The sequence below is a fragment of the Barbus barbus genome, assembly GCF_936440315.1.
Source record: "Barbus barbus genome assembly, chromosome: 34".
In the NCBI taxonomy this organism is placed as follows: Eukaryota; Metazoa; Chordata; class Actinopteri; order Cypriniformes; family Cyprinidae; genus Barbus; species Barbus barbus.
The window spans coordinates 15698355-15828489 of NC_136762.1; the positions used below are offsets into that span (position 1 = coordinate 15698355).

The following is a 130135-nucleotide window of genomic DNA, read 5'->3' on the forward strand; positions in this document are numbered from 1 at the left end:
TTTTACAGTGTGATTCAAAATATGAATAAATACTATAAATAGTATATAACACTGTCACGAACACTAACCTAAAATGAATAGATATGTTCTTTCTGAAGACTGACAGAGGGCCGGTCGTACCAATCATGACCTCTCTCCCAAAAGAGCCTCAAACACCAAACATGGGAATTATTGCTGATCAGGTTTAACTCCAAAGACATTCCAGTAAAGACTATCAGCAGCTGTACCATTTTTTCTTCAACAGCGGAGTGAAAAAGTTCAGATGATAAATGCATCCAAGAGACTTTGACCTTCTGTGTGTCACTGATTCACACCAAAACACTTCATCATGCTCCTTTTGTGATGTTACAGACCCAGACGGTGTCTCCGAGGGCTTGAATCCAAATAGCTGTGGACACAGCCTAACTAATAAAACAGAACAACCCACCCAGCACAAAGGTGAGCACGCACAGGACTGCGGGAAAATAAATCGCACCACAACTCACAATTAGTGCCGTTAAATAACAAAGTATTCATCTAATCCCTTCAGAGCTAGCATGTGAAGCCTTCAAGATATTTCACACATAAAGAGGTTTTTACAGCTTATCAGTCTTAAACATGTTCTTATGCAACAAATCTCAAATGTTCTAGACACACAAAGCTTGTTTCTCCAAGTCAACATATAACACATCTTTGTAAATTAAAATGCTATTTACATTTTTGAATCAGTCCCAAGCATTCCTTCCTCCTGATTTTATCATGCAAAAACACAATGGTGCTTATGTAGAGAGGGAAGGAGAGAGAAAGTGAGGTTTCAGACTCAAACTGATGACCTTAAACAACTTTTCTCATGTGTGACATCAAACTGAAGCCTCTCCCTTCTGCATAAGATCATTCATTTTTGTATGGCACAAGCCTGTAATTCTTATTGAACCATAAATACGATTCATTGCTTATTAAGTTTGCCACACACATACTTGGCTGTCATAAAGGCTACCGCACACATTTTACCTAACTGGTATTCTGGACTGAGATCGTAACAATAGATACAACTGAGAAAAAACCTTACAGCTGCAGTCTGGAAACATTTAGCCAACAGCTAGTTTTATGCTGGCAATGTGTCATCTGAGACAATACAGAGGCTCCCAACAGTTCTGAGTGCGGTTGTGTTTACTTCGACAAGGCTTACATTCAGCAATCAGTTGTACTGCCAAAACGATTACAGAAATTATGGTTGAATGCCATATTTTAACCTACTACAACATCATCTTTTTCCAAAAGGAGAATCTTCAGACATCAATTAGATGATATACCAGTGTTTTCCAAATAAATCCTTTTCTCTTGCATGGGTCAGGTGTGCTTTAGCCCAGACTGTCTTGGTTAATCAAGAACATAATTGATTGGATGATTTAGGCTTGCCAGCACTGAAACAACATTCATAATAAGCGGGTGGACGGATTGGGAAAATCAAATGACATTAGACTTCTAATTTCTCTTATCAGACTTACATTGTGAACCTCGGAACTAATACAGCACCACATCTGCACCCCTTACAGAAAATCTGGTTTAGTATAGTTTAAAACTCATTAAAACACATTTCTTATGGTTTTTAAAGCATTTATGCCATTTTTAAGAAATTGACATTTTTTTATTTAATTACTCTCAAAATATCATGTGGTGTAACCTTGAAGTCAAAGGTTATACATATATGACTCACACCATGATTTGTGAGTTTTAATTTCAAAATTATTTTTAAAACATTTTCAAAAGTAAAAAGTGCGTGTGTGGGGGGGGGGGGGGGTAGTAATGAGGACAGTGGAGGACAGTGGACAGTTTAATGAAAGGAAGCAAAGTGGGAGAGGGGTGGTGGGATCGGGAAAGGTCCAAGAGTTGGGGTTTGAACTCGGGACGCCCATAGTGCTGTATCTGATATTTTAAGAGACTTATTTCATTGATATTGATCAATATCGTTGATATCGACTTATTACAGCTGATCATAACCAGTCATATCCGCACACTTTAGGGAGCCTCTAAAAATTCAATGGGCTCAGAGGAGGCAAGACAGATGCCGACTCCCACTGTAACTTTACCTGCTGGTGTTGCTGTTGTATACTATTTACTGTTACTGTATACTGTTAGTATACTATTTATACTAACTCCACCCACCAACGTGTGATTGGACTTGTCAACACTACAAAAGCCGGCAGTTTAATGTTGTTTAATGTAGACGGTAAAGCGCGTGCCGTAGTGTTTTTAATGCAATCGACCTGAGTTCGAAGGAAATAATCAAAAAGTTGAAAGTAAAGTATTGGGTAGGGTTAGGGTAGGTGTAGGGATGGGATGGCATTCGTTTAATAATTTGAATTAAAATTATTATTTACACTCAATATGGTATTATTGCATACTGTTTTATGATGTACTACAATACGGAGGTGCAGATAATTGCCACTATTTGCATTAAGTAGTATAAATAGCAGTATCTTTTTAGCATCTATCGCTAAGAAAATATGTTATTATGCACTTAGTGTAAATACCCTCCATCGCTATTAGTGCAAATAGCCACTGCCAAATTATATTAGCTTAATTACCATGCCAAACACTTAGGCTACGCATAGGTGGATGAGTGGGCTTTACAAATTATGCATCTCGGTAATATTCTCATCTCTGCTTATGTGCATTGCATGAACACTTAAAATGTATTTAATCTTTTTTCCCTTCATCTTGCACTGTCCTGTTTGCAGTCTTTTTGCCCTGAATGTCTATTGCATTGTATTATGTACCTCAGCACTATGTTTGTACCATGTAAATCCATGTACTACAAATGTCTAAGTTTTATGTAAGTACTTATGTAAAGCATTTAGGTTAGCTATGTGTAGTTTATATAGGCTTTTTTAATTGTTTATATAATCTGTGTGTTATATAGGTATGATTAGATCTATATGTTTAGATACCTTTATGTCTTATGTATATGCCCACATTTGTTCATATATGTTTACATGTGTAGCCCCGTGGTCCTTTGTTCCATGTCTCCATATATGGTGGAATGACAAGCTCACTTGACTTAACTAATTTCATTCTCTTAAGTAGGTTTCTTTATTCATTATGGTTTCAGGACATTTTGACTTCATGTCCATTTGAAAAATATTAACATGTATTTAAATTAATAAATCAAAAACACATTTCAATTGTTGCATGCGAATTGCATTTGCAGTGTACATTTGGTTAAATGATTAAATCGCTACAAAAAATAAATAAGTGCCATATTGTTGACCCAGATGCTGAAATAGAAAAGACTTTTGTCTTCCTAAGAAAGATAAAGACTACGATAGAATGATAAAGAAAGTAGAAAGAAAAACGAGATGGGTGCGGTCTAGCCACCCAACCGTCTCTTAAATTATCTGCCTCAACTATTTTCCATTTCAGAGGCATTTTATAATCTCCAGATTTATTTTAATAAGCATGGATGCTTTGAGTCCTTATTGCCTTTTTCAGTAGAGGCCGTTCCTCGAAACTGCCAGCAGACTTCCCATTTATAGGCACGGAGACTAGTGACTTTAGGAAGGAACGAGAGAAAGAATGGACATCGGAGGTCGGACTGTGTCGTGGGAACCATGAGCTGAGTCTGGATTGCTAAATTTTATCCTCGAGAGAATTCACAACTGCTTTCAATTTGAGATGGGGGTCACTCAAATTACAGTCCCCCTTTCCGCCAAGACCCAATCCACGGCCCCCACCCCCAGCACTGTGCTCAGGCCCGGCCCTCTCCATGCTCTAGAGAGCCAAAGCCATGACATCACCAGCAGTGGCTTTCTGTAATGCTGCCTCTCACCCCAATGCACTCTTTCTTCTTCTCCTATGTCATTTATCTTAACCCTGTCTCTCCAGATCCATGACATGTCATCTCAGTGTCTTTCTCCTGTGTCATTCTCTATCTCTGTTTTGAGTTAGATGTGGTTAATGTTGGTCTTCTGGTATTTTTCAGTGTAGTCTGTTGTCAGGCACTAAAGACGTGGTGACAGGACTATGAGGTGCAGAGGGTTGCAGTGGAGGAACTGATGCAGGGGTGAAAGGGCTTGTGAGTTTTACTAGGGTAAACAACACATTCGAACAACTAATTCACCACAGGTGAGAAAACCATGTAACTGGTAACCATGTAAAAAGATTTGATATGTTATAAATAAATATATAGATATATAGATAGACAGACAGACAGAAATTAGGACTCTCAATATATTTTAATTTTTAATCTCAAGTAATTGCACCCTTTTTTTTTTTTTTTTAGAAATGAAGCAGTGAAATTAACCATTTATTCATATGTTGGTTTGACAGTAGAAACTGTGGTGTGTTTTGCACTTAAATGCTACTGCAAACTCGATGAGCTTCAATGGTAGTCCAGTTCTTCGTTGCAGTGTATGCACACAACTTGCGTTTTACCCAGATTTCCGCTTACCAGGGTTACAAGTACTTGCGCCCTTGTAGATGCTCATCTAAGGTCACTGCGTGGTGTCAATTCTGCTAACATTGTTTGCATCAGTAATTAGTATTTTGTTATTGTGACGCATTAAGGATTTTGAATTAATTGCATATAATAAATGCATTAATGTTGACAAGCCACTTTGAATTGTAAGTATGTCTTTACTAGTGTTGGGTACCGAAACTGTGTTACTAGTATTAGTTATAAGTACCGTAACTGTTATTAAGCTTTAAATTATTGTAGTTGGGTGAGGTGGCTTAAGTTTTATTGTTAACTTCCGTAAATTTGTTGTGTTTTGTTTTTACTTGTATTTATATATTTATGTATACTTTCAACTTTTAATATATTGTTTGATTTTAAAGAAATTTTCATAATTTTTCTCTTCCCTAAAAAATTGTTCTTTAATGTCATCCATATTTTGGCTCTTTTTTTTTCTTTTAAAGTATCGGTTTAGGCATCGTTTAGGCACCAGTTTCGTAAAAAACCCAAACGATACCCAACCCTAATCATTACATACAATATCAAACCAAGTGCCACAAAAAAATCTGTTAAAACTATTCTCTTGATGATTCACAATCGTAGGCCCACAGTCCTACAGTAATGATCTATATCATGAGGGGTCAGGTTGGATTTGGCAGGAAATTTCCAACACAGTCTCATGGCACTTCGTAACTATTTACAATTTGTGAATTGGTGGTGACTTCATCATAGAGTGTATCCCGTGTTGGCACAGGGTTCACTTGTTTGCTTGCCCTTCGCCATTGGCTCAGTCCAGGCTATCGTGAGGGGCGATATTGACTGCGCTCATGTCCTCCACCTGACAATCGAGCCACTGCTGTCGTCATCCAGGTGGTAATAGATGGTAGGCCGATTTCGCCACTGTATCATCGCTTCTACTGATGACCATACCAGCGAAGTCGTGCTTTGCGCATCTTGACTACGGGAGGCACATCCATGCGCCTTTGGATATCTTCGTTCATGACACCGCTGAGTTCTTCATCGATCTTCATCTCCATGCTATGGAGGGTCTGCTCATGCTTGTCAGTACAACCGTTTTGTAGATCTTGACTGGTATGGACATTTGGCATTCACAGACAATCCCTGCAACTTGTCACCATTTGAGCCGTGGTGACCTGGGCACGGGCATCAAAGAGGGAGTTGCTGACGCTCCTGATGAGCGAACCAAGATATTTAAAATCGGTGACCTTGTTTAGTGGCCTGCACTCCATGTACTCAGTCTTATTGATGTTGAGGCGCAATCTGTGCATGTCCAACCACTCGCTCCAATCTTGCACTTGACATTCTAGTCTACAATGGGTTTGTAAGCTTGGAATAATAGCCTAGTGGGCAGTGCATCGACATATAACATCATTGCGTTACAAACATCCCTAGTTCGAATCCCAGCTCGAGAACCTTTCCCGATTCCACCCCCTCTCTCTCTCTCTCTCTCTCCCACTTCACTTCCTGTCTGCTCTTCACTGTCGTATCATAATAAACACAAAACACCAAAAAGAATCTTTAAAAAAAGAAGTGACCAGGGCTGAAGTACCTGAAAACCCACCATGGGTCTGCCCATGCAAAGGATGAACAGGAGTGGAGAAAGAACGTATCCCTGGTGCACACCGATGGTGATCGGGAACAATTCGGACAGACCGACGAGGCATTGGACGATGCTGGTGGTGTTGGTGTAGAGGAGCTGGATCCACTGTACTTTGGGGGTGCCGTGAGAGTGGAGGGAATGCCAGAAAAGGTCCCAGGGCACGTGAATGTCAACAAATGCCTTCTCGAGGTCGAGGAAGGACATGTGTACTGGTTGGTTCTTCTCCCGGCGCCTCTCCAGCAGCAGCCTGACGGTGTGGATCGCATCAGTAGTCCTGCTTCCTCTAACAAATCCACACTGATTGGGACGGATGGAGACGATCTTCCGGAGACGGGCATCAATTATGCTATTTCATATAAATTCCTATGATCTCATTAGTTTGATTTTGTAGGACCTGCTTATGCCCCAGTCACAGTTATATTTAGGGGTGGGGTTAAAGGTGCACCTTCATGCTTTTTCTGTTCATTTTCATATTCATATGAAATCACCACCATAAAAATGTTTACTGTGAGATCTGTTGGAAATTTTAGGTGTACGACAAGTCCATAAACAGAGAAAAGAATGTCCTGCTACTGTGGCAGCAGGTACAGTATTTACTTCCTCAATTTACATTTTTTTCAGATATATCTTGCTTTCTTCTTAATGTCAGTGGGCCATGATGACCTGCGAATTCATATCACTTTAAGACTTGTGAACAACAGAAGAGCAATACAACACAGTATAAAGAAGAATGCTAACGTTAAAGCTGCTGGTTTGAAGCTTTCCATGGGAGTGGAGTAGATTTTCAAATCCAGCAGCTTAGTTTGCATTCTTCTTCATACCATGATGTATTGCTCTTCTGTTGGTTACACAATCAGATGCTCTCTAGAATAAAAACGTCCCTCCGTCTTTTAACAGTTACTTGCAGACAAAAGTTAATGCGATTTTGCAATCTGTTTAGAAATGTCTTTTCAAAACTCTCAATAACTTGACTTGGCGCTCTCACATTCATGGAATGCCGAGCATCTCTGCAGTTAGTCGGGCAGCTGGTGTGATGGGTGAGGAGGGAGTGGAGGAGGTGTCACACTAAATAAGCACAATTACACTTATGCAGGATGGAAACCAGATGACCACGGGCACTGACAACATGCAGGGGTTACACAGGCCAAGGCTCAGATACACTCTCAAATACAAAGGGCCCTTACAACATCCTGGAGCCCTGCAGTAGACGAATGGAGCTCTGTAAACATGCTGCGTTTCCCACACTGCACTTTCGTGATCTAAGTGTGAGCCACGACCCCCTCTTTCCTCCCACTTTCTCAGGTTTTCTAAAATACCTCCATGAAGACCTTTTGAGTTGTTTCTTTCAGCATGAATTGCATCGATCCTAGCCTAGTCAGTTTGTTCCTGGTAAACTTGTAATGCTTGACACAAATACTTTGTATTAAGCTGGCCATGTTAGCCAAACATTTTGTAATGCTCTCCTGCCTTCCTTTTTTGCCTGTTCTGTGTGAGTGGAGGGGTTGACTTTACATGACTGGGAAATGAGCTAATCGCTCGGTCTTTATGACCTAATTTCAGAGCTCCACGCTTACTGAGACAAAGACAGAACCTACATTCCAAATGCTGTTCGGTGTGTGAGACTTGCTCTTAACAGATTACAAATGGGGTTCACTGTGCCCATACAGCAAAAACTGTTTAGAAATATGATAGAACAGTAATTTAAACACATTCTTAGTTAAAGATGGACTTTTTTTAAACATTATGGAAATATTTCGTTTCACTAGATTCTGAGGGGGTTTATTCCTTTTCTCACAAGTGCTCATATCTGTGACTCTTTATTCACAGTTTTCATTCGGAGTAAAAGACTGACTTTAAAATCTAAAACACACTTTCATGATTAGAGTGTGGTACATGTGATATTAATTAAAACAAGACCAAAATAATGCAGAACTGACTTTGCATTTCCTTGTATTCCTAAAAACTTCAAACATCATCAACATCAAATCCACCATCGCCCCCTAGTGGCTATTAAGATGTGAATTTGAATGACAATTAGGGGGATTTTTTTTATTTTTTGCTCGAACAAATGTTTATGTATATAATCAGAAATAGACTACCTATCTAAATGACTGTTTTCCATTTTAATATATTTTAAAATATTATTTATTGTGATAGCAAAGCAGCCATTATTCCATGAAGCTTCAGAAATTATTCATTTAATATTTTAAGCATCATTTAAACAGTACAAAAAACAAAAAAAACAAGGAAAAACAAAACAATTCAGAAACAGATGAAATGGTAACATGCAAAAAAATTGTTGTGGCTAGAAGGGATACAGCTCTGACCGGAAATGAACAATGAAATTAATTGTATATTAGATTGTGTTATATTAACATCTACACCTAGACCTACCCTAAACCTACCCCTTACAGGAATGAAAAAATAGTAACTCTTGTTGTACAGTGAGACAAAAATTACGCTGTATTGATGTGCGCATGCCCAGTAGCGCCATACGTGTCCCTTGTAGCCTTTACCCCCCCACATTAGAGTAAGTTAACTCTTACTCTAATGTCTAATGGTTTAATTGTGTTCACTTATTTACCCAAGAGCTATAATGACAGTGGAATTTTAGCTTGAAGGGTGAAACCCAAAATGATCCTAATTTCTGACAAAGATGGTGTTTGAAACCAACAGGCAATGTTGGATTTTTAAAAATATACTGACAACTTCCTCGTGTGACAAGCACTGGTCTGCCCTATTGCTTCTCGACATGCTTACATATTAACAAATCAGTACCTGGAAAAAGAAACCGGACTGAATAGATTACCTTTATTATTGAAGATTTCAAAATAATGCTTTTTAAAAAAAAAAGTAAAGGCTGATATGAATTAAACAGTTATAGGTCACAGGCCATTCATTAGTGGAAAAAGAGTAATCAAACGTCTGCAGTTGCTACTACAGGATAATATATGCTCTCTCACATATATAAAACATTTTCTGTTATATACTGTATTTTCAGATGTATGCATTCTTATTTCCTCATAGCTACTGCATTTTTTTATATGCTTACAATCAAATAACAAGGCTATGGCAATGATATGGCAAATTATTCTCATTTATAAATGTATACATACATATACAAACAAGTGAAGTAAAAAAAAAATGGGATACCACTTCATTATTATATGCTTATGACAATAAATATACCCCTGAAAGCTGATTTACTTCTACTATGCTGGATTATAACCATAAAAAGTGACAGATGACAAAGGTGGTAATAGAAGTATTTCAACCAACTCACCAAATCTTAGTGCAACATATCCCACTTTTACAGTTAAAAGATGGTATAGAATATCTCATTTAAACAATAATAAACATTTTTTTCTTAACTAGGAACTTTAATGTAACTTAGCAGTTTTAATTTGGCTGAATGTTGGAGTGTCATGAGATGGATCTTCGTACCAGACACTAAAAGGCCTCTGGCTTTAGCTTGAGCCTTCTTTGGGCAGCTTCTCATAGGACACCTGCTCCTCTGTAGGCAGTAACTCCTCCTTATCATCCAATATGAAGAGACTCTTGTTGGAGTTTCTGCGCACTATGATCAGGATCAAACCTACCAGAAGTAGGGCAGACATGATGGCCAGGGTGGCCACTAGGAAGAAGGCTGCGAGTGAGAGACACAAGACATGTTCAATTTTGTCTCAAAAATTAAAAAAGTTTTTGAAAGAAGTCTCATCAAGGCTGCATTTATTTGATCAAAAATATAGTAAAAACAGTAATACTGACACACGATTTTTCAGAAATCAGCTGCTCAAGAAACATTTCTTATTATAATCAGTGATGAACAGTTGAGCTGCTTAATATTATTGTGCAAAATATGATGCATTTATTTTCTGGATCCTTTGATGAATAAAAAGTTCAAAAGAACAGCATTTATTTCAAATAAAAATAATTTGTAAATAAATATCTTTACTGTCACTTTATCAATTTAATGTGTTCTTGCGAAATAAAAATAAGCTCATTTCTTTAACAAATTTTAACTGACTCCAAACTGTTGAACTTTAGGAAACAATTGTAGGTGTATAAATAAGTACTTAATATATATAAATTATATTTTATAACTGGTTGGATGATTGTTTGGTGTTTTAACACCATGTCAGCTTCTTTGGGTATTTTCATGTCGAAAATGTGTAAAAAAAAAAAAAAAAAAAAAAAAAAAAATAGTACAAAGAGCAATTCAATTAATTTTAATACATACAGTATCTCACAGAAGTGAGTACACCCCTAACATTTTTGTAAATATTTTATTATATCTTTTCATGTGACAACACTGAAGAAATGACACTTTGCTACAATGTAAAGTAGTGAGTGTACAGCTTGTATAACAGTGTAAATTTGCTGTCCCCTTTTGTGGCCAGCGGTTTAGACATTAATGGCTGTGTTGAGTTATTTTGAGGGGACAGCAAATTTACACTGTTATACAAGCTGTACACTCATTACTTTACATTGTAGCAAAGTGCCATTTCTTCAGTGTTGTCACATGAAAAGATATAATAAAATATTTACAAAAATGTGAGGTGTGTACACACTTCTGTGAGATACTGTATCATGTATTTTACAATGCCTTACCTGGAGTCCAGCAACTACGTGTGTGACCATTAAAACGGCCTATAGAAAAAGAAATACAACAATATAAGCTACCAGCAAAACAAAGACAGGACCGGAAGGAGAATTCCTGTTGTGCTCTTACCGTCTTTCCCGGAGCAAGCTGCCATGCACTCTTCTTCACTGCTGTAGCGGTTTAGGTTTCCCTGGCAGCCTCCATAGGTGAAGCTCTTACAAGACTGAGTGCTGGGCTCAAAGTAAAACATCTGGAAGGCTGCACGGCATGGGCCAGAGTCGGATGGTGCAGCACAGGTTTCTGCATTGAGTTACAGGATAAAGAAAGTTTGGTTATATTGTATAAACATTCACTATTCCATTATTGGCAATGTTTGATATAAAGAAATTCATAACAGCTGAAATAGAATCTGACACAGTTTCTTAGCATTTTACCTTCAAAGCTCTTAGGAAAATTGGGAATGACAGAGTCCTTCTTGTTGCTAGGAATGACTTTCACTGCGATGCAAACACACAGAGTTATAATTTCATAGTGATTTATAGCAATCAGAAAATGAACAATCGCACACAATAGTACCTGAGCAGGTTGTCATGCATGATTCTTCAGTTTCATAATTGTTCTGGTTTCCACCACAGCCTCCAAAGGTGAATGATTGGCAAGTGCCATTGTTGTAGTAATAGCGTCTAAATAAGGCTCTGCAGTGTCCGGTCTGTGCGGGAGCCAGACACTTCGCTGATACGATAGGAAGACGACATTAGAGCCAATAGTACAACTGTACTCTGCTTAAAGTTGTGGACAATGTAAAACCACTAAAACCTTATTATTTTAAATAGTAAAAAAAAAAAAAAAAACAGCTAAAATACCTTGGAATTCCTCTGATGTCATTTCAGGAAGAGGTTCAGCATCTGAGGAGAGAGATACAGAATTTTGTTTATCTGTCACAAGAACCTGGTAAAATGGATAGTGCTGTCAAACGATTCATCGTGATTAATCACATCCAAAGTAAACGTTTTTGTTTATATGTGTGTGCGTGTACTGTGTATATTTATTATGTATATATAAATATAAATACACACACATGCATATATATAAGAAAAATTTGTTGTTTATAGATTAAATGTATAATATAAATTATATGAATATATATTTATACATGTAAATACTTTCAATACACTGTATGTGTGTGTATTTATATATACACAATGATAAATATACACAGTACAAACACATTATAAAAACAAAAACTTATTTTGGATGGGATTAATCGTTTGACAGCACTAAAGACAAAATACTCTTTAAATTCTTTACAAAAGGATCAATTTTATTAAATATTATTAGTTGAGCATGATTGTTGGGAGCTTTGACACAAGTTGAGTTAACGATTTACTATTTAGAAAATATTCAGTCAGTTAAGCATCACTCTTCAGTGTCATAACCGGTCTCACTGGGACATCTTGATAACAGACAGATTTGATTACCCATGTTGTTTTCAGGTACAGACATTCTGCTGCGTTGAGCGATGGAATGAGAATCCTCGGGCACAGCAACTGAAGAGAGCAGACAGACACTTTAAATTACTATACTGTGTGTATATAGCTATAGAGTTCTGAACAGGAGACATATACACTACCATTGAAAAGTTGGAAATCCTTGTGTTAAAACCAATTCTACATTTATTTGATAAAAAAAAAAAAAAAAAAAAAAAAAAAACAGTACAAACAGTAATATTGTGAAATATTATTACAATTTATTTTATTTAACATGTTATATAAAATTTTCAGCAGTCATTACTCCAGTCTTCAGTGTCACATAATCCTTTAAAATAATTTTTATATTCTAATTTGGTGCCTATAAGAAACATTTCTTGTTATCAATGTTAAAAATAGTTGTGCTGCTTAATAGTTTGTGTGTGTGTGTGTGTGTGGGGGGGGGGGGGGGAATTGATAATACATTTTGTCAAGACTTTTTTTTTTTTTGAAGAAAATAAAGCTCAGAAGTCACATTTGATCAGTTGAATGCAATAAAAGTATTAATGTCTTTAAAAAAAAATAAACTTATCTTACACTACCATTCAAAATCTGGGGTCAGTAATTCAGTAAGTAAATACCAAACTAAACGTTTCCATGTTTTCTAAGGAAAATTAACAGTAAGGAATGTTCTATAAAAAAAAATAGACCCACGGACACGGTTGCACAATTTGTAACACACCCTCACAACCCCCCCCCCCCCCCCCCCCCCCCCGCCCCCCCGCCCCACACACACACACAATAATGTTGCATAACACAAAACAGTCCAGAGTGTTGTAAATAAAATCCTTCATATGATTTCCTGATGAGAATGATAGGATTTTGCCCAAGCATCTCTATTGGAAGCAGATGGCATCTTTTTCCATTTAAACATCATCTCGTTTCATAAAACTGGTAATTCCACGGATCACAAAGTGTCATACGGATACAGCAGGCACAAAGCACATTGACCCCTAAAAGAAAACTAAAAATTCCTTTCCTCTTTCCTCCTCAGTCTAAATCTATCACGTTTAAATGCAATGCTTGAGAGGAAAGAGGTAAAAGAAAAACAGTGACAGCTAATGTGTTTGTCATGCCTTTGTCGAGGAGAGGTAATCCATCTGTATAGAGGTCACCAAACCGGTTATTCAACAATCCAGAGTAAGATGAAATCAATTTGTTAAGACATTCAGCATACACCCACTGAAACTCACTGAAGTTGTCCAAACTGTAGAAAAGAAGACCTAATTGACTTTGACTAAAGTAGTTTTGATTTCAGCCCATAAAATTAAAACTACTATACGCTTAGCTCTGAGAATTTGCTGAGAGTAATGTAATAAAACAGGCCGCATGTCAATGTCAAGTTACCTGGCTGAACTCTACAACAAACTCTAAGTGGAAATCAACTCGACACCATTCAAATACAGCAGGATGTGGACCAACAGACTGACCATACCGAGCACACAGCCAACCACAAACTACAATGTGGGTAATGGATTTGTGCCTACTTTCACTGGAGAAAAGCTGTAATAAAAGTTGTATGGTTTTCCAAAGCTCATATTTTGGTCTCGTTCTCAAAACTTCTGTTTTCATCACCACAGACATGTCAGATCATAGACTGATATGCTCTAAAAACTTTCCAAGTGACTTTTACAGTGATTGTAATAGGCCTCATGTGATCCAAAATGCTCCAGTCGAGAGCTAAGTATGTTGATCCTTTGAGTCTTATTATACAATCATCAGCTGTGTGCTGCAACAAATATAATAAAATGACTCAACTTAAAACCACACATTACAAACGATTATTTGTCTGTCATCAAATGCTCTGTTTTTGTCACTGCACTTCAACAGACTAACTTCACATGTACAGACGTCTCAGCTGTGATGCCCAAACACTGAAAAGGGCTTAGTGCAAAAGCTTAGCTCTAAAGCAGAAAGTCCAAATCAGGAAATAGCAGGTAAATTAATTAAAAGAAAAGAGAGGGCACATTAAATTGATCAAAAGTTCAACAGTAAAGGTTTCCCATTTCAAATCAACTTTCTATTCATCAAAGAATCCTGAAAATAATGCATCATGGTTTCCACAAAAATAATAATCTGCACAACAGTTTTCAACATTAATAATAATAAATGTTTCTTGAACTGCAAATCAGCATATTAGAATGATTTCTTAAGGATCATGTGACACTGAAGACTGGAGTAATGATGCTGAAAATTCAGCTTTTGATTTTAAAATATATTCAGATAGAAAACAGGTATTTTACATTTCACAATATTGCCTTTTTATTGTATTTTTAATCAAATAAATGCAGCCTTGGTGAGTGTAAGAAACCTCACAATCGATAAATAAACCTTACGAACCCCAAACGTTTGAACTATTGCTATAAAAGCAGATCAGCAGGTCAATATTTCAAAGTATATCCCTCACAATTATAAATCTAGTAACTTTAGGGTCAAAGAACCTATTACATAATAAAGGTTTGCATAAAACTGAAATGTTAACACTCACTAAATATTGTGTGGTATTTACCTGTCACCCCACTACAGGAAGCCTCACAATCCTCCTGGGAGTTAAAGTTGTTATTGTTGCCTCCACAGCCGCCATAGATGAACTGCTTACAGGTCTGATTGGTGACATCATAATAAAATCGTGGGAAGGCAGCGCGGCAATTTCCCACCACACTTGGGAGACGGCAATGATCTGATAAGACAGAAGAAAAGGAATAGTCTTAATATAATGTACATGTGTTGACTGTCCTAAATATGTTTCTCTGATATGAACTGGCAGTGCATTTGGTCATGACATTACTGCAGTAACATATTACTGTGGTACACAAATTATGATGTCATTCAGGTATGGGAATATGTGACTTTACCTTCCCTTCTGCAGTTTAAGTCTTTTGTTTACAGTACTGGCTTGTAAAACCTGAAGGTCAGAGAACAACAATGCCGCACCACTACCTGGAAAAAGGGGAGGGTTTCTATACAGCATTTTCTCTTTTTTGATGTTACGTTTATTTCAAACTATTTAAGATCACAGATAATTATTAACAGTTTCTCAGTGAACAAACATTGTAATATTACTTATCAAACTCATGTATATTCCATGAAATGCTGAACTTCCCTTTTATTGTCGTTTACACATGTAACATATGGCCAAACAAGTTACAACATGAACTAATAATATAACAACAATACTTATTTGCATTTACTGATTTATTTTATATCCTTTTATTTATAATTTTTTGGGTGAGTCAGGCATGTCATGACAAATCATTTTAATGTTAGTTGAGGGAATAAGCCTTCATGAAATATTAAATCGCCATTTGTAGTTTGGCATAATTCTTTATTGTTATGCCTTTTAAAAATGCTTTGGTTTTAAAATATTTTTCATGTTCGCAAAAAAATGAAGTCTGTGTGATGCAACTAAAACAAATTTATAGTAGCTAATGTGAGAAGAAAGCTATAAAACCGACTGTGTATGGGTCAGTACTTTTTTATTATTGCATATTTTACCCTTTTATGACAAGGTACAGTTTGTTGCGGTCAAGTGTAAAAATATTTTAAAACATTTGGTAAATATGTTTTGAAAATTAGTTTGGTGCATTCATGACTCACGAGGATTCATTAGCCTACTTTGTTTTTTCACCTAAATTTTATTACATAAATGTTCCACAAACTTTCCCTAATAGTAGGCTAATTTTTACATTTTGCATATGGGAATTTTCCAGTTTCCAGTACATTTTGGAATTTGGTTTAAAATAAGTACAGTACCTGTGCTGTTTACAGAGCGAACTTCGGCCTCGTTTTGGGGTTCTTGATCAGGGCTATCCAGGATCCTGCGATACACCTTAAACTGTGTGCTCTCGGTCAAAACACACACGTCTTTGCCGTCTTTCACACAGCTGACCAGGAAGCACTCTGGCCTGCCGTCGTCCGCCGGAGTCCCGATCAAAGCGAGCTGGCAGTCGTCTCTCTCACAGCAAGCACTCTGACACCGCTCTGCGTCCGTGATCTCCAGCAGGTGAGCCAGGTAAGCCGCGCCGTTATCAAACGAGCGGATATCCAGACCCTGCTCGAGCTTCGTGTCCGGGTCCCATTTACACGCGTTTAGAACCGACAGACAAAAGAGAAACCCGACGACAGAGCCAGTGAAACACACCTGGGCCATTCTTCACTTCCCGTTTACCTGTCCTAGCTCTTTTCGGTTGTGACCGATGGTAGAATCGAATAAAGTTAACGAACTCAATAGCCACGCCTTTCATTTGTGTACATCTCCTCTCCTGTGAAATGTGCAACAAACAACTTCCTCTTAAGTGACGTCACTGTTAGTCTTCCACAGCAGAGGCCGCCGCAGCGACAGAACTGCTGAAACTCTGAAACAAAAAAATGTGCTTATATTGTGTATTTCTGGAAACTGGATATGAATATGCACTCAACCTCAGGATAGGGTAGAGTGGGGGAAACCCTTCCCACTGTTTTTCCCAAAACAACCAGTAGCCCCTCACTGCAGAACAAAGTTCCAGGGGTCGGGGTTGGATCCATATCTAGGGGGTGGAGATTGGTTAGGTTTAGGGGTGGAGATTGGTAGGTTTAGGGGTGGAGATGGGTGGGTATACGGATCAGGGGGTGGAGACGGGTAGGTTCAGGTATATGTAAGGTGGGAAGAGTTGGAGCTAGATCCAACCACACCCCTTGGATCTTGTGTTCTGCAGTGAGGACCATCTCAAAACAACCACAAGATGACTACGTTGACGAGAGTGATGTAGAAGTTTTCACCATGAAGCTTGAATTTCACAGTAAATTATCTAATTTTCAGCAATAAGAAAAACGTTTTAAAGCTTGTAGAACATCATAGTTATATATGATATGAGAACCTGTAGATAGGGAGTACGTGTTATTTAATAAAAATATAATTATATTTTCAGAATGACAGTTGTTTTTGTTTTTCAAACAAGCAATTAGGTCTACTGTAGTTATTCTGTCTTGAACATCAAATCCTTTGTTTTTCCATCAAATGTACTTGGTTGAATAAAAATATTTGGATTTTATATTTAAAAATGACCTCAAGTTAGCATCATTTTGTTGGGGTTAGCACCATAGTTGGGGTAAAACGCCCCCTTGGTACAAATTGAATTTTTGTTAAAAATCTAAAAACATGAGAACTCTGGACATTTTTCATACTTTGTTTATAATTTATGTCACTGTCACTAAAACAATGATAACTTATCTCAACACATTTCACTTTTGTTAGACCTTGGGGGGGGGGGGGGGGGTTCCCCCTTTCCCCCACTCTACTCTACAGTTGCATGCATACTTTTCATAACACTACTTGTTTTTGTCAATTAGTCAATTTTAAAAGTTTAGATTGTGTGTGGGGATAAGGTTTTGCTTACATTGTGGGAACCAAATGTCCCTCAAGAGAAGCAAAAACGTAAATCAACTGCATGTGACCAATCATCGTGAGGAAATATAAACATGCAAATTATGTCTTAATGAAACTATAAAGATACTAGAGGTTTGTGGAGAATTAGGTATAGTATAGGCCAGGGGATAAAGATTTTCATGAGGTCAGTATAAAAACAGTGGGCATCGAAAGTACCCACCATGATACAACAACAGTCTGTATGTGTGTGGGAACCATCTGTTCTGAAAGTCTAGGAAAATTTATTACTAAGCATCTACTAAATGACAGTCATTTCACATGATAAAGACAAATTAACCCAGGTATTGTCAGATATCAGATAAAATGTCAGATGAAATTACATGAAGTGAAAAAAAGAATGCATTTTAGAATTCTAAAAAATGAGCTGCTTTTGTGCAAATAAAATTAAGTCAACAAAATTATTATTTTTAATACTAAAAATTATCTTGATTTCTGACTATATATTTAATATATAGATTAGTGTATACTAGTATAGACTATATACAGTTATAATATGTCTTAGCATACATCTTCACTCTAGATCAAAATTAAGAGTAATTAAAATAAATTGCAATTTTCTCTTTAAAAATATATGCAAATATCTTACCGCAACATTTTGAAGCCATTATTATCGTAAATATCACAAATAATAAATAAGATTATTAATAGATATTGTGTCAAGTAATAACCTTAGCCTCCGTTTCCTGTTCTTAGCTGACAGGAGCGGCACCCGGTGTGGTCTTCTGCTGCTGTAGCCCATCTTCTTCAGGGTTTGATGTGTTGTGCGTTCAGAGATGGTATTCTGCATACCCTGGTTGTAACGAGTGGTTATTTGAGTTACTGTTGCCTTTCTATCATCTCTAACACACGTCCACACAACTGCCAATCACTGGATATTTTCTCTTTTTTGGACCATTCTCTGTAAACCCTAGAGATGGTTGTGCGTGAAAATCCCAGTAGATCTGTCATGAGCCGGGTTTGATTCCAGTTTTATTTTCCTTTCTATTTATTGCTCTGCTTCCTACTCAGCTGTTCGCTCGCACTGATTCGGATGGCACCTGTTTCCTTTTCACGCTGATTTGTTCCTCTGTTTCTCTCTGTGTTACTAGACTTCTTTGTCAGATTATTGTGCTTCGCAGCCATTCTGCCGGCTCTATTTCTATCGACTACCGTTACTCTGTTGTGTTTTGTCAAGAACAGTCCTGTCCTGTCTAGTCAAGTCGAGCCCTGTCTGGTGTCTGACCTGATCTCTGCATCTGATCTATAAATATACAGGTCCTTCTCAAAAAATTAGCATATTGTGATAAAGTTCATTATTTTCTGTAATGTACTGATAAACATTAGACTTTCATATATTTTAGATTCATTACAACACAACTGAAGTAGTTCAAGCCTTTTATTGTTTTAATATTGATGATTTTGGCATACAGCTCATGAAAACCCAAAATTCCTATCTCAAAAAATTAGCATATCATGAAAAGGTTCTCTAAACGAGCTATTAACCTAATCATCTGAATCAACTAATTAACTATAAACACCTGCAAAAGATTCCTGAGGCTTTTAAAAACTCCCAGCCTGGTTCATTACTCAAAACCGCAATCATGGGTAAGACTGCCGACCTGACTGCTGTCCAGAAGGCCATCATTGACACCCTCAAGCAAGAGGGTAAGACACAGAAAGAAATTTCTGAACGAATAGGCTGTTCCCAGAGTGCTGTATCAAGGCACCTCAGTGGGAAGTCTGTGGGAAGGAAAAAGTGTGGCAGAAAACGCAGCACAACGAGAAGAGGTGACCGGACCCTGAGGAAGATTGTGGAGAAGGACCAATTCCAGACCTTGGGGGACCTGCGGAAGCAGTGGACTGAGTCTGGAGTAGAAACATCCAGAGGCACCGTGTACAGGCGTGTGCAGGAAATGGGCTACAGGTGCCGCATTCCCCAGGTCAAGCCACTTTTGAACCAGAAACAGCGGCAGAAGCGCCTGACCTGGGCTACAGAGAAGCAGCACTGGACTGTTGCTCAGTGGTCTAAAGTACTTTTTTCGGATGAAAGCAAATTTTGCATGTCATTCGGAAATCAAGGTGCCAGAGTCTGGAGGAAGACTGGGGAGAGGGAAATGCCAAAATGCCTGAAGTCCAGTGTCAAGTACCCACAGTCAGTGATGCTGGTGTTGGTCCACTGTGTTTTATCAAGGGCAGGGTCAATGCAGCTAGCTATCAGGAGATTTTGGAGCACTTCATGCTTCCATCTGCTGAAAAGCTTTATGGAGATGAAGATTTCATTTTTCAGCACGACCTGGCACCTGCTCACAGTGCCAAAACCACTGGTAAATGGTTTACTGACCATGGTATTAATGTGCTCAATTGGCCTGCCAACTCTCCTGACCTGAACCCCATAGAGAATCTGTGGGATATTGTGAAGAGAAAGTTGAGAGACGCAAGACCCAACACTCTGGATGAGCTTAAGGCCGCTATCGAAGCATCCTGGGCCTCCATAACACCTCAGCAGTGCCACAGGCTGATTGCCTCCATGCCACACCGCATTGAAGCAGTCATTTCTGCAAAAGGATTCCCGACCAAGTATTGAGTGCATAACTGAACATAATTATTTGAAGGTTGACTTTTTTTTTTTTTTTTTTTTTTTTTTTTTTTGTATTAAAAACACTTTTCTTTTATTGGTCGGATGAAATATGCTAATTTTTTGAGATAGGAATTTTGGGTTTTCATGAGCTGTATGCCAAAATCATCAATATTAAAACAATAAAAGGCTTGAACTACTTCAGTTGTGTTGTAATGAATCTAAAATATATGAAAGTCTAATGTTTATCAGTACATTACAGAAAATAATGAACTTTATCACAATATGCTAATTTTGAGAAGGACCTGTATATTATTGTACATAATAGTGAATTAAAAAAATGTATAACACAAAAATAAACCTTTTTGTTTGTTTAAAGTAATAGTTCACCCAAAAATTTTCATTTGCTGAAAATGTACTCACCCTCAGGCAATCCAAGTTGATGAGTTTGTAGACTTGGAGAATGAGAGTCCAAACAGCTGATTAAAACATAATAATCCACACAACCTCAGTCCATAAATTAATGTCTTGTAAAGGAAAAGGAAAGGAAGGGCATGGCGTGACATGTGGCCAAGTATGGTAATTTGTGCTCTGCATTTCTCCAGTCCAAGTGCAGTCTCAAAACAGTGGGTAGTGAACAAACACACATAGTGAACACACACCCGGAGCAGTGGGTAGCCATTTTTGCTGTAGCACCCAAGAGCAGTTGTGGATTCGGTGCCTTGCTCATTGAAGTTGGAAGAGAGCGCTGTATATTCACTCATCCCACCTACAATCCCTGCTGATACCGAGACTCAAACCCATGACCTTTAGGTTACAAGCCTGACATTGAAACCATTAGGCCATGAGTAGTAAAGAGAAAAAGTAAAGAGAAGCTGCGTGTTTGTAAGAAACAAATACATCTATAAGTCATTTTGACTTTAAGCAAGTACATCTTGCTTTCACAAGTGAAAAGATCGCCTCGCCTGAATCAGGAGAGAAATATAACCAGATGAAGCACTGTTTGCAAGTGAAAAAAGTCCAAAATAGTCGTAAACATGTCATTGGGTTTTGATGTAAGAGAACAACAGGGGGTGAGCTTCACTGCAAGAAACGTTATTATTGATTACAGACTGGTATTTTGGCCAACAGCAGTTTAATGTTAAACAGTTTAATGTTAAATTGCCTTATTGATGGATTTTTTTATTACAAACATACAGCTTTTCACTTTACAAATTGATGGATTGGTGTTCTTTTGGGGATTATTGTGATGTTTTTATCAGTTGTTTGGGCTCTAAGTAAAATTTTTAGCAAAAGTTTATTTTTGTACTAACTATTAGCACCTCTTTGCGGGCTTCTGGTGGTCGCCAGACCCCAAGCGAGAGCGTTCGTAAGGCAGGAACCTCGCAGCGCTAGGACCCCGCGGCCCGGCGCGCTCTGGAGGTGTCAGCGCTCCCTCGTGCTGGAGCAGCACACCTACTCCGCCAGACTCCTGATCAATTATTTGTGTGCAAGTGTCCATCCGGAGGGTCAGTCTGGAGATGGCTGCGAATCGGATGGGGAGGCGTTATAACAATAAGATCCACTCACCGAACCGTGGTACCAGCCGGGAAGCTGGACTGAGCGTGCAGAAGAGACAAGCAAGAGTCACCGTAAAATATAATAGAAAGGAACTCCAGAGGCGCCTGGATGTGGAAAAGTGGATAGATTGTGGACTTGACGAGCTGTATTTGGGAAGGGTGAGTCCTCTTGTAATAAAGAATATTACAGGAGTACAATAATATGTAGCCTAACAAATGACATACAATTTCAGTTTGAAGTATTCCAATAATTTCTGTTAATATTTAATGGAAGCAGCAAATAAATCTCTTCTTGATTGCTGATTATATGTCATTGGAATTAATTAATTTGTACGACGCAATAATATTTAATAATAATGAAAGTTTCTATCAGTGGGAGGAAGATTTAAAAGCATCACTATCCACGTGCATATGTGCGCCTGGTCTACGTGTCCCAAACTGAAGCAGGTGTCACACAGCATTTCAATTCAGAATCCAATGTAAAGTGTCTGATGGCAAAGATGGTAAAATGTGATAAAGGATTTTCACTCCACAAGTAAGTTTCGAAATAATGTTCGATTGAGTCCCTTCTGATGTTCACATCAGTGATTATTCCGCACGTTTATTCATAAAGGGCGTGAACCTTTGGGTTATTTCACGAAACCACAGCCTTTTGTGTCCTTCATGAATATATATGTAAACAATGACAAGATACCAATTTTACTGTGTTATTATAGTAGGGTTTATATATATATATATATATATATATATATATATATATACCCTACTATAATAACATATGTTATATTATTTTTATTTTTCTATTTTTATTTCGTTATACACGTGCACATTTTGTATACATATAAATATACATGTGTGTGTGTGTTTATCATACAAGCTATTTTGTATTTATACTCTCTCTCTCTCACTCTCATCTAAAATTTTCTTCTAAAATGAGCATTTTTCTCAGGCTCTCATATGTAGGTTCAGTAATTTCACTTTAATTGCAATGAATAGTTTTTTTTCATTGCTATTAATGTGAAATATCGGAACATAAATGTAGGAGCCTGAGCCTGAGGAGCCTTTTGCATCTGAACTCTCATATGTATGTATATATATATATATATATATAGAGAGAGAGAGAGAGAGAGAGAGAGAGAGAGAGAGAGGTCACGTGTCCATTTTGTTACCATCATAACTCCTCCTAACTAAATGTATATGAAATTTCAACTTTTTCACAAAGTTACAGGATGTGAACTCTGTACTCTTTTAAATCACTTTTTCTTATTTTTTTCTCTGTTACACTTTACTCAAAGCCTTTATGTATAATGCATTATAATTATTCATAATATGCATTGTAATACATTCAATCTTGTCCTAAATAATTATAACTGAACTTAAAATGCAAAGTGTAACAATGAATTGATAAGTGTTATAATGTATTAACTGTGCTTACAAATATTCATGAGATTATACAATGCATTATAAGGTGTATCACAAGGCATAATTAAAGGATTAGTTCACTTTTAAAAAAACTTTTGCTGATAATTTACTCACCCCCATGTCATCCAAGATGTCCATGTCTTTCTTTCTTCAGTCGAAAAGAAATTAAGGTTTTTGATGAAAACATTTCTCCATATAATGGACTTTAGTGGGACCCAAACGGATCAAGGTCCAAATGACAGTTTCAGTGCAGCTTCAAAGGGCTTTAAACGATACCAGACGATGAATAAGGGTCTTATCTAGCGAAACGATCGTTCATTTAAAAAATAAATACAAAAGTTTAAGTTTTATAAGCACAAATGCTCGCCTTGCTCTGTTCTGTGATGCGCGTTCGTGACGTCACGTAATACGCAATTACGTGGAAAAGGTCACGGTTGAGGTAGGCGGAAGTACCGAGTCAGTAGGCTTTTTAATATTAAAACACCCAGGATACGCACACGAAATGGGCATTTTAAACGATAAACTGACACAAAGACATTTGAATATGTGTATATGGTCCTCCTTCCGCACATTTGTAAACACTGACTCGGTACTTCTGCCTAAGTCAACCGTGACCTTTTCAACGCAATTACGTGACGTCACGAACGCGCATCACAGAACAGAGCAAGGCGAGCATTTGTGCTTATAAAACTTAAACTTTTTTATTTATTTTTGAAATGACCGATCGTTTCGCTAGATAAGACCCTTATTCGTCGTCTGATATCGTTTAAAGCCCCTTGAAGCTGCACTGAAACTGTCATTTGGACCTTGAACCGTTTGGGTCCCAATGAAGTCCATTTTATGGAGAAATGTTTTCATCAAAAACCTTAATTTCTTTTCGACTGAAGAAAGAAAGACATGGACATCTTGGATGACATGGGGGTGAGTAAATTATCAGCAAAAGTTTTTTTAAAAGTGAACTAATCCTTTAATGCATTAATGCTACTTTTATAATGCATTATACATGAAGACTTTAAGTAAAGTGTTAAAGTCTTATTTTTCCATCAGTAGGATGGAAAATGAATATTAGCAGAAATATCACTATAAAATTATTTTAAACCTTGTAGTGTCATAACTACCATATGGGTAGTAATACCTAAATTAATTATGTAATCCTTCTTGGCACATATTTATTTGAGACAACAAAAGTAAGTTGTGAAGATTTTAACCTCAGACTTTGACATGATTTGCATCTCCAAATGGTCTTTATTCTTTAACGCTGCTGATTTAGCACACATAGTTAACCTATATCAGGCTACTTGTCTTGTTCTCCTGTGAAGCTTGAAAAACTAAGACAAGTAAACATGTCTGATATGCTAACAGTTTATATCTAATTAGTTTACATTCCTGTGTCTTGGGGTATTTTAGGACAGAGGGGATATTTTTCCTCAGAGGGTCCAGTTCCCATGAGCAACAAGATCAGTGGGCCGACCTTAAATGTTTAAAGATGCGGTCAAGACTTGTTGGTGTGCTTGCTGCCTTACATGGAGAGCTCTGGGATGCCAGCAGGCGTCTGGAAAACAGTAAACATTCACAGTCACTGGGCTTTGTGATGGTGGATGTGAGGAGGGATATGCTTGAGCTCTGACACTGGAACGAGGGGTGTTGCAACATTTAGTTTCAACATCTATAATTAGTGGTTTTCAGCAGTATGTTTCACAACCTGTATACTTCCAAATTTGCCTGTTACTAATTAAAGTAGCATATTTTATTCTCTAAATATATTTTTTTGTCATGTAAATCCATTTGTTTTTTAAATAGGTGCTTTTGCACTGTCTACTTTAAATTGTACATTGAAATAAGAAACTGAATAAAATGTCATTTATGTGACAAACATGAAGTATTAACATAAAATATAATTTTTTTGTAATTGCTACTCTAATAATTTGATTTACAACTGCAACAATAATTTGCATTGTATAATATATATATATATATTTTTACATTTGTTAAAATGTACCATAAAGTACCATGTGAATTGTACACACTAGTATGGCACAATATCACACCTCAGAAAAAAAAGGTGCAAAAGCTGTCACTAGGATGCCATCCTTTTAAAAAGTACATCTTTGTACCTTATTTACCCCTAAAGAGTGTATTAGAGTACCTTAAATGTACATATTAGCTCCTAAATTGGTACCTAAAAGCTACATATTAGTACCTTTTGAAAGGGTACCACCCCAGTGACAACTTTTGATGACAGGACGAATCCCAACAGTCATCTTTTTGTCATCTTTATGATGTGACGTTGGTGCTAAAAAGACACAGCCCCCCAGAGGCTGAGGCTGTAATCAGACCCCCCCTCCCCCTCCCCTTCATTTCCTGTCGGCAGCAGGCCCATCTACATCCTGCTCTTATGGTTCTGGGATTGATTGATGGTATATTTGTCTCATGGGGTGTTTCTTATGAGTAAGGGGGATGGGGGCTGTAGAAATGAAGACCCCATATGTCAGTGTATCACACAAAGAAAGCCCTTCTGCAACTGTCCTCCACCCCCATCCCGCAAAACGACTACCCGCTACCAACTGGTCCACGGACAGGGCATCACAAGCCCCATTAACCAGGACCATTAGTCCTCTGCTCTATCAAAGCTTAATAAAAAAGCCTAGATTAGAGTCCCGTAGTGGATAGATTCATGTTTATTTGTAGTCCAAAGGCTGGTTCATCTTTTATTCCATGTCAGTGGGCCAAACTTAGAGTCACAAAACTTTGTACTACTGGTTTGACATATGTGTAATCCAAAAAATGAGTAATAGTTAACAGCAATTGTACTTAATAAGTTTTTTTCTGATAGTGTTATGGATAAAACAAAGCTAAATGCTAAAAATAACATGGAAAGGTTTTGTGAAATGTAATCATGCATGGTTGTGGTAGCAAAATAAGCAGGCTGATCAACTTTTGAAAGGAAAGGAGAACCCACTTCTCATATATCTTGTTGTAGATGCCAGGTTATGTATTCAGTCATAATCTGTGGTATTTTGATGCAAATGAATCTTTCACTTGGTATGAGATAGCCAAATTAGGTACATGCTAACATGGTTGTGCACTTTGAAATGGAAGGAAAAGAAAACCCAGACTGCATTAAGTACTGGTTGGTACCATGTTGGGTCGCCATTTGATCTTAATGTAACTCCAGTTGAGAAGTTTAGCATTAGCTAGCTAACATTAGCTGGAATTTATTGTGTTATTCACAATAAAGAACACAAATGTTACATGTTTAATGCATAAAAGGCCGTTTTTATATTTTGATGTACATAATCAGTTCAGTTTGAGAAGTGGATGGCTGACCTGACCTGGATGGATTCAGCCAAAGTGCTTATATCAGCATCACAAAAACCAAAGAGCAAAACAGATCCACATTTAGAAGGTTTATAAACAATATTACATTTCAGAGTTGACCTGTATATGAGTTCTTGTTCCTAATATGGCCAGCTTGTAAAGAAGTCACTAATAAACACAGGCTGCATTTAATCATTTATTCTGCATGCACAAATATTTGAAGAATAACAAAATGGTTTCTTGTGAAAAAGGTTTTTCTAGATAAATGATAATATTCCGTCAAAGGAAAAGAAGGGGGAAAGGGAAGTGGTGTGTGGCCAAGTATGGTGACCCATACTCAGAATTTGTGCTCTGCGTTTAACCCATCCAAGTGTACACACAGTAGAGAACACACACCCGGAGCAGTGGGCAGCCAATGCTGTGGCACCCGGGGAGAAGTTGGGGGTTCAGTGCCTTGCTCAAGGGTCTCACCTCAGTCGTGGTATTGAGAGTGGAGAGTGTGTTGGTTATTCACTCCCCCCACCTACAATCCCTGCCGGACCTGAGACTCGAACCCACAATCTTTGGGTTACATGTCCGACTCTCTATCCATTAGGCCAAGACTGCCCCATGTAGGGGCATGTAATGTAATTAGTTAGACTAAACCATGTCAGCCCGTGTTGATCTCACATGCACTTTTGCATTTAATGTGGAACGGCGTACTGTTACATCACAGTTTATGAAGTCCTAAGGGCAGATGATGCACAAAAGATCTGACATTTTACTCTGGTTGGATTGAGCTGACATGAGAGGCACTGAAGTGCTAGTGTAGTGCTCCATCAGAGATTATCTATAGTATGAAAGATTAGTGAATGCAGTATTTGCAGTGTATCATGCAAAAACATGTCTCTTTATGAAAGAGTTTGAATGTACAGCAGAATTGTTATTTTACTTTTTTTATTTATTTATATAATGTATACATGTGTGTGTGTGTATATATATATATATATATATATATATATATATATATATATATATATATATATATATATATATTATACTGTATATGGGAAAAGTGTGAGTAAAAAATATATTTTTACTTTCTTCCCAGATAAAATATTTTAGAGCAAGAAAAATGTATATTAATTATAAAAAATAAATGCCCTTGAGGTTATAATATTTTATAATTTTACACTAGACACTTTCAAAATTAGGCTACCTCATATAGGTATTTTCTAGACTTACACTTGCTAAAATAAAATCTTGATTTTTTTGTTATTTTAGCTTATTTTATTGTTTGATTTGTTTTTGTCATTTTTATCATTTTAAATGGATGGTTCAAACCCCCCCCCCCCCCCCCCCCCTCAATGGAAATCCTGTCATTTACTCACCTTGAAGCTGTTCCAAATCTGTATTTTTTGAAGAATGTTGGTAACCAAACATTAGCTATTGATATCTATAGCATAAAATACTATGAAAGTATTAAAATAAAATACTATGTTATCAACGTTCTTCAAAATATCTTTGTTTGTTTTTAACAGAATAAAGAAACTCGTACACATTTGGAACAACATGATGGTGAGTAAATGATTACAAATGTTCAAATTTTTTGGGTGAACTATCCCTTTAAATCATCTTGAGTTTCCCTTGGAAATTTGCTTAGGCCCTCTTGTGGGCCCGACTCCTTGGTTGAGAACCACTGCTCTAAGTGTTTAGGAGTAATCGGTCTTACTTTAGGATTTAAATTAGTCCTATCTTTTTTTCTGTAACTGACAAAAAAGCTATGAACAGTCCTAAAGAAAAAAATTTAATGACTGACTTGTAAGACTAGTCAAAGCGGTTTATGCAACCAGCCCCACCGGTTTCTAGATATGGTTTGGGTCCCTCCTTTACTTTCCACAAATGGAAATTCTGTCATCATATTCTTACCACCATGTTGTTCCAAATCTTTCTTACATCTTTGTAACATAAAATAAGATATACTCTAGAATGAACAACAGTTTTTGTAAGTCATTGGGGCCCAAAATGACATTAGACCTTGCTGAATTCATTGCATGGACAAAATTGTAGCTCTAACAGTTACAGCACATGGCGAAGTTTAATACATAGGATTATGAGTTAAAATCTCTAGCCCTATGAATGAGCAACAACAATTATCTTGCCTTAGCAAACACTGGTGATACATTAAAAAAAGACTTGCCTTACTTGTCAGACTAGTTGTCTTGACACATTCTCACATTCACAGTCTTCGATCCTAAATATAAATACTTGCAGAAAGCCACGGGAGATGGGCATTTGAATTAAGGTCACAGCTGTTTATAAAACATGCAAACTCAGAAGAAAAGAAACAGCCTAACTCAAAGAGTGCAGGAAGAAAAAACACACTCTTACCCATTAGCTACTGGCCTGGAATTAATAGAGACTGAATCACAGCCTAGGGGGACCGGCTGATGGTAAACCAGTTGGAGTGATTCACTCAGCACTCATGCATGCAGTAAAACTGATGTTTCATCAGAGGAAATATTTGGAGTTTTTTTGGGAAATTTACTACAGAGACAAACCAAAATGTTTCACAAGCTTTAAATAGTCCATGATCAACCAAAATTGACATGAATATTTACACATAAATTCTCAAGATATATTTGGTATACTAATTTTCAGTTTTCTGTTGACTGTGCAAAGCTTCTCTGCTCAGGAACGAATCTAAAGCAAAGGCACAAACTTCCAGTTACTAAAGGTTTGCTCAGTATGTTCAGCATGTGAAGGGTTATGTTTTTCACAGCATTTCAGTGGCATTTGGAGTTAAAAGAAAGGTCACTGATGCCCTGGTAGGGCTTTCAGCTTGGATCTTTCTCTGATTGACCTTTCAACGGTGGTGTTAGTTTCAGGATTTTGAAAGTTCTCCCACGCCAACCCTGTTCCCTGTAGTTATCTGTAACCTTATCAGGAAACACACTGGCTTGCATGACCAGCTCTTAACCTGCTGTGTAGATGCACACCATACTGATGGCAATTTGGAGCTTTGGTAATGAAGTTAACGTAGTTGCAGGACTTGGTATTTAACTTATTAAAGGTGACTTTTCCAGGTTTTAAGTGCTATAATCAGGTCTACCAACCAAGGAAACATGAAAAAGATTAGCCCAGTAACTTTGTTTAGGCAAGCCTTTTTCTGCAAGTGTCTGAAAAAACGAGCACATCTGATTTCACTCCCCTAGTGACGTTTCAAAGGGATCTCATTATAATATTACCGGTCCGTAATCTGTAAGTTTCCACCCACGGCGCCATCATTTTGATTTCGCAAGCGACAACGGTGTATCAGTTCTAATGCCATGGTGAAAGTTTGAGCAAAACATGCTAACTGTTCTGCCTTTGGCTGCACAGGCGAGCACAAAACACTATTTAGAGTCCCAGCCTCAGAGGAGACAACAGAGCAGTGAATGTATTGATTTATTTACTGTATATTGCTACTTCCACACAGATCCACAAGTAATCCACACAACTCCAGTCCATTAATGTCATATAAAGTGAAAAGCTGTGTGTTTGTAATATACAAATTCATTATTAAGGTGTTTTTAACTTCAAACCATTTCTTTCCGCTAAAATACGTGTCCTCTATCTGTCTCTATTGCTTTCTCCAGTGAAAAAGTCCTCTGTCGGAATCAGTAGAGGAAAATGCACAGATCAGGCACATTTACAAGTGAAAACAGCATTTCTAGAGAAATATGTTGGTGGATTTTGGTGTGAGAGGACAACATGGGATAGAGGAAGTATTGCATTACGGACTCATATTTTTTTGACTGTTTAAATTTCTCAAAATCTGCTCTGATGAAGAAATAAGCTCTATTTGGATGGCAGCAAATGTTAATTTTTGGGTCAACTATTCCTTTAAATCAAAATTGTGTTCTTTCCATCTTCTGTGGAAAAAAGAATAAAAAAAGAATTGTACTGGTTACTCTTTTCCAAAAAACAATCCAAAAGCACCTGATCATAGTATCATAATAGTAGTCCATACAACTGAAATCTCTTGATTCGGATCTTTTCCATGAATCATCTGAACCTGTTCTGAACATTTTATTAATTAATCAGACAATAAGCTGTTTTGTTTTCATTCTGCTTTGCTGGTGGGTGGCAGGTTTCAAGCTGATTTAGTTTTTTGTCAATTATTTACTGGTAGGACATGAAAATTGACCTTGGCCTATTTTTAGAAAGGGAAGTGAAAATGAAATCTTTCCTGAAACACAGAGGTGCTATTATATTATTATAAATAATAGATTGTACTGTTTTCAGGTGCACCATTTCCTATTAGAGAAAATAATTTTTCCACCGCAGTTACGATTTTAAGATCAATGCAGAATTAAGCCATTAATTAAATATGAATTATATCCTTCAACTCTTATTATCGTAAATAAGTAGTCTTGTTTATCTGGAGGTGTATTTGAGGTGGTTTGATTAAAAGGGAAGGGCGGGATTAGTTAAATTCCATAGAATAGATTAGTGCTGAGTGACAGTTGCCTGGCCTAGATTGACAGCTGCTGAATGGATCAGGAGACAATACTTTGATTTCATCACTGTTCTCATTTAGTATGACTTCTAACGTTTAGAGACAGCATAGCAGGGGATTCATTGATTTATGTGGTGGGCAGTCAAGAGAGAATACATCTGAATGTGCATGTCTAATGCAACTCTTCCTTTTGCAATGTTTGTAACAGTTGTGAGTTTTTTTATTAAGCTATGAATTAAGTCTAATTGTAAATGCTCTGTTCACACAATTTATTAATTAATACATTAATGATGTACTCAGATTTTAGCATTTTTTCATAATTATTAGACAATTTTTATGTATTAGACATATTTTTAGTGCAAAAATTCAGTGCCATGTGCATTTTAAAAGTGCAATCACATTTAGCTTTGTATGGTGAAATTCCATGAGTGGCGGTTACACTAGACACTTAGCATGTTAAATATCTTCAGCCAATGAAATGGTTGTTATATGACATCATACTCTATGCCAGTGGTCTCAAACTCAATTCCTGGAGGGCCACAGCTCTGCACAGTTTAGCTCCAACCCTAATCAAACACACCTGATCCAGCTAATCAAGCTCTTCAGGATTACTAGAAACTTCCACGCAGGTGTGAGTTGGATCTGGTTGGAGCTTAACTCTGCAGAACTGTGGTCCTCTAGGAATTGAGTTTGAGGGCTCTGCTCTATGGTGTCTTTTTAATAAATAAATAAAATCAACGCATAATAGGGGGTGTTGATGGCACAGTGGATAAGACACATGCCTTTGGTGTGAGAGACCCGGGTTCGAATCCACTGTGAGACACCAATGTGTCCCTGAGCAAGACACTTAACCCCCTAGTTGCTCCAGAGGCGTGCGACCTCTGACATATATAGCAATTGTAAGTCGCTTTGGACAAAAGCGTCAGCTAAATGAATAAATGTAAATAATAAATCCTAAATTTAAAAATATACACTCACCTTCCTGCAGTGCCACAAACCTGTAGCTTTGAAGTGTGTTTTCTTTTAATTCAGCTAAGTGGTCACGCCATGATGTATTGATCTTCTGTTAGACACACGTTCAAACTTGAACTTTGGCAAGTAAAATTCAAAACTTCTTCATATGAGCTTGCATTTCCGGCCAAAATAATTTGGGATATTACACACAAATGTCCCTACACTAATTTCACAGCGGATTATATTGGAACTTTTAACATGCAAATTCGCAGTGTTCACCAAAACTGCTGGGTTTTAAGTGACCTCTGCTTCATTCATGTAATACATTGAGAATCTGAAAATTCAGTTAACCTTTTTTTAAATTCACGTTTATTTGTATAGTCAGTGCTTTTCATAATACACTGTTGCAAAACAGCTTCACAGAAAAAGAATGTTTCTACATTCTACAGCAATTTATCAGTGGTGTCTACAGTATGTCATAGTGATGTCCATATGGCAGAGCTGTACAGTTATAGCATAGCTAGGTTATTATATGCAAAAGTTTTTGGTCCAATAATTAACACCTCTGTTTTTTCAGAATTTAGCAGTAAGAACTTGCGCGTCATCCAGTTTTTGATATCATGTATACATACCATTAGTTTTGCAAATTGGTACGTTTCATCAGGTCGCAAAGAAATATAGAGCTGGGTATCATCAGCATAACAGTGAAAGCTAACACCATGTTTCCTAATGACATCTCCCAAGGGTAACATGTAAAGCGTGAAAAGTAAGGGGTCAAGTACTGAGCCTTGAGGTACTCCATACTGCACTTGAGATTGGTATGATACCTCTTCATTTACTGCCAGGAATTGATGGCGGTCAGATAAGTACGATTTGAACCATGCCAGTGCACTAATGCCAACATAATTTTCTAGTCTTATTTAAAAGAATGTTGTGGTCGATAGAGTCAAATGCAGCACTAAGATCCAGTAGCACTAATAGAGAGATACAACCACGATCACATTATAAAAGCAGGTCATTTGTAACTCTAATGAGAGCAGTCTCAGTACTATGATATGGTCTAAAAATGGACTATACATCCACAACATAATGGTGTGAGCATGTAAGAAATACTGCTGCTGCAAATATAACATACATGAAATAACCACCTACTAAGCAGGAGACATAGAATGGACAATACAAGCCAAAACAAGAACAAAACACCCCCCAAGAAGCATGTTTATTATTATTATTATTTATTATTTTTTACAAAAAAAATATCTGAGGGACCCCCCCTAAATCTATTTTATTTAAATCTGTGCTTCTCATCCATTCTGCACTGTCTATGGGTAGCGCAGCCTCACCATACAGATTTAACTATGCTCGCAGCTAAATGAAACAGGCCAGGTGCTGATTAACATTTCTGAAATAAATATTTCTGTGAAACGCAGAAGACACAGAAGAAAACAAAAGGAAGCCCGATCTAGGACCTGCCCCGTACAGCAGCAGAGGACTATTATTTTGTTGAAGGATGACATCACAGGCTCAAATTTGGTTGGCCAATCGGCGGAAAGGGACGTGTCACGACTGCCCACAAAGGGAAAACGAATTTTGAAGTCGTTTATCCGGTTTTTTTTAACAAATGAAAAAAACGACCGTTTTCTCGTTTCTGCTTATTTAATTTCAAATTGAAAAACAAACTATCAAAACGTTCATGGACCCTGAATACCCATATAGTGTTAGAATCTATCTATGAGTATATCATGATCTACATTGTTGAACCCAGCACTAAGATCAAGTAAAACTAGCTATGAAATACAGCCTTGGTCTGATGCAAGAAGCAAGTCATTTGTAAATTTAATGAGTGCAGTTTCTGTGATATGATGAGGACTGAAACCTGACTGAAATTCTTCATAGATATATTTTTTTGCAGGAAGGAGCACAATTTAGCAGACACAACCTTTTCTAAAATTTTAGACAAACAAAATGAAAAATTCGGTCTGTAATTTGCTAGTGCTTTCAGAAATGGCTGTCTTATAAATACTGTTTGACATCCTTTCTTTTCCATGATAAGTGGGTGTCAGAAACAGAAAGTTTCAGAGCGCTTTGTGTACAGGTGTAACCTGGTTATTTCTTGATTTCTAGATGCGTCATCTACTGTCAGAGAGTGAAATTACATTTTCTTTCAGCCTACCATTTTTCATGGTGGTGTGAAGCGGCCTTAAATGTGACTGTTTCTTTCCTCACAGGAAGAGGATATGCCAGAGGAAGTGAACATTGATGAGCTACTAGATCTACAGAGTGATGAAGAACGGACGCAGAAGCTTAAGGTATCTGCTTTCTGAAACTACTGATGAAGAAACCAGTATGTGGTAGGCCTATGTTTAACGAGTTTAAAGGAGCAGTTCAACAAAAAGTGAATCATATGAACTACTTTTATGAGCAATTTCTTCTTTTAAATTTGCTTTCCACATAAGATAGAAATCTATAGGGTTTTGGAACAAATTATTTAATGAACTATTCCTTTAACTTAAATCCCTTAAATTGCAGTAAAAGTATCAATCCAGCTTTAAACCATTCAAATCCATTTTCAGCAGGGACAAGATTTGTCACGGTCTTTATTAAATCTCTCAATTTATATTTCTTGTAGGACATCCTTCACACCTGCGGTAATAACACAGAAGTAAGTCTACCTACCCATTTCTCTAGTGACTAACAGTGTTAATGATTAGCCAAAATTCTTTATCAAAACGTGTGTTGTGGGATAATACCCAGAAAACTTAGGAAAAATGAAAATATTTTTTTACTGATTGCTTTCTAAAGCCAGATGATGTAGTTACAACAATCACTAGCAGGGGCTAAATCGGCCATGCTAACCACCTAAAACTTTCACATCTGGAATACAACCACTGCATCATCCTCTGCTGCCCTCTGTTGACAAAATTGGAGAAGTTGATATTGACAAATTAATACTTTTAAAAGATAAAGTTGCATTGTTTTTATTCAGATACTTTTGACACATTTGATCATGTCTTTAAAGATTCTTCTATGATCATGTGTTATCTTCATCAGGTCTTCATCACAGAACTGGTGAATAAACTTCATGGTTTGCAAAAACAAGAAGATCTCCACAACAATGGGATTGAACATCCCCAGCTTCACACCTTCCCTGATCGCCAGGGTTCTCCTGACGCTGAGAGACTCTGAGCATTTGCTCAAACATCTACAGCTCTTCAGTCTCCTGTATCAAAAGCATTAAATATCAAGGCATCAGCAGCGCATACTACTGTCTTCATTAACAAAACAAAACAAATATTTATGTAAAAAAATATTCCTAAAGCTCAGAGTAAAACACTACTGCATGGACCTGTGAAAAGTTTCTTTATCATTTTGAAATTTTTAACCATTATAAATGAAAGTTTTGTTTGTTACAATAGAAGTTATTTCACACAATGAACATGTATTTGTTGATTTAAACGATTATTTTTACCTGATCCCTTAAAATTGCTTTCATTGGAATTACCCACTATAGTCAGAATCATATGATAATATTAAATAACTTGTTTGGCTTTAATAAAAACAATTAATTTAGTGAATTTTAGGTCACCTGAGAAAACTATTTGTAGTGCATAGCAGCCATTTTAAATAGTTTTTCCTTTGAAATAGTGACCCATGTTAAGGATTTTTCTCATTAATATTTATTGGGGTTTTTTTTAGATTATGCTGAACCCATGAGTTTTTCACAAATGGACCAAAGATTTTTGGCAAGGTGCGTTTTAGATTTCAAATCAGTTACAGTAATTCCCTGTTGTGTTGTTTATGTCTGTGGTTAGATTTTGTAGGATTAAATTGTTTTTCTTGAATATCAGTGCTGAATTTAAAATGCTTTATTAAAACTGACAGCTTAAGCTTTTTCCCAGCAGAAATGAAGGCTGATTTGTAACAAAATCATGAATTACTCGTATTGTTAATATGTTTGCTGCTACTATATGAATTACTCAAGCTGGTCAAATTTATTGTATGTTTGAAGAAGACTCCATATTTTGAAGACATTCTTGAGTTGATTGTCTTCTAGCTCTATATTTTATCTTATATAATGCACCATTTGTTTGTACAGTGGCAGACTGCCAGAAATGTTTCTTTTTTTTTTACTGCTTTTAGTTTTACTTGCTTGTTTCACTTGTTTGTTTTATTTTATATTTAAAATTATATGAAACTGAACAAAAAAATAACGGGCTATTTATCTTTTGGTATGCCTTCATTTTAAATGAAACAAAAACATTGAAACACAGAAATAAATAATGCTGTATATAGCCCGTTATATCTTTGTGAAATAAAATAAAAATAAATCTACTGTATGTCTTCAGTTGATTATTATTATTATTATATTTACTAAAGTACATAAATGCAAATAGTTTTGTGCTTTTATGTGATGTTGCAGGTTTGATTTTTTTGCCTTTTAATTTTCATACGCATAATCAAATGTAAATAATGACAGATTTATGAGTTTGTGATAAAATATATTAGGATAAATTAAGATTTTTCAGGATAAATTTTGTTAAAATTATGGATATATCTATCTAACAAGCTATCCTATAAAAAAAATATAATAAATAAAAAATATTTTTTCTGAAAAAGACAGCAGAGGGCAGTAATGCTTCTGTGCATTTCAATAATCTATTTTAAGCTATTTTGGTTATACAAGCCATATGTTGTATAGCATAAATGTGTTTCACTTTTAAACCATTTAAGATTAAAAATCAGTGCAGAAGAGGTTTTATAATTTAAAATCTTAACTGTAATTATTTTATTCACAGACATTGGCATTAGTAGCAGCAGCTCTTATTCAGCTTTCATAAACAACTAGTCAATCAATCAGCAATATTGTTTGTTGAAAGATGGAAAAACATGAATGGCAGTTTTAAACTCTGTACAAAGTTGACGTTTTGTAAACACACGCTGTATCAGAAACACACCATGTCAATGGTGAGGCCTGTCAACAAAGGGAAAAAAGAAACTAAAAGAAACATTGTTTTTCAGATAGAGCGGTGCAAATTCTTTCAAGCAGCAAAGTAATGCTTGTTCCTATGATGTAAACAACATAAATAGCACTGATTACCACAGTGCTGATCAAAGCCTCTATAGATCCGTGGGTCTAATACAATGCTGTAAGAAAACAAACAAACTACCCCATGCAGAGACGGCGCAGGTGCACTCATTGACCCGGGCACAGTCTGCCCTGCTTATTTCAACCCACAGTTGGGAAAACACCTTCAGATGTGCTAGCACTCTTAGCATCAACAAACACACTTCAGACAAAAGCCGAGTGGGACAGTGGACTCCTACACACTCAGATCTACTTCCCTCACGCCACACACCAGTGACGGCCAATCATGTTAGTCATAATGCACACATATCCATGCCAGGCAATAAAGAAATAAACAAAAAATACTGTACTGCATCTATGCCTCCCAGAGCAATTAGTGGAGTCATAGTGCCCATGATCCCAGAGGCCCAAGAGGTGGTGGGGGAAGCTCAGAGCTGATGGAAAGGAAAGGGGATGGCCGGCTTCCTGAGGAAAAAGCATCGTCTTTTGCGCTCCAAAACAACTCAGGAAGTGACTATAGGTGGTCCTGGGTTTCAGACGTGCTTTCAGTTGGAAGACAGCACATGCAGAGTTAGTTACTCTCTAAGTTGGACACTTACAGTGAGAAACTAAGACACAAACACATACACAGATACGAAACCTCTGGGGCACTGGGATGTCCCTGCTCTGAGACATTTAGGGATTTACCACCGCTTCATTGCCAAACAAGGTAAGAGGAACGTTTTTCTGGTTTGACAGGGCTTTCTGAGTTTTCAGTGGTTCAGAATTGATGAAATGACAAGTGGAGGCTTGTTTAGTACAAAGTTAGTTTAAATGTCACTGCTGCGCAAAGACGGTTATTCTGATGTCTTGGTGAGCTGAGTGGATGTTGTGTAGGTGCCAGTGCCAATGATATACATGAATGCCAAAGATACTTCAGTCTTCATACTTTTTGTACGCTTCTTGTATTAATAGACTCAAACAAAACTGAAAAGCTTTATGATTATGGAATATGACTGAGTGCGTCTTGATTTATGTCATGATGTTCACATGTGTCGGGTACTGATTCTTGATAAATCACTTTCTCTGGACATCTCGTCTCAAAACAGTGGACAGAAATAAAGGATAGGAGACTTTGTAATCAGCTAGTTTTCACCTGGTTTCAATTCAGATTTCAACCCAACTGATACTAAAACTTTTCAACAACAACAACAACAACAAAAATCCTTCAAATCAAACATTAGAATGTATTCATCATGTTACATCAAACTGCTTAGACCCAACATTTTGAGAAATGAATTTACACATTTTTGGTTTTCTTAAATAAACAACAAGAGAAGCATGCATTTATTTGAATAATAAGTGAACAGTTTTTTATTATTTAGTCTGGCTTATATGTTCTTTGACCTTGTGTAGTTTTGTTCTCTTTTGAGGATGTTTCTTCACAAATGAATATGCCATAGATTGGTGGTTCTCAGTTGGAGGCCGGGGCCCACTAGGGGCCATCAGCAAACTTCCAGGGCAGCTCAGTATGTCTTAAAATGATTTAAATTTAGTTATATTACATAATCTTAATTAAAATGCTAAAACACACACAAAAAATATATATGAACAGCATCGAACTGTCATAATAGTTTTATTTAACACTTTAAACTGTCATTATATAGTAAAACCAGGTCGAACTAGAGTGTAAAAAACAAAAATAAATCAATTAAATTAAATATAAAGATAAAAAATTACAATAATAAAAAGTAATATAAGTTGAGAGAAGAATATTGCCTTGGATAAAGGGGGTCCTTAGAGTCAAAAAGGTTAAGAACCACTAGACGTATGACCTTTGACACCCCCAAAACACCTTTAACAGCGCTGATAAGCGGTAGCTGATAAGACTTTTATTCTGATATCATAACTTGCACAGTTATATGTTATATTTTTGAACATTCAGAACAAACCATGAGAGCCAGTTTGGGTAATTAGTTCCAGTGAATATTCTGTCTATTTTAGTTTTAAAAACAGCCATTTTTATATTCTGTTACAGCAAACTGAATTATATGCCATCAAAATGAGTCATGAATTCATATAATACACAATCCAACAGGAATAACATAAGGTATAGAATATTAAACAGACTCAAAAAAGTACAAAAGCTGTCCATTTCAAAAGGTACTTATATTTACATACTTATATTTCATTACTGACATGTACCTTAAAGATGAAGATTTTGAAAGGATAATGGTACATGGGACCACCTGCGCCAAGAGTAAACAGACAATGCGGATGACAGAAAACACATGTACAGCGATAACGTGACATCCATTAAACCATGGGACAGACAAAGCCATGCCATAATCAATCTTTCCTCAAATGCTGAATAATATCTTCCTACACAAACCTCTTAAATTAGCTGTAACCTGACCCGCTCAATCTAGAAGGTTACACTTGTGACGTCCATCCAGTCCATTCCTGCTAACAGATGCCCACACTCCAGCGAAACGGAACCAGGATGCTACCAGATAAAACGGGCCCTATAAAGGATAACCCCTGTTCCTCTGCTGGCATCCACCACGCTGGAACGTGTCAGTAAGGCTGCGGCTGATTGCTCGCTGTGGTCAGGGCTGCTGTTCTAGTGGCATGACAGAGAGCCCTTCTCTCAGCACAGATGCAGAGGGCTTTTCCTGTGGTCCGTATGGAGCACCACTGCAGGATGCAGGCCGGCTGTGATTGGACCATCCCCTGCTGACTCTTCACTCAGGTGCCAGCAAGAAGTTGCATAATAGTGGTGACAAACAGGGATATGAGCACACCACCTTGGGAGAGAAACCAAGAATGGTGTGTTTTACTTTAATGGCAGTAATGACTGTCCAATCAGCGATGAACAGACATATGAGCCCATTTTATAAACAGCTGTAATGTCCTTATTTAAACACATTTATAAAATAGTGTAAATTATATGATTATAAATAATATTATTTAAATAAAAAAATGTATGTATGTCTCATTTAAATACACAAGTTTTGTAGATTTGAAAATAATGTAAATTATTCTGTTTTAACACTACTTATAATTATAATAATTCAAAATTATAAAACTTTTTATAATATACAAATATACATCTAAAAAATAAATAAAATAAAATAAATAAATATGCATGTTCTCTTAATGATGGGTCAAAAAAATCTGTAAATAATTTAATTATTATAATACATTATTTAATTATTATAATAAAAATTATACTATTTTATAGTAAATAAATAAATAAATAATATAGATATAAAATAATAGAAAAAATAATAGAAAATAACTGTTTTACAAATTATAATAATTGTATTTTTTGTCTTTATAAATGATATTTTATAAATAAATACTTCATAATATGATACTTTATAAACAAATAAATAAATAATAGAAAGTAAATATTTTACACATATAATCATATTAATAATTAACAATGAATAATTTAAACACATTTTAATAATTATTTTATTTTTACCAGTATATATGGGTCTTTATAAATTATATTTTGTAAATAAATATTTTATAATACGATACTAAATAAATACATGAATAATAGAAAGTAAATATTTTACACATAATATTTTACACATATTTATAATAATTGTATTTTATATGGGTCTTTATAAATTATATACAAACGTGTGCCATTTTGGAAAGAGGATCCCTCGCAAAAGGATCATCATGGTTTATCCTTAATGGTGTGATTTTCTTGAAAATGCAACATAATTGTCCAGAAACTTTCAAGTCAAAGAAACATTTTACAAAAATCAATCTGAAAAACACAAAATGTTCCTAAAGCATGTCAATTAAAACATGGGCCAAACATTGTCCTTTTGAACCACTTGAGCTGTTGGGAAATATTTGAACCTTCGCCAAGGTGAACATCGTAGGCAGAGCAGGAGCAAAGGATGCACCAGAAAACACACACAACAATGACAAAGTTCATATTATGCGGTACTATTTCCTGCTCTCCAAGCCAAGAATTCACCCCATTTGCAGCTTCTCTTTATACAGTCCCTCTTTATTCAGTGCTGGTCTTAGATGTGGCGCCAATTGTGGTTTCCTGATGCGCTTTTTGCCCCCTGACAATCAACAGGAACAAGTATGTGATGTCCTTGTTTGGTTTCAACTGAAAAATATAGCATGTATCTCATAATTGATTAGTAGGGAGGTCAAGGTGGAAATGAGAAAGTGCATCCGGTAGATAAGTGAGAGCTGCAAAAGCAAAAAAAGAAGAAAAATGCTTGAACTCTGACCTTTGTGCAGTCTGAACGTACAATATGTTCATCTTCTGATTCCCCCAATTTGATCAGCCCAACTCATCAGCGCTCTTGTTTTTTAAAAAAGAAATACGAGTTAAATAGCCATGCCAAGTTTTTGACCTCTACGAACGTCCCTGAGGTTTATGGGAGGCGTGACACAGCAATCCTTTGTTTATGCATCAGAGAATAAGCTTCTCTGCACTGTTTTTCATATTGTTGAAGGAAACTGCCAAGATGCTTAATAAAACAAGTGTTTGGAGAAGCTCACACTCCTCCAACATGCTTAGTTTCTTTTATTCAGGTCTTGTTCAATTGCTATGTGCCCTCCATGACGCACTCCAGGGCCAATTCTATTGTTCATACATAACTATACGCATTTGTCTGACTTCCCCTTGACACGTGTGCTGCCTGATTCTTTTGTAAAATATAAAAATGTTAATTGGGGGGGATTCAAGAGCTGTGAGGTCACAGATCAGTTTTAATGGCCCTTGGTCCATTAAATTAACCACATATTCATTTAAATAACTTTTTTTAAATTAAGTATATCCTGAATGCAAAAATACTAATGATTTCCAACCATTAAACACACACACACACACACACACACAAACACACACACACACACACACACACACACACACTAAATCAATGATGGCGTAAAAATGACGACATAGTTGAGGCAGACACTGGTGAAATCTTTTTGGAGAACAACCTTTTGAATGTTCTTAAATTATTTTTAAATCAACAACAACAATAATAATAATAATTATTATTATTATTATTATTATTGTTGTTGTTTTTACATGTTTAACATAAAAAATGTGTTTCTAAAGTGTTTTAATTAATAATTTAATTTGAATATTTTGTTTTGTTTTATTTTGTTTTATTTTAAACAATTTGCGGTTTACTTGTTTTTTTTTTTTTTTTTTGGTTTACTTGCTCTTGTGTGCTTGCAGTTTTAGTCCAGCCCACGAATAAAAAGTAAAAGTCCTGTCAGCACAGCTCCATATATCATTTGCTCTGAACGGTGGTTTACGCTGCTGCTGTGGGTGAAGTTCCTCGATTCGAATTAATATCTTATTATTTCATTCAAATATTTTTACTTCTGGTTCTTGACATGAAGACCGATCGACATGGACTCTGTAAGTTTTTTCTCCCCTTTAGTTATTATTAAGTGCTAAACTTTAATTAGCTCTCGTGAAATTTGTTACCATCATGTTAAACTCTGTGAAGACTTTACCTGCTGTAATAGCCTGACTGTAACTGCCGTTTTTATTGTTTACAACTCTGGATTTGATCAGAACTGTGTTAAATGAATGAAATATGTATTTTATTACAATGTTGATTATTTCTTTGAAATTAAGAGAATTAAAGGGGGAAAGGGAGGGTAAAGCTTATAAATATAGCCTATTACAAAATACAATATTTGATTTTAACTTGGATGTTTTTTTTACTATTATTTTGAGGGAAGCTAACACGCCTCATATGAACTAAACTGAATACAATGTCAGCAGTTAGTAATGTCCTCTCTATCCTTCTATCTAATCCTCCTTTAAGAATCTTTTTTGCAGCCTCATCACATGATAATGCAAAAAAATTGTTCTAAACTAGCTGACTTAATACTTTTCTCTTCCTGCTTAAGTAAAATGTTTATCCTTCCCGTTTAAAAAAGAAGAAAGAGTCCATCCTCATTCACAGTAAATCTCATAAGGTCATCTAACACTGTTCTCCTGGTGTACAGTTAAAGATTTACTCCCAAGAGAAAGATAACATGTCCTGGAAAAGCACAAGCCTTTATAGCAGGGCATATTCCAATGTCAAGATGGACGACTAAGATTTGCTAATGTTGCTTACGTCAAAACAAGTAACCTGACCTTGTGGTACCCATATAATGCTGTGCTTGTTTGAGTTCATCTGTAATATGGTGGTGATGAATGATGGCATGAGGAACGCTTTTAACACTTCCATCCTTAATCACTTTTATGGCTTCAATGACACGCATATCTATCTATCTATCTATCTATCTATCTATCTATCTATCTATCTATCTATCTATCTATCTATCTATCTATCTATCTATCTATCTATCTATCTGTAATATTGCACAATATATTTCTTACTCTCAACCAGATCTTTTATTTTATTTTTTTTCTTTCTATTAAAACACTTATAATCCGTTCTCTAAATTTTACTGGACCTGTTTGAGATCATGTGCTTGCATTACCCCATGACTTGAGGAGCACTGAAACTTCACCTTGGGGAAAGTCATTGGGAGGTTGACTTTGGCTCTCTCCAACATTGCAGTGCTTTTCCTTTAACCAGAGCCTGAAACCCAAAGCTAAACCAGAAGCAGTGCAGTCCGTCTGTCACATATTAAGACAAGTCCTCCCTTCGTTTGAGTGTAACTCACTGCCCATCCCTGCTTAGAGACAGGATGAATGTAGACTTTGAACCGTACTGGCACTGCAGTCTGTGGTTCCTTAATTTTGAAATGGTAGATGCAGATGAGGAGGATTATGGTGTGAACAGAGTGAGACTAAGCTTAGATTTCACAAGATTTTGGTATGTTGGCATCCTCCAGAAACCATCTTTGACACTAATCTAAAAGTACAAACAAGAATATTGTTTTTCCAGGAAAAAAAAATCTGTAAAAATGTAAAAACCCCTTAATTTGCTACATACAGTGAAAAACTAGCCCCTGGTTTCACAAACAAGGTTTAAACCTAGTCCTAGACTAAAATGTAAGTCTAAGCTGTTTCAACTGAAATAAACTTGCACTGACTGATCTTAAAATATATCAGTGCATTTGGTTTGTCTCAAGATGCACCCCAGTAATGTTTTTTTTCTAAGCATGTTTATAAAATTACTTAACTGTCCTAATTGAATTATGGCCTAATCCTGGTTTAGTCTAAGACCTGTCTGTGAAACCAGGCCTAAATGGGTTAAAGCTTAAGTTCAACCATTTTTAACCAGCATTATTACAGTGTCTGTAGTATAAGTAAATATTTTTTTTATTATTCTTCCGTCTGTTAAAGTCTCCAAACAGGCCATCTGGTAGACTTTTTACAGCTTTAGAATTTTTGTGAAAACCACAGATCATACTTCTGCATTTTTTTGTATCCCTGCTCATGGATAGGCTGATGAAGCCCAATGCATTGGCATTTAAGTTTTCCTACCTTTTTTCACCACAGCCCCTTTTCTCTGTTTCTACTGCATAGACAGCTGATTTTTATTAAAACCCCATATTGTCAGTGGTCTCTAATTGATGATTTTAGCCAGTAAAATGACTGCATTCTGTAATTTAATAATTTTTACAATTACAAATACAATTATTTAATAATTAAAAATATTTTTTTTCTGTAATGTACATTGGAGTGTTTTGTGTTACATTATTTATTTAGTTAATGTTCATAGCAGTATTTTATATTTAATATTTTGTCTTTGTCTGTTGTAAAAATATACAGGCACCATTATGCCATCCCGTAATACACAAATGCCAATTTAACTACATATTTTTTCAGTGACATGTAGATTACTTGTCTGATTTCTCCTTGAATTTATCCGGTTATCCATTTATTAGAGAATGCCACTGCCATTGGCTGTAATGCGGGGGACCTGTCCCTTTTGTCCCCTACCTGTATGAGACAGGAAGAGGAGTTGGTCTGGGAAAGCGGTAGCATGGCTTTTATATCTCACCCAATGATCTAACCCGACGTTCCATATTGGCTCCACTGTAAGGTTTATAATTAGATCTGGAATTTCAGTGGGAATGTTGAGAGAGAGGATGATTTGCAATGGAACTTCAGTTGCGTGAGACATTTCAGTCACATTTTTTCTTATTAACTTATTAACTTAACTTGTTAATCTCCTGTTAAACAGTTTAAGCATAAATGAACACTGTTGTTAAGCAGTTGCGTAACTTATGTTCTCCTCCTCATTCACTCCATTTGCTATGTAAATTTCCTTCTTGTCTAATAATTAAATCCTACTGGTGATTCAATGATCAAGTGACAAGTCAGGTTAAAAAATGAAACACCTCCCATCATTACTAACCTCATGCCATTCCAAAACCGTAAGACTTTCTTTCTTCTGTAAAACACGTTTCAGTGTTTTTCTGTGCATACAATGAAAGTCAATGTTGTTTCCCCACTGATTATTATTATATCGACAATAACAATTGAAAAACATTCTGTGAAATATCTTGTCGGACACTTTCAGTATGTGCATGGCCTTACACACGTCTTCCAGTGTAAATGATCATGAAAGAATAAGCCCTGAATGGTAGGTGACCCATATGGAAAAATCATGCAGACATAATTATTTAAAAAAGGTAGGAAGCCACAAACAATAGACCCTCTCTAGGAATTTAAAGCTCGTTGGCTGTTACACACTGAAAATGTCTCCAAGCTACTTTATGGAATATGACTTTGATCTCAGAAACATGTCGGTAATATAATTTCTTTTTTGTTTACTGAGCTATTGTTAAAAAAGCAGAATGTAGTTTTTATTGCGAGGAAGCCAGGTAGACGGTTGTTAACCCAAAGCTAATTATTTATTAAGGATTGGCCCCCCTCGTATACGCACACACATACACAAATTAGCAAACCGGAAGTGATTCGGTGCTGTTCTTTTGTCACCAGCCATAAATATCCAAGAGGGCTATTCTAGCCATGAAGCCTTTGAAAGAGGCAAACATGTTTTCTTGAAATAGACTCGGTTCATCAAGTTGAAGCCTCCTTTTGTTTATTTACACAAGATTTCATATGTTCAGGCGTAACACTGGGTTGTGTCATGTCAGATATAATTTTGGGTTGCTTGTCCTAGTCAGAATAAGTTTGTTCTCATTCTCAGGGCTGTATGTGTTATTTTTTGTCCATTTGAGTATAATAAAATATTTTGTTACGCTTGTAATGTAGGCAGGCCCAACATCAAAAGTTCTCTTCAAGATTAACTAAAGGGTGTGCTTCTGATTCTACCCATCATAAAATCAGTAATCTTTCATATAAAACTGTCAGATGTGTTATCTCTGTTGTGTAATACTGTTTGCTGTGCTGATGTTATGTTGATATTGAGTTGATGTGCATCAGTAAAATTAAATGGGGCTTAGCGGTACATGTGTCATACGACAAAGAAAAGTCTAGTTTAAAACAGATAAAATAAGAAGAGTCTTATGCTCACCTAGACTGCATTTATTTGATCAAAAATACAGGAAAAATTGTAATATGCTTAAATATTATAATTTAAAATAACCGGTTTCTATTAGAATGAGTTTTTCTATTAGAATATATTTTAAAATGTATTTATTCCTTTGATAGCAAAGCTGAATTTCATTACTCCAGTCTTCAGTGTCACATCATCCTTCAGAAATCATTCTAATATGCTGATTTGGTGCTGAAAAAATTCTTATTAATATTAATGTTGAAAAAAAATTCTGCTTAATATTAATAACTGCTTAATATTTTTGTGGAAGCCATGATCCTTTTTATTAGTATTTTTTGATGAATAGAGACTTCATTCATTAATTTGCCAATTTAACATCTAGTTCATTTAAAACAAAAACATTTGTCTTTACTGATCTTTCTTGTTTTGTGACAATTTTATTGCATTCCTGCTGCATAGAGAAGTATGGATATCAAAGAAGCCCGTTTCCACCACAGAATAAAAAAAAAATTAAAAAAAGGTATTTGCGACTTTTTATCTCACATTTTTCTCAGAATTGTGTGAGATAAACTTGCAATTGCAAGAAAAAAATTGCGAGTTTATTGCGAGTTTCTTTTTTTCTCTCAATTGCGAGTTTTTAATGCCTCTTTTAATTTTTATTCATTGGCCGAAACACTGAAGTATTAATTTCTTTAAAAAAAAAAACTGTGATCCAAAACTTTTGAACAGTAGTGTACTATATATATTCCAATCCATGTAAAGCCATACTTAATGCATACTGTAAGTATTAAGTAAATGTGGCAAACAACTTTACTGTATTTTAAATAAATTATTAGATAATATGCAATTTACCCACACAATATCAGACACAATTGAAATCTATTGTTTCACAAGATCTGCTTTCTTGATTTCTATGTGCACCGTACTATGTAATTTCAGCCGTGTTGTAAACTGGAAAGAACCAAGGAAGTTGAAGGAATTTCATAAAAAGTGAAAGCTCATAGCAGCATCATGGATAAATACCATTGTACTGGCCCGTGTGGCAGTAATTTCCTGTTTGTATTAGCAGAGTCAGAGTGCATCTGTAATGGCTTACTCAGTTCATACTGGCAGTGAAAGATATGCCTTTAATTGTTTTATCTCTCTTCCAGTATATATCCTCCCAGCGCAACCATGCCAGTCCTTAAGAACCTCCCGTCTCGGCTGAAGGGAGGCAGGTTTAGCGTGGATTTGTCGACTACACGTAGCGAGTTCATTCTCAGAAAAATGAGTCTTAACCTCAATCCATTTGAGGAGCCTGGCTCAGATGAGGACTGGCCCAGAAGCAACGGAGGCTCACTTCTGGATGGGCGTGTGCCTCGGGACAGAAACCCGTTTGAGGATGAGGAAGATGAAAATGAGGCTAATGAGGTGCGGCGTGGAGGATCAGGGAAGGGAGGCTCCATCAAAGGCACCCTGGAACGCATGAAAGGGGTCTCTCCCCTCAAGACCTTAGGAAAACTGGGCAAGAACTTGCGCATGTCTGGCAGGAGCAAGGGAAAAGACGCCCCCTCCCCACAGGGCTCTATAGGTTCAGCCTCACCCATGCAGAGGAAGAAGAAGGGCAGACGGAGTTCAGAAGGGAGCTTGCTACGGTATGGCTTCCATTTCCTTCCAATGATTCCTTAACCGTTGATTAATGAGTTAATTACTTCAAGGTGTGTCTATAAAAACTTTTATCAAGTGGCATAAATGCAAGTCGTATAAATGCAGAATATGCATTCTGTATTTATAGAGTACATAAACATTTTTAAATGGTACGATAAACAATATTTGATTTTCATGCAAAAAGTTTCTTAAGATTTTTTCATAAATTGTTTTTTAAACTTTTCAAAAGTTTCTTGAATAACATATATACAGTGTGACCGTACTGAACACCACTGTATGTGTGTGTGTGACAAGGGCAATGCATTAAAACCGTTCAGTTTAATCACCGTTCTATATTAAAGCGATGCTTTAATTGATGCGTGCGCACACACACACACACACACCACTCACACACAGAGATTGGAGATCACTCTTTGCAAAAAGTAACATTCAGAAGCTCATAAACTTCTTGTCAGTGCTGCCACGTGACTTTTATTAATCGATGCTGAATCGCTACATTATATTTCTCAGCAATGAGGGGGTAAAATCGCTGTTTTTAAGTAAATAAACTCAAGCTTCATTGTTTGTAGAGAGACAGACTCTGCGTTTCATTCGGAAGGGCTCATCCCTATGCCCTAATCCCTTCAAAGGGTTTACCCTCCGGAGTGAGAGCTTCGAAGAGTTGAAGGGTGTAGGGCACCAAACAACTGTTTCTTGAAGTGCCCTTCTGCATCATTATGCGGAGGCACCGTCATCATGCAAAGAATCAACTCAAAGGATCACGGGGGCCCGAAGTGTCCATCAGTTGTAGCCTCGAATGAAATTCCGAAGGGCCCTTTGAAGTGGCTAATTTTGAGCACTTCGGTTTGGAACGATACTTCAATATGGCGGCCATGATTGTTTTCACTCCGAAGTGCCCTTCGGAGGGTGATATAGCCCGTTTGGAATGCACCGACAGATGCAGACAATTCACACATCTCTCTCTCTATCTCTCTCTCTCTCTCACTCTCAAAATGGCCATAATTTACGGTGGCCGAGAGAGCTCAACGCGCTGCAACTTCAGAAAACATATGCAAATAGAAAAAGCACCAGCAAATCGAGAAAAATCTTCATAAATTTTTACAGCAGGTGGTGCAAATGCTCACAACACAACCAAATAAAGAATTGTATTTGCAGCGCGTTTCTTTGTTTGATTGTGTTGTGAGCATTTGCAGCGTGTCTGTTGTCAAATTGACGAAGTTGTTTTCTTAATTTGCAGGTGTTTTTCTATTTGCAGCGCGTTGAGCTCTCTCGGCCACCGTACATATTTGAGAAAAAAATATTCAAGTAGTGTTTAACAGTGGAATTAATGGTGAAAACCTGTACATTACCTATGATTCTGTAGAGAAATCCCCAACAATAAGGGAATCTAAGCAAGCAAATTGCACCAAACTAAATTTTTAGTGCCCGCCAACTCCCATAGCACTGCAAATTACATTTTCCTACACTCTCAAACTACTTGAGTATTTATGAATATGTATATATGGATATTTTGCAATAAATGTGAAATATTTATTCTGCATATATAGTCAACATCTTTTAAGTAATACTTTTATATTCCTCCATCTTTTCTCAAGTTAATCTCTTTCCCTCATTGAACCAGTTAAGCAGTGACAAAGGAGACGTCCTTCAGGAACAAGGATAAGAAACACTGCTTTAGATGAAGTTTTGTACTGTTGAACTTGTGTCAAAAAACGTGTGTGATGTTCATATGGCAGTATGAGCTGTGAACTCTTCTTCTCTCAGATCCACTGAAAATCTCTATTACAAGCAACATCATGCCATCCAAATAAAGTAGGCCACCTTGGGTCATTATCCACAATCACACCACAGTTCTCTGCTCAATATACATTTTGGCTCTTCAAATTCACTTTTACATGGTGTTTGCATATAAATGTATAACTGTAGCAGTGTGTGGACACAACCACCATACAATGATAAAAATCCATTCACTCCTTTTTTAATCCCCTAAAGTCCTAAACAGTCTCAATTATCAAGCTGTTTTTATTTTCTGATCAGTATGATGTTATTTTGCTTAGGCCCCGCCCACAACCGCTGAAGTACTGTCCAATATTAGCATATTTTCGCCCTCAGGCAGTTGTACGAAGTCCATCATTTTCTCCACGCTCTAACAGCTTTAGCAACAACATCTTGTAAGCATTGCATGTGTTTTGTAGTTTTGTGATGTAGAAGAACATAAGAATCTTAATTTTCTCCTGACATCAGAGCCACTGAGGACGTAGTGCATTAGTTTTGTTTTTAATTGTAATGCACCACCGAATACACCTAAATTTGCTTATGTCTGCACAAATAATTTTACTCCAGACTGCTTTCTGAAAAAGGGACAATTCAAGGCAGGTTTTGTTAAAAAGTTCAAACTCAAGGATAGATCAGTATCCATTGTTCGTGATCCAGCTGCACCTCCATAAGAAGTAAGTCTGACACTTTATATTTTTTATGATTATTTGCAAATCGCCTTTGCTCCTCCACGGAAGAAAGGGGCGGGTGAGCAGAGCTCATGAGCATTTAAAGGGACATGCCCCAAAATAAGTCGCTGTGAACAGAGCAAGGGTGTTGTTTTACACAACTACTGAGGAATTTTAACCAAAGTATGTTGCAACTTGTGGAAGATGGGCATCCAATGTCCCCTTTGAAGCACAGCGACCACAAAATCAGACTTATGGTCATGGCACACTGAGTCCCAAATTTTCGCACATTAAAAAATAAATACAACCTCACAACCTCCGAAACTTTCGTCTGTCATAAAAAATTTTGGATCAGGTTCGATTTTCTGCGTTTTCGCATCCGTAGCATGTATTTTGATAGGAAAGGATGAGGAATATGGAAAAACGCACACGAAAAATTTCAGACTCAGTGTGTAATGACCTTTACTTTCAGATCATTTTAAATGAGATTACATACATATTTACAACAAGAAATATTTTATTAGCTATGATACTGTTTTTGAAATCAAATCTTTGCATAGCTATGACAGGAAACACTGGAATCTAACAATGCCTTGGAAAAAAAACATCTTAATCTTTAAACATCGTTAATCTTTAAAAAAATTAAGCATAGCTATACATAAACCCATATGGGAAATAAAAGCGTTATCGAATAAGCATGTTCTAAACTCCTGAAACATTGGTGTTTCATATTTTAGAGCAGTCACTGCAATTTATGAAAGAAATCAATTAAATCTGGGAGTGTGTGTGAAAAAAAGCAGATGTAACCCCCTTTGTAATCCTTAACATTTTCATAAGTAACTGTAATTTAACATTTTGTCTCAGAAACTGTAACTGATTACAATTACTTTTATTTTGTCAATTTTAATTACGTAATTCCGTTAAATGTACCTAGTTACTTTCCAACACTGCATAATAATCAGTTCAGTATGATTTCTCAACCAGAGGTCATCAACCTAGAGCCATCCACCCATTTCCATCAATGTCATTCAGACCAATCCAGACTGAAGTACCCCCAAACATATTCTTAAAGTCCTGAGCAGATTAAACAATTACACTTACATTTATATCATAAACCGACAACAGACATATTTAATCTGACCATCTCTCATTTAGCCGCTAAACAATATAAACACACATACAACTAAAATCTTGTTTCTCTCTGTTGTTTATGATAATTAGATATTTTCCTCTCTCCATACAGTATCCTCTGCTTTCATTCAAGTTCTTCGACTCACTAGACATGTAGTAAAAATTCAAGTGATAGTAATTCCATCCATCTGTAAACACAACCAGCTCAGCTGTTAGCTTTTTATTCCCATTTACACTCATCTGTCTGTGACTTATGACATATAGTATACTTATTAATTGTGTACACTGAAAGATACTGAGACCACAACCCAACTCCATCATGTTTTAAAAATATCTGCTGTATCCACCTCATTTTTGAATGTTCAATATGGAAAAGAATAAAAATAACAAAGTGCAGTAAACAGTAAAGCAATTTGCGACCAGTTTGTTTATGATTACACAAATAAATATGTATAACAATACATAGAAATAATAATGGTAAGAAATACCGGTTTGTAATATCAAGCAGCATAAAGAGCTGTTTTGTGCAGCTAAAAAAATAATTGGAAGCAGATGACACCAGAGACCGGACACATTTAGCTTACAAATACATTCATAAGGTGGATAGCAAATAACAGCATAGGCCAAAGAATCTTTACCAAGAATAAGAAGCTGTTCTCTCTCATTGGTCAGGTTTATGTTCTTGAGTATTAGCTGATCTTTCTCATTGGTCAGGTTTTCATTCTTGAATAAAACTGTTGTATTTCTTGAGTGAGTATGACACACGGACTGCAGTCAGCAGAAGAACACACAGCAGCTGCTCTGTAGATTCTAATCTTCACACAATCACCCCTGAAGCATGAAAACTGAGTGAATTATTAATCTCAGTACCTGTACATTCAGATGATTTGCCTTGCATTGAGTCTTTAACTTCACCTCTTATAACATCATTTGCATAGATATTATCAGTACTTTTCCCATCTTCTCTGTCCATCTTGTGTTCCTCATCTGTCTATGTGGCCAGTGTTTGTACAGAAAGGAACTGCAACTCACTGCAGAAGATTTCTTTCTCCTACAGTGTGGATTTGGTTCATTTGAATGGGATTTAAATGCATGAATTAAGACATAAGAACACAGTCAGTTTGTCCATTATTCCAATACTGTTTTGCTTCAATTCACGGTTTGTAATGTTGTGATTCACTTTGCAGCTGGTTGGTTCATGACTTATAACTTCTTAAAAACACTTATAACTCCTTATTTGTTTTAAAATCCCCATGGGAATAATGGATTGAGAAAAAGGCAGCTGAAAAGTGGACGGCCCAGCACTAAGATGAGAAATATTTTTTATTCAGTTTTAGTTTTATTTAATTTGAGTTATTTTAGTACTTCATACTATATGGATATGAAATAATATATATATTGAATTATTTTTATATATATGTATATGTGTGTGGCTGTACATACACATGTAGTTGTTTTTTGGTGTTTAGCTTAGTGTTATGTTAGAAGCATTATTATACTCATACCTTTTGTTGTTTTCATATTTTGAATTGTTTTTAGCTTATTTTGTTTGTTTCCATTTAAATGTTTAGTATTGAAATGTTGTATGCATTTGTCAATTTTATTTAATTTCTTTATTAAATGTGTATATAGTATTTAAAGAGTTTTGACTTTTAGTTACTTTTTCTTATTTGTAAGTCGCTTTGGATAAAAGTGTTTGCTAAATGACTAAAAGTAAAGTAAAGTAAAAGAAAAGAAACAGAGTGAGATAATCTGTTTAGGACTAATAACTTTTTTGTGGTGATTTATTGCAAATAGGAGGTAGGAGTGTTTGTAAAATGATTTTTGCAGTTCCATTTGTTGCCACTACCAGAATAGACACACTCAGCACGCTTCTCCTCATCAACGTTCCTCTTTCTACAGAATGGCCGGAAAGGGTAAAGAGAGCTTGACCAATGGTGACCTGTGCTCAGAAACTGATGCTGACTCCACCAGTCGCCGACTCTCATTCCTGAAGATGGTGGGCAAGGGCAAAATGAAGAGGGAGTCCATGCAGGACTACTCATCTCAGGGGCCTGAGGAGGAGCCGGTGGAGGAGGTGCCTGAGGTCAAACCCAGGGAGCCACTTTCAGGTAATCAGTTAACTGATTATGAAGCTGTGCATTTGTAGAGTAACTATTCAGCAACTCATAGAATCATGTTCTTCACAGTACATAAAAATAAGTAAACACACATTGGCAGTTTAACTATTAAAACAGTTGTTTTGTAATTGTAGTGCAGCATTTAGTATTTAGTACTTCTAGAAAATATACAAGCAGTCTTAATAGACTGTGATGGCATTAAACATGGAATTATTTGCAAATTAATTCAACTATTATTTGCAAATTAATTCAACTATGAATGTACAATCTTTAATGCTTGTTCCTAAACTTTTGACCACAGCTGTATTGTACCAGAGTTTGATTGTGCATGGTACATGCAAGGCAGGAATTTGCACATGATTGCATGCTCAGGTTTCAGGCTTTTTACTGCAAGACAAGGAGAGATAAGGTTCAAAACCAGCAACAACTTGCAGGCTCTGTTGGTTAAAGAATATTGGCATTGAAGCATGGTAGTGAAGGATGAGATCAGGAACATCAAGCTAGCAATGCCTAGCGTCACAGGCCTGGACTGTTTTGCAAACATATCTACAAGTGTTAGCGGTTGCTTGTGCATTTGTTAAACAGTCAACAGAGTTCATTGTGTGCTCAGCCTAGCAGAATTTAGTTTCAGCCCTGCTCTTACATAATTACACACTCATTTTAAGCAAGACTCTGATTAACAGGTTCATGTGTGTTTGATTAGAGTTGGAACACAATTTTACAGGAAGATTGATAATCGTGGAACATGCCTGTCAGAGCAGCATGCATTTTATCTGATTTTCAAGACTTTTTTGTCATTTTCACCATATGGGCTATAGGGGGCTGTCAAATTTAAACCGTCAATCTCTTCTCCTTGTCTAATTGATGCATGGAACATGATAAAAGGGGAATCTGAGCAAAGGGGAACTGAATGTGCCCCCACAGTGTCATGTTTGGTCATGTCTTTGCTTTGTTTCAGCAGGGGGGGACAGGGTTAGTGATTCTTGCTGCTTTGCATGTCCCAGCTGACACAGCAAAAAATCACTTTTTATTTGTGTATTTAGCCACATTATGTTGACGGGAAACCTTCTGGTGGCCTCCTGCAACAGTCATGTTGGTTTCCAAGTCAGCAACTCGCAGCTGAAGAGACCACCAGACACTTTATGATTTATCTGTTATTTGGGTGAAGAGCATTTTTGTTCACACATTGATCAGATGCCAATGGTGAATGCTTTTTTTCTTAGTTTAGTCTGTTTTTGTGGTTTCTTAAGTATTACAGAAAAGATATTGTGTATGAGCTTAAAAAATAGGCCTACTTCCCATTTATTTTGCAGACATAAGTGTTGTGACAAAAGAAAGCATTGCTCCATCCACCCAGCTGTTCTCAAGTGTTCCCAAATTCCTGAGTGAATGATAATCAAATCTTTAATTATTTAATTCACAGAGAGCCTTTTTTGAAGAATGTTATCAAACATATTCACAACGATGCATTAAAAGAATACATGGGGCATAGGAAAGATTAAATGAGGAAGTAATGCTTCAGATAATGTGTAAGGCCACGCATGCCTCGGTCACTACACAATATGCAAGAAAATCCAAAAAACGAAGCAAAGAACAAGACGTGAATGCTATTTGTGGAAGGGGTTTCAACTGTCAACTTCTGCTAAACCAGATCAGATTTCACTTGAGTAGGATTTGTCAAAACCTTCTCAATGCCTTTACTTCCTATGTCATTGTTTTACCAGTTTTAGACTATAGCACAACTTATAATTGATATAATTATTTATATAAACTAATTTTAATACCAAATAAATGTTTTTTTAACAACAATACCATCCTTTCCATGATGTCACAACAATATGAAAAATTGTGAAAAATGAAAAATATGAAAAATGAAAAATACTAAGCATGTTGTAACTAAACCTCATTGATGCTTTGCTGTAAGTTCAGAGAGCAAGGTCTACGTTGCATTCGTTTGGCTGGTATCTCTCAGGACTGAAAGCTTTTAGTCGTCTTTGGGATTGGCAGAGTATAAGATGACATGACTGAATTGATGAAGAAGCCTAATAAAAGGGCGTTTACCCCTCATCCTAGTGAATGATTTCCAGACCTTGCCAAATTACAAGCCGCAACCTCCAACCATAAACCATAACTACTGCTGAGAACCATTCTGTCATGGCCGCTATGGAATCAGTATCTAAGTGGAATGTTTGCAATCAATACGTTCCCATTTATGATAGCAAATATTCCTGCATGCCAACTGGCAGAGTCACTTGTGAAAGGAATAGCCAACACTTCCACCTTATCCAGCTATTGTCCAACATTTGGCAGGAGGATTTTTTTCATGCATGTCAAATAAACCAACATGCATTAAGCGAGGGCAGGGTAGCACTTAGAGTAAGGTGGAGTTCGCGTTTTCCAAAGGGTCCAATTTAGGATTGTTCTGTTGATGTTGGCCATGTCCAAATAAATTAAGAAGGGAGTGGGACCATTCTGTCCTGAGAGGGGCTCATGTCATCACTTTGCATCCTGACCTAAAGGTCTCCAGAGGCAGGCGAGGCCAGTTGTCACTTGGAAGCCTCACTGGGCCTGGACATTGAAACTAAATTTTAGCATGTGGAATTCCTTCAGGACGGGCTCAGTATTGCTCAACCCATCTGCACCACTAAGGCAGAGGCAGGAAATACAATCGTCCTCCACTTATTAAATATTTCACTTCTGGGGAAAATATGTCTACTCTGCACATGCTGAGCATTAAATAAGGGAAGTAAATAAATGAGAACAGGAGTTTCTGTGGGCTGCTATTCCTCATGTTCTTCAGTTTCCCCTGCCCCGACTTGACAGGAGGGTGATTTTGACTCTGAAACACAGAGGGTTAATGGAAAATGGTCCTGAACCTGTGCCACGACAAAGAACAGATCGTATTCCATTACATTCCTAGAATCCAGGCTAATCTTTTCCTTGTAACGGCTGATTGGTCGTTGGTTGTGCAGGTGTGTTGGAGCTATGTTAGCGGATATCTTGCTTAGTCAGATTTTTCAGTCGAGTTGCATGTCAGCCCCCACCCTTTTAAATCCTTAGCCAAAAGCAAACAGTGTTATGTCCTCTTGGAAGTTGTGGTGGGGGTATATGTGTAGCATATGTGCCATACATGCCCTTAAAAGGCAACACTTTTGTCCCTGTGGTTTTCATTAAGGAAGGGTGGTGACATGTCCATGCTTAAGTCAAGCATGCTCCACACCATGAATTTAGTGCGTGAGACTCTGTGGAAACAAAGAACTAGTGTTGTCCTTTGCACAGCTCAGCGCAGTTACTGGCAAAAAGACTGTGGGATAAAACCATTTAAACTACATGGCTTTTAACATCTGGATCATTGATTTTCCAATATTAAATTCTATCATTTTATTTATATATATATATATATATATATATAGGGCACTTTGGGCCCCTTAGTACCAATTGAGCATCGTTTAAAGGGCACACATAAGTATATATAATGTAACGCACACTCACACACACAACCTTGTTTTACAACCAAAAACTTTGAAAAAGTCTTAAAATTTAAGGGTTTTTTGAGGCGTACAAACAGATAGATATCTGTACTAGTGTAGACAAACGGTTTATTACCCGGAATGCAATTACCTGTTGAATTTCTTTGAATTGCAATTCATTAAATTCCAATTCCTGTTATTCCCGTTCCTATTCAAAATCCTGTGGGGCATGGCGAATATTTTTCAAATTCTCATTCATCAATTAAAATGTTTTTTTTAATTCTTCCTCGCAGACTGAAGCTTGCAGGGTTAACCTTTTCTCCCTTCATGTATGAATGTCATCAATCGGGTCTCAAAGTCATTGAAATGATACAGCGACATGTTGTTCTTGGGTGGAGGAATTTTCACATGGATGAGTTGCAGAGGAAGTGAATTTTTAACAGGCAGCACATAAATTTTTCCACCTTGTCCCCCGTCTGCGTTAGCGATAACCCTGGCGGTATTGTATTTTATATTTAGATCTCCTTCCAATGGACTGGCACACTCGGGCTGTTATTACGCGAGACGCTTGAGAAGGGTGTGGGGTCTGTTGTGGCATTACAGGACAGTTCATCCTCGATAAGGATAGGGACAGATGAATCAGGCGCCAACACCCCCGCATCCTTCCCTCTAAGAAAAGGTCAGGAAGTCACAGGAAATAAATGGGCAACTCAGCACCGCAATGAGCCTCTTACTGTCCATTCAGTGTTCTGAGGAGAAATTCAATAGCGGGGATAATTATTGCACAGCTGATTTGTGACAGATGTATCATGAAAATGTCAGAAAGAAAGCTTAATAGAAGAAATGAACAGAAGAGTAGAAGTACATTACATATGTATCATTTATTAAAATTGTATACATTGGAGGCCAAGAGTTTAGAATAATTAAGAGATTTAAATGTTTTGAAAGAAGTGCTTTATGCGCACAGCTTTAAGGCTACCTTTATTTGAAAAAGAAATACAGTAAAAAATATTGTGAAATATTAAAATTTATGAACAACTGTTATTTTAATTCTATTTGAATATATTTAAAAATTTTATTTACTCCTGTGATAGCAAAGGTGACTTTTTAGCAGCCATTACTACAATCTTCAGTATCACATAACCCTTTAGAAATCATTCTAATATGCTGATTTTTTGCTGCTTAATATTTTTGTGGAAACCATGATACATAGATACCATGATACTTGTGATCAATTTAATGAATAGAAATATTATTTAATTTTTCTAATCGTTCTTACTGTCAGGGTTATGGACCTGTTTTGTGTCTTTATGCCTTCCCCTTGACCGAGTTTCTCCTTCATGTTAATTTTTCCTTGGTTTCACCTGTGTGTAATCTATTATCTCTTTTTCCGTGTACTTAAGCCCTGTGTCTTTCCTTGTCCAGCATTGAACGTCTTCCCCTCATCCTATGTGTGAGTCTTGCCTGTTCCGTGTATACTCCAGTATTTGGATTAATAAAGACTGTTGAATGTTACCCCCTTCGTCTCTGCGCTCCTTTATCACCACCACAATAGGCGAAGCATGACAGAATACCCCACCCAAAACAGTAAACGGCGCCCCTTCCCCCCCGTTTTGTTTCCTCTTTTTTTTTGAAAGTCTTTTTATTTTCCCTTGTTTTTTTCTTCCCGCTGCATGGAAGTCACCGCTCGTTTCTCCGCCCTAGCCCACAGAGATTTCCCCTTCGTGGAGTATGCGTGGGTGTTCTGCGGGACCGCCACAAGTACAGCACTGGACGATGCCATGCTCAACTCTCTGTTCTGGATTGGGGCCAATTACTATCGCCCCGTGGACCTCCCAGACACCACAGGACTGAGCTGGATGGAAGGGATCCTCCGGTGTCTGGAGAGTGTCCAGCCCCGATCCAGAACCAGCCCTCCGTCAAGTCCGTCAGCCGTTCCCCAGTCAAGCCCACCATCCGGCTGTCATATTCACCCCTAATAAAATGAGGAGGACGGGGAGAAAAAGACTGTTCGCAGCCCTCATCCTCGCCCCTGAGTCCGCTCCAGTGTCGGCTCCAGCCCCTGAGTCTGCTCCAGTCCCCAGCTCCAGCCCAGAGCGGGCTTCAGTCCCTGAATCCAGCTCAGAGAGGGCTCCAGTGCCCGCACCTCCTGAGCTTCCCCCAGACTCCCTCCAGGTATTTAAAGACCTGATTTTGCCCAATAAATTTTTTTTGGGGGGGCCATATATCCGTGGTCATAGTGGCTGCTGTGTCATGGCCTCCTGAGCTCCCTGCTCCGCCATGGCTCTATGGACTCCCTGCTCCACCATGGCTCTATGGACTCCCTGCTCCGCCATGGTCCCCTGAGCTCCCTGCTCCACCATGGCTCCCTGAACTGCCTGCTCAGCCATGGCTCTATGGACTCCCTGCTCCGCCATGGCTCAATGGACTCCCTGCTCCACCATGGCTCCCTGGACTGCCTGCTCAGCCATGGCTCAATGGACTCCCTGTTCCGCCATGGCTCAAGGGACTCCCTGCTCCACCATGGCTCCCTGGACTGCCTGCTCAGCCATGGCTCTATGGACTCCCTGCTCCGCCATGGCTCAATGGACTCCCTGCTCCGCCATGGTCCCCTGAGCTCCCTGCTCTGCCATGGCTCCCTGGACTGCCTGCTCAGCCATGGCTCAATGGACTCCCTGTTCCGCCATGGCTCAATGGACTCCCTGCTCCGCCATGGCTCAAGGGACTGCCTGCACCACCATGGCTCAAGGGACTGCCTGCTCCACCATGGCTCAATGGACTCCCTGCTCTGCCATGGCTCCCTGGACGGCCTGCTCCGCCGTGGCTCCCTGGACTCCCTGCTCCGCCATGACTCAATGGACTCCCTGCTCCGCCAAGGCTCAATGGACTCCCTGTTCCGCCCTGGAGGCCTTCCTTGTCTCAGTCCTGCACCAGCCTCCGTGACACTTACCCTGTAGTGTATATTTCTTGAGCACCAAATTAGCATTTTAGAATGATTTTTGAAGAATCGTTTAACACTGAAGACTGGAGTAATGATGCTGTTTATGACCATCACAGGAATAATTTACATTTTAAAAATATAGTCAAATAGAAAACAGCTATTTTATATTGCAATAATATTTCACAAAATAACTGTTTTTAACATGTTTTTGAACAAATACTTAATTATTCCAAACTTTCGGTCACCAGTGTATATACAGCATATATTGTATGCTTATTTAATATGTATGTAATTAATGATTGAATACTTGAAGCTTGTCAAAATCTATCACTAGTAAGCAGACCAATTTGTTAGCCCAAGTAAATGTGTTCATCCCAAAGGAAAGGACTGGAAATTATGAAGAATGGGTGTGAGCGCTGACCTCAATGAGAGCCTGTCTGCTTCATCAAAGATTTCTTTGGAATGTCAAAAAGTGCTGCTACATGTAAGAAACACAAGTGAGATCATTATAAACTATAGCCAGCAGAGTGCATTGGCAGTGCTTTTGACCATCTGGAAGATATATTGTATTTATGTTTTAGGTTTTAATGGCATGAAATCTACTAATGGGGGAATTCTGAAGAACTTTATTGAATGGCCAAAATACTGTTCCTATATTCATCCATCTTCTCCAGTGGTTCTCAGACCCACATTGTCATTCTCAGACCCACAACTATATTCGATTGCTCCATGGCTTTTCAAGTTCTCATGATTTATTGGACAATGAAATTTCTTTTTTTTTCCCTCACAATTTCTACACAATAAAATATTTTAGAGCTTGGCATATTTAGAAATACATATATGCATTATAAAAATGTCTATTGGTTGATTTTTAGTTGTTTTGGCTTATTTTAATGGTAGTTTGCTGAGTCCCCCTAGTGGGCCCCTACTCCCTGGTTAAGAACTACTGCTTTAGAAATAACTAATTAACATATATTGAATCATAAAGTGCAAGTTCAGACTATTTTTTTTTTTTGCTCTTTCAGTTTATATTCCATATATAATTAAACCCACAAGTCTTTTCATATGAAGGGCAACCTGTAACAATTTTAGTGTACTTTATAACTGTGTTTTTATATTCTTTATTCTTTACTAATTTAAAATGAAGGTGAAGATATTTTACAAGTAATTTTCCGTGACTAAACAATGAAAGAATGAAGTATTCAGTCTCTGCTGTGTGACTAATGCATAAACGCTTTATCTCTGTTTTGTCAGTACTGGAGATCCTGCAGTTGGTAACAAAAAGAGATTTGTTTTTGGCTGACACTCACATTCTGGAGCTGGAGCAGGAGTGTAGGGAGGCCGAATCCCCAACAGCAGGGGGCACTGAGGATTTCAGCAGCCCCAGCAACAAAGACAGCAGTCGGCGCAAAGCCAAAGATGTGGAGCTGCTGTACGAGGCCCTGCAGAAAGAGCTGTGGGATGTGGTGAGGGAGTCTCTGCGTAGCCCCACTGCCGGGCCCAACCTGGGCCTAGTGGTGCAGGTGCTTCAGCAGGAGGAGCAAGCCGATCGGGATTGGGCCCAGAGTGAAGGAGCCGCTCCGGGAGGCCCGCGGCCGAGGGAGTTCAAGAAACGCTGGAGGGAGGCGGTGGTCGAGTTGGCAGATGCAAACTTAACCCAGCGTGAAGAAACACAGGCGGGTGAGCTTGCGGCCTACCTGGATAAGCTAAGAGTGCGTATGGTAGAGGACCTCGGAGCGGCTCGGCGTAACGTGGTGTCTGTATATCCTGTGGAATATGACTCCTTCCAAGTGTACACACAGAGCTACCATCAGGCTGTTACCCGACGTCTCCAGGCTATCACTAATGGAGATCTGCAGATCACTGATATATACTCTTTGCTAGACTGGCTCTACAACATTTACAATAGGTAAACACCAGCAGTTTGACTAGGATCGTTCACTCAAAACAGTGTGATTCCAAACCTGTATGAGAACATTTTCCCATAAAAGAAAACAAACAGTGACCACAGGTTGTCAAGTTCCAAAAAGTACTTTAAAAGTGGTCCATATGAAGTCTTCTGAAGACATAGTCAAATATTATGTGACAGGTTTGAGTAAACAGCAAATTTTAATTTTGTATGTGTACAAATTACATTTGAGGGTTAAAAATGTGTGATTGGCAACTAATTTCAGGTTGTTCTTCATATAAACCTACGGTATGACTTCAGAAGAGCATATTTAATCATATGGATTAATTTTATGGTGTTTTTGTCATGTTTTAAAGCTTGATATACGTGAAGAAAAACAGAATGAAAATATCTCAATCTTCTGTTTGGTGTTGAAGTGAAGTTAGAATGAGTGAATAGATTTTTACAGATAATTTATTTTTTTTCATTTAGAGGAAAAGTTTGGGGTCCATTTTTTTTTTTTTTAAAGAAATGAATACTTTACTCAGCAAGGATGCATTACATTGATCAGAAGCGACAGTAATGACATTTATAATGTTCCAAAAGATTTCTATTTCAAATAAATGTTATTTTGAACTTTATATTCATCGAAGAATCCTGAAAAATGTTTTACAGTTTTCAAAAAATATTAAGCAGCTGTTTTCAACACTGATAATAGTAAGAAACGTTTCTTGAGCATCAAATCAGCATATTAGAATAATTTCTGAATGATCATGTGACACTGGCGATTGGAATAATGGCAGCTGAAAATTCAGCTTTGCATCAGAGGAATAAATTACATTTTAAAATGTAAAAATGTTTAAATTGTAATAATATTTCGCAATATTACTGTTTAATTGTATTTTTTATGAAATGCAGCCTTCATGAGCAATGAGCATAAGAGATTACTTTTTTTTTTTTTTTTTTATCTTATCAACCCCAAAGTTTTGAACAATATAAAAAGTAAATCTGGTGACAATGTACATTAGCGATGGCCTGTTTTGTAGTTTGTATTGTTAAGTATTACTGGCTGTATCCAGTCGGCAAGCCACATATAGCGACAGCAAACCTAAAACAGATTGTTATAAATAGCTTCTGGTTGATATGAGAGGTGAAAGCCACTCTTGTACCTTCCCATTCCTGTTCCTTCATAATTTAATGTTTCCTTATGAGTGAAGTCCAGACTCAGTTTGTGATTTGCTCTTCCTGTTGTTGCTGCAGAGATGTCCTTGGAACAGTCACCATAACAACACCCATTAACCTCTCGCAGCTCGGCCCACTGCTGCCAGCGGAGACGGTGGAAAAACTCGAGCTTGACTGCCTCAACTCAGTCAGGGTAAGAACCGAAATGACCAGTCTTCGTCCCCAAGTATCTTCTAGCATTTACTGTGTATCTTGAACAACGGCACATCCTGTCCACCCAAAGAGATGGCCGGTCATTGCAACCTGCACGGTCAATTAGAGTGCGGCATTTCAGGGTCAACGCGCGGTTTTCCTGTCTACAATGAGCACTACACAATAGGCGTCAGTTTGACAACATATTTTTCCCCTTCACTCATTAAGCAACATCAATGTGTGGTCTTTTAATAATCCATAAGCCCATCCTGAAAATAGTGACATTAGTCTAATACTTTATGTCATGAATGTGTTAATGGAGTGACTGTTTCCTTATGGATGCTGTCGTTTCATACATACCCAATACAGGCCCCAATATGGCCGCCCCCTCTCACAGCAAGGACACTTTTAATGAGTGTGTTGAAATGTTGTGTTTTCCAGGGGAAAGTGACCAATGAGCTGTCTCAGGTTTTGGAGGAGGAGGAAAAGAGATGGCTGGACACCCTGAACATCGAGGAGTATCAGTTACCTCTGGCTCACACTGTTATTCAGGTCAGCGCAGGGACCATTTATGCTCATCTATATAAAATAGGATATTGTTCTTGACATATGGTGTCAGAGCATGTGATATCACATGTTACTTTAATCCATTTTCTCAGTATTGATTTTGTGTATAATGGCCCACTGTTCCTAGCCGTCTGCAATATTTGCAGCAGGTTTTAGACACTGGATCTGTTGTTAGAACAAAATGCAAGACATGCCGAATGGCATCCATGCACCTCTGTGTAACAAGAAAATCGTCTCCTAGCTGGAACCAAAATAAACAAGCATTTCCCATTGTGAGCATGTTTCCATTACAGCACATTGTTTTTGCAGGCTATGTATTGCACCCTAGTGGTCATGAATTATAGTAAGCAAATTAGAAAATAGTCACCTAATTTGTTTGGTGAAGTAGCATTGAGCAAGATATTTCAAGACTTAATTGAGGAATTTTAAAAAAGATTGTAATTCAATTAGTGTTTATTGGTGTGTAAATAGCATATTTCTTATATTTTTTTATTATAGAGGCTACAAGAAGACCTTGAGAGATCTGCAGCTGTAAACAGAGATTTGGGTTCACGGGTTGCTCAATGCAGTCTCAACGGACTGGCAGATTTCCTGTACAGGTGAGAAAGTAATACTTGAAATGTGACATTCATGACCATTCAAATGTTTGGAGTCAGAAATGAATAATTTTATTCAGCAAGGATGCATTAAATTGATCAAAAGTGACCAAAAAAAAAAAAAGTTGAGCCAACTTAAAATTTTAATGCAATCAGCTTCAGCAGATTTTTGAGTTTTCTCACCTTTTTTTTTTACAGTGTACTTTTACAATGTTACAAATACATTTTTATTTCAAATACATACTGAATTTTTTATTCATCAAAGAAAAAATATTACAGTTTCCACAAAATGTTAGCATTTATTAGCAAATATTTAGCAGCACAACTGTTTTCAACATTGATAATAATAGAAATGTTTCTTAAGGAGCAAATCAGCATATTAGAATGATTTCTGAAGGATCATGTGAAGACTGGAGTAATGATGCTGAAAATTCAGCTTTGCCATCACAGAAATAAATAGCATTTAAAGGGGACCTATTATGCCCCTTTTTACAAGATATAAAATAAATCTCGGATGTCCCCAGAGCGTATATGTGAAGTTTTAGCTCAATATACCCCACAGATAAATTTTTTATAGATTGTTAAAGTTGCCACTTTTAGGCCAAACGCGCTGATTTGAGTGTGTTGCTTTAAATTCAAATGAGCTGTTGCTCCCTGAGAAGAGGGCGGAGCTTCAAGAGCTCCAGCTCCGCATTAGCAGTGCTAGCCTTTGCAAATAAACATTCCACTATTAGTACAAGCCTGTTATCTTTACAGAAAACCACTCGGTTTCAAAGTCAGTCATCTGATGATATTGTGCATAATAAATTCACGTTTATGAATTACACAGACGGGGAGCACGGTGGGATAAAAATAACAACATTGCTGGTCTCATGCTATCACAAACTTTATAAGTCCCACTTCTGATTATGAGCTCGACAACTGCAAACGATCGACTCACTTGCTTTCATACGCAACTTTTAACTACTACATTCCTATTCATGATCATTCTGGTAGCACTTGAAGGCAGCGTCAGTGAAAACACACTTTTTCCCCTCAGTGACGTGAACAGAGGAGAATCTGAAACACTCGTTTGGAGAGACTGTTTATGATTTATTGGTTTTATTAAAAAATGAGCTAGGCTGATATTATTCAAAGATCATACTATCCTTATCAATAGTGACATTAAAACACATTTTAAGCTGAATATTAAGAAATATGCATTGTGCACAAGTATTACTCCAAATAAATTTTAATTATTATTTTTATATCAGTACGTCTTGAGCGATATATAAGTAAATATGTTAATAGATTTCAACTATACTTAGTATGAAATAAATGTATTTTAAATATATAACTTTTTTACTAGGGATAATAGTTCACAATCTTACTGTATTACTATATATTGGACTTTATATGGGGTTCCAAGTTAGGAGCCCAAATTATAACCCATGAATGACTAACCCTTGTTAATGTCCTAAATGCTTACAAATTGCTTATTTGTTAGATGAGCATACTAACTACATGCCATCATTAAATGCATTGTTTCTGCTGCAGTTTTCAGAGAAAGGTGGAGATGTTCCATGAGATGCTCGTAAACAGCTGTGAGGTAAATGAAGACGGTTATATCGCTAAAACCATCGCTCTTGTCAACTGCTGTCCAACGTTTAGGTAGGCTTCCTCAAAATCCTTTATTTCTATGATGTTTTTTAATTATTTTAGTGCTTTTATAATATAAGCTGCTGTGTTTAGGAGCTTTGTGGAGCGTTGCGGCCAGTGTGACCCCTCAACCAGCGAGGACTCGATTCGTAGAGCCAACACAGCTCTGGACAGGATAGTCTGCTTGAGTGTGCGAGTGCTAAACGACAGACTTTTTGAACATATCAGGGTGAGGCTGCCACAGATCACCCCACACTTCCTCACATAGACATGCAGGCACGCACATATTTTTCAATACCTTATATTCGTCAAGAATATAAAGAATATCTTATCAGCATTTCCCCTATGGGCTGTTCTCAAGGATGTTGTTTTGCATAGCTACTCTGGCTCTGAGACACTAAAATAGGAGCACTATGTGAAAAACACTAGTGAATTAGATATTTTTGGCCTGACGCCAAACAGTGTTTGCTGTACAGATTGGCATTACCAGCTCTCATGGGCCACATAGTTTCGCTGCATCCTTTTTTCCAAGATGGGGGTCGAACAGGAAGTTAGCCGCACTCTCTTGACTCTAAATATGAAAGCCCTCACATCCTGGTGAAGGCAAATATAGTACATTCCAATGTGTACTGTGTATGTCATTTCTAATCAAGATCGTTCTGTCTCATTTCATGTAGCACTTGTTTGATAAGCTGATTAAACGAAAATGGCTGAGCAACACTGAGCCTTTGGAGCAAATTGAGACGCTCATAAAAGAGCACTTCAAGAAGTTTCGCAGGATGGACAATCCACCTTATGAGGTAAATTAAGACATCAATAACATTCATTTCCTCCGTCAATCTGCAAATTTATCATAAATGATTCTTAAAAACATGTATTTTTACTGCTTTGTCAAGTATGCTTTAATTCATTAATTGTTGTATCTACACAGCCCTTGTATTGTATTGGTTCATCACAAATATTTTTATACAATTACTGCTCAAATCTATATAGCTCTCTCAACTTTTTCTTTTTTACATAAAAAAAATTTCAGCTCAAATCAGTTGTATGTCTAATTGTCGATTTAGCTCAGCCAGTCATTATCCCAAAATAAACCACTTCAGGGTAAAATAAGATTTATCTGTTTCATGTATGATTAAGTTGGGTTTTTTATGAGAAAAGCCTCTTATTTACTGTGTTCTCTTAGGTCCTGGTGGTGGAGGTGCACCGGCGTGTGATGACTGAATATGTGCGGGCCATCATGAGGGGCAGAATCATCTGCACATCTCTCAAAATGAGGAAGAGAATGGCTGGACGCCTTCGCGACGAAGGAAAGCACCTAAAAACACTATTCAAAGAGCTGGTGAGTCACTTACAGCATCTGAAAGATCAAAGTAAAAGGTTTTCATTTCTCCTGCTAACCTGGGGTGCGTTTTCCAAAAGCATCGATAGCATTGATAACTATTGGTAACGATAAAACTTGTGGCAGTAGTTGCTTTTTGTGAAACGCACCCCTGTTCTGTTAAAAAAAAATCTGTTTTTATATTTATATTAATATTTCAGATGTAGCTTTTATTTTTATATTTTCAGATTTTGTTTTAATTTTAGTTTTTAGTAGTTTTGCGTTGTGCTTTTGTAATTTGTTTAATATATTTATTTTTACGTTTTAGCGTTAGATTTTTAACTTAATTTCCAGTAATGTTAGTTCTTTAACATAAACCTATTTAAGTTAGTTTCCTACGCAATGTTTCTATTTTTTGTTTCAGTTTAGGTAACAATAATAACCTTGCTGTCAGCCAGATATATGATGTTAATTATGATATAATTATAAAATATGCTAGTACTGGTCAATTTTAAATATTTCATTATGATCAGCAGAGTATGAAAATCTTTGGAAAGTGTTTTTTTCCTTGCAGTTATTCCTAAATATCCAGTAATGTCTACATTTTCCATGTTACAGCAACATATGAGGTGGTCAACTTGTTTCATATTTATGGGACTAAATGGGAACCAGAAAACCACAATTACAATTCTAAGATTTTTTTTTTACTGTTTTCTGAATCAATTTAGGTAACACTATATTATATGTGTCCTTGTTGCACGTTACATGTATATATTATAATTGTCTATTATATTATATATTGTATATTATAATTACACTGTAACAAACAGTGTTGGGGTAACACACTACAAGTAACGTGAGTTACGTAATCAGATTACTCTTTTTGAAGTAACTAGTAAAGTAATGCATTACTTTTAAATTTACAAATTAAATATCGAACATACTTTTTCAAATAAGTAACGCAAGTTACTTTGTTTTCCCATTTATTCACTGACACCTCTCCTGTCCCTGTGTTGGGAGAAATTAGTGAGTGAGTGCAGAGGTTCTTCCCTCAGCCTGAGGTTTATTCATTTCACTTTTAATGTGAAAAAGTGAAATTAATGCAAGTAACTTGCATTACTTTTCATAACAAGTAACTAAGTAACGCAATAAGTTATTTTTTCATAGAGTACCGCAATATTGTAATGCATTGCTTTTAAAAGTAACTTTCCCCAACACTGGTAACAAAGACACTGTAAAATAAAGTGTAACCTCATTTTGTTTTTATTAGTATGGCAAATATATTTTTCTTATTAAATCCTTATTCCCAGATTCATCACGCTTGAGCTAGATTCTAAGTATGTTTTAATCACTCAAAAAACATTTCTAGCCGACAACTTTTCAAACAAAAGAGATTGTGAAGAATGGGCTCCTCTGGAGTGGGCATGGAGGCAGATGGCCAAACAGGGCTTTGGCTCCAAAGGGCATCTCTATGACCCACCCAAATGCTCCTTTCCCCTGTGTAGTGTCCGCCCCTTGCTTCAGTTTAAACATCCGTTTGTCACCTCGGTGGACAACAGGATACCATTGTTAATGGAAGAATGTCCTGGCCTGGGCCTTTGAAGTCATGACTTGCCTTTAAGGTCAAACTGAGAGTCAGGAAGAACTGCCTTGGTGTAATGGGCATTCAGATATTTACCCTCAGTTGGAACAACATGTGCTCCTATACTTAATCCTCTAGGTTTTTGTTTTTCCAGAGACGAGGGTAAAAAATAGCCTTCGGAGTCGTTTGGGCGCGCAGCCGAGTTTAATCTGAACGTTCATCTGTACATTCCAGTTGCTGATCTGTCTCGGCATATGAAGATTGATCTGGTGACTGATCTGATCTTATCTTTGTTTGCCCCCATCCAGGAATCCTCCGCCTCATGGCTCGACAGCGCAATTCCTCACTTATCGGAGATCATTCTCTTGGAAGACACTCCCTCTATCCAAATGGAAGTTGGCGTCCTGGTACGGGAATTCCCTGACATACGGTGAGTGTCTTGAGGGGTGGCAGGCCGCTCGGCCGGGACACCTTGTAGCCCCTGATATGATCGAGGTCAAAAAGCAGAGAGCTCAGGTCATCTGACAAAACATGGTCATTCTGTTTGAAAGCAAAAGAGGGGCTTGTAAAAGCAAACAAGAAACTTTGCGGTTTCCTGATTTTTATGGGAGACTGTTTGGTTATCCCAGATTCACATGAAAGGTGTACAGTTGTCCAGCTCTGGATCCTCACAAAGACAAAGCAAAAACACAGGCATCCTGCCAGGGCCTGACCTAAAGCTCCATGGTTTAACCTAGAGAGGGCAGTTGCCTAATCAAGAGCCCTATACGGCTGCAGAATCCAGAGGAAACTCTCTTTTGTGGAATGTGTGCTAAATAAAGCTTGAACCTTCAAATACATGACCTAGATGTGCTGCAGGCTCCATTGTTTAGCATTAGCAACACCTTTGGGGTTTTAAACTGATGAACGCTTGGAATCTCTCCCATCTACCATATATATATTCACACATTTTATGATCTAGGGAAACTTTGAATGAGCAGTAGCCTACTCTGGGAAGGTTAAATTAGGATTCTTTGCACCCTGTTGTTTCAGCTGTACTTATATACAGCTATACATTATACATTACGTATACAGTACATTATAGACTATTATAAAGACTTTTTTTGTGTGTGTCTTCCAATTCGAAACATTAATACATTGCATTAAACTTTTTGTTTAAATAAATAAATAAATAGAATGTAAAACATATATGTATTAGAAAAAAATAAATAAATACATGCATGTGTATATATAATTAAATAAAATAGAACAAATCAATTCTATGATTTCTAGAATCTCTCTCTCTCTCTCTCTCTCTCTCTCAGTCTCCCTCTCTTGTAAATCTTAATTTGTAAACCTGCTTTAATCCTTTCTCTCTTTTTTAAATTCAATTTACAGTTTGCCAAATCTATAGAATAAACTTCAAATACAAGCCCAAGTCTTTTAAAACATTTTTGTTTTTGTCTTTGTATTTGAAGAATTTTCAGTTTAGACTAATATTCTATTCTATTTTAGTAATATTCTATTTCTATTAAGTTATGAAAAAAAAAAGTTTTCTGAAAACAAATAGGCTTGTACTTTAAGACAAACAAAGCATGTAAAGAGAAATTCAGTTAATGAAGGTCTACTCCAGTATAGTTTCAGTACTGACCACCAGTGTTGGGGACAGTTACTTATGAAAGTAATGCTTTACCGTATTGCGTTACTCCCTAAAAAAGTAACTAATTACATTACTTAGCTACTTTTTATGGAAAGTAATGTGTTACGTTACTTTTGCTTTACTTTTTAAATATGAGCAAGGCTTGATTGTTTTTAATATAAGAAGTTCTATTTATAGCAAATGTAAAAGCCCTTTCACACCAAAAAGTGTAATGAATAAACCTCAGGCTGAAGGAAGAGTAAATTCACGTCTGTACAGTAGAACGCAGAAGAAGGTTCAACACTCTTCAGCAATAAAAAACAATGAAACACAATTGTTAGTTTATCTAAAGTCATTTTTGCTTATTAGTATGGTTGAACTGGATCATCAAAGGTCAGCAGCAAAGACATTGATTAATAAAATGGGATTAGATACATTTGTGTTGTTTAACATATTTAAATATAGCAGATTTGCATCATATTCTGAGTTTGCATTTCACTGTTTTAATTCATTTTGATGAATACTATATCTGTTTTTTGCGAGTGGGATGAATTCATGCACCTTCACGTTGAGTCTAGAACTACAGTAACAGCATGCTCACACAGCGCACTGTCAGTCAATAAATGGGGAAAAAGTACCTGCCGTTACTTTTTAGAAAAAGTAACTCAGATATTTTCTTGTAAATTAAAAAGTAATGCGTTACTTTACTAGTTACTTGAAAAAAGTAATATTATTACGTAACTCGCGTTACTTGTAATGTGTTACCCCCAACACTGCTGACCACTCACCATGAAACCATATTACGGTTTGACTAATGCAATAGATGCAATATTTCACTTATGACGCAGTACAGTGATTGTTAATACGCCTCATACATGAGTCAAGAGTGAATAAACTTTTCTTGTGTTTTGCAGGAGGAAGCATGTTTCCGCCATACTCAATATCCGTGGGATGACCCGACAAACAGAAAGGCAGGAGATCTTGAATATAGTGAAAGACATCGAGAACAGCGAAAGCGTCATGCGGGTGTCCCGGGACAGGGCTCTCTTCGCTGAGGTGCCGGTGACATCAGAAGTACACTGTCTAAATGTAGGCCTGAGCCGCGTGGCCCTCACCGCCTCGTCCCTCTTCTCCAGCATGCGGTTCCGGCGCAGAAGGACTCCAACCAGAGAAACCCAGGATGACATGCTGTAACCCAGCACTCATAGAGCACTGGAGCCCATCAGCACAGCATTTGTTTCTAAAGTGCCATTGTCATATCGTAAGGACAAGTAGGGACATTTACAGATGCTCATGATTGCAGGTTCTCTGAGAAAACTGAAAAAATGACACTACAGTTGGCATCACTATAACTGTTTTTGCACAACTAACGTTGCAAAGGCTTGTGTGAAATACAGAGGCACCAAAAAGATTTTGGCACTTTTAAAAATGTATGAATGTCTTTGCATTATATAACAAAATATCAAATCAAGTGGCATTTATTATAGAAAAAAAATAGTAAAAATACACTTTTCTAGAAAAGATTTTACAAATGAACTTTGTAAGGTTTTAAATGATCAATGACATTTTGTAGTTGTAAAATGTTAGTGGAACATGTTCATATATTGTCTCAGGACCAGTTGGTTAAAGGTCAGAGCAAAAATGTCAAAAAGAGTTCTGTGAAAAGGTCTAGACTCATTTCATTCCTAATACTATGAAACTCATACATTCTGTGTATCTAAAAATGCCCAAATAATCTTTGGGGCCACTATAAGGTTTTTTTTTGTTTGTTTGTTTTTTCATGGAATTGATGTATGCTATTGTCTGAATATATAGTGCAAACAACTCTAAGAAATGTCTTTTAGGATCTTAAATTGCAGGGGTCCGAGTGCATATTGTATAAATGATATAACTACTGATCAAATCACTGCTTGGTTTTGGGAATTATTAGCTTTTTTTCTAGATCACACCATTTATAATTTTTACTTTTGTGACAGTAATTGATAGTTATGAAATTGTGTTTTTGTGGGGGTTTTTTGCACATGACTGAAGACTGATTTTAAGGTACTATGCAATTGCGGTTATCTTTCAATTATTTTCATATTTAAAAGGATGATTTTGTGGTCCAGTCATCTATTATCTTGTCATGAAAGATAAATGTATTTTGTTTGAGATCACTCAGATTTACCTGTGAAAGAAATCAAGAGGGACTATTTATGTATTGCAAGATTTATTTATTGCACCAGTAATTTCATTAATCTGTAATAAATACTGAAGAACAACAATGGAAACCAATCCAAGCACAAATAACTACAACCAAAAAAAAAAAGTAAATTCATGAATAATTGTATCACTTTAGAGACACTGCGCTCAATGTACAGCCATAGAAGCTTTTGGTGTGTTTACCTTAAATACTAATGGACAACTTTTCAAACAACATTTATGTATTCTGCATTTACTGTGGCACAGAGTTTGTATTTGAAAAATATCATGTTTCATCCAACTTGTCTTTTCAGAATAAGTCTGTATATGTTGCTGTGTGAGCGCCATGGAAAAGAAATCAAAGAACATTTCAGTAAACTTTAGGGTACTCTGCATGTTGCTACATATGAAAGACTTAAGAATTTGACGTAAACTGATATTTTGGTTATAGGAAGAAAAATATTTTACAGTGTACATATATTAAATCACATATGAATAAATGACAGAGGATCAGTTTCTGTGTGTGTGTTCATGACTACAACAGTAAGTCAGATACACTGGGATCTTGTGTGTTTCTGTGATTCATCATCATCATCCAGGTTGCCCGTGATTTTGGTCGCCGCTGTCCTTGGTGCTGAGCGCTAGTCCAAAGACGCATGCGCAAGGGCTTTAGACACTAAATATTATTTATAACACTGTAACAGTGAGGAGTACAGTAATCAGTCATATTTTTAGAGAATAGTTTGTCTTTGTTATTTATTTGAACAGTTTTGTTGTACATCTTTGTACTCCAACTAGGTTTATTTGAAAGTCAATTTCTGTGTAGCCATAGGCCTATGTGTTTCTTGCCAACGACAAAACCATCACTGCGAATTACCATTTCTTTGGTCAATACAAAAAGTTATTAACGATCATTAATTCACCTCAGCGTTCATACTCATGAGGAGCATGCAATGATCTCCTATAATTCTTACTGAATAATATGTGCAGGACTGCCGTGTAATAAAATGCCATTAACATTATAGATCTGGCAGCAGTTCCTCCATGTGGTCTTCTGACTAATATGTCTGATGAAGTAGATTTATCCATTAACTGTCTTGTTTGAAATTGTCTTGTTTTTAATCGATTTTCGTTTCAGTAATAAAAAAAAAACACTGGTGGTGGTCACTTTGCACCACGTGATTATGCTAATTAAAATGTCATTTACGGCTGAAATTAAATTTAAGATTTTGTAAATTAAGCTTACATTTTCAATATTAATGGTTTTGGGTTTTTAACAGCAAAGGTTGACCTCTCTCTCTTTCTCATAAATTCATACGTTTGTTACAGGTTTTTATAAAATGCTATATTTAATTTATATGGATATGCGATTATATATCCATATGGATTCATTCATTGTGTTTTAAAATATGCATCAAATGTTTGTGTCCCTGATGTTATGTGCATCTATGTACACTAGATGGCGCACTTCTCACACCAAAAAAATCACTGACATCACACGTGTTCTAACTGTGTGTTTTTAGCTTACTATGTGATTAATAGTAGACCCCAGGGGCGGACTATGGCGGACTGGCCATCTGGAGCAGCGGGAGTTTTCCTGGTGGGCCGTTGTACAAACGTGGGCCGGCTCTTTGCGTAATATATATAAAACATGGATTAGTAGTAAATGTACATATATCCTTCCATCGGCCAAGACTAATGGCCCGCGCGGCCCACTTCATTCAACAATTCTAATTAATAAACCGTGCTCCGGCTCAAATGCGCTCGTCAATGTCAAAATGTTTGAAACAGCCAATCAAAGCGCAGAAGGCTGTTCACAGACGCTGAGCTGCACGCGACTTGAATGCCAGCTGAGGTAAGATGTAAGCAGCTAAACATGGCGAGACAATTCAGCAATATTTGCCAACCGTTTAGTTAAACGACAGACATTAATTTTCAGGAATGCAAACTACTACTGGCCTTTTCACATTTCTCAGATTTTAATGCCGTTATTCGAATCGTCACAATGTAGGCTATAATGCAGTTTTCAGCAGACATGAGATAAGAGTTAGTTAGTGTAAATCTGCTTTCTTCCGTGATTTCACGTGTTAAAAGTCTTAAAAAATCGTTCTCAATCTTAATCTAGAACAATGTAAATCTGAAGACTTTTGGTTTTGAGTGCTGTGCATAGGAAAGTGATTTATATTATAGGCCTAATAAAAATATAATTTGCTTATTAATTCACATGCATTAGCTTATTTTATATACACACTGGTGGTTAAAAGTTTGAAATAATTAAGGCATTTATTTATTTGAAAGAAGATTTAATTTATTTGATCAAAAATACAGTAAAACAATAGCTTACTATTATGAAATATTACACTTAAAATAGTGGTTTTCTATTTAGGATGTTTTACAATGTAATTTATTGATGTGCTCAAAGCTGAATTTTCAGCATCATTACTTCAGTGTCCCTTCAGAAATCATTCTTATGCTGCCTAATTTACTGCTTTTATTATCAGTTATTATTTGTGATCAATTATTAATAATGGTTTTATTATTGGTATAATGGTTCTCAGAGCAGCATTTATTTGAAATATAAGTACTTTGTAATGAGTTTAAATATATTTACTGTCACTTAAATCAATTTAATCAAAGTCCCTTTTTGTATTCTATAATCTTTGATTAATTCAACATTGTTGAAGAAAAATATTCATTTATATTTTTGAATCTTACCCTAAACTGAATGGTATCACATTTTCCACAAAAATATGAAGCAACACAACAGTTTTCAACATTCATAATAATCAGACATGTTTCTTGAGCAGCAAATCAGCATATCAGAATGATTTCTGAAGGATCATGTGACACTGAAGACTGGAGTAATGATGCTGAAAATACAGATTGGATCACAGAAATCAATTATATTTTACTATATATTCGCATAGAAGACACCTATTTTAAATTGTAACATTATATATTTCACAGTACAGTTTACTGCATTTTTCATCATCAAAATAATTTGTATACTCTTTTCCACAATTGGAGCTCTATTCCTTAAAATGATAGATGTCAAGCTCCTGCAAAAGGACAAATACTGTATATGACCAATAGAAAGGACCCATAAAAACAGTCCACATTCAACAGTCCAGCATTGTGTCATATGGACTGATAATATTGGTATTTAACTTTAGTGATATTAAACTGTCCCTCATAAAAATTCTTTAAAATGATTTACTATTTGTCATACACACCAGAAAAGACTAATTATAATGTTGCGGGCTGGGTTTGGTGGGCTGCTCTGTGCCAAAAAGTCCAGGGCCATTTTTTGGCCCCAGTCCACCCCTGGTAGACCCTGTCATAAATGTACTTTCTTTTTACAGTAACTCATGACATGTCTCAAGTATTTAGGTTGTCAAGGAGTAGAACCTGTTGAAACACAAAAGAGTCCCTTAGCATGTCAAACACACAGCAGGGGTGAACGTGGGAATGGGTCAACTTAATGAACCCATCATGGGTGTGAAAAAACACTCCATAAAATAATAAAACACTTTAATGATGTCTCACATTTAGGCTAAATGTCATTTGTTTAAAGTGACAGTTTTTGACTTTAAATTGTGTAAACTTTTCAATGTCAGTCAAAACGAATGAATTTGAAAAGTATGAAAAGTTTCTTTTGAATAAGTACTGAATAAGTGAAACTGGAAAGAATCAGATGTACAGCTTCCAAGCTTTTGTAAACAGAATGAACAAGAACAAAATATTTATTTAGTGCATTGAAATAGTTATATAAATCAAACTTAATTAACATTACAAAAATATTAATATTGACACTGAGAAAGGAAATTAGTGACAACTTTATTTCCACTTTATTTTATTATTGTATACGTGATTAGCTTTTACCATTAGTTGTTCCTGTCATTCAAACAAATGCAGTACATACAGTAACATTGCACATTTTAAAAACTCTTAATGCGTAATCATTGGAAAACGTGGAAATACCTAGATATGTAATCATGATATAAAGATTATATATATATATAAAACTCAGTTTTTAACAATTTTCAATTTTCATTGTGCATTCCAATTAATTTCAATCAAACTGCAGTTGGGTTATTTTGATTAGGTACAAAATTACTAAAAAAAAATACTAGCTAACTAACACAATAAAAAACATGATAGCATATATATATATATGTGTGTGTGTGTGTGTGTGTGTGTATCTGTACATATGAAGAGTTTATTTGCAAAAACAGATAAACAGATAATAAGAGATATATATATATATATATATATATATATATATATATATATATATATATATATATATATACAGTGCCCTCCAAAAGTATTGGAACAGTAAAGACAAAAACTCTGTTGGCTGTGGAGTCAAGACATTTACAAATATGATTAAAAGATGAATATGAGACAAAACTACAGAATGTCGCATTTTATTATTGGGTGATTCAACACAGATGTTTTAGCAGCTAAGAAGTTCAGCACTTTTAGAGTTTCATCCCTCTATCTGATGTGAGCATAAGTATTGGAACAGTTGCCTCACAGGTCTTTCTAAGTGATCAGCTGTGTCCTGTTGCATTAATTTTTCAGATATTAAAAGCAGGGAATGTGTCGTATCAGTTATATCCATTACTTCTGCATTCTGAATCTTGCATTCGATGATGACACACACAAACCTAGATGAAGATGAGGGAGCTGACTTTGAGAGAAAAGCAAGCAATTCGGATGCTAAAAGAAAAGAGGAAGTCAGCTAGAGCTCTAGCAAAAATAAAGGGCATGGAGAAATCAAGAGTTTGGAAACCAGCAGCGACACCAGCAACCAACAACTACATGATCGGCTGAGAAAACAACAGTAGCTGATGACAGACAAATCATAAAAGCTGTGAAAATGAACCCTAAAAGACTGTACGTCTGTAAAAGTCTGGGGTGATGCTCTGACAATCTACTGTCCTCAGGAGACTTTGACACAGAATTACAGATGCTACAGGCAGATGAAAACCTCTGACCAGCACCAAAAATAGAAAGGCAAGATTAGAGTTTGCAAAAAAGCACAAAGGTGAGCCAGAAGAGTTTTAGAACTGTGTTTATGGACCGATGAGACAAAGATGAACCTTTATCTAAGTGATGGGAAAGCAAAAATGTGGAGAAAAAAGGGAACTGCAATGATCCCAAGCATACAGCCTCATCTGTAAAGCATGGTGGAGGTGGTGTCATGGCATGGGCATGCATGGCTGCCTCTGGAACAGGCCCTCTCAACTTTACTGATGACTTAATGTATGATGACAGTAGCAGAATGAATTTAGAAGGATACAAAACCATCTTGCCTACCAATATTCAAGAAAATACTCCAAGATTCATTGGGAAGTGCTTCATGTTGCATCAGGACAATGACCCAAAACAGCCTGCCAGTTCAGTCAAGGAATTTATAAGGGCAAAGAAATGGAAAGTCTTAGATTGCCCAAGTCAATCTCCAGATTTAAATCCGAACAGGAATTTCACCAGCTGAAGAAGAGAGTAAAGGCAGAAACTCCCCAAAACAAGCAACAATTGGAGCTGGCTGCATTAAAGGCTGGGAAAAGTATTTCAAAGGATGAGACCAAGAGTCTGGTGATGTCTATGGGTCACAAACTCACTGCTGTGATTGTGCTCAAGGGATCTGCAACTAAATAATAGCTTTTAATCTTTTATATCTGCCTTATGTTCAACTGTCCCAATACTTATCAATGAGTGGGATGAACTCTAAAAGTGCTGTTCTTTTTATTTGGTAAAACGTGTGTGTGTGTGTGTGTGTGTGTGTGTATATATATATATATATACACACACTTATATATACATATATCATTGTAGATTGGAATACATAAAACCATGATAAACATTGTTAGTATTTTGGGTGGAAGGGGGAAATTATAATTTTTTTTATCAAATATCTTTATTTTTTATTTTATTGTAGAAATACTGTAACTCCACATGACATATTACTGTAAAGATTTTTTATATGAGGGGTTTTCAAACTGGGGTCTGGGGACTTCCGGGGGGCTGCAAGGGAGTCTACAAAAGTTCTACAAAATAAAATAGGCCAATGTAAAATAAAAAAAGGAATAAGTTTCCATGAACAATCTCATTATTGGTGATTAATAAATAAAAATTAGATAAGAAAATAAATAACATATAACAGTACAGTATTGTAAGCAAAAAAAGTAACAATAGAAACTACATATTCTACATTGTTTTAAGTAATTTTTGTAAATTAATAAATCACACTTATAATTTTTTTTTTTTTTGTTCAAAATACAAATTGTTTGTTTATACAATAAACTATACAGATGCCTTTTAAATTTTAAGATCCTATCTAAAAGATCAAAAATCTCCCTAAAAGGAGTTGACAGCTCTCTTGGTGAATCGACTCTTCTGGAGCTTCATGGAATCCAGCATCGACTCTTTCCTCTTTCGAGTCGCCGCGCTGCCAATCGGAGCCGAGTAGAGTAGAGTAGACTGGCGTAGAGTGTAGTGGAGTTGTGTCCCTGTGGCCGCCATTAAAGGATGCGACCAATGTATTCAAACAAACCAGTGAGACACAGCTGAGCACAGCACAGCCTTGCCTCTTTTAACCAGAACCTATTACTTTCATCGTCAGCTTCTCCGTGAATGGCCGTTGACGACAGTCTGGCGAAGACCTGGAAAGGAGCGAGTGATTTTTAGTGAAATTTGAAGCTGAACTCTTCTGGCTTGAACTGTTTGTTGCTGCCTCGCTTAGCCAGGCTAACATCAGCTAGCCTGATGCTATGCTAAGCTAAAGCCTGGGAGGGCTGAATTCACCTCCCTAGCCCCTCGGACTGCTGAAATTACATATTGTTTGATGTAACAAATCTGGGGGGAGAACAATATCTCATCGCGGATCATGGTAAATGCGCGCAGGAAGTTTTTAGCGCAATTTTTCCTGGTGAGTAACCTCTAGCGGAGTAATAGCGGAGCTAGGCTAATTAGCTCGCTGGACGCGAAGCCGTCCCGCTGATTGTGTCCGAGAAAAGGTCCAAAACCCATCGCATTATCTGTTCCTGGGATCTGAAAGAGAGGATGGCCCGCCGGACTGCGTTTTGATGATGAGTTCTTGTTTTGTACCCAACGGGGCGAGCCTGGAGGACTGCCACTCCAATCTATTCTGTCTGGTAAGAGATCAACTGACTGAGGGCCAGAAGCCATTTTTAGCCGGCCAGTCAATCAAACAGAGGCCTGTTGATCTTAATACGAACTAAACCGCTGCCGGTTTGTAAATGTATGTTAGACATTCAGGTGTGTGTTTGTGTTGTGTAGACGGAGGCTGGCGACTGAGATACGGCTTTGTTTTGTTATTTAGGTCTGGTTTGCCAACGTTGGTAAACACTTGCTGAACTAACTGGCTGGAACAAGCTGCAAGTTGTTGGCATGAACTCTTAAGTAGAAAAACAGATTTAGCGAGAGTCATGTTGAACAACATCAACAATCAAATCCAGGACACTGCATAAAAACCATTGTTTATTTTCATGCAATGGCTCATTTTGAGATTATAGGATGGTTTGCTTTCATAACATGTCGTCTTTCATATTAGTGAAAAGAAAACATCCAAAGTTCAGTGTTTATTTAGCATATGTTTTAACCATAGATCGTAACAATTTTATTACACTTTGTCTATCTGAGCTTGTAGGTTTCAATTATAATATATTATTTTCTCAAAATGACTTTTTTTCACTTCTGCACTGAGCCAAAAATCTCCACTTCACTTACTTACACCAAAGTGAAGGTTTTTACAGAGGGGTTTTTGTTTATATATCTGGCTTTTATAATTTTATTACTAAAAATATATATGTTTTTATATATTTTTTTGGGCTGTTGTGTGTATTTTCTGATTTATGGAGTGATAAAGATGTCAAAAATGCCTACTGTAAAACATTTAGAACATATAAAGAGAAAATGTTATATATAGCGCATATAACAATATAGTACATATTGTTTTGGGTGCTTTTTTGCAGTCAGTTGTTTTTTATCATGACATTTAATTTAAGTCCCATTTAACTGTCCCAAGTTTAAAAAATAGTAATTTTTTGACATTGAAAATGAAAATATTGACACAATAACTGAATTTCCACATTGTACATGTATCTAGTTAGAGGTGTTTGTTTATATATCATTTTCCTGGCTTATATAACATTCCTAAACATGGTATATATATATTTTCTGGCTGTTGACAATATTTTCTGATTCATGGAGTAATAAAAAAAATCCCCTCTGTAAAAACTTTAAATATGTCAAAAGAGTGAAACGATTTTTAAACTAAATTTGAATGTTTCGCTTCCTGTTCGGGTGATGTATGCACATTGTTGCGTATTTTATTAGATTTGGGCTTATTTAACATTACATAACATTTCTGAAACTTTTAATTAAAAAAAAAAAGCTAGTCTGATTATCTACTTGGTCATAAATAGTAAAGCTTGTTCCACTTTGTGTGCTAATAGAAGTCTCATTTTCCTATATACACCTACGTTAGTTTCTTCAATTCATGGTTGTAGAGTAATCTGTAAACAAGTGCCAAGTATTCATGATAAGCTTCCTGTCTGCCTGACCTTTTTCACTTCCTCCTTGCACCAAAAGCTTGTATTTATATGGACATATTGGATAAGATACTTGCATTACACTAATCCACGTCAGACTGTGAACTTGTTTAAATAGAACAGATTATGAGTGGAAATGTCATCATCTTTGTGTGCGGCTTATTCTAGAATTGGGGCTCAAGCAACATCAACAAAAGTGTAAAAACAATGCTTTCTCAGCAAAATTACTATTGCTTCAGTTTATATTTTTAACCACTGTAACACTAGTTGCTCAGCATTATTATTAACCATGTGAATAAAGTTAATCTTTAATGGTGAATAAAAAGTTTGTTTTTATAACATTTAAAAAAATATATTTTAAAGTCAAGATACACTTATTGCAAAAGCTGTAATTTATGGGACAAGGCAATTTCAATTACAAAATATTGTGTGAGATTATAATATGCTTTCCCTTGTTGGATAAAGTGATTTTTGTATAGAAACTTTGTTAGAAAAAAATACAATTATCATGAATGCACATTAAATAATCTGTATTGTACAATGAATCTTGGACAAGCAAATGATGCATATGAGAGAACTTTTCAGATACTTTCTTCGTTTAATGCTGACAGTGAATTTCAAATAGGCCTATATGTTGATTTGCAATGTGTTAGATGGCGTCATCTTGCATTAGTCATTGAAAAACGTCTCATACTTGTCTACATTTATCAAAGTTGCACAATCAGACACCTAGATTGCCATTTTGGCTGTGTTTTTGCATATGCATGCCTATTAACCCTAGTGAAGTTGTCGCTTTATCACCGGTTGCTGAGCTGTCCCACATGATGGAATTTTCTAACACATTCTCCCTCTCTCTTTGCCTTCAGGCTGACCTCACCGGGATCAAATGGAAGTGTTTTGTGTGGCAGGGCCCCACCTCGTCCCCCATCCTCTTCCCGGTGACGGAGGAGGACCCCATCCTGTGCAGCTTCAGTCGCTGCCTGAAAGCAGACGTGCTGAGCGTGTGGCGGAGGCACCAGACCCCGGGCCGGCGGGAGCTCTGGATTTTTTGGTGGGGAGACGATCCCAACTTTGCCGAGCTCGTCCACCATGACCTATCATGTACGTCTGCTTGCTTGTTAAATATGACACGTCTTCCAAACCGTAACATGTGCATACATAGTTAGAAATATGTGTAGTCGGAGATGACGTTTTGCTTGTCAGAGGTTAAGCTGTGCTTGATACTGAATTTCTTTTATAGCTAAATTGGTGGTTAGACTGGAGGTGTTTTTCCAGACATTAGTCATAGACCGGTTATTGATATTGCAGTTGTTGAGGTTTGCTAACTGCATTAATTGCAGTTGCGTCAAAGCAAAAGTGTTTAAGGATTTTGGCATGTCTGCGGTGCGACTTTGAGACTTTATTTTTCTTAGCATACCTATTGATATTTGCATAAAAATTAAAGCCTTCCTCAACATATAAGCAGCTCTTATATGAAAGAGGAAACTGTGGTTAATGATGAAAAGTTAACGGTGCTTATTTAGATTGGCTTGGCTTAATTATTTTTTTAAGGTGTGACCTGACTCCAGTTTGAGGGGAGATAAAACATCTGTTTCTCATCCACCTTTTATTACCATAATAGCTCGATCAATACTTGGGGTTAAATTAAGTGGGGTTAATTTCCAGGTTCTTTGAATTATTTGTTCTCTTATAAAATCTCTTTCAACAGCAAACACTCTGAGATGGAGCTATAGACAGGGCTCAACCTAAAATCTGAGTTTCAGGCCAGTAGACATAAGCATTACGTGACCTATCAGACCATTGATGTGTTATTGTTGGCTAACTTAGGTGAAAATAGCAAGAATGACTTGATAATAGACTCTCTATGAACCAGGACTATAATTATAAAGAAATCATATGTGTGCCATGTTGTATTTGTATAACTTGATATAATTTCTAGCCATTATTTCCTAATTTATTTTTGTCTAACCTAACATAAAATACGAATTATACTACCATTTAAAATGTTGGGGTCTTTACTCTCACATTTGATAAATTCTATTGCTGTATAAAAGTGTCAATTTCAATCATTTAAAAAAATACAAATAAAAATCTGATCTACTGTCCTGATGTTGTAATACATTTTTCTTTACTGTATAAATTATGATTGATTAAGAAGTGATGTGAAGGGTCTTAACTGGGGCAGCAGCAGCTGAGCATGTGGATATAATAGAGTACTGACCTGTCCTCTGTGTCTCACAGGTAATGAGGACGGTTCGTGGGATAGCGGCCTGACCTACGAGTGCCGAACGCTGCTCTTCAAAGCCATCCATAACCTGCTGGAGCGCTGCCTCATGAACCGATCCTTCGTTCGTATCGGCAAGTGGTTCGTCAAACCCTACGAGAAGGATGAGAAGCCTATCAACAAAAGGTAAAAGAGATGTTGCGCAAACGGAGGCCGCTGTTTACGTTTTGGCGATAACCTGGTGCGTTTTCATGCCCAGCGATGCGGATGCATGCCGTAAGCTTCAGCATTTAACAGTTTGATCCTCATGGTTTGTCGCAACAGACGAGTGACATCAGGCTGTTGGCTTTCTTGTGTGAGGAAGAGCCCCTGCTCTGGAAGCCAGCGATTTTGTTGCGTAACCTCCCGGGATGCTCTGTTTGTTTGCATGAGAGTTGCTCCAGAGCCAGTCGTCATCCTAATGAAGTGCCTGTCTTAAGTGAAACATTCGAATACCGTAGGGAGGGGCAAAAGATGCGGTCCGTTTAATTGTCTGTCTCATTTGCATAGATGTCATTGGTTCCCTCAGGGCAGAGGTGTTGTGGTGCGTCTGTGGGTGGGAGGATATGGCTTCCTGCTGTGGGTGTGCGCACAGTGCACTCGGTGTCAGTTAAGGATGCAAGAGCTGGAAAGTGTGGCTGCTTCCTCTGTCTAAGTTTTAATGAAGAGCTTACTCTTCTCACAAAACTCTGACTGTGCGGTTTCATACTAGGTAGGTCAACAGGAACCACCATTTCGCTTTCACTTGTTCAGCTCTGCCTGAACTTGAAAAGATGTCAGACATCCAGAGTTCTTCCTAATAAGCAATGATGTCCATGGCTGATCATTTCTGGAGTTTTTTTTTTTTCACAAACAAGGCAGATAGGTGAGCTTGAATTCTGTTAGGTCACTTTGAGCTCTAAATATACGTTACCGTTTAAAAGTTTGGGTTTGTTGAGAATTAATTTATTTTTGTATATTTTTGGAAAGTCTCATGTTTACAAAGTCTGCATATATTGGATCATAAATACAGAAAAAAACCAGGATTAGTGTAAAATGTCTTTTATATTTAATATGTATGTATTTTGAATTTTAATATTTAAAAATATGTTTTAGTAATTTATTCCTGTGACCAAAGCTACATTTTCAGCATCAGTACTCCAGTCTCCAGTGTCACATGATACTTCAGAAATCATTCTAATGTAGATTTGCTGCTTAAGAAACATTTCTTATGATCAATACTGAACAGTTGTTCTGCTTAATGAATGAATGGAAAGTTTTTTAGTATTTTGTATTACTATAAATGTCTTTACTGTAACTTTTAATCAATTTAATGCATCGTTACTGAATAAAACTGGTTAATTTCTTTTAAAACAATCACTAGTGACATCAAGCTTTTAAATGGTAGTGCATAGGGCTGTGTACACAGTTTGAAGTGCTGTCTGTCTGTCTTGAGGTTTGTAGTGGTTTGCTGGTGGTGCATCGTAATGACACTGCTAACAGTGCTCGACGGACATTTGAGGAATACAGGCTTCCTCATTTCTCTCTCTCTTTCAGCAGTGTTGTTGGCGCTGTACCCTCTGGTGTTACCAGGGGTCATCACTCGATCCCTCCAGTGAGAGTATGCATGCACTGTTGGCTTAAAGGCAGGAAGTGATGGTTCTCTGCATTGGTGTTTCTGAATGAGAATGGGCTACAGTGTTCAGGCATGCAAACAGAGAGCTGCCACTGTAAAGTTCTAGAAAGTCAGATTGTAAATGCCATTAAATTTGTCTGTAGAATAAGTATATTTGCAACAGAAATAAAACACTTTGAATTTTAATTATAATGTATGGATATTTCACTACAAACCTACCATGGGTTCAGATTAGTGACAGATCTTTTCATTCATATTGGGACAAATATCCAAGTGAAATGAATTTTTTAAAAAGAAAAAAAACTTGTTGATTGGATGTAGGCAGGTGTGAATGCAAGCTTGAGGTTAATTGTAAGACCGGGACCAGATCTTAAGTGGACTAAATGATTGGAGAAATCCAGCATACATCGCCAGAGAAAAGTCTGTCATTGCACTGTAAAGATCCTTGCACACTGAGTCCGTATGCGTTTTTTCGTATTCGTCATTCTAAACATCCGTCACGCACAGAAACCTTGCACACTGAGTCCGATGCGTATTAATTAATCCGTTGCGAAAAAATTAGCAAAACAGTACTAAATGGAGTCTTCAAGCAGTGAGGATGATTTTGTTGTCTTCTCGCTTCTTAAAAAGAGAAAAAGGAAATATTGGGACCATCCAATATTTATAATATGTAATGCATCGATGAATTGTTCACCATAAGATCAAGAACATGCATTTAGAAAGTTAGAGAGGGTGAATTTCATTTACAATCTGAATTTAAAGCTTCTGAAGAAGCCTCAAATCAGTATGTTTTAAATGTCATTAAAAAGCATCCTGAGCAGAAATCCCACCTATCAAAGAAGTTTCTGTTACCATGGAGTCACTTTTACAAGCTCATCAGCAGCTGCCCACTCCCATGAAGCATTGCAAATGACATAATTGTTTTCCTACACAGTCTAATTATACATTTTTATTCTTAATGATTAATAACGTACTGTTTAGTCCTATATTGTTTAGCCTGTTGTTTTTTGCTGTGTAGCTTTGCATCGTTCATTCCCTTATAGAAGCATTTCAGATTTTCTTTTAAGCTATAAAAAATATATTCTTCAGAATTTAGGCTTCTGGAAAAAAACAAACAAACTGTGGGTTTGGTTGGTGTTTCCTGAATGCGTGAATTTGATCACTCATCATCTGCATGCTTGGTTACACTGTAACAGCTGTTTACTCTAGCCTGTGGGTCACACACTCGCAGGTGTTGGGTTGTTAACTTCGAGAATGTGTGCTACAAAGCAAGTCAAAATGTGAGACATTCATTATGTGTTCTAGGATTAAATTAAACACTTTATAAAAGTTGAAGTCTCTGATACTCATGTAACTAATGTTCTAGTATTTCCTAAACCTTTTCATAGTACTCCTGGTCAAGGTTTAGTCACTAACTGTAGCTCTCTGGGCACTAAGTATGTAAACGCGCTGTGAAGACCTCAGCTGTCAACACACCATTCCCAGAGACGTCCAGGAAGTGTGCTACTTTCTCTCAGGCTGTAACTCCATGCCCTTGAGTAATCCTCTATTTGTTGTTCCTCCTTTGCAGTGAGCACCTGTCCTGCTCCTTCACGTTCTTCGTACATGGAGACAGTAACGTGTGCACCAGCGTGGAGATTAACCAGCACCAGCCTGTCTATCTGTTGAGTGAGGAGCACCTGACTTTGGCCCAGCAGAGCAGCAGCTCGGTTCAAGGTAGGAGCATTGCTGATCAATAGACTCAGATGAAATCTGCATGTACATTGTCTTGAATTTTTTCACACAAAAATCATGCCTTGTTGGTTAACAAAATATATATTTAATTTGGTTAATACTGTTGTATCATGCCTATTTCATTTGCCATTACCTAAAGCTCACTTAGTTAATTTTTAATAACACTAATAATTTGTTAAATGTACTCTTTAGCGCAATCTTTTTTTTCATCCTGTACATTATATTATTAGTATAATATACACTGCTGTTTAAAGTTTTGGAGCCAGTAAGAACTTTTTAAAATAAATTAATATTTAGTTCAAGGATTACATTTATGCATTATATTTATCAAAAGATTTGGGGTTAGTACGAGTTTTTTATTTTTAAAGACATTATTTAAAGATTGTAGGGCTGTTGCGATTCGTCGATTTTAGTCGACTAGTCGATTTTTAAATATCGTCGACTTAATTTTGCTCACGTCGACTAAGCGGCAAAATACCGGAAGTGGCGCATTTCACAGACAAGAATCCATAAAACACATTATTAGACTATTTTCCAAGGCTGCATGGTATTAAACCCATTTAAAATCATAATTAAGCATAATTGTGAATTCACAAACACTGATTTAATTAAATAATTGTATGCGATGCAGTTCTAATATAGTAACTGCCTTTATTTACATGCGTGTAGGTTAAGTTTGCGTGTCTCACAGTAGCGCCACAGAAACTTATTTACATGTGTGGAGCGACTCGTACTCCATCACTGCATGTTTTTGTGAGTTTGGGTTTATTATAACGTTCATCTGGGAACTTCAAACTTCTAAAGGATATAATGGAATAATGGCTGCTGAAAAGTAGTTGCATTTAAAATAAAATTGAAAAATAGAGAAGTTATTTTAAATTATAATACTGTATTTCACAATACTATTGTTTCTATTGTTGCAAATAATACATGCTTTTTTCAAAAACATATAAAATACTGACCCTAAACTTTTGAAAGGTTGTGTTCCTGTATGTTGCAGTTGTTCTACTAATTCTGATTTCAGATTTAACTAGAATCTACATTTTACATTCATGGCCCTTTCCTGGCTGATGGCCAGAATTAGCTGTAACGTGGACCAGACTTAAGTGTCTGTGGAAATAATGCAGTTAAACTCATTTGCAGATTAGTTTTTTTTTTTTTTTTGACTCCCATTTAGCCACAGTTGTATTGATATACAAAAGCGGAAAGTTTAGTGTTCACCGTGAAGCACATAGTGACAGTAGACATGAGAGGGAATTTTACCCTTTGTTCTGTTGTCTTTTCTTGTGGTTTGTTGTTTTCTCCTCAGTTCAAGGGCGCAGGCCTACATTATGTTAACACCTCTGAGGCGCTGTTTCTCTTGTGGTAGTCATTATCTCAGTGTAGCCCCACTGTGGCCGTGCTGAGGTGTTTTCCAGATTCAGTACTTCTCTGGCTTTCAGCTTTGTTACATCACCACCGTTCCCTCCAGAGTTCCCAAGCTTGTGACTTGCATTACCGCTTGGAGCAGTGTTTTACCTTGAACAAGATGCATCTGTGTTTCTTCTCAACCTGTTCTTCTGTGTCCGATCAACGTCAGTCCTTAATCCACCTTTGGAAATGCTGTTATTCCAGGTTAAATACAAATTAAGCCCTGATGTGTTGATAGCTTGCTGTCAAAACGGTTTCAAGTCATTCCATGGTTTTGTAGGACTTAACTTGTATTAAGAGTCCTTGTTTCAAGAGGCGATGACAAAGCTCTTTATCTGAAGCTTGGTTGTGCTGCATTATAAGTGGTTAACAGTCACAGATTGATTGATTTGCATTTGTTTTTTTTTACTCCAGTTGTTCTCACTGTAATGGCTGAAGATTGACTTTGGCAGAGCTCATTCACAGGGCTTGTGCTCAATTGTCTGGCTTGTGTTAGTTCATTAACAGTTTCCCCAAGGGCTCTAACGCTTATGTTAGACTCCTGTTATATGTATTTGCAAAAGCAATAATGTTGAATGCCAAGTGCACTCATTCTTATTATCCCTTCATATTTTATTGTCTTGAATAATGGAGCCAAACATCCTCTCAAGTAATGCTTATCTGCATGGAACTGGACCGGTAATGTAGTTAGTGCTTATTTACTATAACTGCACAGTGATCTTTCTTGCTTCTAACAATATGCTTAATTAGCCTATTATAAACTTATATGAACTCTCTTGCATTGTGAATATTTTTATTGCTCGTACATGTCTTGAGACACGCCAAGTTTTCACTTGCCTTGTGCGTTTGTTTTGTGTTAAATTGTCATGAAACTCCGTGTCAGCACAGGTCAGATATAAAGTGTAATTGTAGGTGTGGAAAGCTTCGGAAGTTGTAGGAGGAGGAGGAGGAGTGGAGATAATGCAACCGTTTGTGCTTCAGTCAGTTTCATTTTGCTTTAAAGGAGCTGCACGCAAATATGTTATAGCTACACTTTTAAGAAATAAATGCTTTTATTCTGCAAGGACGCCTTATATTGATAAAGTGACAGGAAAGAGGTTAAAAATGCTACAATTAAAAATATTTAAAATTAATGCATTTCTTTCAGATTTTATGCATCTAACAATCATAGGGGGAAAAAGTTGTATCATGGTTTTAAAATATAGTTTAAATATATTAAGTCTATCAGGGTTATTATAGATAACTACAATTAAAACCATAAAAATAACCATAAAATATCAAACTTCTCATAAAACTGAAATAAAATTTCAAATATATATATATAGACAAATAAAAAATATATAGAGGGACATAAATAAACAAAATACTAAAAATGATTTAAACACAAACAAAATTACTAAAATTTTAATCAAAATGGAAAATATAAAAATATGAATAAAATATATCTTAATGATATTATAATAACACATAGACACAGATATATAGACATTAATTACTAGACATGTTAATATCTAATAACACGTTGCATGACACTTTAAAAAGAAATACCTTTGCTCTTAATTTATTGTCTTGTTGCAGATCTAGTGTGAACTGAATTATTGACAGAGCTCTTGACTTTCGTTTTATGGCTTTCTTTGTGGCCCCAAGCAGTTCTCGTTCTCAGGTTACCACAAAGTGAACAGAGACTTTACCAGGAAGTATCACACTTGCAATTACATAGAGACAGTATCTCATATACTGCCTGTTTTCCCCCAGTGATCCTCTCTCCGTATGGTTTGAGTGGGACTCTGACAGGCCAGTCCTTCAAGCTGTCAGATCCACCGACCCAGAAGTTGATTGAAGAATGGAAGCAGTTCTATCCCATAGGCCCCAACACCAAGGAGGTCACAGACGACAAGATGGATGACCTCGACTGGGAGGACGATTCCTTGGCTGCCGTTGAGGTTGTCGTTGGTAAGTCAGCTAAACATATTAAGAGTTCAACGTCATCTCAATTAATGTGTAACACGAGAGCAAGTAATCATTTATGTGGTGCAGCTGGGGTGAGGATGGTGTACCCAGCCAGCCTGGTTTTGGTGGCCCAGTCTGACATCCCGGTCGTGGCTACAGTGAGCTCTTCCATCTCCTCGGGCTCTTACTCAGGAGGTCAGCACAGTCACATGGTCCATGGAGATACTGGCATCTCTTCAGTCACTCTGACTCCTCCCACTTCACCTGAGGAGGCTCAAACAGGTACCACCACTATTTTCTCAATTATTCTGAATAAATAAAAAATAAAAAAATCCAAAATATTTAACTTTGGTTCTACATAAGTAACTTGATTTCCCTCCATTTGGGTTTGTGTTAATGGATGTGATTAACATGTTAGGTGAATGATTTATATATTTTTTTTTTTCTTACTACAGCATAAAATTACATTTTAAGATGCAGAGAAAAATATATATTATAAAATCAGCATTTTTATTGTACTTATTTAACGTTGTTAATTTAATGTATTTATTTTTTTGTCAGCATATGAGTCATTTTAAAGGCAGAGAAGTTGTTGAATGTGTGTGTGTATGATTTTATTATCCATTACTTCATGTAGCAGTTATATAACTTTATATAACTGTTTTATTGTATTTATTTATTTATCAATCTGTTGCTGTCAAAACATTTATTTGTAATGACTTTCCTTCCCTCTTTTGCAGTTTCTCAGCCTGCCCAGAAATGGGTGAAACTCTCAGCTATGTCAGGCGCCTTTAGTGTGGACAGCAGCAGTCATCACGGAGGCAAGATCCCCCGCCGGCTAGCCAGCCAAATGGTGGAGCGAGTCTGGCAGGAGTGCAATATTAACCGAGCCCAGAACAAGTATGAATATAAAAACTACAGCTTGACTGATCAGCCAGAGCAAATTACCTGGCAAATGGGAAATTTATTGAGTAAAAACAAAGCAACTTCAGGCGTTTGGTATGGTTTATTTTCGCAGGAGGAAGTTTTCAACTATATCTAACGGAGTTTGCGAGGAAGAAACGGACAAAGCTTCTGTTTGGGACTTTGTAGAGTCGTCTCAGAGGTCACAGTGCAGTTGCTCAAGGTATGCTCAAGCTGCAACAAATGACCTGTAATTAACAAAGATTAATGAATGAATGTAGCCGGTTGATGACATTGAGCTTTCGCTTTTCGTTCCAGGCTTAAGAACCAGAAACAGCGGGCATGTAGCACCCCAGGGCATCCTCCATCTGCTGGCCAGCCTCCTCAGCCCTCTACCAAACACAAGATGGCGGAGAAGCTGGAGAAAGGAGACAAGCAGCAGAAGAGGCCCCAGACGCCCTTCCACCACCGCAGCTCTCTGTGTGAAGAACAGCCCAACTTGGAGCAGGGAGATGCTGTTCACAGGCTGTGTCTGCAGGGCCACGAGGACAGCCGCTACCCCAGCCTCCATCATGCCGACATCACCTCCAGCAAGACCCCAATGATGCACGGCTCAGCTGACGAGATGGCCGGCTCCCCTCAGCCCCCGCCGCTCAGCCCGCACCCTTGTGAGCATGGAGAGGAGACAGCCGACGGCCTAAAGACTTCCTCCTCGCCCTTGCACCAACACTTCTACCCTCCTTCCTCTGAACCCTGCCAGGTGCCCCAGAAACCCCCAGATGATTGCCCACTAGACCCATTGCCCTTACCCTGCCCACCTCTGTACCCAGAGTCCCTAGAAGCCACCGTATACATGGGCTCCGCCATAAACCCCAACAAAAACACAACGCATAACCCCTGGAGGTACTTTAGGGTGCCTGGTGGGAAGAATGCGGATTTCCACACGCCTCAGCTTCCTGTGGTCACGCTCTTTGAGGATGGTAACAGGGCCGGAGGCCAGGATGGTGTTGTGTCAGTTACAGAGTGAGTTCTCCAGCCTTGTGCACTAATAGTGATATAGTGTTAATTATGCACATTTTCTACCTTGAGAAGTGCAATTAAAAATAAATAGAATTTTTTTGGCTTCGTAGAACTGAATACCAAGTTTTTGTTTGGCAGGCAAAATGGATCCTCATTAAAAAAAATAATTAATTGCTGTTCAAAACATGTCCTTGTCTTTTTGAAAAATTAATCTTTTTTTAACTTGCCTGAGAATAGGTCAGCCTTTTAACATTGTAATAAAGTAAAAGGCAAGTTATGCTTCCATAAAGAACATTACTTTGGCCCTTTTGCAAGTAGTTTTGCTTCAGTGGATGTCAATAATGTCAGGCAGCTTTGCTTGTTTTCCATACTACTAATTGGGAATGTTAGTTGATTGCAGTGGTGGATAGGTTGAATTGGACCCTCCTTCTGGCCCAATATTATGGTGCACTCTGTGTGACCTAATGAATAGTTAGTCAACAGCTGCTGAAACAATAGCCACTGACTATGTCAGCGTCGGGAGTTCACCTTCAGGTTTTGGCTACACACTTGATGTTTTGATTTAATGGCTATGGTTTGTAACCATTTTTTTTTTAAATAAGGTAAATGTTAATATTTATTGCTGATGTGGTATTTTATTATAAAAATATAATACGCATGTTTTAGATTTTTAATTTTTCAGATTACAAATATATTAAAACCATTTTTTAATTAACACTGGTATATATTAAAGTGCTAATTTCTAAAAAATAAAATAAAACATACAGTAATGGGTCTGTCTAAAGATTTTAGTACTACTAATATTAATAAGTGTCACATTTTTTCCTGAGTATTAAACTATTACGCTATCATGGTAAATACAAAAAAGAAATATAAAAGTAGAATTGGTGTAACTGATTGGTTAGTGTTGACTATTTTCTAACAAGATAAGTAACATATTGTGGGGTGATTTTTTTTGCAGGTTTATGTCATCCTCCAAAAGGCCTCTGAAAGTGTCAGAGGACCTGGTGAAGATGTACGAGCAAAAGAAAAACCAGCATCTCTCTGTAGCTGTGTGCGATGGAGACCAGGAGCGTGAATCTGATCCTTATGCTTTTGAGGAAGGAGATGAGGATTTTGCCTTCTCTGATAAAGACAAAAAGCCTGGAGCCGAGAGGGAGGCCGGGAAGAAAAATAAGGTCTGATAGTGTTTTTCTTAGAAAAACGTTGTGTGTTTGGGTTTCTCAAAGTGTGAAGTCTTATTTAATTTTTATTTATTTTCTTTTAGAGGGATGATGGCAGTGTGTCATCTTCTGATGGTGAGCATTTCCTCACTTAAATTGATGAAAAATGATTCATTGTTTCTGGACATGTTTCTGAGGCTTATCTTAAACGCACCTTTTCACACAGATGTCCAGGGTTCAGGTGGCAGTAAACCACTTCCTACCACCAGCTTGTTTCTTGAGACCGATCTGGTCGTGTCCATTAATGACCTGGACAACCTCTTTAACTCTGACGAGGATGACCTGACGGTTAGTACTGCTCGTATGAACTCGCCAGCTATCTGTGATGTGGAAAGTGAGAATGCTAGCGGTCCTAACTTAACTGAAGAGTAACATCGTAATCCACTTTTTTCAGTAACTTTTTGGTATGAATCACATTTGTGAAGCTCCAGCAGTAATGAATCTGTTGGAAACAGTGATATTCAAATTGAAGCCAAATTTTTCTAATGATGTCCTGCCTCGTTAGAAAAACTTTAGGTGGTCATAAAGTTCTTTATTTGCTGAACTAGGGGAACAGTAGAGCAATTAAAGTGAGCATTTCTTTGTCTTACTCCAAACAGCCTGGATCCAGGAGAGCTGCTGGTGGAGCAGAGGAAAAATTTGGTGGGAAAGAACCAAAACCTGCAGCGCTAGACCACCTGCCTTGTATGTGCCTCAGTTTATGACCTCTGCTGAATCTGCATCATTATTGATACATTTGTTCTAATAACCGTTACTGGAATTGTCTGAGCAGTTTGGTTTAGAATATGTTAGAATGAGTTCATATTATCTATAGAGAAAGAAGGAATCCTTAAGTTTATGCTGCAAACTATATTGGATATTATATTGGAACTATATATGTGTATATATGTATATACCTATATATGAAAAAATATTTAAGTATTTTTTAAATTGTTGATATCTGATCTTAAATGAGTTGCTTTGGCAACTAACTGATAAAAATGTTGAAGTACCGAAATACCAAATAAAAAACTGAAGAAAAGTGTTTTAATTTTGTAAATTTTATTAAAATAGAAAGTGAAAAAATTAAAATAAAAGCTATTTCAAACTATTAATGATTAACTACAATAGTAACTGCTATAAATAACACTGCTTGTAACAATAATAAAAAAAATTGCTTTTTGTTTTTTAATTAGGAAATATTATAGCATTATCATATCACATATTTATTGGTTGTTAGACCAAATTTGAATATCTGTGAAAAGTCATTGCATGGGCTCCTACTCAGAGAACAAGTGCAGTTTCAGTGCAGCACAAGTCATCACAGACTGAGACGTTAATGGCAAGCATCTGTTACCTATTTTCTATTTATAGTGCCAAAATTCTGTTCCTTCATTGTGTGTGTTTATTGATCTAGGCTCTGCAGACCTGCACCAGATGTTCCCAACCCCTCCGTCACTGGAGCAGCACATCATCATGGGCTACTCTCCTATAAACATGGGCAATACGGAATCAGCAGCTGGCCTCTCTCTCCTGGATGGGGCCATCAGCGGGAACTTCAAGATGGAGGTGGAGGAGGGTTTCTGCAGCCCCAAACCCTCAGAAATTAAGGTAGGACTTAATTACTGCTGTGAACTCCCAGTGATATTTTCATGAAGAGGTATTTTGTGACACAAGACTCTGTTTCTTTATTGGATCTTCAGGACTTCTCCTACGTGTTTAAGCCAGAGTCCTGCCAAGCGCTCATCGGCTGCTCCCTTTATGCCCCTCTGAAGACGCTGCCCAGCCAGTGTCTGCTTCCCATCAAGCTTCCAGAAGAGTGTTTGTACCGGCCCAGCTGGACAGTCGGCAAACTGGAGATGCTGCAACCGATGGCAGCCATGACCTTCCTCAATAAGGACAGGTACAACAGCCAAGAAAATGAGGGATTTTAGTGTTTCATAGTGTTGATTGTTCTTTTGCAACAAACTAACCTTTAATGAGACATTGAGTAATTAAAGCTTTCATCAGCTTGTTGGCATGTATATGGAAGCCTAAAAGGCTTTTAAACGGATTGATTTACCTTATTTAGGAAGGGTGGGGGGGGATCGTGCATATTTAGCAGGTGGTGGTTGAAGTAAGTGGGTCAGGTTTTTAACAAGCACAGAACACACTCTTCTCTGCTCTTTGTGGTCCAAGCAGCTGCCATCTCAAAACAGACATTCAATATTAATGATCGTGCAGCCTTAATTGAGGAATGTGTCCAGAGCATTGAATTAGAATTTAGGATGTGTACCTGCATCTAACTACAAAACTAACAAAAACTAAGCTATTTTGCAGCAACTTGTACTTCCCCTTAAACTGTCAGAGAAGGAAAGAGATGCTGATTCACTGGTTGTTTTTTTTTCCTCAAATGACTCTATAATGTTTGTAAATTTTGTGGTGTGATGCAGAGAAGTGAGATTTTCTCTGCAAAGAAAATTTATGAAAGGCTGAATATGGTTTAATGCATATTCAACTGATGCATTTAATTGATTGAAAGGGACAGTAAAGACATTTTTAATGTTACAAAAGATAAATACGGTTCTTTTGAACTTAAAGAATCTTGAAAAACAAGTTTTACACCTATTAAGCAGCACAGCTATTTTCGACATTAATAATAAGAGGAGATGTTTCTTGGGCACCAAATCAGCATATTTGAATGATTTCTGAAGGATCATGTAACACTGAAGACTGGAGTAATGATGCTGAAAATTCAGCTTTGCCATTACAGGAATAATAAAAAAAAAAAAAAAATATATATATATATATATATATATATATATATACTATGCTCGGTTTCTTTTCATTTATTTTGAACAGACAGTAGGGCAAATGATAATTTTTTTTCCACCTAGATGTGAAAATACTAAATACTATTACATTGTTATATTTATTAAATCTGCAGTACATGTATACATACAAGGAATACATTCTTGAAATATATTTGATTTAGTTTACAAAAGCCACTTTACTACACCTACATAATCTGTTTCTAATGGCTAGACAGTGCAGACATATGTTGCAGCTTTTATGCTGAATCTTAACACAGAGTTTTGCAATGAATCACTTTAAAAACTTTAAACAGTGAATCAGGAATTAAATTCACTTGACTTGAGGAGTATTTTAGGAGGTAACCAAAGATTTTCACTGTGTGACAAGCAAAAAAAGGCCAAATGTTTTTTTTCCCACCATAACTTAAGATGATATATCTATTGTTTTATACTTTTAAACTATACCGTGTTCTTTCTGTCACACATTTGGCTTGAAATGTACGCTTGTGCTATTTATCTTCAGAATAAATGCCAGTTGGTTTGATATTTTAGCCACTATTTGTAACATTTTCTCCTTTTCTTTAACAGTAACATCCCTAGTGTAGGAAGTGCAGTTGAGCAGGACCAGAGCTGCACCCCTCAGACACACAACACCTTTATGTCTAACAGCGCCCCGCCCAGCAACAGCGGCGCTGGTATCCTGCCCTCCCCTGCCACCCCTCGAATCTCCGCCCCAACGCCACGGACACCCCGGACCCCACGCACCCCCAGAGGCCCTGCCAGCGTCCAGGGCTCGCTGAAATATGAGAACTCCGACCTCTACTCTCCCGCCTCTACGCCCTCCACCTGCAGACCTTTAAATTCGGTTGAGCCGGCCACTGTGCCCTCAATCCCAGAAGCTCACAGCCTATACGTCACCCTCATCCTCTCCGAGTCGGTCATGAACCTCTTCAAGGACTGCAACTTTGACAGCTGTTGCATCTGCGTCTGTAACATGGATATTACGGGGGCGGATTTGGGTGTCTACATCAGCGATCCCAACATGGATTCACAGTACTCAAGCATGGACCCCTGCTCCTGTGGTTTTAGCGCCGTCATGAACCGTCGCTATGGGAATGGGGCAGGCCTCTTTCTGGAGGACGAGCTGGACATCATGGGACGGGGTTCGGATTCCGGACGGGAGACTGAGAAGCACTTTGAGGCTGTACGCACAGCCTCCCTTCAGAGAGGGGCGGCACTTAAAGAGCAGGTCCCGGATGATCTAATCCTCCTGCTGCAGGATCTGTGCACTAACCCCTTCTCCCCAATCATCAGGCCAGAACATCCCAGCACCAGTCTCAAGGCCCCCATGCGCCTGGAGGAGAGAGACTATTACAGTGACTGCTACTTGGCTCTGGAGCACGGCAGACAGTTCATGGACAATATGTCTGGAGGAAAAGTCGATGAGACGCTGGTCAAGAGCTCCTCTTTACACCACTGGGCCAAACGCAACGGTGAGACTTCCTCTGATGAATTTGAATTTATTCTTTTATTTTTACACTGCTCATTCAGTGCAAGGATTTTAGCTGTGGTTCAAAACCAAAGAGCTGTGGCCCACTAGGGGTCCACAAGATAATAATACATTAATACGTTATCAATATATTTATTTCGATCCAAATTTTGCTCCAAAGTGAAAGTTGTAGAAACCAGACCAATAATTGGGGTTTTAAACTACTCTTTTTATGGTCAGAACATGACAAACACTTCACGTTTTTTAATTCTTTACTTTTCCATTTATTTTTCTTTAACAGAATAAATATCTTATTTTCTGCGTGTTCTAATGAGTGATATTGTTTCAAATCATAAAACAGGTTTGCTTGACATTGATGCGTACCTTCAGCACACTTTGTAGTAGGGATGCACCGATACTGGTATCGGGCCCGATACTGAGCTCCTGTACTTGTACTCGTTAAAATGCCCTGATACCACACAGCATGTGAAAGTGCCATATTCACACAAAGAAACACTGACAACAGAACAACAAGTTATTAGAGATTAAGGTTGTCTACAAAGTATATGTATGCAATGAATATAATGTTGAACATTCAGTATTAGCTGATGTGCGCAAACTGATAAGCAAAGCACTCTTAAGTGGATTGAGCGTACAGCGGCTCAAATGCGCGCACTTGTCGAGTGAATATCCCTTTCTCACAGAGTCACAGACATCACTGGAAAGTTTGTCGGATATGTCAAAATGCACAAGTTACTTAACGGTTGGGAGAGAGAGAACGCACTTCTGTTGTGTGAACACTATTGATGTTCGCTCACATTGCACGCATCATTTAAATTAAAAGCTAAATCGTGAATATAAGACAACTTATAGGGGCATTCACTACAAACATTATACCCAAAAATTGTTCATACAGTGGACTACCAGTAAAACTGATACAAATGTGGGACCAAAAATTATTCAGACCGAGTCTGGGAAAAAAATTAAGTTCAGGTTTGAATGAACCTGGTTGACAGCATGCCCAGGAGACTACAGGCTGACATTAAGGCTAGGGGTGGGAATCTTCAGGCACTTCACGATCCGATTCCAAAACGATTCTTGATCTACATATTTTCCAATTAATTCTTCTGCTGTGCAAATATACATATTTACAACTTTACATTTTAACCAAAATTGCAGTTTCTATGCTTTTTGTTTATGGAATCTCTGTATGTCAGTACTGCCATCTTAGTAGGGGTGTGAAGGGGGTGTGAATCTTTACTGGTTTCACAATACAATTAAATTGTCATACTAACAGCTGTCTGAATAATTTTTGGTTGATTGTAATCCATTACATACCTTTCTATCAAAGTTATCTGACATTATCAAGCTGAATTTGTTCTGACACAGTTTAACTCTGAGTTCTTGTAATATCAAGTTCAAGTGAAGTATGATTGTTGTGGATTTGAAACACATGGGGACGACTGCCTGGCTCAGCGAGGTTTTGAAGATATGTTAGGACATCTGTCAGCTGTACAGCACAGTTTCTCAGAACACGGCCAGGTATGTTGTCAGGTCCCGCAGCCTTGCGTGGGTTAATCCTAGATAGGGTCTTCCTTACGTCGGCTGGAGACAGACAGAGCACCCGGTCGTTGGGAGGTGTGGGCAGTTTTTGTGCAGGTGTGTCATTCTGCATTTCAAACCGTGAATAAAAGTGGTTGAGTGCATCGGGGAGGGATGTGTCCTCATCACAGGCCTGTGGCGGGGGCTTGTAGTCAGTGATGGTCTGAATGGCTTGCCACAGGCTCCGTGTGTCTCTGCTGTCTGTGAAGTGATTGTTGATTTTTTTGAGCGTATGACCGTTTTGCATTTTTGATGCCACAGGACAGACTGGCTCTTGCTGTTTTGAGGGCTGCTTTATCTCCTGATCTGAATGCTTAATCTCTGGTCTTTAGCAGCCCACAAACCTCTGCTGTCATCCATGGCTTCTGGTTTGCACGTGTGGTGATGGTCTTGGTGACTGTCACATCATCAGTGCACTTTTTGATGTAAGCAGTCACAGTTTCAGTGTACTCATGCAGGTCTGTGTGGTTGTTGTAGGTGGCTGCCTCTTTAAACATGTTCCAGTCTGTGTCCTGGAAGCAGTCCTGCAGTGCTGAGGTGGCATTGTCTGGCCATACTGTTATCTGCTTTTGAACTGGTTTGGCGAGTTTGAGAAGTGGTCTATATGCTGGGATTAGCATCACAGTGATGTGGTCGGAGTACCCGAGGTGGGGGCGGGGTACAGCCTTGTAAGAGTTCTTTACTGTTGTGTAAACAAAGTCCAGTGTGTTGTTTCCCCTTGTTGCAAAGTTCACATGTTGGTAGAACTTTGGCAAAACTGTCTTTAAGTTTGCGTGGTTGAAGTCACCGGCTATGATGAAAAATCCGTCAGGATTATTTGTTTGTTGTTCGCTGATGGCACTATACAGTTCACGAAGCGCGTCCTTGGCGTTTGCACACGGGGGAATGTAAACCGTGACAATAACAATGGCCGTGAACTCCCGCGGCAGATAGAACGGTCGACACTTCATAAACAAACTCCACCAGCGATGAACAGTGTTTTGATATTACCGCAGCATTGTTACACCAGTCTTTGTTGATATATACACACACAAGCCACCTCCGCGGGTCTTACCAGACAGTGAGGAATCTCTATCCGCTCGGAAGGTGGTTAGCCCATGCTACTGAATGGCGGAGTCCGGGATGTTGTCGTTTCGGTGAAAACAAACACACAACAATCCCTTGCCTCATGCTGTTTAGACCGACTGAGTTGAATTAAGTCCAGTTTGTTTTCCAGAGAGCGAACGTTTGAGAGCATGAGTGTTGGAAGAGCCGGTCTTGTGGGGTTAGCTCTTAGCCTAGCTCGTATACCTCCGCGCTTACCGTGCTTCCGTCCTCTCTCACACCGCTTACGATGCTGCCTTGTGCGGGTAGCATCAGTAGGCGAGGCCGCGGTCTCGATGTCCGGCTCCAGCAGTAAACAAAGGCCTCGTAGCTTCTCAGTAGCCGCCGACGAGAGTTGTTGTTTGTATGCTTGCCGATATCCAAAAGACTTTGGCGATCATAGATGAGTTTTGGGGTGATTTCTTTATGAGTTAGCGGTAAACTGACACTATTTGGAGACGAACAGACGACATTAAAAGACATAAAAGCACCGTCTTTGGGACCCCGGAGTAGCCGCTGCGTCTGATCGCGCCGCCATCTTGGATCTAATATTTAATTACCATTTTATTACCATTTTCTAAACCATAGCAAATAAACTGATAATGTGAGAAATGTTGAAGGTGTCTGAATACATTTTGGTTTGACTTATCTATTTGATAAATTAAGTTAACCAACTAGCAATATACATACTCTTTTGGTTTCTGTACCCAATATTTAAAAAAAAATTCAAATACAATGAAAATATTGGTATCGGTATTCTGCATCGGCAAGTATCAAAAATTAAAGTATCGTATCGGGCGAGTACTGGAAAAAGTGGTAACGGTGCATCCCTACTTTGTTGTGCAGGCTGAAATATTAATATCATATTTTTTTGTCTTTTAGGAATGCACCTATTGACAGTAGCTTGAGTTGACAGTAGTAGTAATTTAAGTTAGGATGCAGATGTAAATTTGTTTATCAAAAGCAGTAACATCTGTAAAAATTATAACAACTTAATTTTTATATGGTGAAATGCAATTATTCTGAGTTACCTGTTCTTCTATAGTAGCATAATATTTAGATCATTATATCCACAGTTAAAGGCCGGGACGCACCAAGCCGATTTAAAAGAACTAGCGGCGACAAAAGCCTCGCGTTGGCAGTGTCGGACCAAAAAGCTGTGCTCGAACACACTGCACAGACTACAGCCGACAACAAACTAACACTTGCGTTCTGCGCATGTGTGAGAGGAATTAACTGTCTATATCAGCAGCTATCAATAGTATATTTTCGTCATTCAAAAGGAGAAACTGAAACAAAGATAAACGCAGATATACGAAATGTAAACAAAGCAGCGCTTGCTTACCATTTTGAATATCAGTAACGTTGATAACTTTAATCATTTTAACCAGGTTACGTTATGAAAATATTTGCGTATTAGAATGATTGATCACGTAACATTTACTACACAAAGCCGTAGTTCACTGACAAGCTATGCAATATCGCGTTCATAATCGAAGGCGATTCATCTGCGATTATGAACGCGATATTGCATAGATATTGCATATTGTCAGTGAACTACGGCTCTGTGTAGTAAATGCCGCTCCGTCTGAAAGCAGGTGATGACGATTTACTACTAATCACGAAACCGGCTTTACTGACAAGATGCATATGATAATCGAATTTAATTAATTAAACAGCCCTAGTTCAGTTCATGGGTTGTTGATTGGATGAAGGCAGAACAGAATATGAGCTTGGCAGTCGATTGTAAGAAAAGGGTGAAATGATTGTAAAGGTCCAGCATGTGTTGCCAGAGCAATCCAGTTATAGATATGTAGATACTGTAAACAGATATTGTGAATTTTCATTTCATGCAGACCTGTAGCATATTCAGCAAGTAACCAACAAAACGGCTTTCTCAAACTAAATAGGTTTATGAATAAATCTATATGAAGTCAAATCTGGTGTTTGTAAAACATTCCTCTCTCTGTGTTCTTGCAGCTTTCGATATGAACATGCTGTTCTCCCAGGACGTGCTGAGGATGCTGCTGTCGCTGCAGCCTGTCCTGCAGGACACCATCCAGAAGAAGAGGTCTGTGCGCTCTTGGGGAGTCCAGGGCCCCCTCACCTGGCAGCAGTTCCACAAGATGGCTGGCAGGGGATCGTACGGTAGGCATAACTCAACATACACATCCTCTGCATCATTTAAATATAATACAGGCATATTTACACAACTCTCTTCTCTCAGGCACTGATGAATCTCCAGAGCCCCTCCCCATCCCCACCTTACTGGTGGGTAATGAGTATGACTTCGTGGTGCTGTCTCCTTTTGCTCTGCCATACTGGGAGAAGCTTCTGCTGGACCCCTACAGCTCTCAGCGGGATATCGGATACATGGTGGTGTGTCCTGACAACGAAGCCCTGCTTAATGGAGCCAGAACTTTCTTCAAAGACTTAACAGCTGTATATGAGGTTAGAACATGCTGTGAACTCACAACGTGGTTTGCACATTTATTTGGTTGGGATGTAACGATATTATGAACATTGTGATATTGCGATGGCAAATATTCAATATTATCGTAGCCACATGAAACGATGAAACGATAGGTCTTCCGAGCAAAAAGTGTAGTTTTTAAAATGTATTTAAACAAAAGGTCTTTAAAGTTGTGTTATGGGCCATTATGCTTTCACACAGTATATGTCAAACGACCTAAAACTGAAAGAACAATATGGCTTAATCCCTTCATCAAGTCTGTTTTCAAAGTGCGTTCAGGCGATCAGCTCATGATCTGGTGTTTTCCACGCCTCAGAACAGCTCTGTTCACAGAATGCAGTGAACTCGTTTATTGCATGCAGGGATGGGCAGTTTTTCAAATACGTATTTGAAATACAAAATACTATTTTTGTATTTAAATACTATTGAAAAAAATCAAATGTATTTTGTATTTAAATACATTTAATTGTAATATTTTCAAAATACATTTTGCACCTGCCTGGAAGTTTCAAGTATACCTAGTAAGACCTTGATGAGCTGCTTCAGGTGGGTTTAATTAGGGTTGGAGCTAAACTCTGCAGAACACCGGCCCTCCAGGAATGAACTTGGTGACCCCTGACCTAGCTTGTCAAATGTTCATTAAACTTTAAGCATTACTGGTTGCTATGCCAATACAACATTATATATGTTGGCGATGATATAAAGTGTAAATCGATTGAACTTTTTCTATATCATTTGTATATCGTTGTAGTATGCAAATATATCTGTGGAGCTTTTAGTGGGCAGGAGTTATTGACACATCAGAGCGATAAAGATACATGGATAAATGAGTAATAAGTAGCTTTCTGTGTGTGTATCCCAAGACAAAGATAACTATAATGCTAATAATAAAGATATACATTTCAAAAAATTGTTCTAGGGCATACTCATACTAGGCACAGTTTCCTTGTACTAAAACCCAAGCACGGTTGTCCTTTCGCTAACAGACAGATATCAGAGGATAATTACAGAGGCAGCTGAGGATATGGGGGAATTTGCAGCTTTACTCGCAAACTACAATACATGTTCATCAATAAGATGAGAACTAGACCCATTCTAAATCTAATTGTACTCAAATTAAATTAAGGTGTGATATCCAAGTAATAAAGATTTTTGCTGTCATAATGATAACAATAGCACATACAAAAATAGTAAACTAACTGTTCCATACTCCGGCGCGGTTAGCAGTCACGCCACGTGTACTGCACCCAAGCCACCTCTTCAAGCGGGCCATGGCATAATTAAAGAAACCGCACTGGACACAGTACAAAGCAGTCACACTTGTGAAATGAACTGGACTTTGGGGTTCAGTCATGCTCAAGCACGGATCAGATCCCCTAGTGTGATTACATCATAAATCTAAGTGAATAGCAGATAGCACACCACAATTATAACCATAACAGCACAAAAAATAATGAATAATAAAAACATTGACAGCCGATCGGAAGTATTTCTGCTTGAGCATTTAAATTGACAGATGACACAACTGCATTGTTTACTTAAGATACACTAATATAATTATCCTTATAATTATCATTTTTGGTGTAAATAGTGTTACTTCACTGGATGGCCAATTTCACATGTATTTTGTGTATTTTCAAAATGCTGTATTTGTATTTAAATACATTTCCCCACACAGTATTTTGTATTTGTATTTAAATACATTTTTCCAGGCAGTATTTTGTATTTTATTTTAAATACATTTTGATGTATTAATGCAACAGCCACCAATTATGCTTTATTTTTGCGGCAGATGATTATAGCATTTCACTAGATTTGTAGTGACATGCATTTTTGTAAGACTGTTTTCACTGAAGCTGGAGGTTTCCTTAAAAATAAAAGCTCTACTGCCTTGTGATATTATTTGGTGAATGTTGCATAATATATACTATTTTCAACTTTATCTGCATTTGCACAGTACACTTGTGTGAAACGATTAGATACTATATAGCAAATCTCAACTGCCTGCTTTATTTCATTGCAGAATTAAAAAATATATGTATGTCTGATTTTTCATATGAAGTTGGATATCTATGTCCAACTTTTTCCGCATTTATACAGCACACTCATATAAAGGAATTAAATGGTATATCGCAAGTCTCAACCAGCTGATTTTTTTTTTGTAAAATTAAGAAATTATATTATTGCTCAGCTCTTTTTTTTGAGTATGATATGCAAGTATTTCCAACTCTATCTACATACATACAGTGGGGCAAAATGTATAAATCTAATCTGCTAAATGTGACTATAAGGCATGCTATTTTATGATGTTATGAACATGAATTTCATGGTTTTCTGTAAAGCTGCTTTGAAACAATGTGTATTGTGAAAAGCACTATACAAATATAATTGACTTGACATGATTTATTTTTGTTCGACAGTCCTGTCGACTCGGTCAGCACAGGCCCATCGCCAAGACTCATGCTGATGGCATTGTGACGGTGAGCGATACTGGATCCAAAGCTCTCACGGATCAGACTCTCACTGACTGGCTCCCAAAAACCATCAACAGCAGCAGCGAGGCGTTTAACAAGCTCAAACTCTACGCTCAAGTGTGCTGTCACGACTTGGGTATGTGCACAAATAATGATGTTGTGCGGACAAGGTAAATGAAACAGTCTTAAACTATTTCTTATCTCTTCAGCTTCCATTCTGGCATCCCAGACTTTGGACAGCTCACTGCTTTCCCAGCGAAACCCAACCAGCTCTACACAAGCTTTCAGCTCTGGCAGCCCAGTAACAGCTGCTCAGAACACCACTCCATCCACCAACAGCATCTCCAACACTAACACCACTACCACCCCCACATCCACCACCTCTTCCTGCTCTCAGGGCATAGGTACCATGCCGTCTTCCAAGCCCAATTCACTGCCCCCTTTCGGGGGCTTGCAGTCTAGCCAGCCGAGTGGTGGTCAGAGTGCAGGGACTCTGGGAGACAGCACATCGGCCACCAGCCAACCTCAGGTCCAGTCTGAGCCCGCAGAGAGGTACCACCTTTCACATCCAAACAATCTTGTTACTGATTCTCTCAGATGTGATCTCTGAGCTGTGATTTATCTGTGTCACAGCACAATGGAGAGAGAGAAGGTTGGGGTTCCGACTGACGGAGACTCCCATGCTGTCACCTATCCTCCCGCTATAGTAATCTACATCGTAAACCCGTTCAGCTATGAGGAGACAGGCCAAGGTGGCAATTCTAGCGTGTGGACGATGGGGCTTCTTCGCTGTTATCTAGAGATGCTTCAGTCTCTTCCTCCTCATGTCAGGAATGCCGTATATGTCCAAGTAAGAATCCATCTGAACTGTGCTTTCTGACTCTTAACGTCACATTGCTTGGATCTAAACATCCTGTGTTTTCTTCTACCAGATTATACCCAGCCAGTACTTACTGCAGCCGGTCTGGAGTGAGGAGCGCCATATATACGCACAGCACCTGAAGTCTCTGGCTTTCTCAGTTTACACTCAGTGCAGACGGCGTCTGCCAACCTCCACTAACGTCAAAACGCTAACAGGCTTTGGCCCCGGCCTGGCCATTGACACTGCACTACAGAGCAAAGAGGTACTCCTAATAATTGCCAATTTATTAGACAAAGGGTTTTGAAATTAAATAGATTTCAATAGACTGGTCAAATGTTATATTTCTGCTTCTTTCATTCTTTTAAAAAAATGTAATTGGGGCTCAAAGGGAGACCTAGAAGGTCTGTGGTAAAGTTCAGAGGAAAAAAAGTTGTAAATTGATTAATTTTTTTTTTCATAGTTTTGTTGATATCTTACATAGTTTTTTTTATTTTTAATACTTAAATATATATATATATTTTAATTCTGTTTAAAAAATTTTTTATTTTTTTTATTTATTGGTCACAGTATGAAAGCATTGGTCATTGTATGAAAGCAATATTTGTTTTCTATTTTTAACATTTTAATATTAAAATATCTTAATATATAAATATTCAGTATTTAATTGTAATATTTAATATTTAATTACATTTTTAATTTTAATATTTAAAATATAATTTTAAATTGCTAACTTGGTGTTCAATTATTACTGGTGCTCAATTATTAATCATGGCACTGATACCTTTTTTCAGGATTCTCTGATGAATTGAAAGTTCAATTAACTGCTTTAATTTTAAATATAAAATTTTCTAACATTATTAATGTCTTTACTGTCATTGTCAATTCATTTTAATGACTCCTTGCTGAATTAAAATATATAATTTTAAATTTTTTTATCCATTTCTTAAATCTTTCTTACCTTTCTTAATTTACATTTTTCTTACCCTAAACTTTTAAGCAAAAGCTCTTTTCAGCATTGATGATAAGAGATGTTTCTTGAGCTTTTGACCAGTAGTGTATAGCTGCCTTATATTGAAACAAAGTCTTTCAAAAGGATTCTCTCATTTTAGGGGTCTGTGGCATCAAAAAAAATGAAGGCTTGGACCTGAGATTACACACACATAATGTTTATGTTTTCATACATAAACGCATACAGATTTCATGCATAAACAATATTGAGAAAAAAACGCTGTGTGATAAATCATAGTATTGACCTCTTGGTTCTTGCCCTCCTCAGAGACCAGAGTGTTTACATCTCTACGCACCGCCGTTCGTCCTGGCACCAGTGAAGGACAAGCAGACCGAGCTGGGTGAGACTTTCGGAGAGGCTGCCCAGAAATACAACGTGCTGTTTGTGGCCTACTGCCTGTCACATGACCAGAGGTGGCTCCTGGCTTCATGCACAGACCAGTACGGAGAGCTGCTGGAAACCTGCGTCATCAGCATCGATGTACCCAACCGGTGAGCACTCAAGTTGGTCTTTTTGTTTTACTTAGTTTGCTCAAGCCCAGGCCTCTGTTTGTGACTGGGGCATTTGTGTGTTTTCACACAGAGCTCGGAGGAAAAAAGGCTCTGCACGACGACAGGGCCTTCAGAAGCTTTGGGAATGGTGCCTGGGCCTCGTACAGATGACCTCACTTCCTTGGCGCATTGTGATTGGCCGGCTCGGAAGGATAGGTCACGGGGAGTTACGTGGTAGGTTTTGCAATTATTATAAGTGTTTGGCATCATGTGCCCTTTGCTATTGATCTAACTGCTGCTTTTGCTCCAATCAGATTGGAGTATAATGTTGAGTAGGCGAAACTTGCAGTCTCTCAGCAGACGACTGAAGGAAATGTGCAGGATGTGCGGCATCTCTGCCGCAGACAGTCCCAGCATCCTCAGTACCTGTCTAGTCGCCATGGAACCACAGGCTTCCTTTGTCATCATGCCAGGTAATTAATGTGGCGCTTTCACACAGATTGGTTGTTCTGTACTTTGTCTTTGTTCATTGTATCCCTTCAGACCTTTAGAAACTTTTCAATATTTGACGAAAGTTCATAATTTTCCCTTCCTTTTCTGTCTCTCCATAGACTCCGTGTCCACGGGCTCAGTGTTTGGCCGCAGCACAACCCTGAACATGCAGTCGCAGTTAAACACTCCTCAGGATACCTCCTGCACTCACATCCTCGTGTTCCCCACTTCTGCCGGCCTCCAGGCCTTCAATCCCAACAACGGTCAGACACTTTCACATCCACCCCACCAAGCACTTCTATTTACTGCTTGTATGTATAGCAAGCTAATATAAGTTCTCATTGTGTTTGCAGATGTCACAGATGGCATGGGCGGCATGGATGGGATCTTAGACCTGCTGGCAGAGAATGACCTGGTTGATTCTGATCTCATTAACATCTTACCCAACTCTCCCAACACCTCCCCAGTACATTCGCCAGGTTCACATTACCACCATGGAGGAGACGGCAGCAAGGTAAACTGATCTGCTCTGTCTTTTTGAAGAATTTCTACATAAAATGCCAGTCAATATTTTTTTATAAGTCTTATATGCTTACAAAGGCTACATTTATTTGTTAATAACGCGTTAACGCAAATTCATTTTAACGGTACTAATTATATTAACGTGCGATTAACGTAACGCCCATTTTCAGTTTGACCCGTGGCAAAGCCAGTAGTTGCCGAAATGGAGATGCACAGTGTTGCCAACTTAGCGACTTTGCAGACCCCTTTAGCGACTTTTTTCCCCCTTCTTCAAAAAAAATCTTTAGGGTTTGCTCAAAACTTTAGTTACAGAGACTGCTTGTACTACCGCGCGAGGTCTTGCTCCCAGTGTGCACACACCTCTCTCTCTCTCCCACTTTTATGCGTCTGCATTGTTCAGCGAACGACGGAGAGGAGTAGTGCTTTCAGTTAAACACAGATATTATGTTGCTTCTCTAATTTCACATGCAAGTATAGCCGAAATCACAGCACAGCTATTGTCTTTATCTTATGTGTATTTGATTTTATCAGACGACAGCTCGATTATCAGGATTTTTGTGCAGATTAACATCTTGGAATGGAGAGCTGGTTATGTAGCCTAGTCTTAATGGGTCGTGTTTCAGTCACTATTTCATATTCATTCCATTGTCTGACAACAGAAACAGTCAAATATAAATGAAAACAGTTTTATTGAGAATTTAGCTGCATCAAAATACAGTATGTGGGCAGAGAGAGGCGAACAAATCTAATAATAAATGTACATTTTGCATGTTCAGAAGAAGTGAGAAGTCCTGTAAAAACGTAAACAGGTTTTGTGTAAGTAAATTGCTCAGTGCAAAGAAAGAGAAGTAATGGGAACCTGGTATTTCTTTTTTCATGTCTAATAGACATGAGCAAGTTCTTTGAAAAACATTTATGACGTTTGAAACATGTCTAGTCTTCATGCTCTGTTGACTATGGTTTCAATAACCATAAAGCATCCATATTTATCCATGCCCATGTTGATTAGAGTAGTAAAAACTAAATTAAGGTACATTTAGAACAAATAAAAATGTGCAATTAAGTTGCGATTAATCACGATTAAATATTTGAATCGATTGACAGCCCTAATTATTACAATGTTTTTTAATTGCAACATGTTTATTTGAATATATGTTTAAATGCAATTTATTCCTGTGACGTAAAGTTGAATTTATAGCATCATTACTCCAGTTTTCATTGTCAAATGATTCTTCAAAAATAGTCTTAATATTCTCAGTATTGACAACAGTTTTGCTGCTTAATATTTTTGTGGAAGATATTTTTTGATGATTATATGATGAAAATAATATTTAAAAGAACAGTGTTTTTTTGAAATAGAAATCTTTTTTGCTAATTAATAAAAAAAACTTAAAAAAACTATCAGGAACTAAGTTTAGGAGTAATGAGAAATTATTTAGATGTTTTATCCATGCTATTACAGAACTATTTTAAGTGGCTGAAGTCGTTTCTCAAAGCTCTGAATTCACCCTCTCACTGTCTCTCTCTCCCGTCCTCAGGGCCAGGGCACAGACAGGATGGAGTCTCACGACGAGTCTCCCAACATCCTCCAGCAGCCCATGGCTCTGGGCTACTTTGTGTCCACAGCTAAAGCCGGCCCACTGCCTGACTGGTTCTGGTCATCCTGCCCACAGGCAAAGAACCAATGTCCTCTCTTCCTGAAGGTAAGCTGTTCTGTTAATGTAATAATCATTTAGCTCGAGATACATTACAGCTTTATTGCCCAAATCATGTTTCACGATCTAATCTGTTTAACCGAGCTGCAGAGGTTTCATATAATGAATGTTTTCTGTTTTCCTGTCAGGCTTCTCTGCACCTTAATGTTTCGTCAGTGCAGTCTGATGAGTTGCTGCACAGTAAACACTCTCACCCTCTGGACTCCAGCCATACCTCAGATGTGCTCAGGTATCAGTTGGACCCCTTACAAACACTCTTCCCTATCTCCCTTGTCTCTAATATAGTTCTGTACATTTATGAAATTATTCCACATGGTGTAATCCTCACTGATGCTATTTAATACTTGTTGGAGCTTCCATAATTCCACTTTATATGGAGAGCAACTGATTTATGATATATTCCAGACTGGATTTGATTTATGAATAAATTGCTTTCCAGGGAGTATTTCTTTTAAAGCCATTAAACACCGTTTATTTAAAGGAATAGTTCAACCCACAGTCATAATTTTTCAAACCCATGGGAATTTGATTAATCTTAAAAACACAGTTGAAGATATTTTTAATGAAACTTACGATTTCATTCCCACCATTAAAAGTTCATTCCACCAAAACATTGACGCTTCAAAAATGTTCATAAAGACATTGTTAAAGAAATCCATATGAATTAAGCGGTCAATCTAAATCTTCTGAGGAGACTTTTATTTAATTTAAAAAATTTTTTTTAATTTTAACTAAGATTTGTCAATATAACCGCATTTATATAGTTTTAAGACTTATTGGGGCCCCTCTGGAAATTTGCAGAGGTCCCTTGTTGAGAACCGCTGCTTCAATGATGAGCAGATTTAATTTAGGCTCTAATCACAAATCTCATCAAATATGCTCAAAATAAGCACATTGATCAGCGTTAATATATGAGCGAATGTCTAAAATCTGTTTAGACAGAGATTGTCTCTTCAGAAGACTTTTACACTAGTGCGTTTTCGTTTTAAAACGGCATTTTAGAATGAAAACGATCCCCGTTTACACTGGCGTTTCCGCTGCGTTTCAGAAATAATCTCCGTTTACACTACACAACCGAAAACGCGTGTCACATGACCATTCATGCAGGTACAGCCATAGATATGTATAGATAGATTCCCTATTATTTAGATGGCAGATGTGTCTGCGTGCTTGGAGCGGTCGAATGGGGAATCTACGCATACATATCTATGGGTACAATAATGAGCATGATGTTATTGTTTACCCAGTTGTCAAGGATATGCAGTGCAAATGTGGGCAGCCACGCCATCGTTTTCTAAAGTCTCTTTTTGGTCCGTTTACACTGAAACGCAAACCCCGTACTTTTCAAACTAAAACGGGGTCTGCAGCGTTTTTTCAAAAGTCTTCGACCTCAAAAACGCCGGAGTAGGGTGAACGATAGGCGTAACTGTAGTTAAAGTTATGCGTTTTAAAACGAAAATGCACTAGTGTAAACGGGTCCTTAAAACACTTGATTCAGATGGAGTACTTATACAATGATTTTATGAACGCTGAAATGTCAAAATTTTAATGAAATGGACTTCCAATGGAGGGGTCATTAAAAAAAAAAAAAAAAGGTAGGCCTAAATTTAAGATTGATTGAATTTTCACAAAGAACAGATTTATGACATTTGATTCTAAGCAAATAAATACGAAGTTACATTTTCAAAATGGATTAATTCAAAGAATCAGCACAATTAAATAATGTGAATAATTAATAAGGTCATTATGCTGTTTTTTTGCCGCCATTTACCATGGATTTACTGTAGTAAAACTCACTGCACCATGGTATTGTGGCAGAAATGTGGGATATTCACACAGAATTTTATTACAGGAGTAACGGTATATAATTATAGTATGTATTTGTGATTAAGCTATAGCATGTGTTATACTGCATATTTTTAGACTACTGTTTTTCATACAAATAGGCTACCTAAAAACCGTATAGTTATATTTTTACCATGGTATTGAGGTGCTAGGCTATATGTGGTTTTAATTGTGTTTATCATGATTTAAATGTATGCTACTATGGGAGACCAATGCTTTAAAAAAAAATAAAAAATACTTGCTACAATTTTTACAGATGTTACTGATTTTGATAATGAACAAAACCTTACCTCTGCATCCTAACTCAAGCTACTATCAAATGTACATTTCTAAGAGAAAAAAGTGATATTATTATTATTATTATTAATATTATCAGGCAACCCAAACCTGTTTCTTGATTTGACTCTTCACTCATTAGAACGTGCAGAAACTAAGAAATACATTTTTCTATTTAGATATTTATTTTGTTAAGGAAAATGAATCTACAACTTTCACTTTGGAACAAAAATCTGACTTTAAACTTGAAAAAATAAAGATTTTACATTTATATATTTACATATATCGACTGATATTGAAAAAATTATTGTTTTTTTTTTTTGCCATATCGCCCAGCCCTAATTTGTATATTAATTATTTATATATAATATAAATGATATGAATATAAATATATACATGTAAATACATTTTCAAAATATATGCTGTATGAGTATATATTTATATTTGCATAATAAATATACACAGTATGCACAAATTATGTAAACAAACTGTTATTTTGGATGCGATTAATCACGTGACAGCACTAATTTTTGTTTGTTTTTTGAGTGCAGAAATCTTACTTTCATTTATGTATGTGTGTGTGTGTGAGAAATATACATCACAGTAAGTTTATTCGTTTATGGTAAAATTGTGGAATCCAAATGGACTGAAATTTTATATGCAATTCAAATACATAAATATTTTTGAGTGCGTTTTGAAAATAAAAGCAAGTCTTATGTGTTTGGAATGACATGAGGATGTGTATTTAATGAAATAATTGTCATTTTTAGATGAAAAATCCACATTTTTAAATGAATAAAGGATTTCTTACACATTTGTTGTTTTCGCAGATTTGTGCTGGAACAGTACAACGCTCTGTCATGGCTGACCTGTGACCCAGCGACTCAGGACCGGCGCTCTTGTCTACCCGTGCACTTTGTTGTGCTCAACCAAATGTACAACTTCATAATGAACATGCTCTAACAAACGAGGGGTTCTGCACAAGTGTTGCCATGATTTCTGACAACAGACCCCGCAGAGACACAGCATCACTGCACTGCCGCCGCAGGCTGGGCAAAGCCACTTCAATCAGACAGCGCACTTACGGCAAGGCCAGGCAGCCCAGTTCATGCCAAGAGTCCATCTCACAGCAACTGGAGGCAAAAGAACTAGTCCATCTGAATGAACTCAAAGTCCTGATAATGGCCTGAAAGTGCAGTTTGGGTCAGGTTTTATCCAGTTTGAAATGCCTGCATATATCTTATTTATTGTACGTTTTTAAATGTGTAATTTCTTAATCTTTTATATTATATAAAGACAGGAAGCTGCATATTGCCTTCCTAAATGAATTGAAAATGGTTTGTCATGTATGTAATTGTCTTAATTACAGAACCGACAAGTGAATTTGCTGTAGGTTGCTTTTAGAGGAATATTTAGAGAAATATTTTCTCCACAATTTTTACTGTCACAGATGAAGTATACAGGAGCTCACGTTCTTACCTTTGTGTGGTGGGGACTTTAAGATAAGCTGTAGCTACAGAATTCCTGTACAGCAATTTAATGTTCAAATAAGAGGACAAGAGGTACATTGTCGGATTATATATTTTATATCACAGATTTAGAGAATTGTGTGTATAAAAATGTGTACATACAATTGTGTGCCGCTATGGATGGTGCAGCCAATGTTTTAGGAATAAAGTGTGTAAAACCTGAAACCCGTGTTCGTCATTGCACATTCTGCTTGATTTTGAACCAATATCTTGGGTTTCTAGGGAAACAATTAGACACCATATTGCAGGAGGTTTCATCATAATCTCCAGGTATGATAAGCCCTCGAGGGAGAAATTGCTGTGTATTTATTCTGCTCAAATCCCTGTGAAATGACATGGTGCTATTCTCATCAGGCCTGTTGGCGTGTCCTGGCGACTGGCTGTGCATATGCACTCGTTTCCTGATGGAGCTAAACCAGAGGCTGAGCTATGAATGTGTGCTGTTAATAGTATTGTAAGCTGGGCACTGCATCACTCTAGATTGTCCTCACTACTTTTGGCATGATGGTTATGGCTCCTGGGGAATTCTTGTAATTTTTTTCTTTCTTTCTCCTGTCTCTCAGAGTCATGTACCAGTTGCATGTGCTACTGCTGATAAAAATACCTTCATCTGTAGTGTCAACATATTTTCATTTTGTTCTGCAGTCTGTCTTGGAAATTGTTCATTTGAAAGATGTGAAATTCCTGCAGGCATAGAGAAGTATTATATTAATTTTTTTATATAGATATATATAACTTGGGATATATGTCCCAGTGCTTGATTTTATTAAAACTAACAAATTTCAAAAAAAAAAAATTGTGTTACAGTTACATACAAATTTGCTTTTTTAAATATGCCTCATATTTTTGCTATTTAACTTGTACAGGTTTTACTATTTGAATTTAAGTTTTATGTCTTAAAACATGGGAATATATTATTTCAATAAAAAAAATGTGTGAAAATTTATTTCGGTTTTGACTCCCTCAGAGCTGGTGTCATTTTCACCACAACCAAAGATTCTGCCCCAATGAAGCCTTTTCAAAAGTTAGTTTACATCGTGAAGAGCTTGAGTTGAGTTATGGGACGTGTTGTATTAAAGGCACAATATGTAAGATTTTATTATTAAAATATCAACAAACCACTAGAACAGTGTTATATATTTTGCTGACTTGTGTACTTGCATTATCCCAAAAATTACAATATCCCTGTTAACGGAACATTTTTATTGTTAGTCATTTCCAGTCAAACTGTAATTTGGACAATTATTCAAAACGTGTGAAAAAAAAAATAAATATATATATATATACATTTATTTGTGTGTATTTAAAAGCTATCTTTAAAATTAGCCTTAGTAGTGCAGAGGTGTCGGACATTTAATTTTAAAAATATTTCCATAACTGTAATTTAATTTAATTACATTAAATGAGAATAAGTCAGTTGTAGTAGAAATGACACAGTGATGGAAAACTTTAATAAAAAACGACTGTTCCTCATTGAATGTCCATTCTTAGATATTGTTAGTGGATAAATTCAATAAACTTATGTGCGAGGAAAGTGTGTTTAAATTATACAGGGCCAAAAGTGTACATAATGACATCCATGGTAAACTTTCAAGCAAGTTATTTTTTATTTTGCTATTAAAATGTTTGACAGTAGTAAAAATGAATAGTGTAAATTAATAACAATTGTATATATTCTGTTGAAAATATAGTTACCATGATAAATTGCCAAAAAAGTAAATATTTCGTGAAGTTGTATGCGTCCAGCAGGTGGCGCTCCCACGCTTTCATTACATCTGAAGCCACTGAAGAACTTCCTCCTCTCAGGTGGACAAAAACATGTCCACAAATGATGCTTGCTATCATATCGACTATCTGACCAGTTCAAGTACATTCTATAACAGGGATCCTCAAATCTGGCCCACTCCTGCAGAGTTTAGCTCTAACCCTAATCAAACACATGCTAATCAGAGTCTTCAAGATCATTAGAAAATCACAGCTGGGTGAGTTTGATCAGGGTTGGAGCTAAACTCTGCAGCAGATTGGACCTCCGGGGGAAAGATTTGAGGAACCCTGTTCTACAACATACATTTCTTTACTTTATTTTGAGTGCTTCAGCTAATGCAGCAAATCTTTAACCTCTGTAAACATATGCTGAAACGTCAACATTTTTTATGGCTGATTTTCACGTCATCAGTGGTTGAGTGGAGTATTTTCTACCCTCAGACCGCTGACAGTTGAGATGACCCAGGAGGATGGAGGATATCGACTGGGTGTCACTCAGGCATCCAGCAGACTGCTCGGACAAAACCTGTTAGGCCTTTAATAGCCAAGTTCATGGCCTTGTTTGAGGCCCTGGGGAAAATTACCTTTAGCTCTTCACCACACCAGGGGTCTCTGAAATTGGAGCGCGATAGCAGAGAAGGGAGTAATCGGACTCCTGTAATTGCCTGTTGGGGCTGACATTTGTAGTTAGGAGAGCTGGGAAATGGACCTCACAGACCACGGGATAACAAAGTCATCATTATCTGCGCGTAATGCACTGTTACTGAGCTCGCGGAGGAATACGTTTCACCACGTAATGTGAGGCGCTTTGGAAACGAAGTGCTAAATGTGATGGTAATGACTTCTATTACACAGAGGAAACATCTGGCAGTCAAAGTTAATTTCCATATTTAGTCTCCTCCATGAGGCAGTTGAATGAATGCGTTTGAATATCTACTCGAACGAGGTCTCGCTTTCACCTTGTTCCTTTGGGCAAATTGAAAGCGCACTCGAGGCGCAATTTTGCCGTCCTTGAAAATCGAAGCACTGAGAAAGTGTTTTCCTCACCCTGAGCCATTGACATAACATCTGGGTTGGCATCATCTCGAGTAGCAGCCTCTGAATGGCTGTATCGGTCTATCGTATGTCAACCCCATGTGACCTGGTGTTAAGTGTCTCAGGAAATTGCTCTGTCTCCCCACATCAGTCAAGCATAATGCTGGCATCGTATTGCTGATGGAAAATGAATGGCAATAAAAAGAGGAGAGGGCAAACGGGAAGCAGAGGTTCGCCCTCTCTCGTGATGTGACCTGGCACTGCTACCGCTGCCTCTGTGCTCCCTTGAAAGCCGATATTAGACTAATGACTGCCAGGCACGGACATGGGAATTTAATTAATTGCCTACAAATTTCTGGGCAGAATAGAGAGAAAGGCAGAGGGGGTTAATATAACGAATACTCTGACGTTTATAATCGCTTTTATTTCTGAGGGCCTGTGATTGCGGTCGCCTGCTGAATGCTCTTTTAAAACTCTTGTATAACCTGCTTTGCATGTGAGCAGGCCTGAAAAACGAGGGTCACAGAAGACCTTTCCTCATCTGTGGCACAGAAGGCGAAAAGTCATTGAATTCCGAATGGAAGGAGCTCATTGGTACAGCTGAAAGAGACAGGAAAGCATGATTAGCTCTGTTTCATATGATCATAATGTAGCTGTCTGTCAAATCTATGTACAATTACAGGGTTGGGACTCTGAAAGGAGGCAGGTGGTACGTTTGGATTGCCAACATGCTCGACAGTAGCCATTGTGTGATGGATTTTTAAAGATGTCTATCAGTTTTGACATAAAAAGGAGGAAATTTGCTGGAAGACTGTGGTAGCGTTAACACTTCCCGTCTCTTCTCTTAAATAAGAAAATGAAAAGAAAGTCATATACTGTAGCACAGTTTGGAGCTGTTTGAAACCTGTTCTCTCGGTGATAGCGGTTCTCTTTTGGACTTCAAGGTCTTAGACTAAAGGAACCCCAAGATATTTATGGTGCTTCTGCAAAAATTACAATAAGCTGCACATTTTTTAACTTTTATTTACAGAAACTAGGCGATATATTAAAATATATAAATTCCATACAATCACTGAATGTTCTTCACACTTTTTTTTATCATAATTGTTTTTACATGACTTTTCTAGTTTGTAGTTACAGCTTTTTTATTTTACTCACAATCAGCTATTTCTACCAGATAAAATGTTAGAGCTTGACAAAATTTATAGGAATTTATAGGCTGTTTTTGCCTATTTCAAACCTTGTTCTGTCTTATTTTAAATACTTTTAACCAATCTTGCAGCCCACTTAGAAGTGCTAGGCCCCCTTTTCAGGTCTGATCTATCACATTAAACAAACTCTGGGTTATTTATTTTAGCCTGCTAACAAACGGTTAGTTCTTCTGGTCCAGGAATTTGATTGACTGAACGGCGTTCCATACAGAGCTCTGATACAGTCTAACAGCACTGGCACTTTTCGATGTTTGCATCACTCTTTTTGTCTGGGTTTGCACGTTTCAGAGTAATAATAATCAGCTGTGCATTAGAAGTAGAGATCCTTCAGTGATCATTTGTGCATGTTATATCATTATGACAGTAGTTGGCCTGATAAAGTTATCATAAAGTAATCGGCTGTCTTTATGAGTGTGTCAGTGAATCATTTACTCAACCAATTTGTTCAAAAACATTGATTTGTTCAGAAGTGAAACAAAACCACATTTTGTTTAAAAGACCCACTAGACGTGGGCTGTTATTAAATAGGTAAAGGTCTCTAAATTAGATTTCTCACATTTTTTAAAACACTGTTTTAAGATGTTACAAAAAAAGACGTCCATCTAGACGAAACAGGGCCATAACCAACTTGCACTATATCGTTACGCTATAGTTCACAACAACTGGCTGTTTTTATGAGTGAGTCACTGAATGATTCACTCAAGCAGTTTGCTCAAAAACATTGATCCATTCAGAAACGATTGCTCAGAAACTCGCAATAATCCTGTTTTTGCTGTATTTGGAACTATAAAATGTAAGTTACTCATTATTAACCTCTTGTTCTTTAAACTATTTCTCTTGTGTTTTTAACAAAATATCACACTAAATATAAAAACTATATATGTAGTAGGAGTGTTTTTAACACTAAATGCAGTCTGAAATATTACCCATGCAGTCCTAAATTGCCGGCACTTCCAGTCTCTTTCCTTAAATAAGAGAATATGAAGAAAACGTCATATACAGTATCCGAGGCAGCAGCAAATGTGGTTTCTGTCTGTTAAAATATAATGTTTTGTTAGCTACCTCCCAGTGGAGAGGAAAAAAACACACATTCCAGTAAATGGGAACTCTTACAGTCAGATTAACGATTTTTGTCAGAAGGGATGCTATATGATATCCATTTACGCATGACCTCTGCTCGGCTAAGTATCTTCTATTCACTTGCGGTCCAGTACTCATGCATAAATTACTTTATCATGGATCGTGTTGTGCAGCTTATACTGTCACATCCTTCTGCAGAGCTCTAATACAGCGTTTTCTATACAGCAGTCTGGATATCCTACTCACCCCTCAGCAGTTGGTGGGGGTAGAGCAGCCCATTAAACCCAGCTTGGTCTTAGAAGATTAGGCAGGTCAGAAAGAGTGGAATTAGCTTCCCCAAGAGAACATCTGATCACAAGCCTCATCCAATTACTGCCTTATGTCTCATCAAATGAGATCCATGGGTAAACAGATACACTTTGAGGGTGTAGACTGAGCTAAGGTGTCTTAATGAGAACAGACTGGCAAATGTGTGGATTTTCGTCACATCTCCACTGCTTGGTTTAACTTTTGTGGTCTGTATAAAGTGCGTGCAAGCTACCACAAAGTTGCATTTGCATGGATTTTCGATTAATCAATACTAGGAAATTGTGAAGCAAGATCATTATTGTTACTATTGATTTGTGAGGGGCCCATCATACAGATCATTGCACCACTAAGAGGAAGATTCAGTCTTTGTGATAGATGTCAATTTGCGGTCTAATGTGGTCTCATCTGGATTGAATTGTCAGTCAATACATGGATGATGTTGCATATAGGAAGGACCAGCTGCTCACTCGGAGAGAATTTCATGGTTGTTCAGGATGATTCTCAGTTAGAGACATCATTTGAAATATTGATGTGATTCTACCTGCTATTTTTAAGCATTTTTTCCAATGTTTTTTAATGACTTTAGCTGGTGGCATAGTTAACGCCAGTAGGTGGCAACAAGTCTTTATGAGTTTGTCACTAAATCGTTCATTCAACTGATTTGTTCATTAATTCAGAAACTAAACAAGTGACATAAGACTTTGTTACATTCAGGAATTAATCTGTTTCATTCAGTCACTGAACCTGATTATTTCACGGAGAAAAGAAAATACACTACTATTTGGAGACTTGCGTCAGTTCTGAACTATTTTCATTGATGGAGCAAGTAAAGGTCTGTTCACAGCAAGGATGATAATTAATAACGACAACTACAAAGTTTTAATAATTATTCAAATTTGATTAGAATAGTGAAGTTCACATCACAGCTATAGCAATAACACAGAGGAGCAATATCATTGGAATCATTTTCAGAACGATTTTCTCCAACTGATGAAACATTGACAGCCAATCAGAATGCACAATAAGCTGAACGTCATACTTTGCATTTTGGCCTTTCATTTACATGATAAAGGCATTACAGGGGCCTGAAAATGCAAACTTTTGAGAACAATACCAGCATCATCTTTTGAAAGCATGAATTTGTGAAAACTGTGATGTCATGTTGAAGCCAAAACATCTCAGTATGGCCACTGTCATCTTGCAAAAATGACATAATTTGGAGTCCAAGTCTGCGCTATAATAATCGTGAGGTGGAGCTACGGTATCAAAGTCCTAACTAAAAGAAAACTTGTTAAAAAACAAACACTTAAACATACATTAGCGTGACAAAAAACTACCTAAAATAAGGAAACCATCTTTGGGAAAAATTTATTTGAAGTGTATTTTGATTATTTAGTTTGGCTCACATCCCATTCGTTTACATGGAGAGGGCGGGGTTTAGACTAAACCAGGATTAGGCCATAGTTCAGTTAGGACATTTAAGTAATTTTTATAAACGTGCCTTAGAAAAAAAACATTACTGATGTGCATCTAAAGACAAAACAAAGGCACTGATATGTTTTAAGAGCAGTCAGTGCAAGTTTATTACAGTTCAAACAGCTCAGACTTACATTTTAGTCTGGGACTAGGTTTAAGCCTTGTTTGTGAAACCGGGGGTATATATACTCCAGCCAGCCACCAGCTGGAGATCTAAATGTTTTGACTTCACTTTTCAGATTGTGTGCGATACACTTGCGTATCATACAGCGTGTTTAGTCATTTTCGGGGATCATTTTGACAATGTACGTGAAACTTTAAAAAAAATGCCAAGGCAAAACTTTTCCATTTTTAGTAGAATCGTTGCCATGTAAACACCTATAGTTATAGTCATTGTTCTTGGTGTGAACGGGCCTTTTGGGAATAATTTGGGAATAATAAAAATAATTTCTTCCAGCTGATGAACAATCAGATAACAAATTGGCAGCACACACTTATGATAAACAATTCCCCCAATGTTATTGCGCACTGGTGTGGACACTATATAGTTAATGTTCTTAGTGTAAACAGGCCTAAACTGGCAATATTGCTTCTAAAATGTAAGTTACTCTATATTATCTTGTTTATGTTTAATTGTCTTGTTTATTGAATGCATAATATCACAATAAATATAAAATATTGTAATAGCTATATGTAAAATAGTATTCAGTTGAAATTCATTTGAAATATTGCCCAATCCAATCCCATCATGGAGCCACAGTCCAATAATGCATTTAGTCTTATACAGCTAAAAAAAAAACATGAGAGGTGGGTGACCTTTCCTATAAAAAAGGAAAAAGGATCTCTAGAGTCTCAATACGACCCACAGATGAATAGTGGTTTGCTGTAATCTGACCAAATGTATTAGAAAAACTGTGTGTGGGGGACGTGTTTGTCTTGTCCTGTCTCTCATTGGCTGAGATAATGTTTTATCAGGTAACTGTCAGCCGTGAAGCTTGAGCATTAATGTTATCTGAGACAGCAGTTTATTTCCTCATCCCTGTTATCCTCCCCCATTCGGCTTTACCTTGAGCTGACAGTCTCGCCAAGGAAACCTCTGTGATCTCTTTCGATGGTGGCTCCTTGGAGAGAGGTGAAATGAAAAAGTTGCTCGCTCGAAACGGCCCTGATAAGACCTAATCAGCCGTTGTGGCGACTTCCATTTAACGCACGGTGTAACAAATCATCTGTCACTAAGCCGGTGTGCAGCTCATGTCAGTCTCCATATTCCTCCACTGAACACATCATTTCTCTGCCAGCGCTGGATTCATATCCCTCGTGAACCCTCCTGACAGGTTTGTTATCAGTCGGCCTGGCTGGCAAACCCCTGGGAGATGGAGCGTAGCTATTAAAGGACGGGAATCGGAGTGTGTAAATGTCAAGTAAGCTGTCATCAGTGGATTTCATTGCTTCCACGGAAGTCAAAAGACATCGGCTCATATTCTGGGTGTTAAACGTGGTGACAGTTCTCACCTGTCATGAATAATTTGCCGACGCCATTTTGTGGAGCTGATAAAATCGAGCAGACATGGTTTCTTTTGTGAAGGACAACATCCTTGTCTGCACTGCGGCTGAAGTGCTGTGGCGCAACAACAGATTTCAAGAACATACGGAGTTATATTGACGCGTCAACCGTGACCATCAGCCTTGGAAATTCTATGTCTCCGTTGTTTTTGTCTTCATCTCTCAGTGAGAAACCAGAGGTAATAAAGCCTTGCTTTCCACTACATTGAGCATAAGGAGCCCCTGCCACCTGCCATAAAGCTGATGGATGAACCTGGCTGATTCCCGGCCCAACCTCTGCAGCAGCGCCTTGCGAAAATGGGCACAAATAAGGGTCAATTGTTTAATGAGAGGCAAACTCACCTCTGAGTAATTCCCCTTCTGACCAATTTGACCATGGTATGGTCAACAACTAATTCCCAAGGCTCTTTAAAAAACGGTTTCAAAATTTATGGCAGTTTTGAAAAAAAGAAAAAAAAGAGGAGGTAATTTTTATCTAGTCTAATCTATTCTAATAAACAAATATTTACCCCCTGGTGGTTTCACAGTCAAGGCTTAAGCCTAGTCCCAGTCAAAATTGCATGTCTATTTTAACTAAAAGAAACGTCCGCTGATTTATTTTAAAATATGTCAGTGCCATTGTTTTGTTTTTGTCAGAATATGTTTTTCTAGGGTACCTCTATAAAAGCTACTTAAATGGCCTAATTGAACTATGAACCAGTCCTGGCTTAATCTGAGCGCTGTCTGTGAAACCAGGCCATTATATATTACCTATATATACAGTAATCCCTAAAAGTCGGACACTTAAGGTAAATTTCAAAGTCTATGAATTTTGTTGCATTACATACCAAATATCAAACTAAAATAATCCTGCTATTTGCTATATTACTAGATTTGTTATCTAGTGCAATGACATTCAAGAATTTTAAGTGTGACTAAATCGGTTTTTGTTTTTTAGTATTCATTAATATTTTAAATTAGCTTGTATTTGTATATTTTCAGTTTTCATTTTAATTTTATTGTAAGTTTTATTAATTATGTGCTTTAGTTCTGTGCTTTTGTGATTTTTATTACTTCTATTTAGCTCTATTTTTATTTCAGTTTCAGCTTCAACTTTTATTATATATTAGTAATAAAAATGCATAACAAAAATTTAAAAGTTTTTCATTTAATATTTATATTGTTTCATTTCTGCTTTATTTCAAAAATATAATTTTTAATAGTTTTATTTTTAGTTAACAATAATAAAACTGGCCTAAACATGGCAGTTTTTCTACCTGTCAGCCATAAATAAACAAAAGTAACACTTCAGTGAATGGTTATTGAATTATTAATTTGAGAAGTAAACATTCCAACATTTCAGTAAGATACCTGATAACACTCTCTCTTTTTTTGCTTTCTGTGCTGTCTCGCTTTGTAATGCAGTGTATTTGAACACAGTGATAGGACTGCCAGATGGTAAGCATCCCAAGGACGTTAGTGAAGCCAAGACTCATGCGGAGCCATCGCAGAATACAATTTGTTTCATTGTAACAGCATGCCAAGGCAGGCTCAGCGGTGGGCCGGTGTGCTCTATGCTCTCATAAGTATGCAAGAACAGAATGAAGCGAAGCTCCATCATACACAAAGTCCTCGTATGCTTATGTAGACAGACCTACATAGCCACCATTGACACGATACCTGATTATGAATCTTCCACCCCTACAGATTAACAGAAAAAGAGAGGTGGTCATCTAGGAAGGATCATTTCACACCATAACCTGGAAAGGTGAAGCATCTTCTTGCTTTCGGAGCTGGTAAGTGGAAGCAAAGCGTTAAGTGGTATTACACGCAGTGCAGCAAATTTGAACTTGGAACGCAAGTAAACGAGCGCCAGAAATAATATCTCGTTTGCGCTCTCTCAGCCATTTGTAATGGAGAGCAGTGTCATAGCAGGGGAGCAGTTACCCACAACAACCCAATTGATTCTTTCCGTTCAGAAAAGCGGAGTGCGTTGGCAGTGTTTTCCTGATCTGTCTCTGTTCTCTCCATAATGTATGAGGTGCTGGAGGAGCCCTTCATTAGTCTCTGTTGGGCCGGCTGGGCAGGCTGGAGATGGCTCCCGGGGCAGTGCTGGACAGAGCTGTAAATTGGATGGCCTGCCCCTGCTGAGCCAGCAGCCAAGACTGCGTGTGTGAATTAGGGAGTGTGTGCCAGAGAGAAGGCGGCGGTGTTTGAGCTCTGTAGGGAAGCTCATGGCTGTCAATTACTCTGCGCCAATGGAGCCCCAGCGCTGGCACAGTGATGGACCAGTCCACCGCTGCCATCATTACCAGCTCCAGTGGACTCCCAGCCCTCTGCCATATGTGCCCACTCAGGGGTCTCCGTCTGTTCAGCGTGGCAGGGATCAGGGATGAGGAAGTAAATGGACCTTGAAATTGATATTGGGTGGTAGAACTCACAAGCTCCTTTATTCTCTTCCCAACATCCACAGGCGAAATTCGAAACTAATTCATGGATGATTTTTGTCATTTCTTGTATGGAAATAGCAGCCTGTTATTACAGTAAATGATGCATGATAATGGATACTATTCATCAGCCGCTTGTTTCTCCTCAGTTATAAATTATCAGGGGATTCGTTTTTCGAAGGCAGAGAGAATGCAGAGAATGACCACACTGATGTACCTTTAATTGTCCATTCTGTTGCATTACATGGGAGCTGCGCTCAAACAAAAGGTCCGGTCCAGCGGGTTATTAAACCATATTATTCAATGCTCACATATAATATAATATAATATCAGTAGAAATTCAGTTTTAACATTTACATTAAAATTTACAGGTACAGGAAAACACTAAATCCATATTTTATATTGAAAACATTCTGCTCCACTGACACTCCATTACTGGTGCTGGAATCTTAAATATGCATCATACCATATTCATAGCTAGATTTTGATTGCTTTTCTAATGCACTTTTTCCAGAATATTAGATTTTTCTTTGAATTGGATGAATCAGAATGTTGTGTTGGCATTTAGCAAAAAGAAAACATAAGATCATTCAAAAAAGCAGAATGAAAAAAGTGATTCTACCTCAATATGTATATCTCTCAAAGATTTGGAAAAGAAAGCATAATGCATATCATGAGTATGTGTTTTTTTTATATTCAGGATTTAACGTCGTGTTCCTGTAGCTCAGCTGGCAGAACGCAGTGTTAGCAATGCCAAGGTCATGGGTTCAGTTTCCAGGGAATGCAAGCGCTGATAAAAATGTATCTCCTGAGTGCAAGTTATTTGCTTTAGATAAAAGTTTCTGCCAAATCCATAATTTTAATAAATGTACTCTGTATTAAATATATATAGCACTATTTTACACTGAAAAGAGAGTTGAAATAGCTTAAAGCACAGTTGGCAAAGCTCTTAGAGGTGATAATATTTAAGCATGGAGAAGTCAAGGATATATTGATGAATATAACAAATTATTTACAGATACAAACATATTGAAAAACTGCAAAGATTAACAAAAATATCAGAAAGCGCATCATTGCTAGCATATTGTTTTTCAATTAAAAATCTATGTTTATAATGCATAACAACTAACTAGATTCCAATTAAAAATTACTTTGTCTTGTCAGCATAAAAATAATGATATTTAAAACAGTGATAAACTAGGGAAGACTGTTTCCAACATGGAATAAAAAATAAAAAAAGATAATTGCAACTTTTTATCTGGCGATTCAAATGTTTACAATTTCCCTATTTAAGCAATTACTCAGAATGGTAAGATATAAACTATAAAAGAATTTTGACATTAACTCATAATTCTGAGAAAAAGTCAGAATTGTGAGACAAAGCCACAATTACCTTTTTTATTCTGTGGCGGAAACAGAAAAACAGAATTGCGAGGATTGAAAAAAGGATTGGGAAATATAAACTCTCAATAGCAAGAAAAAAGTCAGAATTGTGAGGAAAAACTATAATTGCAAAATTTAAACAATTATGAGAAAAAAGATAGAAACTCGGAATTTAGAGAAAAAAAGCCAGAATTTTGAGATGTTACCTCACAATTACCTAATTTTTTATTTTTTAATTCCATGGTGGGAACCAGCTTCCATAATAAACAACACAAACTGAAGATTCCATTTCATGACTGTCTTTGTTGTGTAAATATACTAATTGCTCAAATGGGGGAAATTAAAGTGCACAACCTTTCCAGTATGTTTGCTTCTGCTTGACAGCGAGCGCAAGTGAACTTTAGCATCCTGTAGGATGATGATTTGTCAGGTGGGTTTTTATCTGCGTTACACTGGGGGGCATTGTCACAGATGACATATCACCATCTCCGCTCTAGCATTTATTTTTTCTAGTAATTTAAATGTGCGGAGGGGACCGTAATTTGTTCTTCATGGATAATATGACCCTTAGCGGAGCAAGATCATGGGTCGGCTGAAGTGATATTTTCTGGTAATGATGGTCATACATCATTCGTGACGGTGTGGGTTTAGAGGCTAGCACATCACTCCTCTGGGACTCACTGCCATAAACAAGTAAGACATGAGCGCCCTGTGGAGGGCCATGCAATTTTTACGAGCTTATCCTGAGCCCTTGGTGGCTGGGGGCTGAGCCTCTCACTGTCGTAGTGATTAATACCTCTGAAGTCCTATCATCTTTCTTCATGGTCTTCACTACTGGGGCACTACATTAGGGCTAGATGTCCTCAAGGTGATCTGCTGCAATCACTCTCACCATGTAATGGCTGAGGAGAGCCTACAGTCCTTGGAAATATAGTGTGAGCGGAGCAATAGGTTTTTAACTTCGTTGTGAGGGGTCGTATTGCTGCAGAATGGTTGTAACTCTTGTAAATAGTGTTGCAGGTTCACAAGCTGTAGACTTAAAGGTTGACAAACATCAGTTATCCGGGAACTGTTGGTGTTTAAAGGGATCGTTCACCCAAAAATGAGCATTCTGTCATCGTTTACCCACCCTTATGTCGTTCCAACCCTGTATGACTTATTTCTTCTGTGGAAAACAAAAAAAGATATTTTGAAGAATGTTTCAGCTGCCCATACAATTAAAGTCAATGGGGTCCAAAACAACTTTTTTGCAAGAGCTATCCCTGTAAGTCATGAATTGCTTATTGTTCATTTAAAAACGTTTAGTGGACCAGTAAAACCCCTCAGGCAGGTGGATAGCGCGCTTGCTTTCTAATATTTTTTTTATGTGAAATGCTATAATGATATATATTTGAGGGTCATGATTGCTTTAAAATGCAGATACTTGTCAGGGTTTTTTTTATGGACTGTGATTTACCTCCACTTTTGAATAGACCTTTATAGAGTTGTCCTGTTATATGACATGAAAGAACTAGGTCAGGCTTCACAAATGAGCTTGATAAATGCATGTTTATGGGATTGATTGTCTGGCCTAAATGATTTGTTATTTCCCTTTAGACATTAACAGACTTTGTAAATTAGGTGTCAGAGTAACAACCAGCATGTAATAAAAGCTGTTCCCATTATTCTTCCAAGATCGCTAATAGAGAAGGTGCGTAAATCACCCCCTGCCATTTCATTTTGGAACCAAGGAGGAAAATGATTTGACACCATCCCATCTGCTTCAGTGTTCTCCACATTTCTACAATTGTCTTGATTTGACAGAACAAATAATCTAAAAATGATAAAGAATTATTTTATTATGCGATTAATGAGGATAATCTGTATTGGGTTTTGTTTTGTACTGACATTGAAAATGAAAGTTAATTATAAATCATAATAATAATAGTTCAGGATAATATTGTAGAGATTGTATGCACTAGTCACTTTTATTAGCGATGCACAATATATCTGCCAATATAGAGATTTTTTAAAATTTATCATATCGCCCAATATTGGATTTATTTTTACATTTAACCTTTGTTGCCATCTCACTCAAGAATAATTCAATTATATAACTAAATATAAAAATCTAATAATTTGATGAAACTTTTAATGTAATCTTTATTAAATCTCAAATGAATATCCATTTTTCATACTGTGCATTATAATGTTGTGATGCTTAAACAGACTTTTGGTTTGTAATTATTTAGATAAAAAATGATATGCCATTAATAGGTTATATACATTGCAATATAAAATAATGATCAGTATCAAGGCTTGCATTTTTGCACATGCAGCTCCCTAAATTACATGAGAATTTTGCAATAATCTTTAAAGACTTCACTCCTAAAGAAAGCATTGGCTTTTGAGTTCGCCTGCACATAAACAAAGCTGAAGGAATGCACTTTGCCCCGTTTGATAGCTCTTTACCCACTCTCCTCCTCCATCTGCACTCATGACTGCAGTGGGAGCCCGGCGATTATGATGGAAATCTCACAAGCCATTACCATGAAGAGGCTGGGCCCGATGCAGACAGCTTAATGGACTCATTTGTAATTGGTAGGGGGCAATGGCTAAGCTACCGTGGCCTTTGTGTGATTGAGTATAGAGGCATGCATGCAAATGTGACAAATGAATAGGAATTGAACCTCTCAGGTTTTGTGCGGCTTTCTCCAGCTCTCCGTTCAGCCAGAGTGACCTTGAGAGGCAGTGCAGTAGGTGTTAAGAATCGTATAAAGAGGTGTTAACACTGGGGGCAGTGAACGGAAAGGAACAATTCATGAAGTCTAAAGTGGCATATTCATTAGCTGCCATATGAATTGCTTTGGAAGGAAGCTGTTGTGCAAAGCCGCGAGGTACACATCAGTTATGAGCACTTCATAAGTGGCATCCGAATGCTCCATGGGCCTATTTACCGCCCTGCTAAATGAGTATAAAAGGGCACTTTCTGTGCTCCCTGTATGTGCCAGCTCAATCAAATCTCAAGACTTTTCATTCAATGGAAAATAAGTCCTCACAGGTAATCGCTGCGGCTTTGTAAGATCGAAGATGATTTTATATGCGAGTGCATGACATAGAGGTTTTGCTTTGGTTGTTTCCCTCATTGTCCGAGGTGTTTTTTGTGCGCCATTGGGAAGAGAGCCTGTTCGTCACAGATGTCCAGGGAAAATTACACAAGTGCCTCATTAATGAATGGCTCAACAGTCTCTGGAGGTGGCCTCAGAGGCAGCTCTTTAATGAGCTGGGAACTCAAACACTGCCAAAGTTTACCTCGACCCTGCCTCTTGCGCTCGGGTCAGTCGGAAGAGCAATTCAATTCAGGGCCACTGAAGCAGAGGGGAATGGCCTCACGCTGATTTCTCTCTTGCGTCTCCAAAGGCAGGAATAATGCACTTTTGTCACACGCATCCTGGGGAATTACAGCTCCTAATTTGATTAGGGGAGATTTGATTAACTGGAAAATGGGGATTTCACTAAAACTTTCACATGCTTAATTTATCCCTTGCCGAGCAGATGCAACATTGTGTCATCCCAATGAAAGGGTGTATGGGAACCCTATTCAGTGGTTAGACACTCTTTGAAATCCAAGAATATTGCTATTTCTCCATGGCTCTCACAAG

General features: G+C 37.4%; 4 protein-coding genes across 5 annotated transcripts; 3 read left to right on the top strand and 1 right to left on the bottom strand.

Annotated features, from left to right (window-relative positions):
• Positions 1-8179: 8179 nt before the first annotated feature.
• On the bottom strand, positions 8180-16667 carry LOC306853901 (tissue factor pathway inhibitor-like). The gene is made up of 9 exons (XM_079391587.1): positions 15936-16667; positions 14692-14862; positions 12135-12203; positions 11520-11561; positions 11233-11388; positions 11091-11153; positions 10786-10956; positions 10665-10703; positions 8180-9699 (listed from the first exon to the last, which is right to left on the bottom strand). The coding sequence occupies exons 1-9, from the start codon at positions 16330-16332 to the stop codon at positions 9521-9523; spliced, it is 1287 nt and encodes a 428-aa protein (XP_079247713.1). The 5' UTR covers positions 16333-16667; the 3' UTR covers positions 8180-9520.
• Positions 16668-21579: 4912 nt separating this feature from the next.
• LOC306853903 (protein phosphatase 1 regulatory subunit 14A-like) lies at positions 21580-36282 on the top strand. Its single transcript, XM_079391589.1, has 4 exons — positions 21580-21879; positions 34123-34203; positions 34524-34556; positions 34946-36282. Exons 1-4 carry the CDS (start codon positions 21682-21684, stop codon positions 35078-35080), a joined length of 447 nt encoding a protein of 148 aa, XP_079247715.1. The 5' UTR covers positions 21580-21681; the 3' UTR covers positions 35081-36282.
• Positions 36283-37489: 1207 nt separating this feature from the next.
• LOC306854523 (exocyst complex component 3-like protein 2) lies at positions 37490-73432 on the top strand. Of its 2 annotated transcripts, none has more exons than XM_079392642.1 (13): positions 37490-37689; positions 47548-48030; positions 53521-53729; positions 61404-62058; positions 63298-63412; positions 63853-63963; positions 64477-64577; positions 66111-66224; positions 66306-66441; positions 66890-67012; positions 67399-67554; positions 69424-69545; positions 71648-73432. In XM_079392642.1, the coding sequence occupies exons 2-13, from the start codon at positions 47570-47572 to the stop codon at positions 71925-71927; spliced, it is 2583 nt and encodes an 860-aa protein (XP_079248768.1). In that variant the 5' UTR covers positions 37490-37689; positions 47548-47569; the 3' UTR covers positions 71928-73432. The 2 variants fall into 2 exon arrangements, with proteins under 2 accessions (XP_079248768.1, XP_079248767.1); XM_079392641.1 differs by lacking the exon at positions 37490-37689 and adding an exon at positions 42235-42378.
• Positions 73433-79390: 5958 nt separating this feature from the next.
• Positions 79391-115495, top strand: LOC306854098 (mediator of RNA polymerase II transcription subunit 13-like). The gene is made up of 30 exons (XM_079391916.1): positions 79391-80077; positions 82363-82597; positions 83738-83906; positions 86945-87090; positions 90274-90471; positions 90556-90750; positions 91209-91368; positions 91487-91594; positions 91690-92394; positions 93353-93569; positions 93659-93689; positions 93781-93902; positions 94214-94298; positions 95011-95204; positions 95297-95496; positions 96974-97878; positions 102540-102707; positions 102787-103010; positions 105453-105642; positions 105716-106058; positions 106140-106356; positions 106439-106630; positions 107645-107868; positions 107960-108102; positions 108183-108341; positions 108480-108623; positions 108714-108874; positions 110421-110585; positions 110726-110826; positions 113549-115495. The coding sequence occupies exons 1-30, from the start codon at positions 80009-80011 to the stop codon at positions 113679-113681; spliced, it is 6303 nt and encodes a 2100-aa protein (XP_079248042.1). The 5' UTR covers positions 79391-80008; the 3' UTR covers positions 113682-115495.
• The last annotated feature ends 14640 nt before the right edge of the window (positions 115496-130135 follow it).

Bases quoted from the DNA above. Each gene is read 5' to 3' on its own strand.
- LOC306853901 (XM_079391587.1), bottom strand. From the start codon at position 16,332: ATGGCCCAGGTGTGTTTCACTGGCTCTGTCGTCGGGTTTCTCTTTTGT. The intron at 12,204-14,691 runs GTAAATACCACA...TGCTCTCTTCAG, and splicing joins TTCCTGTAGTGGGGTGACAG to TTGCTGTGCCCGAGGATTCT. The intron at 9,700-10,664 runs GTAAGGCATTGT...TCTCACTCGCAG, and splicing joins ACGTAGTTGCTGGACTCCAG to CCTTCTTCCTAGTGGCCACC.
- LOC306853903 (XM_079391589.1), top strand. From the start codon at position 21,682: ATGGCTGCGAATCGGATGGGGAGGCGTTATAACAATAAGATCCACTCA. The intron at 21,880-34,122 runs GTGAGTCCTCTT...CTTTCCTCACAG, and splicing joins ACGAGCTGTATTTGGGAAGG to GAAGAGGATATGCCAGAGGA. The intron at 34,204-34,523 runs GTATCTGCTTTC...TATTTCTTGTAG, and splicing joins AACGGACGCAGAAGCTTAAG to GACATCCTTCACACCTGCGG.
- LOC306854523 (XM_079392642.1), top strand. From the start codon at position 47,570: ATGCCAGTCCTTAAGAACCTCCCGTCTCGGCTGAAGGGAGGCAGGTTT. The intron at 48,031-53,520 runs GTATGGCTTCCA...CTCTTTCTACAG, and splicing joins TCAGAAGGGAGCTTGCTACG to AATGGCCGGAAAGGGTAAAG. The intron at 63,964-64,476 runs GTCAGCGCAGGG...TTTTTATTATAG, and splicing joins TGGCTCACACTGTTATTCAG to AGGCTACAAGAAGACCTTGA.
- LOC306854098 (XM_079391916.1), top strand. From the start codon at position 80,009: ATGATGAGTTCTTGTTTTGTACCCAACGGGGCGAGCCTGGAGGACTGC. The intron at 102,708-102,786 runs GTAGGCATAACT...CTCTTCTCTCAG, and splicing joins GGCTGGCAGGGGATCGTACG to GCACTGATGAATCTCCAGAG. The intron at 107,869-107,959 runs GTGAGCACTCAA...GTTTTCACACAG, and splicing joins AGCATCGATGTACCCAACCG to AGCTCGGAGGAAAAAAGGCT.